This window comes from Rattus norvegicus, chromosome 1 (genome assembly GCF_036323735.1).
Source record: "Rattus norvegicus strain BN/NHsdMcwi chromosome 1, GRCr8, whole genome shotgun sequence".
In the NCBI taxonomy this organism is placed as follows: Eukaryota; Metazoa; Chordata; class Mammalia; order Rodentia; family Muridae; genus Rattus; species Rattus norvegicus.
The window spans coordinates 186619758-186763936 of NC_086019.1; the positions used below are offsets into that span (position 1 = coordinate 186619758).

The window sequence follows — 144179 nt, forward strand, 5'->3', positions numbered from 1 at the left end:
TAAGACTTTTACCATAATGCACTGTTATAGCAGAACTGGCGAGCACAGAGCTGTTCACCATGATCCAGAGTCACTCCCAAAGGTCTTTATTAGAAGATATCATTCCACAGTCCATCCATCCAGGTGGGTCATTTTGATCAATGACTGTAAGTTCATATCATATCAAACTGTGAATCACAAAATATTTTGTCTTTTATGTCAGGCCAAACACTTCTCGGTGATGGTAAAGAAATGGTAAACTAGTCTGAATAATCATTCATTCGCTCAGTCTCCCATTCAATAAATACTTATCCATTACCCAACTTGTGGCAGGTGCTATTATAAAGTATGACACAAGAACAGCCAATCAAACAAAAAGCCCGGCCAAGCCTTATTGCTCAGGTCTGCAATCCCAGCTACACGAGAGATTGAGGTGGAAATTCAAGGAACTTTGAGCCCAACTACAGAATAATTCAGCATTGTGAACCAGGTCTGGGGTGGGAGACCACACATGAGGGGCAAGTCCGTGATTTCTGCAGCAGCAGTGGGCACAAGGACTTTTTTGTTAGGACTAAATATTCTCAAAGTTCAATTCAGGTATCAAAGCTCTAAGCTCACATTTAATTCAGAGCTGTTCACTCTGCTATAGTTTGAATGTGAGGTTTCCTCACACATCCTCTTCTTACCCACACTCATTCCCTCGTACTCCCACCCTCTCTGGCCAGTTAGCTCCCTTACTTTCCCCAAATAGCCTTGCTTTGCTTTTATGTCACAGATACCCAACCCCTCTCCTCCACTAAAGATCTCTTCTTCCCCTGTCAGGATCCTTTTCTAATTTCATGTTTGATGCACTGTTAGTTGTTATTTTCCTCTCTCTCTCCCTCCCTCCTGTCTATCTGTCTGTCTGTCTGTCTGTCTGTGAGACAGGGTCTTGGATGTACTTACACAGGCCTTGAACTCCTTCTGCCTCCAAAGTGCCCAGTTTGCAGATGAACACTACCACACTTGGTCCCCTGCCTGAACCTCTCAGGAGTGGAAGCTTTGGTTAGGGTTCTAGGTCATCAGGAGAAAGTCCCAAATGAACCCTATTTCACTGATCTGCAGGGTTTCTGAGGTGGTTTTAGGCCTTGCTGTTATCTCCTGGGGTCTTTATCTCTTCTCTAAACACCCCTTGAGTCTCTCGCTACCCCCTGGGTCTCTACATTTGCCTGGTGTATGGGGCTCAAGGAAACTAAGCCCATAATGTCAGCCATTTGTTATTCCAAAAGTGGCAGATTAGAGCAGATCTCATTAAGAGAGCTGGCTTCTTTGGCATCGTCATCTTATTTATAGTGCAGCTGACATCTATTGAGCACTTGATACATGCCGGGCGCTGTGCTGCGTGTATTATCATATGTAATCTGCATTCTGCAGTACGGAAGGTCCTATTAGCTAAAGCGACGGGTCTTAATATAATCCTGGTTTTATTTGGGGGCGGGAGGGAGGAGAGACACAGAAGGTTAATTTATTTTTTCAAGGTCATACAGGAGAGGCACTTTCTCCAAACCCGATCATCTACCTTTCCGGTCTACTGCCTGTGGTGCATGAAGTACGGTGTTTGATTCCACAGATACAAGCTTCTCTCTCCAGATTTGCTCTGGACTACTGGAGAACAAAGGTTCTCCCCCCTAGTTCTCCTCCTGACATTATTTGAGGTTTTTCGTTGTAAGTCCAGTTCCCTAGAGTCAGATTTTGGATGAAGGCAAATTCCATTCTCCTATTTCCTGTGTCATATTTCAACCTAGAAGGCAGGAAGGACAGTAGTTTTCATGGTGAGTCTTGGGGTCGAAGGGTTCTGCTATATTGTGACCCTCTGCCCTAGGGAACATGACCAAAGCACCGTTGCACAACCAGAAAACCACAAGTCTGATCAGATCACTCCCCAGTTAAGCCCATTGAGCGTTCCCTTCAGTCCTCAGGAAATATACACACCCTAATGTTCTGAACACCAATACCTGTAGCCTGAATTAGTGACACAGCTCCCTAAAGTGGCTCCTGCACCTTCATGATCCACTCTGTGACCAGAGTGAAATCTCCAAATGGCATCGTTCCAGCCCCTCCCCCCACAACTTGGCTATCCATCTTTACATTGGGAGAAGTAATGCTCACAGAGAAATGACCGCCACACCTGTCTCCCCTGCCTTGATACAGACTACACAGTCTGGATCTAGTTCACTTTCTGATCTCATCCTCCATTTATCTCTTTGTCCATGAAAACCCCCACAAAGCTATTCTCTCTGACCAGCATAAGCCAAGTTCACAGCTTTTGCTCCGGACACAGTCCTCCAGTGCCTCTTAGGCTCCTCCTCCGGCCAAGGCTTTTCTCAGGCAGAGATTACCTTCTCAGAATGCCCTCCCTACCTGACCATGTTGCCTAAAGTGACCCTTTTACTGTCAACCCTGGTCATATTGCCCAATTTCATTTTCTTCAAGGTGTGTATGGCTACCAGCAGGCTACCATTTTTTTTTATCCTAAATGACCATATGGTAAAGATTTCTAGGGTAGTGCTATTGGGAGATCATGAAGCCTTTGGCAGATGGGGCATAGTGGGAGGTCCTTGGGTGACAGAAAAGGATGGACTTCCACCTTCCATCTACCTCTCTATCTTTTCCCCTTGGTGTTTCTTCTGGTGCATGAGGGTGAAGGGTTTTATTCATGTCAACCAGAAAGAACTCAGTCTCATCATCTCAGCCTCAGAGGAACAGGGCAACTGACTGTGGACTGTCATCTCCAGACATGTGAACCAAAGAAGGCTTTTTTTCTTTATAAGTTTATTAGCTCCAGTATTTTGTGATAGTAACAGAGAGCCTAGCATACCATATCTCTTTGGCTGTCTGGTTGTTTGGTTGGTTACATATTCCTTGGCCATTTTTCTCCCCTAACATGTGAGTTCACTAAAGGATGGGGAATCCATTTGTCTTGCCCCTGCTAAAGTCTCAACACCTACAACAGTACTTGGTGAGTAAGTATACCTTATTTTTTTTAAGATTTATTTTTAATTATATGTCTTTGAGTGCTCCTGGGTAGGGGTGTGTACATGTGAGTACAGTTGCTCATAGAGGTGAGAAGACTGCGTGAGATCACCTGGAGTTGGAGTTACATAGTTGTGAGACTCCCAGTTGGTGTGCTGGGAACCAAACACACCTCACTGATAAGGGACGCACGGGTTCTTAATCACGCTACCGTCTCTTTAGCCCCATAAGTATTTTTCATTCGAATGACCTAGCACAGGTAAGCGGCCCTCCGCGACTGCAGCACGCTGTCTGCCTCCTTTTTCCTATCCGTCTGGCATTCCCACCACTAGTTTCTTCTAAGAATCACCCTTCAACCTATTCTCGGTCTACATGGACTAAGATGAGGCTGATTTTCTCTGTACATCCGGGAACGGAACCGGAGCACATGCCTCAAAGCTGTTTCCTGCTTATCATGATCATGTTTGGGTTGGAAACGGACCAATGAGAAACCAGCTCTGAGAATATGCTGCAGCTGTGGGTGGAGCTCTGTTCCCTCTGGGATTGACCATAGGATGTAAGTCAGGAGCTCTGGCTTTTGAGAAGAGCCACACTGAGCATTAAGCCAGCATAGAGCAAGGTTGGACTGAGTGGGAGAGAGACCCCAAATTCCTGGGCAACCTGGCTGCAGCTATTCCAAGTGTCCTCGCCCTTACAGTTTCACAAATACCGACTCCTGAATTTATCTGCTCATTTATCCACTTTGAGTTGGCTTTCTGGCAAGTGGAACTAAGAGTTTTTTTGACCACTAAATTACCCCTCTAATTTCACTCCTCCCTGTCTGTATACCTTAGTGGTTATGCTCATTTTAAACTTGAAAAATCAGTTAAATCAACTAATGAGTCTAGGTTTTGCCATATAATAGGAGTTTTGAAGGCAAATAGCTTTGGTCTATGATGGTGGCTAAGAGCATAAGGAACACAACGTCATCTCTTTTATTTTCAACTCTTGTAAACGGGAGTTTGTGTCTACACAGTGAGAGGTTGCTGACAAGTCACCAGGTCCTGACTTCAGGAAGGAAGAAATGACAAAACAAAGCCACGTCACTCAGCCAAAAGTCAAAGCATTCTGGGGAGACTATGTATGTATGTATGTATGTATGTATGTATGTATGTATGTATGCATGCATACGTGCATGTATGTATAGCAGAAAACCCACAAAACATTTTTCCACCTGTTTTTGTGATAAAAATATATAACACAAAATCTGCCTTTGAAAAAGGATTTTATTATTTTATTTTATATTTTTGTTTATTTGTTTGTTTTTCAAAACAGGGTTTCTCTGTATAACTGCCCTGGCTATCCTGAAACTTGCTCTGTAGACCAGGCTGGCCTTGAACTCACAGAGATCCACCTGCCTCTGCCTCCTGAGTGCTGGAATTACAGGAATTACAGCCATGTACTACCACACCTGGCTAAGTTTTACTTTTATTTTATGTATATGTGTGATTGCCTGCATGTACATTTGTGAACCCATGCAGTATGCATGGAGTCCAGAGGAGCATTGGATCACTTGAGCCAGAGTTACAAAAGGTTGTGAGTTAATTTGTAGGTGATGGGAACTTGTCTCAGTCAGAGTTTCTATTTCTGCACAAAACATCATGACCAACAAGCAAGTTGGGGAAGAAAGGATTTATTCAGCTTACACTTCCACATTGCTGTTCATCACCAAAGCAAGTCAGGACTGGAACTCAAGCAGGTCAGGAAGCAGGAACTGAAGCAGAGGCCATGGAGGGATGTTACTTACTGGCTTGCTTCTCCTGGCTTGCTCAGCTTGCTTTCTTATAGAACCCAGGACTACCAGCACAAGGATGACACCACCCATAAGGGACCCTTCCACCTTTGATCACTAACTGAGAAAATGCCTTACAGCTGGATCTCATGGAGGCATTTCCTCAAGGGAGGCTCCGTTCTCTGTGATGACTCCAGCTTGTGTCACATTGACACACAAAACCAGCCAGTACACTTTTGAACCAAGGTCCTCTGAAAGAGTGACCAGTGCTCTCTTAACCTCAGAGCCATCTCTCCAGTCTCAAACTTGACATTTCAATAATTTAAAGTATATGACTCAAGAGCATTAATCACATTTACAACACACCATAATCTTTCCCACTTTTACTAAACTATTTTTAGTAATTTGAGCAAAAGTTTTATAGTGGTGGAGAAAAGCTTCCTGTTTCTCTTGCTCTTCAGCCCCTATGACCTCAATCCACTGCTTCTATAGAATTGCCTGCTTTAGGAGGCTCAAATAAGCAGAGTCTTTTGTGTCAGCATAATGATGTCATCAAGGTTTGTTCACATATATAGCATATATAACATGTGCTGAACTTCTTACCTCTTCATGGTTGAGTAATATTCTTCCGTACGTGTGTGCTACATTGTGGTTATCCACCCACCAGCAGTTAAATACACATAATGTTCTCACTCTCTGGCTATTTACATACAGCATCTTTTAATTACATTTTATTGATCAGAGTTGTATGATAAGCCCTCTTTTCTCTTTAAGGAATTAAATTTTTTAAAAAATCGAATTCGATTTCAACTACAGAAACAGAATCCAGATCATGGTTGGTGTCTTTCCCATTCTTTCTTTCTTTCTTTCTTTCCCTCAAGCCCATTGCAGAGCAGGGCTTTCACTGTTAATCTAACTCCCTGCAACATGTTGACCTAATCTTCGCTATTTGTCCATCCTCAAGAGTTCTGTTTCCATGGAGTGCTTTCGGTAAAGTGGCCTCAATTGCCCTTGAGGGCATTTCTCTATCAGCTCTCCTTGGTTGCATGGATTGAATTCCCTAGAGGCAGAGCCTGAGGCAGGGGTTCTGATGCACCTAATTTATTTAAGGGGGAAAAATGCAAGGGACGATGAGACATGGTACAATAAAAAAAATAGTAATCCTGAAATTGTAGTTTCCTGGAGAGCAGCAATAGTACCCACGAGAACTTGGTAGAAGCTTGTTAAGCATTGTCCTCTTCATTTATTGTATAATAATACGTGGATGACACAAATGAAGAGTTATCTGGAAAGAGGAACCTCAACTGAGAAGAGTACTCCCATCAGGTTGGCCTATAAGCAAACCTGTGTGAGCATTTTCTTGATTAATGATTATTGTGGTAGGGTTCTGCTCACTATGGGAGTGCCACCCTTGGGTATGTCTTAGTTAGGGTTACTACTACTGAGAAGAGACATCATGACCAAGGCAACATATAAGAAGAAGCTTTTAATTGGGTGCTTGCTTACCGTTTCAGAGGGTTTGTCCATGATCATCATGGAGGGGAGCTTGGTGGCAGGCAGGCAGGCAGGCAGGCATGTCACTGGAGCAGTAGCTGAGATGGCACAAGTTGTCCACAGAGAGAGGACATGGCAGAGATTGGTATGGGCTTTTGAAAACTCAAAGCACTCCTCCTCCAATAAGGTCACATCTCCTAATCCTTCCTAAACAGTCCACCAATTGGAAACCAAACATTCAAATATATGAGCTTATAGGGCCATTCTCTTTCAAACCACCAAAGGGATTGAAGGGTTTATCTCGCCTTACTCTTTCAGTGTAAATCCATCCCCCTTGCTCAGCCTGCTTCTCATGCAATCCAGGACCACCTGCCCAAGGGTGGCACTACCCACAGTGAGCTGAACCCTCTCACAATAATCATTAGTCAGGAAAATGCCCCCACAGGCTTGTTTACAGGCCAATCTGATGGGAGTATTCTCAGTTAAAGTTTCTTTTTCCTGATTAACTCTAAATTTGTGTCAAGTTGACAAAAAGAACAGTTTGTCTTGAGAGAGTCTCGTGTATCCCAGGCTGGCCTCTAACTGGATAGCTGAAGATGACTTTGAACTTCTAATCTTCCTTCTTCTAGCACCAGAGTGCTGAATTACAGATGTGCATTATGCCCAGTGCATGGGATGTTGAGACTTGAACCTAGGGTTTCCTACATGCTAAGCAAGCACTATACCAACTGAGCTTACATCCCCAGCCCCACTGTGGGTGATTTAATGTACTCTAGTCTAAGAACCACAGGAGAAGTGCTCAAAAGCAAACAAAGATGTGGTCTCGGTGACATCTAAATCTTAGCATGATCCGTGAATGACTACGGAACATACACAGCTCCTCTTTCTGGCAAGACGGTTTTACATTCCTGAATTTACTGCCCTTTCCTTTAGCTGCAGGCTGTCCCTGAAGGACATGCCAGTCCTTGGGCAAGGCAGCTTCCATAAGCTGAAAAAGTTGTCCCAAGAGATGCAGCTGTGGTTTGTGGCTCAGGATGAGGATTATGTAAACATCCCAATTTGGTAAGGGGCATCAATCCAACCACATCTGCTACGAGTGTTCTTATTTTCCTAGTGATTACTGTTCACTCCTTTGGACCGAAGTTCCAGGTGATCAAGAACAAGATGCCTGTTGCTTGAGTCAACAGTGCGTGTTGCAGATGTGAAGCTTAATCCTTACTTACACAAATAATGGATTACGCAAATGCTCTTTGAGCAGCTACTAAATCCGGGGCACCAGTCTGAGGTCAGGAAATGTAGATGTAATGAGAGGAAGGAAGCCACATCCTCATCAGGAAGATATGGGCAAACAAAGTTGTGCATCTGAGTGTTTGTATGCTCAGGACTGAGAGATGCTGTGATAAAGCACACCTCAGGGTGGTAGGGGAGAGAGAAATATACGGTGATACTTTAGACAGCACCGTTAGGGAAGGGCGCTCTAAAATCGTGACTTTTTTGAGCTCAGCACAAGATCTCTATTTTAATTTGTGTAAATCAGAACTTACTTTTTTATTACATTAGTTTCCGTATATGTATGTGTAATGTACACTGGTCTCATGCCTACCAAGACATGAATGTGGAAGTGAGAAGGCAACTTGCAGGACGATCTTTCCCCTCTACCATGTAAGTCCCAGAGACCAGACTCGGTCATCAGGCTTGGCAGCAAGCATCCATCTTTACCTGTTGAACCATCCAGCTAGGCAGCACCACACACACCCTGAACATTGTCAGTGAATGGGATGCTTCAGGGGGAGAAGCCCAGGCATTAGGAATAAAGAGACAGCTCACCCCGACAGTTGTCATTTCTGTACTGATAAAGCAAGAGGTGGCTGAGAGCAGTGGACGGGTGGCTTGCTGCTGCTTGTTTTCGTTCAGTTTTTAATTAACTTTAAACATTTACCAAAATATGCTTGCACAAGATTTTTAAACCAAGTAGGATAGAAAGAGCTGAGATGAAAATCCAGCTACCCTAGAACCCCTGGTCTTTCTGCCCCAGAGAACTCAGACACTCATTTGTCTTCTAGCTTACCCCACCCTACCCCCTCTTCTGCCTCAGCTATGGTAATTGAATAATGTCAATTCTATCTTTGACATTGAAATATTTACTTACTTATTTAATGTGTATGGATGTTTTGCCTGCATGTATGTCTTTTTACCAGGTGTGTGCCAGGTGGCCTTAAAGGCCAAAAGAGAGAGCATCAGATTCCCTGAGAGTGGAGTTACAGATAGTTGTCAACTGTCAGTTGAGTTTGCTGGGAATCAAACCTTGGAAGAGCAGCCAGTCCTCTTAACTACTGAGCCATCTCTCTAGACTCCGCCTATGCCATTTTTACAACATGCCCAAATTCTATATCTGCTTCCATCAGCCAAAGATACGTGCCTTCGCTTCTATCTGTAGTGTCAGGATACTGCATTCTACATCCCTCCCTCAGCTCATAGGCCATGGTCTTCTTAGTCAGGCTGTATCATAAGATCCCCTCCCACTGAGCCCATCTGATTGGTAGCAGTTTAATAACAGAACCCAAGTTCAACCAGTTAGGTTGTCAATTCTGGATAGTCTAAATGGGAGCTGAATCTAAGCTCCCATCTTGAAGATCAAATTATAGAGAAGGTGTGAGAGTTGAGCTTGATTATCAACTTGATAGGGTAGAGAAGCACCTGGGAGATTAATAAACCCCATCACCGAGTGTATCTGTGAGGCCATTTCCAGACTCATTAACTTAAAGGGGAAAATCTTCTCTCAGGAAGTCCATAGGCTGAGGGCACTCACCCTCCCTCCTTCCCTCTCCCTCCGCTCTTCCTTTGCTCCTTCCTGGATACCCTCCCCCAGCCCCCACCCCACACCTTCCTCCCTTTCTGCATCCTGTCTGCCACAGTGTAAGCTGCCCTGATCTAGCATGCTCCCTCTGTGGATTGAGACCTCTGAATCCAGGAGCCAGTAGACCACACGCCACCACCAACACCAACACCCTGACAGCTGCTTAGGTCAGGTTTTGTTAGTAATACGAGTGCAGCACAGAAAATAAAACCTCTTTCCTAAGAATGTAAAAAGAAGCACCGCTTAAAAACATAGAAGCCATCAAGGATCCCAGTGGCTTTTACTTTGAGATTCCGATTCTGATTCCAATTCCAATTTCATTTTTGGCTTTCGGTTCCCTCAAAAACATCCCCCATATTTCTATGCTATACTTCCCATTTTCTCAAGTGAGCTCCAGTGAGTTTCCGGCACCTGCAGATAAAACGTGCTCACCAATACAGCTTCTCCTGCTCCTTGGAGGATGAGACTTACGTCATTGTCCCAAGTGCAGAGCTGGCTGGCTTATGCATGGTGGGCACTCAAAACAATTATGCAATTGAGTTAGCTGTTAACAATACTTTCAGAAGTGGAACCCTAGCAGAGAAAAGACACAAATAAATATACAATGGCTGTTAATGGCAAGCTAAGAGTTCGGCGGAAGAAAAAAGTCTCAATAAGAGAAAGACGCACAGCTTTAAAGCTGTTGGAATGCCTTCTGAGTCTCCTGCCAGATGAGCAGGATCAGAAAGGATCATTGGCAAACAAGGAGGAAGCCTCTGGCTCCATTTCCTTAAGAGGATGCTATGAATTGCGATTGAACTGGTGAAAGAGCCCTCTAGTGGTGAGAATGAGTGATTCTCTCTCGGCCCAGCCGCAGATTCCACACACCGGTGTACACACCTACAGGTCTTACTGAATGAAAGACTGAGATCCTCCCGTGGTAATCCAGGAGAAGTTGTTAGGGTCTAAGTGATGGGCTCCCTGCCTCTGGCTCTCACTTCAGTCAGGTGCTCGGACATGTTTCTGATGCCCCCATATTCAAATTAGCTTTGGCTTCGGACAAAGGTTGTCAAGGATGATCTGAGTCACCAAGCTACAGCATGAAGCTCTATCCTTGGGCATTACAGCCGTTTCTCTTCTGGTTTCTGACTGTGACTGTGTTCCTTATCCATCTGAGCACTCGGCTGTTCTTCTCAGGAGTCTGCCTGGATACTTGGTTCCATCAGCTGGACACCTGTTATGTGTGGCTTTATGTTACAAATCTGAGGATGTGGATCTGGGGCTGCTGTTGCTTTTCTGTGCATCTGGAGAAGGGAGTCATGGAGTGTACTATCCCTAAGGTCAAAGTCCTACCACCATCACTGCCTTGCTACAGAGTGCACCTTACCCAACTCTCCCGAAATAGGAGAAGAATCAAACAGATCTAGGGATGTCTGATTGTTTTCAATTATTTTGTATTATTTAAACTTCTGAGACTGAGAAGAAAATATCTACCTATCCTATAAAACCTCCCAGTAAAGACCAACTTCACCTTCATGTAACTAGGTGGCCTTTGAAAGTCATAGCTATCAATCAAGCTGTGTGTGATAGCTACAACTGCCATCCCAGCATTCTAGGCATGGGTGCAGAAAGGACGGTTCAAGGCCAGTTTAGGTTTTCTAATAAGTTTGAGAACAGCCTAAACTACATAGACCATTTCAAAATAGAAAGTTAGCAATCAATATTATTTGTATTAACAACAAAAATAATAGTGATCAAGAATGTCAATAATCACCATTGAGAAACATTTTCTGTATAAGAAAAAAAGACATTAAGTCACTTAAAGGGTGGCTCATGTATCTCTCCCCGTTGCTTCTAGTCTTGTCAGTTACAGTCTTGGCCCTAAGCTTGCATTTCATTTTGTTATATGTTAAATTGTCGGTATAAATGATGGCAAACATATATACAAGTCAATGCATTTAAACAGACAGGTCCACATTGTACCTGCAGATTCACACACACATGCATGCATTCAGCTGTGTATTTATATAAAGCATGATCACATGACCCCACAAACTGCACCATGCAGGTGTATACATATGTTCACATATCTTACTTTGTGCCTTACTTTGTGCAGAAACCATAACGAAATCAGTCATATGCACGTGTGTCTATAACACCAAGAACCACGTCTTCAAATAACATTAACATAAAAATAAAAACATCAAGGTCACAAAAAGGTTGTGAGCCAAGTCTGAGACTTTTCAGTATGGTTCCCCTACTCAGTTACCTGAATCATAGCCCTCATACAGCCAGAAATGGCCTCCTGGAGAATGGATATGTCTATGATTCCCTCCCATTATGTATTTGTCCAGTTGAATAACACTCAGCGGTGACAGCTGGTTGTGGGCACATCTCATGGGTTGTAGAAACAGCCCATGCAGCCTCAATTCCAAGCATCCAAATGGGTATTACTATCTGTCACCCCACAAGAAAATAACTGGTCAGAGCAATTTGGTGGAAAGCCTGAAGTCAGCTTAGTGTGTGTCCTTATCTATATGCTAGAACATATGGAACCTGGAAGCTGGTCTGTGCCGGTTCTTTTCAGCATTTGCTATTTCTGAGGGAAAGAACTCACAGGTGTGTGATGACATTTGTGCTTTGGGCAAGTAAGGAACCCAGACCTAATTACACCTGCTTCCTGGTCTGACTTAGAAGATGTTAACAAATGAACAGCATCAGGGCCTTTGGAAAGAAGCTGATATTTTTTTCAATGCTTTCTCATCCTGAATTCACCATCCCCTCAGATGTAAAAGTGTGAAAATATCTAAGAAGCGTATTCAGGGACCAAACCCTTACATTCCTTCACCCAAGGTCCCTGATATGTGAACGACAGTCTAGGTACATTTATTCCCTTCAGCCCTTTCGAGGTATATGTTCATATATACATATGAATGGTTCTGAGTCTGATGTGAGCACACTGTCTCATATGTAAACCCGAGCTCCGGAGACAGGAAGGTAGACATATTGGTTTGTTTTCTAAGGAAAGAAATTGAGACAGAGATACACAGACAACACTTTGCCCACCCAAGTGAGCCACCAGTTAGAGTCTCCCATCCCTTTAAAAAGATTAGATCTTTCCCTGCTTCTGTCTCCCTAGTGAACTCCTGCAGCAAAGGACAAAGTTGCCTGGCTCATTGGGCTCAGGGTTGAGGAGGAGGGTTGATTAGAGAATGCTGCGTTGGGTGGGCGCTGAGATAAGACGCGCGCACCAGAGTGCGCTGTGGGTCCTTGTCCTTAGCCCTTCCCTCTGAGGAGCCGGATCCAGCGTGCCCTGGAGCCCTGATGCTGACTGCCCTGGGCTCCCGAAACTTTGCTTGGTTGTGGGCTTGAGTACGCAGAGCTGAGCTGCCTGGTTGGCTCTAGGAACGCACCAGAGAGTGTTAGGGGAGGGACCCTTTAGCACCCCAGGTTCCTAGCCTAGGAGCTCCGCGAGCAACGGTGCAGCCACAAAAGAAAGCTGTCCCTTCAGCACCACGGACCTCCAACGACCCAGTATTGAGAAGCGGGAGGCTGGGCAACAGGCGGGGAGCTGTCCGTTCAGCACCACGGACCTCAGCCCTCCGACGCAAGTGGCCGGCCCCCGCCCCAGGACTCTCCCTTTTCTCCAGTTTGCGCGGGGGTGTGGAGAGCAGGCGGAGAGCTTTCCTGGGAGGCTGGGGAAGCAGTGAACACTCTTCTCAGCGACTCGCCTCCTAGCAGAGCTATTTTTTGCCATCCGCCCTCACCCCCAGCACACGCGCTCGCACACACGCACGCACACGCGCGCATACACACACACAAACACACACTCACACACATACACACGCACACACATACACACGTACACACACACACACACACACACACACACACACACACACACACACACACACACACACTCACACACCAGACCTCTCTGGGTTTCTTTTGCCTTGAGTCTCCCGGGGCTGTGAGAAACCAGGCGCATCTCAAACCAAGCCGGCAGCTCCAAGCTCCGAAGCCATGCCCTGCACAAACGCTAGTCCTCACCAAGCTCCTGAGGAATGAAAGCAACCCAGGAATCCTCTGACCGCAGCAGTGATGTGGACCAACCCCCTGGAGCCCGCACCCTCCCGAGGGCCATAGAGGACTCAGGGAACTGGAGAGAGCTCAAGACAGGAAATCCCAGCTTTCCCAAAGTCCCCGTGGATGCTGACAAAAGGAGATCTGGATTTTTGGAAGAGGCCGTCCTAGGTTACCCAGCTGCAGAGTGATTCTCCCAGTCTGTCACTGAATCTACCCCTCCAACCCCCAGCCGTTCAGAGTACCATGAAGAATTATGAGGATGTGTGACAGAGGTATCCAGATGTTGATCACCACTGTAGGAGCCTTCGCAGCTTTCAGTTTAATGACCATTGCGGTGGGCACGGACTACTGGCTATATTCCAGAGGTGTGTGCAGGACTAAATCTACAAGTGACAATGAAACCAGCAGGAAAAATGAAGAAGTAATGACCCACTCCGGGTTGTGGAGGACCTGCTGCTTAGAAGGTACTTACAAATTCCTCTCACTGGCTCTGAATGATCTGCTTCTAATGTCCTGACATGTGTTGGAGGGGGGAAATAGAGGCAGTGGAGGGGAAGAAAAATAGTTTAAATTGTTGTTGGAGATGTGTGTGTCTAGACTATGCTTCTACCGAGTCAGGTGCTGTGTGGATGGAAGGGCTGGGTCTGGTTGATTGTTTCTGGTCTAAGCTAAATGTGATGTGATTTTGTAACACTCTTAAGCACCTTCTGCAGTTGAGAAAGCTTCTAATCCTGAACCTCTAGGCATGTTGTGCACTGCTTGGATCTCTGTCTAGAGGAGGAGACTTTGATTTGTTTAATTGCATTTTGGTGAATGGGGATTATTAAGTAAAGGAAGGGGATAAGACAGGAAGGTGCTGGGGGACTGATCTAACCTGGGGCACTCTGATCCTTTTTTTTTTCTTTCTTCTTAAACAATAAAAGCTTACCAGCTTCTTCTGAGTTTGGTCCAACTAGACATTGCCATGAACTTCCTTTGTTAACTTATACTAGGGAACAATATGTAAACCCCAACTCCCACGCCCCCACATCTAAAGAAAAATGTCTTTATGAATAAGTGTTTCATTATTTAGGCTCCAAATAAAGCTGAAGTCTTGGTGTTTTCGATCCACCTGACTTCATTCATAAATCACGCCCATTACCACCAAATGTATTTCCTTGACATTTAGACAAGACTGACTCTAAGAATTGCATCTCATTGCTTCTAATTTTAAAAATTAGAGGATTTGTTCTAAATTATAATGAGGAGGGCAGGCCATTTTTAGAGTGTGGAGCTCTTAGGTAGCCTATGTCACTACTAAACTTGCTTCACCGTTTGAAGGGTGACTGTCAGTTTCACTGAACAATACTTGGGTGTCACAAGGAGTGAAAAAAAAAGATAACATCAAGCTTTGTGAATCTGTTACCTGGGGGAGCCACTAGATTAAAGGGCCACTAAGAAGGGATTTTATTTGTCTGTTTGGTTGGTTTTTGTTATTTCTCTGGCTTCCTGGAAGCCAGTGAAGTTTATCACAGTGATAGTCAATCTCCCTTGGTTCCTCCCCCTGCATTCCCTGTGGCATTTCTCAGGGTTTCTTGGGAACTCGCATTTATGTAAATGACTTGGGAAATAATGCTATGACATCACTTGCTAGTGTAATATTGCATCATTCTCTGGCCTCCTTCCCACGTCCTGACGCTCTGAACTCTCCTGACTATAGCGCCACTACAGTTGGTTCTGTTTCCAACACAGATTTGCAACTGGTGGAAAGCCCAGGAGGGAGAGGGCTCTTCATGTGAAGTCAGAAAATGCAGCAATGCTGCAAATGGTCTCCATACTCTTAGCTAAGATATTTGTCCCTTTTAACTCTCAGTTAACCCAAGAAATGACTGATTAGGAATCAATAGTCTTGAGTTAGGACTACTCGAGCTTACACTGTAACCAGTTTACTAACAGAAATACTAAAATGTGGTTCTTTCTGACCACTTACAGTTTGAGGTTACTCACCTTGGAGAAATTCCACCATTCCCTTTGCTGCATTGGCAATTATGAATCAAATCCATTTTGCAATGCTGTGGTTGGTATACATGATGATGCCTACATAGGTGGCATTAAAAGAAAAAGGTTCTTCCCCAGCCAAAACCACACAGACATAGCTCAGGCTCAGTCATTTATACTCGTCCTGCCTCTTGGAAATAGTCTGGAAATGTAAAATTAAACACTAATACTGACATTCTTCACCCTGCCTTATTTATTTAAAAGTCTGTCAGGATAAAATTGGGGCCTACATTTTTCTGAACCTTTCCTCAAACCCTCACAAGGAGCATTTCTTCTTCTTTTCAACGTTCTACTCCGTGCCTACAGTTCATGCACGGGAGCAAAGCCACAGCTGAGTGTCCCACAGCTTTAGTGGAGTAAGTGAGAAAGGAAATTGGGGAAGATTTAGAGGGATCGAAGCTGTGTTCTTGGGCTAGTCAGTTCTTTTGAGAAAACTTGTTGGAAACTTCCTATAGTTTTTTTCTCAGCTAAATCTTACATTTTGAAGCATTCCATTCGGTAAGATACATGAACCATTCTGAATCTGAAAAGTTTTTAACCATTTAGATGGGCCTGCATAAAATTGGAAGCCAAAATTCTTCTTAATAGACTGAACACATCAAGTGCTCAAGAAATATGCAAGAACCTCTGTTTTCTGCCTGGTAAGACACATGCAGCAGACAGCATATATCCTAGGATTTCCAACCTCTGTGAGGAGGAAGGTGATAGCCATCTCTATTCACTCCTCCTGTCTGAACAGCAACATTCTCATCCTCTGGTTCTTTAAACATCAAAGGACCTATGGAGGGAGTATTTTGATCATTTTTCTTCTTACACATAATTTAGAAGAGTCCTTTTTTACATACTTTAAGAGTCATGAGACAATGTGATTATTTTGCCCCAAATAAGGAAATACTCAGGAGGGACGTGACAGTTGTATGCAAACCTATGAAAGGCTGTCATTTGGAAGAAAGATTTGAAATGTTCTTTGTGGCCTCAAGGGGGTCGGTGTCTTACCTAAATATAAATAACTAACCAGCGTGGGGTAAGAAGCTTCCAGCAATAATGAGGCCCCTAACAGCAGAAGTATTCAAATCTAACAAAACAATAATATCCAATAATTGTCCCCAAACTTGGCTAGTCACTAGAATCTCATGAATATGTTTTTAAAAATAGATTACCAGACTCCACAACTTCATTCTAGGCCTCCATAGGTCTATGGTGTATCCCTGGAATCTAAATTTTCTAAAAGTCCTTCAAGAAATTATGATGCGAGAGCCAACATGCAATGAATGTTTACAGTGGTCCTGGGGATGACTGTGCATGCTCACGAGGACCACGGCACCCACAAGAGATGCTTACTTCTTTTTTGTCACCCTATGACCCAGCAGAGTGTCGTTTATACTCAGTCCTTGATATGTTGTAGTGCCGTTTTCGAACAATTGGGATTTTCATCTTCAGAGGAGCTCAGAGATGTAGCGACTGTCATTACCTCCACCTCAGATTGGGAAACTGAGCCTAGGAGAAGTTCCATAGTTTGCCCAAGGTCATATACCTCAACTTGGCAGGTGGTATGTCACCTAAGACTTGCAGCTTCTCAGATCACTGCTAGAGAGCCCGAGTTCATGCTCTAGCAGCTGAGTTGCTGCCGGTATAAACATTGACTTGTGAGAATGCCCAGACACATGGTTTTTTTCCATTCAGAAGTCTCAGATCTGAAAACAATCAGCTTATCTGTGCATCGACAGAAGGGATGCAGGAGCCACCAGACAAGAACAAACTCAGAGCAGCGAAAGATGCACTTTGAATGAGAAACCAATCAACCTATGCAGAGTCACCCACAGTGAGAAGAAACCCAAGTGATTGCCTGACTCATTATCTGGAAAGCAGGCAAGGCATTCACAAAGTACCAACCTGCTGCATGTTTTCAAAGGCAGTGTGTGAATTTGAATGAGAATGTGCTTAGTAGGCATCTCCCTCATTAAAAATAAAATAAAATAAAATAAGCCCTAGGTCCAAGCAAAGCAATGCATTTAGATGGTGAGGGGAACCACTAGCCTAGCAACAAAGAACCCTGGGCACTAATCACATTTTCCCCTAATAGTCATGTAAATTGTTCATGTTGCTTTGTTCTTCGGGGCCTCAGTTTACCCAGTTCTGAGATAAGAACTTTAGATGAGGCTAAGAAACAGTAAGTCCACTATCAGTGCGGCCTAGCCAAGTCATGCAAAGTGTGAAAGAAAGCATTTCATACTCTTTTACCCCAGTTATATGGTAGACAATGACAGTACACAGGAGAGACATGTGATGACCAGACTTTGGTCTCAATGTTTGTGGCAGTAGATGGTAGTGGGGACTGTACCAAGCTGGAGAGGCCATCTGAAGAACAACCATTATTCGACTTGAATTGAGTTTGACTCTGGGGAGCTGTGTATCAATCTAAAGTTCTTATCTGAGTAAACTGAGGTCCAAGGGAGGAAAGCAGCATTAACAATAAGTCAGATAAAGAAAAGTCAAGCATGGGACAGCGGGATGGCTCAATAGGTTAAGTTCTTTTTACACAAATGTATGGACTAGGAGTAATATCTCTCCACCACGTATGTGCTGAGTGGTTATGGCAGACCTGTGATCCTGGTAAAAATGGGAGATTTCCTGAGCAATCTAGATAATTAGATTGGCTGAATCAGGAAACTTGAGGTTCAGGCGAGAGACCCTGACTCAGCATATAAGGTGGAGAGCAACCAAAGAAGACACCCAACTGCAGACTCTGGTCTCCATATATGAATACACATACTTGTGCACACACAAACACACACACACAGGTTCACAGGCACACATATAATCGTAGGTGCATACATACATATACACCATATGAATATACATGGAAAGAAGAAAAAAGATCAAGGAAAAAAATCAGGCATTAAAAGCATTTGAATTTTAAAATGCAAGCAAATATTTCACCTTTTAAAAACATGGGCTTATCCAAACTACTTACACTGTAGCTTAATTTTGTCCATAGGTTGCCCGTTTTGATCCCTAGAAATTACCTAAATGGCCTTTGAAAGCAAGTTTCTATTTTCATATTCAGTTCATGAATTAATCTTTGTAACTCATTTAAAAGGCTCTGGATATTAAGAAAAGAAAGCTTACTCAGGATTATAATCTAGGGAACTTCAAATGGAGGAAAGGAAGTTCAATAAACTGATGTTTCTACTGCAGATGGGCCTGAATGACACCAAACATCTGGCTGAAAACCGAAAAAAAATTAGCCAGCCATTAGAAGTTCCCCCATATTTCCAAATCTGCAGATGGCTGATTTTCTCAGGCAGATGGGGTTCCAGCTTTATTTATGTGTTCAGAATCTTTCAGGGAAGCTGCAAAGACGCAGTTGAGGAAGACAAAGGAGGGGGATTGTTGACTATGTCCTTTGTACCAAACCCTGTGCCAGACGCCTTCAGATACGTCAATGCACACTTTTCCTCTCTTGTATCACCTGCAGAATGCAACTTCTGTAGGTACCGGGGTCTTACATTCTCTATGTCCTCAGAACTTAGTGACAGACACTTCTTCATTCTGAGATGGTACATATCATCTTATCTAAGTCATGGCATAGAACAAGCTAGAGCTCTTCCTGACTTTCTACTCCTGGCTTTTCTGGTTCTTTCCATTCTTTCTTCTCACCCATAAACCCAAGAGTCAAAAGCAAGAAGAAAGTGGGCCAGAGTCATAAGGTAGGATGTGAGCAAGTGACCTCAGCCATGCCTGTGGATTGAGCTAGGATTGTGGAGGTAGTAGAGGTCAGAACAGGAGCCCAAACTCCTCACTGCCAAAGTCACCCCACCCATTCCTGAGACCTCGAAGGACTTCCTCAAATCCATGAAGTTAAGAGTAAAGCCTGTTGGGTATTTTGGTTGCCACAATACAGAAGTAACTGATCTATCTGATAGAAAACTAAGTGCTCAAATATCTAGTCACTTTCACAGTTAGTAAATGGTATACAGATAGAAAGTAGGATTCACCTGACTCCCACTATACCCCTTGGGCCATGACCCTGCTTCAACCATGGAAACTGTCCATTCTGTATGCTGGTCTTGTGCTCAACTCATTAATCAACATTTCAGTCCCAGATGTGCCCTCCTTGAACAAAGCTCTCAGCCATCTTCTTCCTACCTCACACAGCATTCTGCCTCCGTGTCCTGTGACTCCATCACAGACAGTAAATACCTGGGAATTCCCTCTGTTGGTTTCATTGCTTGAAATTGTGTGCTTTGCAGTACAAGAAACACTGCTCACCCACATTCCAAGACTGGCCAACTATTGGTATTGTGTGTTGAGAAATGCACTAAGATCTAGTAACTGTGTCTTTATTTAGTTCAAAAATTGAGGAAATGAACATAAATGTTTATTCCATGACAGTACAAATGATTCCTGGTCAATAGAAAAAGTTAACCCCAAATATAGTGACTTAAGCTTTCCAGCATGCCGATCAATTTTTACATTTAACTTTGCGATCTTATTTCAGACTTTTGTTACTGGAAAAAAATTACCTCCTCTTTTAAACCAGTTTTATGATTCTGCTGGTTGAGTTGAATTCCTACTGTTGAGTTGAATAAAGCTTGACATCAGCCAACTATATAAGTTAGGAGAAATGTGCTTTTAATAGTTTGAAAGTTATACTTTGCAATATGGAAGCACTTCCAAGTGAAAACAGTGTTTAAGAGAAGCCGTTTTTAAAAGTCCCAGGGTTGATTTCTTTTCCTCTGTCCTGGACACCCAAAGAGACACATTGTTCTACTGGAAACAATCTCATCTTTAGCAACAGCTCCAAGGGTACAGTGCAACAGCAAAGGTCTGGGGTCTTACCTGGGTCCCATCTTTCAGTGGGTATGGAATCTTGGGGATGGCTGCACCTCTGGTTGTCTCCTTACCATGTGTATTACTGTGTAAATGCTATCACCAAAATGATGCCAGACAGAAGCAACTTCAGGGAGAAAAGGCTTAGTTTGGAATACGGTTTCAGAGCATTCGATCTGTCAGTCATTGCTTGGCCCCAGGCACTTAGGCAGGACATCAGGGCAGTGAAAACAAATGGCAGGAAACAGTTGGGCACAACATAACAGACAGGAAATAGAGTGGCAGGCACCAGGAACTAGGGATCACCTTCAAAGTTCTGCCTCTAGTGAACTAGTTCTGCCAGCCAGAGGTCTAAACATTCCAAGGACTCAGCAAATGGTACATCCTGCTGGAGAGCAAACTTTCAGAACATGTTCAGAGGCATTTTGGATTCGAAGTGTGGTATCTGCCTGTCAAAAGCAGCAAATCTTTTTCAACCTCTTCCTTTGTAGTTTCTGTGGTTCTGTCAATAATATGTTGGCCATTAGTTCTTGATTCATTCATGTCAGAGAGAATTAATTTGCTTTAAGATAGCAAATTAGCTTTTCTTATGACAGTGTTCTTTCCCTCCAGTGTGTGTGGTCCTTCAGTTACCTTGGGCTCCCAGAAGACTCGCTCACAACCTACAAGGACATGTAGAGAAAAGAGAGGCTAGTATTTCATCTCTGGTTTGGATTCATTTTAGGCAGCGTGGCTACACATGTGTATATCTCAGCAAGAAGGTCCAAAGGAAACAGCCATGTTGAAAGACTGCATAACAATAGGGCAACCTCTCTGGGATAATGAGGTTCTGTACATTGAAGGAAGCTTGGGCGTCTTACTGGAGAAAGATGCTCATTGACTGAAAAGCCCTTAGCCCATTTGAGCGATGCTTTGAAGAAGTCACGTTACTTTAGTTCTCTTGACTTGGGGTCCAGCAGGGACTGTATGTCAGCCCCCAATCCAATCAACCTTCGTGCAGACCTGAATCTATCTACTAGGAGAAGATGCTTTAAAGATAGTTACGGGGTGCAGGGGACTGGAAAGATGGACCAGCAGTTAAAAGCACTAACTGCTCTTCTAGAGGACCTGAGTTCAATTCCAATATGGTGGCTTGCAACCATCTTCAATGGCACCCAATGCCCTCTTCTGGTGTGTTTGAAGAAATCAACAGTGTACTCATATACATAAAATAAATAAATCTTAAAAAAATAATCAAAAAATAGTTACAGGATACTGGGTTGGCAACTGAAATCTCAGTAGCATGGGGCTCAGTCAGTGGTAGGAGCCAAGGTGAGATGGGCAAGAACAGTCCCAAGTTAGTCATTTCACATCAAGGAAGCATGCTACTAGGAAGGGACCCCAAGAAACCCAACATATAGGGTCTTACCACTCAGGCATTAGCTGGACAAGCAGTGACAACAGTGAGCTAAGTAGGAGAAGTGTTGGTCTCACCTCTCTTAGTGCTCTAGACCTGTTTCCTTAAAGGGCATGGGATTGCTGCCATTGAGAAACAAGGCTCTACTACTCCCTCACAAAGGGGAGCCACTGGAAGTATAAAATTATATGCAGTTGAAGGAAAATTCAAGGGTTGACCAGCATTTACCCTCAAATCATGAACTTGACCAGCTGTATCTAGAAGCTCTCCACCCCTAGATGGCTCTGCAAGGAAGATTTACTTGTGGTCCTATATCCTGGATCACAGGAAATGGCCTACCTCCAAGGAGCATGCGCTCCTCCATCCCGATATTGGTAATTAGGTGGGATGCTATTAGCAAGACTGTGGGATCCACGTGCTTCCAAGAAAGGCGTAGAAGAATGAACTATGGCAGTCCTTGAAGGCAGTCACGAGAAAACAGTACAAATAGCAGCTGACACTTAGCAATCACCTTCCATATACCACGTCACTATTATTGTGTCGGGTTGTGTGCTCATTTTCCTAGCCATCCCCTGAACGTTTGTTTATTTATCTGTTTAACAGCAGACATACAGTATTTAAACAGTGTTCTACACAAGCATTTAACAAGTATAACTTGGTCCTCATGACTTCTTCAGAAAATAGATATTACTGCTATCCACATTTTCTAGACTTCCATACAGGAAGACAGAGCTGGGATTCAAGTCCTCCCATCTGCTGTCTCTCATTAATTATGCGTCAGGCACTTGGATACGCAGGATCAGCTGATTATCCTAAAAGCCAGTCTACCGATAGCCTTTCTGTGCCACCAAGCAAGGAGACAGAGGCTCAACAGAACCTCAACCCTGGGAGCTGGTAGGGATACAAGGCACAGACCCAACCAAACCTCTTCACTATCTGCCCCCAGTTAAAAGCCCAGACCTGGCAAGATGGGCTTCGTTCCACCTGCTTTGTCAGGGAAAGCCTAATGTCAGTCACACAACTGATCAATAGCTGCAAATATGAAAAGTCCTGATGCTGCGGATGGCAATGTGGCCTGGTCAGCAAAATACCTAATGCTCAAGTATGAGGACCTGGATTTGGATCCTCAGCACCATGTAAAAGAGCCATGAGTGGTGGTACAAACCAGTAATACCAGTCAGTGTTGGGGAGGTAGGCACAGGCAAGTCCTGTAGCTCGCTGGTCAGCTAGTCTTAGCAATACTCAGGTTCTGTGAGAGACCCCACTTCCAAAAAAATGGGAGAAAGTGATACAGAAGGATACCTTGACATCAACCTTTGGCCACCATACCTAAACATCTGTGTGTGTGTGTGTGTGTGTGTGTAATCATATACACATGTACCACTTATAAACATAATGTTAAGTGTCAACAATTTTTATTGTAAATCCAGAAGACAATGCCAAGGAAAGGAAAAGGTAAAAACCAACAGGGTTTCAACACATAGCACTGGGCTATGAAGAAATCCCTCCATAGATCCAATGACATTTCCCTTTGAAAGAAAACACAGAGCATTTGGAAGAAGCACGAGAGGCTGATCAGAGGCAGCAGGCACAAGCTATGAGCCTGCACTCCACTGCTTCCACACCAGAGCTTGAGGCTTGCTAAATTGGGGAGACTATTAGATTCATGCCTGTCCCCTTTCCTGAGGATTAAACTCTGCGCGCATCACTGATTTGACTCCTTTGAGCTTTAAATGCAGTGTCAGGCAGAAATCAGGTTTTGGCTAGTTTCTCATGAAGCACTTAGAGGGGTTCAGTCATCTCAGAAGAACAGCAGACAGCAGACCAATATACCACCAAGCTCTATTCTTACTGATTGTGGGTAAGAGTGAGCCAAAAGCAGGGAGATGGAATAAGACAAAGGGTAGGAAAGTCTTAACATCACCATTTTACCATTTAGTTGGAACGTTAGAAGACACATCATCCGAGAACTCTGGCCACCACATTCCCAGGAACCAGTAGCGTAGGCCCAGAGCCCAGTGTGTAGTATATGCTTACGAAATATACTTTAAGTTCATTGAAGGCCGGAGAGGAATTTGATTAGCTTAAGCTTCTGGTGTCCCTGTGCTAATCCCCAACAGTGCTGAACATTTTTGTTAGACTGGCTGGCCAGCAGGCTCCAGGCTCCTCCTGTCCCCTCCACTCCCCATGATCAGTGTTAGGGTTACAGGTACACACCACTGTGTTCCGATGTCATGTGGCTACAAGGAACATCTAAACACAGGTCCTCTTGCTTGTGCAGAAAACACTTTGTTCATTTCACTGTCTCCTCAGCCCTAGATGTTTGATTCTGAAGTGCCTATGAATTGCCCTTTTAATAGCACATCTAGAACTCCAGTCACGAGGTCTCAATCTAGTTGCCCTCAATCTGAGAGGCATGGCTCTCCTGATCCTCTGATCTCTGTGCCATTGTCTTCTGTCCTCTAAGTCATCCTGGGATGTAACGCAGCTCTCCAACAGTCTCATCTTCGAGTTCTCTCAGTACTCTGGGTGCAAACTTGGGGAAGGAAAAAAGAAAAGCAAATCCATGCTGTGTGGACATGTTGCATACACACCCAGCAGACACTGTTTCTGTCCCCCGTGCCTGAGTTTCTCAATGTATTTGTTACCTGCACATGTAGGGGCTGGCATCAACACCACTGTACCATATGCTGTTTGGCGCTGTGCATTTCTGTCCTAGAAACACAATGATATGCACTTATTCAATTAAAGTAATATTCCAGAAACCACGGGTAGCTCTGGGGGGGCCTTCCGCTACCTCATCCATTACAAAAGCCCTCCTGTCTCCCACAGAAGTTAGTTCAGACGAGTCGCTATAGACACACATTTAAAGCACATCCTCCTAGCTCCTTAAAAGTGTGGAACACAGAACCAAATAGCTGTTTGCGATTGGACAATGCTTTAACATTTGTATTGTAAAGTAGGCCTTCCTTTATTCTTTCCAAAGTGTTACTTTTTACCAAAGAGCAATACGCTTATGGTCAAAATGCTCTAAGTCTTTAGCAAAAAAAGAAAAAAAAAACTATATCAAGAGGTAATGGTGTTAGACGGAGTTAAAGGTGCTGTGAGGGGCTGTGATGGCCTCTTTTACCTCTCTCTCTCTCTCTCTCTCTCTCTCTCTCTCTCTCTCTCTCTCTCCCTCTCTCTCTCCTCTCGACGGATAGCTTCACTCCTGAGCAGTGGGAGGAGGCAGGGACTAGAATAATAAAGTCTGAAACTACAGAAATCAGCCAGGAACACCAAAGATGAATTTCCAGTTACCGTCCCAGAGGCTCTGCTGTAAAGACGCCTCTTTGGCTCAAGAAAAAAATCCAGTCCTGACATAGGGAAGGTATGCCAGGGGAGGGTGTTGTGGGCTTGTGTGTGTGTGTGAAGTTTTATATACTGTGGTCAAGGTGGACTTCACGGAGAAGGTGACATGGAGTTCAAAGTGGAAAGGCAGTGAGGAAACAAACCAAGTGTCTCTGTGAGGGATGGGTCCCAGGTGGAAGGAACAGGGACTGCGAAGGCTGAGGGGGAGCTGTTCTGTTGCTCAAGAAGTCCAGTGGAGCTGAGCGTGATGCTCAAGACCAGTGAGGCTGAGAGGGGGGATCTATAAGAAAAGACACAGATTAATTTGGGGTGTTAGAGTGCAGCTCATATAGGACCTGGGTTCAGAGCCTAGGAAGGAGTGGAATGTGTTCGTACCATCACCATCCTCCCTGTTCCTCTCATTCTCTCCTCCTTCCTCCCCCTCCTCCCCATTCCTCTTTAGCCCTCCTCTCTTCTCCCTCCTCCTTTTACTTCTTTTTACTTCCTTTTCCTCTCTCCTCCCCTCCTCTCCCTCTCCCCTTTCTTTTCCTCTCTGTCCCCTCTCTCCTCCCCTCTCATCCCACTTCTTCCTCTCTTCTGCTCATCTCCCCCCATCTCCCTCCTACTCCAGGTTCTGGGGATTGAACCCAGGTCCTTGTCCGTGCTCTGGATCTCCTCAGCAGTATCATTTGCTGCACATTGTCCCAGGGTCTCTCTAGATTTTATTAGACAAGAGCACTAAATCTAGTCTTCAAAATGGTTGCCCATCCTGCCCCTCCCCTCTGTGACAGGCACAACAGAATAGCTCAGAATGGTCTTCCTTCTTCACTTTCTCTGAAGACAAGCCTATGGTCCCTTATTTTCAGCACTTTATTTCCTATTTGGGGGAAATCATACAATAAGGGGCGTCAATGAGAATGTTGAGTACTTAGCGAACCTCTCAACGTGCTTAGAATCCTTCTTCCTGCTGAGTAACTTCTTCCTGACCCACAGATTCTCTTCATTGAGCCTCTAGTCCTACCCAGCTCCAGTAGGCTCCTCCCATGCAGGGGCCCTGCTCAGCTTAGAAATCCAACAAGAGATGCAAGATGGGTTTCCAGCAGAGGGACCCTCAGCCTGGGTTCCTCAAACTGCAAGTGCCTATCAAGCTGCTGCAGTGCGCTAGACACCATGCCGTGTTGGGAAGATGCGTGAGGCACCGCAGAAGGAAGGCCAGGCTCTTGTCTCTGCTCGCAGCTGTGTGGAGAAGATGCGGCTGAAGAGGCAAGCAGTGGGTAGAGCTCCTGCTGCTAAGAGGAGGAGTTCCTGGATTAGTCAATGTCGGGTTGTCATGGAAATGTTCTAAGGGCTGTGAGTCTTCAAAGTGACTGGCCTCACTAGGTGCTCAAACCACATGTGCCAAATACACAAAAAGAACTGTATAGAATACACAGAGGGCTGACCTGTCCGGTGCTGGCCAGATATAAAAATGAAGTCAGAGCTCCTGGGTTCTTACAGCTAAGCAGAAGGCAGTGAGAGCAGGAAAGCAACATCTTCCCCATAAAGGCATTCCAAGGGTTTAGCCTGTGTGTGTGTCTGGGGGCATGCATGGGAAAGCATGTGCACGTGTGTGCATGCGTCTGTGTGTGTGTGTGTGTGTGTGTTTGTGTGTGTGTGTCTGTGTCTGTGTCTCTGTGTCTGTGTGAGTCTGTGTGTGTGCATTCATGCATGCCTGTGTTTATATGTGTGCATATGTGTGTATGTGTGTCTATGTGTATGTGTGTGTGTATGTGCACTTCATTGTTTGTGGCAGAATCACACTCTATCTCTAGCTGGTCTTGACCTTACTCTACAGCCCAGGCTGGCTCCAAACTTGAGATCTTCCTGCCTTAGTTTCCCAAGTTTGGGGATTGCTGTTGTACATAGCATACCCAGTTCCTCTTTTTCATGGTTAAACTTTTTCAAAATTCTAGATAGTTGGTTTTTCTTATATTCTTTTGAGTAGAATTTTCCCTGTTGGATGCTTTTGATCTTGTTCTGCCAAACTGGGAATCAAACTCAAGGTGTTCTGTGAGCTCTCTCTACCACCAAACTATTTCCATAGCCTTTATATATTTTTTCAAAACATTTTGAAGGATGCAAACTTAACACAAAGCAGACCCCAATATAAAACAAAATCAACCAATAATCTCTTTCATCTTTCTCCGCTGCTCATAATTGTTAACTGGCTAATAGATAGAGTTTCTCTGATTTGCTGCTTTACTAAGTCATTTGTCAACAATTAACAGAGAGAATGCTTTTCTCTTCAAGTTAATGTTGTTCTTAATTTACTCAAAAGCCTTCCGAGATTGATCTTATGTCGTGGTATGAATGAGAATACCCACCATAGGCTCATATATTTCAAGGCTTGGTCCCCAACTGTTGAACTGTTTGGGAAGGATTAGGAGGTGTGGCCTTGTTGAAAGAGGCATGTCACTGGAAGTGGGTTCTGAGGTTTCCAAAGCCTGCATCATTTCCATTTCACTTTGTCTGCCTTGTGCTTGTGGATTGAAATGTGAGCTCTCAGTGACTGCTCTAGCTCCTAGCTGCCATGTTCCCAGTCATGATGACCACAGACTCTAATCCTCTAAAACTATAAGCCCCAATAAATTCTTTTTTCTTTAAGTTGCCTTGGTCATAGTGTCTTACCACACCAATAGAAGAGTAACTAAAACATCTTTCAACTTATTAGGACACTTAATCTTATTGAATTTTAAAATCCAATATAAAGAAAGGTTTGTAATGACAATCCTTTGTCATTACAATTTGACAATTTCTGTGTGACTCAACCCTCAGAGCCACAGAAATGGCTTTTTAAAAAAGCCATTTCTGATTTGATACTCCCTGTGTTTATTCCCATATCTCTAAATCATATGTTCATCTCTCTATTTCTTGATTTATAATCTATTGACTTCCTGCCATGATAGGTAAGGATTTATCCAGCTCATTCCAGTCTCTGTATTGATTAGCTCTATAAATTTTAAAAACAACACAAATCTTCATTTCTTTCCCATCCACATTGGGCAGAATGCCTTAGCTTCCCATACTACAGAATGAAAATGTCCAGGTTCCTCATCTCGACCCATCACATCTGTCAATTGTGTTGTTACCTTTTTTATAATAAGAACCATTCTAACTTGACCTTGTGTAGCTCTTGTGTAGGTCACCACAGCTGCTATGCATTGGTGAGTGCAGTGGCCATGCAATGACCAGAAGATAGTGTCTCACAACAACCTCCCATCCTTCATTCACTCTACTTCCCCTCTTGCAATGATTCCTGAACTTGGGAAGGCCTGAGTGAGCATAGTCTAGTCATGTAGTCTCAGCATTCTAACTTGTCATGAGTCTCTTTAGTCAGGTAGGAGATGGGAGAATATGAATCTGTCAAAGAAAAACTTAAAATATCACTAAGAGAAAGAGTCAGAAGAGAAAAAGGGTAGCCTGTAGGCAGAGTACTTGCCTGGCATGCACATGGCCCTAGGCTTCAGCTTCAACTCTGCAAATAAAACATCCCAACATGCACTCCATTAGCAAAGTGGGTCTGTAAAGAACCAGCATCTTCTGTGTTTCAGTAATAAAGTCAGAGTTTGAAAAATGACATGAGTTACCACAGCTGTGACTGTAGACTGTGTCCAGCACAAAGCAAGTTGCATTCTAAGGCTATCTTCTTCTCTGTGTGGTTTCAAAGGCACAGTCTCCAAGTCACTCAGAGAAAAGCATTCAAATGGCATCTCCTAACACTCAGCCCAGTGTTCAAAATCACTCTGTGCATATGTTTATACTGCACTTGGGCTTTCTGGCACAATTTCTGCATTTTTCTGATTGATTCAAAGCTTTCTTTGAGTCTTAAAACAGGCCAACTTCAAAACACAGGCCTGAGAAAACTACATATCCTTTGTCCTGCTTCCTCAACATCACCCAGAACCTAAGAATTCAACCTTACAGAGGATGTGGTGGTGCATGCCTGTAATCCCAACAGCAGAGGCAAGATGACAGCAGAAATTTGGAGGCCAGCCTGGGCTATATAGTAAGTTCTGGGCCAGCCAATGCTACATAGAAGGATCTTGTCTCAAAAAACAAATGAACAAGCAACAACAACAACAACAACAAAAAAGAAAACAAAACAAAAGACAAAAAAACTTGAAAAAGAACGCACAGGAAACAATAAGAGAAGTCAATCAATTATTGTTAGATCCATACTATCCGCCACAGGTTCATTTGGATCCACACTTTCCCCATAGACTCATATCTGGGATATCTGGTTCCCAGGGAGCAGTGCTGTTCATGGAAATTTTGGGATGTTGGCCTAACTGGAAGAAGTAGATCCCTGGGAATCCTCGAGGGCACACTACCCCTGACAAGTTCCTGATATGCTGGGTTGAACCCTCTGAAACTGTGAGCCCAAATATAGCTTTGTCTTTAAGTTGTTTATGTCACAAGGATGCAAAAGTAACTCATACAGACTTGTGCTACAACATGACTTGGGGTCAGATCCAAGTTCAATCACTATGGCTGAGTGACCGAGCATATTGCTTAACCTCTTTGAATCTCAGCTAATACATCTATAAAGTGATGGTTGTCAGTGTAGTTGATTACAGCATTGTGTGACTAGTTAATACCTGTACAATGCTTATAAAAGTGCCTGAGCCCAGCATAAGTGTTGGTTATTTCCATTTGCACAGCATAGACTAAACACAATCTACTCATCGGCACTGTTTGGTCAACAGGAGAGAATCTTTCAGACTATGGAAACTACTGTTTTGTCACTAAGAATCTTTGCAAGATTCAAAGAAGACTGAGGTCAAACCAATGATTTAACTTATGGAAGCAGTACCAGCAAGTCATATTTATAGCAGTCAGTGACAAATCTTGGATTGGATTGTTCTCATATGAATGGTTCTAGAACATCTTCAGATGAACTACACTGGGGAGCTAGTAGAATTTAGTAAGTAGCAACAGCCAGTGTATATTGAGTGCTTGCTTACAAACCTCTTCTTAGTCCTGCAAGACTCTTCAGGGTATTATCCTCACTTAACAGGGGACTCAGAGAGGCCCCTGGTTCACACCAGAGCCAGTGAGATCCAAACTCAGGTCACAGAAATCTGAAAACCAGTATTGCTCATCTTAAAGCCAGAGCTAGTGTTCTCACAGCATTAAGGTCAGGCAGGGTCAGGCCAGTCTGCAGAGGTCATGTCAGCAAGTTCAAAATGATTTCAAATCAATAAGAGTGATAAAAGCAGACACATCTTTTCCACTGCTGTGATGGTTGCACAACCACAGTGGAGTGTGCACAACAGGCACAACCCCATTGAAGTTCAACGACCAGTCAGGACAGTTTTCCATAGTCAGTATCACCATGGTTAGATTTACTTTAAAATACCCTAAATGAAGGAGGAGGAGGAGGAGGAGGAGATGATGATGATGGTTATAATGATGATTTTAGAAAAGATAGATTTTGTTAACTCTCAGGTTATGGAGCCTCCTAAAAATATAAGAAGTACATAAGGAAAACTTCCACTGCAAGCCTATGCCTGCTGGGTGTCTCCAGAGAAAGCCCTAAGCTACTGAGCTGTGAGCTAAACTACCTGCTTTTCCCTCCATGAGATGCCATATTTTTTGAAAAAAAATGACTGACTGATGGGAAAATTATGGTTATTCAGGCTTAGGTCTTTGGCAGACATTTTCTTAAAGAAAAAAAAGGAACTGAGCCTGTCACTTCCAAAAAAAAAAAAAAAAAAAAAAAAAAAAAAAAAAAAAGCAACCAACTATATTTGTTGCCAAGGATAAAATTCAAGGTTTCAAGAGAAAACTACAGTTTTGGAAAACTTGTATCTGGCTCTGGAAGCCAATTCGATGCTCTTTTTTTTCTTCTAATATTGTGTGATGAAATGTGCCCAATTTTAAAAAAAACCTGCATAATTCAATGAATCAATATTTTCCAAACGACCAAACCAAACATATGCTGTTAACAAAATTAGGCTCAAATAGCCAGGCAGGACAGCACTTCAGAAGGCAGAGGCAGATGGATGTCTGTGAACTTCAGAAGAGCCTGGTGTGCATGAGAGGTCAGCTGATGCTACATAGTAAGACCCTGTCTCATGAACAGCAACAAAATATCGTCCTAAGTGAGCATAGGGCAACAACATAGCATAAGAAGCACGATCCTCAGATCCTCAGGAAAAGTCAGTACAGCTCCATGGTCTAACTAGGAGAAAGCCCTTAAGAAGCCACTGCTCACTGAGCTTTGGTGTCAGGTGGAAAACAAGTAGGCACAATTGTTTCCAGAGGCCATTCACACAGTTCCCTCTTTTCCGGTCATACATCTCCATAAAGCTGGGGTTTCTTCATGTACTCTTATCCAAACATCTGGCAGCAGATCAAATGCAGAAGCAAGTGGAAACTATGCTTTAAAGAAGTTTGCCAGGGAGATGTCTCAGTGTGTGGATGCCTGCTGCCCAGTGTGATAAGCTCAATCCCCGGGACCCCAGGTAGGAGAGAGCTGACTCCTACAAGGTGCCCACCTCTGACCTCTGCATACGCACAGTGGCCTGAGTGTATACACACAGAGATACACACACTAAATAAACACTTTGAAAAGTGAAAGACCTGCCAAACAAGTGAAAAGAAACACCACCCTTCTTCTCCCTTTTGTTCCGGAAACAGAAGTTACATTGAAATGCATTACACTAACACGCAATTGGATCTACGGCCACTTTCCTGTGAGTTTTAAGATAAGCATTTACCCTTATGTGAGCTACAAGAGATATCAAATTGATACCATCCACACAAGCAAAAGCATGATGATGTGTAGATGTGTGGAATCTGAAGACCAGATTTGCAAGCCTTTCCTTGGTTCTGTTTTCACTTCTGTTGACAAACTTGAAAGGGTTGAGGGAAGAAACGAAGACAAGAAACACAGTCGTCAGCTTTTTCATTCTCTCGATCTGCTTTCTCTCTGGTGAGAGATGAAACACTTCCCTGGCAGCTCTGGCCTCTATCTCCGAGTCCTCTTTAGTTGCAGCGAGGCTAAGTTGTTGTTCTGCCGACTCTGGGATGTAAGAGGCAATGTGTGGTTTCAGTAAGTCCTGGAAGAGGTGGCTTTGATTAAAACGCAACCCTGCAGAGGTAACGTTTGATGGGACCTGGAGGATTCATAACATTCTGTGGCTTTGTTAGGGAATGCCGACAAAGCAAAGCTGTGGCTCTACGGGGAGCAGAGATCTGTAAAGACATAACTCCCCTGTGAGGTGAAGCAAAGCACAGGGAGAAGGAGCTGCACATCCTCGGGCATTTGGTGCATGGGGGTTAAACTTATCAACTGACCATTTTGTAACCTATAATTGAAGAGACTGTGTCAGGAGGGAGCTTTTACAGAGTGGATAAGACTGCTGGGGCTCCCTGAACAATCACTCCTTTTGGCCAGTCTTCCTACTGCTGAGCAAGCATCTGCCTCACTGCTTCTTCACTGCAGATACAAAATGACCAGCTGCCTCGTGCTGCCTCCGGTGGACAGTATCCTTGAACTGTGAGCCAAAATAAACTCATCCTGTCTTATGCTCTCAGGTGTTCTGTCACCGCAGCAGGACAGTAGCTGATACTCTGTAATACACAGAAGCACCAGAGGGCTTGCTCACTCTCTTTCTTTCTTCCTGTCTGTCTCTGTGTCTATCTCCATCTTTGTCTCTACTGTCTCTCTTTTCTGTCTCCCTCCCTCCCTCTCTCCCCACCCCTCTCTCCCTCTTCTTTCTTTTTCCGCTCTCGTCCTCCCTCCCCCTCTCTCCTCTCTCTCTCCTCTCTCTCTCCTCTCTTTCTCTTCCCCTCTCTCTCTCTCTCTCTCTCTCTCTCTCTCCCTCCCTCTCCTCTCTCTCTCTCCTCTCTTTCTCTTCCCCTTCCCTGTCCCCCTTCTCTCCCCTCTCTCTCCCCTGTCTCCCTCTCCCCTTACTCTCGTCTTATGATTTCACTTTTTACAGCCTTATGAGTGATCTTATCCACTAGAAAGGATGGCTGGAGTCTGTGGCTACTTCTGCTAGTTTGTGGTCAGATGAACTTATATCTTATATCCTCTTTCTTTTGGTTTTGGCACTCTGGTTTTCTCATTATGTTGCTCAAGCTAGGCTTGAACTCACTGTGCTCCTGTCTCAGCCTCCTGGGTGCTGGGATGACAGATATATGTCACTGAGACTAGTTTTTATTGATGCTTTTAAAATAATTTGGGGACCATGTAGAATCAGTTTAGGACTATGCTGAGAGATAAGCCAAGTCATTATTAGAAAAACTCTAGTAAAAGAAAAGTCTAGAAGGTCGATGGCAATATGATCTCCAAATACACATTTGGAAATTACCAGTGGCACAGGGCAAAGGTGTAGACATAGATAAAAATCACCCTGCTTAACCTCTCTGGAAACACCCTGACAGATGCTTTCAGAGATGTGTTTCCGAGGTGATTCTAAATTTAGTCAAGTTGACAGTGAAGATCGACCATCCCAGCAGGTAAAGCACTAATAAACACGTGTAACACTCGGTTTATCTGCCAACATCCATGCTAAGTAATCCACACCCTCACATCTGAGCCTTTTAACTACTCTCATTATCTCTATGTAACAAAGAAAAAACCCTGGGCACAGCCTGGGGAAGGGGAGCATTTCTCTCACCCAACCATTCCTCAGGACAGAATCTACACTCAGATAGTAGGACTCTGTGACATACCTTGGACTAAAAAGAATCATCCAAAAGAAAAATTACAACTTGCACAGGAAAGCAAGGATGTGTGAGTATTAGAGATGAGAGACGGAATGTGTGTTCTGAAAAGAGGAAGTAGCATGGATGTAGATCTGGCGGCTGAAGAAAGAACAGGAGAGAGCCCCAAATAGTCAGGAGTGGCTCAGCCAGGTCTGCACCCATAGGTGGCGTGAGTGCAGAAGACGGCAAAGCAACAGAAGTTGCTGGACTTAGAAGATACATCCAGATTTACACTATTCTGGGAGCAGCAGGAACACTGTGGATAGTTCAAAATGATGGTTTGGGGATGCAAAGTAGCTCAGCTGTTAGGAGAACCTGTTGTTCCGGCAGAGGACCACGATTCAGTTCCTAGCACCCACATCTGGTAGCTCACAACCTCCTCTAATTCCAGTCTCCTCCTCTTCTGGCCTTCATGGCGCACCACACACACACACACACACACACACACACACACACACACACACACACACAGCAAAGGTCTTTAAAAATCTAACATTGTTAGATTTTTACTTTTGAAGTTCTGTCTGGAGTATGACCAGAACAGGGAAGAAAAAGTCACATTTGAAGACTTGTTAAGAGACCTCTTACTGGGAGCTATGGACATGGATCTATTAAAGTGCTGGCTAGGCAAGCATGAAGACCAGATTTTTGATCCCAAGAACCCACATATGTATGTCTGAAGGAGTGTGGTAGCCTGTCTATAATGCCAAGGGAGATAGGGGATTCTCCAAAGCGTGCTGGCCAGTGAGACATGCACACACGTGTGCAAGCATGCAAATACGCACACATGTGCAGTACATACACACAAATAGAAAAGGGAGAAACAGGTCTTGACCTAATAGACCAGCCATAGTGTTAGGATCCTGTCCTAAGAAGGGAGCAGTGCTGATGGGCCATTGGCCACACGCTGAGAAGACGCTTCAAGGCAGAACTTCCTAGTTGGCACAGCGGAGGGTGAAGGGGAACAAGGTCAGAGCACTCTGGGTTTTTCTCCCTTCAGTTTTTGAATTGACTGTGACACCCTCGAGTGACAGGAAGTTTAGTGAGGGTGAGAGACAATGAGTTGGGTTTGGAAGACACTGTATTTATCACTTCCCATTTAACAGTCAGGTTGTGGTGTTGTGAGGGCCACCGGGTGTGCTACAGGGAAGTACGGGACGGCCTGTCTAATTACTTGCACAAATAGCGCCTTGCTGACCGGAAGTCAGCCAGAGCTGCGTATCCTAACCTCTCCTAATGGAGAGAACCAGATGAGAAGCCATTACAAGAGATTTCATGTGACAAGTTAACCAACGCTAAAAGTCGGAAAGCCACCTCAGGTCACTGTGGTCTAACTGGGCACAGATAGGGTTTCCTGGGTCTCGCAGAAGCAAGTTGTGTGCCACTGGCCTTTTCCTCTCCGTCTGACTTACCATCTGGTTCTGAACAAGCATCAAGGAACCCTTTCATAAATGGTGACCTTTTGAAATTTGAAATGATGGTTTCTAGCTAATTTCCATTCCAGCCTGGGGGCTACGACTTGAAGGTCATGGGCTTGAAGCTCTTGACTCGTCTCTCACCCTGTGCTCTCAAGTGTAATTTGGAAAAGGGCAGTGTTGTCTGCGCTTGTAATGTGCCCATCATTCAGATGAAGGTTCATCAGTCATTATCATGTGACTATTCTCTGTTTGAGGCTGGAAGTATAATGTTAATGACAGGGCCAGACCCAATCTGTTCTGGAGAATTGGGGTGCCTTTTGTTGGAGGCCATAATAATATAATCATACTATCATATTCCCATGAATTCATTGTTGCAAAGTAATCGTATTAAGAAGAGGGAGGTCTGAAGGAATGGGGCATGTGGTAAAGTATTTATCCCACAAGCCTGGGGACGCAAGTTCGAATCCCTAGCACCCATATAAAAATCCATGTCTGGCAGTGCTGGGAAGCAGAGGCAGGAGGATCCCCTGGGGCTTGCTGGGCAGCCAGTCTAGCCAGTCGCCAAGTTTGGTGAGAGATCTTGTCTCCTAAAGTAGTGTAGAGAGTGATAGAGGAAGGCGACTAACCTCACTGACCTCTGGCCTCTACATACAGGCACACAAATGTACATAGTTGGCTGTAACACACGTATTCAGAAAAGAGGGTGAGAAGGTACTATATTGGCTTAATAGCAGAAATATGGTTTGAAGCAGGGATCAAATTCCCAAAAGAAACATTCCTCTTCCCATTGTCTTCTCTGCTAAATGTACTTTGGAGCAATGGACAGCAGATTCGGGAATGTGTGGTGGTTAACTGTGGCTCTCAGGGCAATGATTATCCTTAAACCCTGCGCTGACTGTGAATTTGATTCCCAGCCAGGAATCATTGGCTTTGATTAATTTACTCACTCATTACCAACCAATAGCTTCAGACAAGGAGTCTCAAAGGACTGATTGGCAGAGGTCTAGGTCACATGGACCAGCCTTGGAGAAGGAAACAACAAGTCCCCCGAGATGGTGGTAATGACCAGCAGTATTATTGGAGTGTTCTAAGAAAGATATACCCTTTCTTAACCTGCTCATTATAACAACCCTTCGAGGTACATACTATAATCACCACCTTTTTAATAACAGGGCAATGTATAATGAGATAAGGTCAGTTGCCAAGGAACCATTCGCAACTAGGAAATGACAAAACCAAGGTAAAGTATACTTCCCAGAGGCCCACAGGCAGTAAATAAAGTAGCCTGCAGACTGAGTTAGCCTCTCCCCAGAGCGTGAGTTCTTAACTGTGTATTATAAAGCCACCTTACCTTGGGATAGTCTGTCAGATCTTACTCTACCATAATCACTCTGACGTTAGTGTTGTGGTTGCATCTGGAATGTTCCTCGTGGCCTCATCTCTCTTGCACTTGATCTCTAGTTTGTGTCACTATTTAAAGACTATGAAGTCTTTAGGAGGTGGTGCAATGAGGCTGCTAAGCATAGTCCTTTGAAGGTGATAGTTGCTAATGGTTCTGGCCTGTGTAGCCTGCTTCCTGTTTAGTCATGCTATGAGGAGACACCAATGTGCACTCCCAACATCAGGAATCCCACCAAGCTTTTCTAGCCACGATGGACTGAAACCTTAACTTAAAGTAACCTTTTATTTCCTTAACTTATTTCTGTCAGGTACTTTGGTCACAGCATTGCAAAGATAGCAAACACCAAGAGATTTCAGATATGACTGTGTTCTTTTCCATCACAACTTTATGAATGAGATATGACTCAAGCACATTACTCTCATTTTACAAGTGGGAAAATGAAATTTAGTTCTACTGAGGTCAAAGATCAAAGAAATAGTTGAACAAGAGACTCTAATCCCCTCTGATTCAGCAGTAACACAGTGTAAGGGTTTGTAAAAGTTTGCTAAGAGGCACTGGCTTGGAGCTTCTCTTGGCTCACCACAGCCTCAGCTGAAGACTCACCCACCATGCTGCCTTCCATGGCTTTCTGGGCTTGAGATGAACAGAGCTGTAGACCCAAAAATCGCCCTGGGACTTAAGCACCCCCCCCCTTACTAAATTTATCTCACTCTGTGCACTACACATATGCACACACACACATATGAACAGGATAATTTATTTACAGTCATTGTGGTTTACATATATTTATATCTCAGAGACTCTCTCATATTGTAACTTTCCGGGATGATTCCTGGTCAAACGGTGGCTCCTCTAATTGGATTTCCCAAACACTTCCCCATCATTTTCTCACATTGCCAGAAACATTTGGATATTAATACATTTAATCCTCAGGCTTGAGCACAATCAATGTCTTTAAAACATTTGCATTTTACATTTAAGATATGTCTTTCATCTGATCAGCGTCTTACATCTTACTCTTTTAGAGACTTTCATTGTTGGTGTGCAGAGTATCTGACAAAAGCAAGCTGAAGAAAGGGGACTGATTCGGGTACAGATTGGAGGGCTCCAGTCCATCACCACATGGAAGGCACGGCAAGGGGAACATGAGGTCTAGACACTCTTTATATTTTGGGTAGCTCCTGAAGATGGGCAGTGCCTTCCAGAATATTTTCTAAAAAAGCACTGGGCTAGCCATTAAAAGGAAGCTATTACTGACCTAGAATTATCTACGAGTTGCCTGTAAGTTGTGTGAACTTCCTTGTTAGCGCCAGTTGCATTGCAGTTAATGTCCTTTCTTGTTCCTAGTATACCCTCCATATCATCAACTAATGAGAACACTCTCTCCACATCCTTTCCCTTTCTCTGAACCTTAGAGAGCCATTAAGTAATGGTAGTGTTCCAAGACCACCCTATCTTTCTTCTAACTGCAACAGAGACGCTTGATGACCATTCCTGTCAGGGCATGGTTACAGGCTTGGTGTGTATCTCTGCCATGCCCAGTCTGCATCTTTCCTGACTCCTAAGGTGATTTCTGCCCCTCCAAAGTGAGTAATCCTTCCAGAGTCCGATGAAAAGGTAGGATATTTGCTAGTGCTTTAGAGAGCTGTTCTTCTTCATAGTATTGAGACTATTGGTAGTATTCTGGTGGCAATGTTAATTCAGTGGGGAGGTCTGTATTCTTTTATCTCTATGGAAACCATCAGGTTTTCCCTCCTGTTTGTTAGTGAGCTGATTTGCACTACCCCTTGCCCGTGAGAAGAGTATTTTCCATTCTCGAATTGTATTCCTTTACTATATAATGTTGAAATAAATTGTCTGATACAAAATGTTCTAATGTATTTGCTAATGACGTTTTTTATAGTGTGTCCTTCATGTGTGTTCTTTTTCTAGTTTTAAAATCAGAACTGTAGTGTCTGGGTCAAATTATTCTCTAGACTCCGAGTAGAATGATGTTCACATACAACCCTTTGAGCCCAGGGCCCTTTGGAAAGAAGTTCTTTGACCATTTCTTTCCTGTCTTAGTTGTCAATATCTGGCCTTTTTTTCTGGAGTCACTTGTGTTTCCTAGAACTTCATTTGCCTCATAGAAATGTATAAATGTTTCTGTGGGGAGCTGAACTGGGAGATTGTTTATCATTTATTTTCTTCCACGTCTGTCTTTTTCCTTCTCTATTTTCTCATTCTGTCTCCAAGTGCACTTATAATTGGTGTCATTTCTTCCAAGATTGTGCCATTAAGTTGTCTTTCAGTCTTCAATTTCCAGGCTTTGAGGTTTCTGTCTCTGAGTTTTTAATGTATTTTTTAAGAAGCCGAGGAGAGCTATTTGAAGGCAGCTAGCCAAATGCCATTTCCAGCAATACATTTTATTGCTCCTGGGATTTTTTTTAACCCAGATTTAAACTTTCATCCCTTTGAAGTTGGCATGTTTTAACATGAAGAGGGCCATTTGTGGATCCTAGCCCACACCCAGAAAAGTCATAACCCCTTCAGGTAAGTGCCATCTGCTCAAAAGGCTGACTGACTACCCAGCTATGCCTGTGCTAACCAAGTCATTGATGAAAACATGGAACAGGAAAAGTTCAAGGATTTAGCTCTAGACGGAGAATTAACTAAGCAAATCACCGTTGGAAGATGCTCCTGGGTATGAACTCAATCCCAGTTCACCAGCCAATGAAAGGCCCACAAAGGCCCACAACTCTAGTATTGACTTAGTCAGTGGGACTGCCTCTCTCTCTCTTCTCTCTCTCTCTCTCTCTCTCTCTCTCTCTCTCTCTCTCTCTCTCTCTCATTTTGTTTTGTTACTCTATGGGATTTACCCTGTTTTGAACACTGTGCTGGTTTTATATGCAGTCCCTGCCCTCACAGACTCAGTAGGAAAGAAAAATCCTTTCTTAGTTGTCTTAGCTAAGATTTCTATTGCTATGAAGAGACACCAAGACCACTGCGACTCTGACAAAAGAAAAAATTTAATCAAGACTGTTTTACAGTTCAGAGACTTAGTCAATTATCACCATGGTAGGAAGCATGACAGTAGACATGGTGCTGGAGGAGGAGCTCAAAGTTCTTGAACAGCAGGCAGCAGGAAGAGAGTGTCACATTGGACCTGGCTTGAACATCTGAAACATAAAACCCCACCCCCAGGGACATGCTTCCTCAAAGGCCATATCTACCCCAACAAGGCCACACTTCCTGACAGTGCATTCCCTGTGAACCATTTCCATTCAAGCCACCACATTAGTTATGTGATCTCCGGGATCAAGCTACATGTGTAACTTTAAAAAATGTTCAAAGTCCATTGTAAAAATAACATGTCTACTATAACCAGCAAAACTATCTAAAGATAGAAAATCAGTATTGACAGACCTTGTTCTAGACCTGCCCTCGTCCCACTCCAAAGTTAGCAGTGTGAACAATGAGGTCTATTTCCACCATGAGCTTCTTTACCCCCGTATGATGGCTCGTCTTGATGGTTAGATTGATGCATGCCTAGATTAGTAGAACACATGTTTTGGTTTGATCATGAGGGCACTCCGAGATATGATCATCATGCATGCCAGTCCAGATCCCAGTGTCCATTACAGGCAGCAACTGCAGGGGAAACCTCTCCATGGTTAATGAAGTTCTCTGAGGTGTTTGTCTAGTGACATTATAGAACGAACACACCTTGAAACACACACACACAACACACACACACACACACACACACACACATGCAGGGACATTGTTAGCTTTTGAAAATTGAAGTGCAGGCCTACGGAGATGACTGAGCAGTTAAGAGCTAACTCACACTGCTCTTGCAAAGGACTCCAGAGGACCCAAAGGTCCCAGGACCCATACAGGCAACTGCTTATTATAACACTGTCTTCTGATTCTCATAGATAGCCACACACACACACCTAAAGAGAAAACAGATCTTTAAAATTATAACATTCTGTAGATATTGGTTTTCCACTTGCTTCTCTCCCTGAATACATCTACGTAATGCTTTATTGAGCTGAATAAGGTTTATACCACCATTCCTTGCCAATGGAGTCAGAATGACCTGGGTTACAGCATCAACTTGTTCAGCTTAAGCAATGGCTCTAGGAGACTCACAGCCTCATTGCATCTTTAGCCCCATAGCATTCCATGACTGCGTCTTTCCTGCCACAGCAGCATGTCCTCCAGACAAGCCTTTGCTTCTGGCCTCTTGACCTACCAGGCCCTCGGTGCAGCCATGTAGCATTAGCCAGATTCTGCTCCTTGATAGCTAAATCTAACCACATTTTAAAGGAAATTTAACTGAAAGGGGAGAGGGGAATGGTTTTGTATGTTTTCAGGGCTATGTGTTAGGTCCTGCCCTAGAATTTCATAAACATTAATTCTGTAAACTAATCAAAATGATCCCAATCCTAGTGTGGAAAGGGAAAAGGTGAAATTTAGCGAAGTCAAGACTTTGTGGGGTGTCAGGACTATGGTGTGGAAGATGACACTGTGAGTGCTAGTGAATGATGGCGGCCATTATTTACCAAGAGTTTCCCATGGATGGTCACTATAGCAGGGCTTTGTACTATCTCTTTCAATGCACGTAGCAACCTTGCAAGTAGGTCCTTTTATTTTCCTGTTTATAGTTTGGGGTTTTTAAAAGTAGTTAATTGACTTGACAAGGGCATCCCATTAGCTAGCACTGGAGCTTGGTTTTGAACCCAGGTCTTCCTGATTCCTTATAATCATCTCTTCCCCCTTGCTTTGGAGGTAAAAGCTTTCATGGCAGTTATCTGAAGCTAAACATTCCGCTTCCTGGACCACTTCCAAACTGAGTGTCATGCAACTATGCAGAAGGCTGGGCCTTGGGGAGAAGAAGCCAGGCTTTATCTCCAGCTGTCCACATCCCCTTGTCTCCCGGGCTCTTGGACAACACTTCCTGTCTTATGGCCACACATACTGTCTGTCTGTGCTTGGCACAGCCTGCTGTCACCATGGAACATCTGTGGCTCACTACTTCTGTGAGTGATTCTATTTTCCACACATCCCCAGCTCGTTAGAAAGCAAGGCTCCTATTTGTTGGTGGGTGTTTGCAGTCCCAAACGGAAGCGCTCCAAAATGATGACTGAGCCGATTCACACCGGTGGGAGCCTGTCACACACACACACACACACACACACACACACACGCACACACACGCCACCAAGTATAGAGACTTTGCCCAGTTGATAATTATTGTCCAGGCCAGGCAGAGATGCCTATATAGAGCCTTGAGCCCTCTGGACCCCCTCTAGGTTGAAGTGTTAATGTTTTAAGGAAAGGATGTTGTCAACAAATGTGGTAAGGAAGCTGGAACCAACTTAAGTCCCACTGCACCCCAGGCGGCCCAGGCTCTACAGAAAGAGCTGTCCTCCTGCTGCTGCTCCTGGCCCACGTGGATGTACCTGGGAAACCCCCACAGTCCTCTCTGACATTCCATCTCTGGTCTTTAGCCAAATGCAATCTTTAAAAATACGCATTTGGCAAAGAACCTGAAACTTTTCCTTTGGATTGTTGTGTGATGGTGGAAAAGACACATTTTTTTTTTAAACCCTAAAAAAAGCACCTTAGCATTTTGTGGGCTTTGGTAATTCTGAAACAGCTGAAATGCTAAAACTTTCAAGTTGGCAGGTGGAGGCCAAGATCTCCAGAGCTGGTTCCGCCAGAAGTTGGAGCCTCGAAGCTCACAGGACTCCAGCCTTCGATATGGGCGGGTCCACCCACTTGCAGGGAGGGCTTTACCCCAAGACCCTGGCCTTCCTTCCAGCTACTAACAGGGAGATAGCTACTACTCTGGGAGACATCTGTGGCTACTTCAGGAAGTCTATCCTGCTGAACTCCTAGCTACTGGTAGCATGGACTGGTGGTTTGAAACTTGGGCTATGGCACTAGACTGCTGGGATTTACCGACAGCTGGTTCTACTCTCTAGAAGCTGTAAGACTGTATTTAAGCCTCAGTTTCCTTATCTGTGAAATAGAGATTAATGATTTATATAAAATCTTTTCAAACAGTACTGAAATCTGGAGAGAATGCCATAACATTAGCTATCGTTCACAGATAAGGATTGCTCAACTTGGAGAAAGTATGTGGGGGTAATAGCTAAGAACAGTGGGGTACCCAGTCTTCGCTAAAAAGACAGGTTTGTAACCTGAGAGAGGGAGGTTGAAACAAAGACCTACTTGACATGGATCTAAATTACTTCCATTTTATATATTTGTTAAGTTGCACTCATCTTGTTTCAGAGAAGATGGGGAGGATTTCTAGCTTTACAATGAAGTCAGACTGAAGAAGAATGAGAACAGAACAAAGGCAAAATGAGTCTAAAGATGCAGACCTGGGGCGTCTGTGTTTCTGTTAAGGGTAGTAACAAGATAAGGTATGGACTGAATCTCTCGGCAGTCCTGTGACTAAAGGACTCTGGTCAATTGAACACATAGAGGACCAATCGCTTTATAAGAATGAACCCGGTACCCATCATGCCCATCTCACAGATTAAATATCGAGGCATGGAAAAATTAAGTAGCCTAAATTAGTCACCTAGTTTATAAATAGTAGAATTGGGTATCTTTCCAGACCTATGCCTAAACTTGGCTTAAGTTATCAAGCAGATCTCATCCACAGCTCATCTCTGGGCAAATGACTTAGATCATAAGATCTTGTTGGTGTGGTTTTTTTCCTCTAATAGGGATAATAATTATAACTGTGGAATTATTTTGAAGTTAAAATGAAACAATCATTGTGGAGGGTATTGATCACAACCTCAGCCACTTAGCTACTGCTCAATAAATAGCACCTAAAATAAATGAAACTTAGAACAGCACAATTTCTCTTGGTACCAGGGTCAGACAGGAACAATTTACTTCCTTAGAGGATGTCATGTCACATAACCAAACTGTATGTCTCTCAAAGGGGGCTGGTGGGAAATCCTCCAAGCAATTGAAAGGTGGTGCTCAGAAGCATAGGCAGAGTCCTGGGTCTGCCCCTCAGTAGCCGGGGGACTTTGACATGCTGGCTTCACTTTCCAGGACTCTTTCTTCGTCACTGACAGGCAAAACATATCATGGACGTTATAACTGATGATGGAGTACTGTGAGCATGGGGTCAGTTCTCCATAGCTGTGTGCAGTTGTTTTGTGAGCCTTTATCACTGCTCTGGTGGCATGCAGATGGGCCAGCAGCAGATATAACATGTTGCAGCACTCTCCTGCGTCACATCCTGGTGACCGTGTGACTGCACACCTAAAGACCATATCGCATCAAGCATCCCAATGTATCTCCTTCATGTGAGATGTAGTGCCCATATGTAGCCTATGGTACAGGTACATCCGACTGTGAATATAAACCATCCCTAGGTAATTTGTAGTGCCTAATGAGATGTAAATAGTTGCCACACTGTATTGTTCAGGGAATGAGATAAGAAAAAAGTCTACACATGCTTAGTATAGATGCATTTTCCATCATGAACTCTATCTACAGTTGGTTGGATTGGTGGCCCAGATATAGGCTACAATAATCAGACGGAAAGTAGAGACAGTATCTTTTGGTGGAAGATCAGAAGTAAAAGGCCTGGATCTGAAGAAAGGCTGTTTCCCAGTCTTCCTTAGAAAAAGTATGTTGGTATGCATGTATGGTATACTGTAACTGCAGCACTCAGGAAGCTGAGGCAGGAGGCTTGAATTCAAGGTTATTCTAGGTTACATATGAGGCCTTTCTAGAGGGATAAATGCATGAGAGAGAGGAGAGGGATAGAGAAAAGGAGAGAGAGAGAGAGAGAGAGAGAGAGAGAGAGAGATCTAGAAAGAGAAAAAGAAACACACAGAGAGAAACAGAGAAGGAGGAGAAGGAGGAAGGGAGGGAGGGAGGAAGGGGGGAGGAAATTGTGGTGGTAAAAGCCAGGCCCGCAGGAGTGAGTCACTGGCACAATGGACAGGAAGATGCACAGTATGGAGTCAGGCTATCCTGTGTTCAAGTCTTGTTTCCATCACTTATTAGCAAGGTACTTGGAGAGAAAGTTTCTTAATGCCTCTGTGTCTCATTTTATTTTATCAGTAAAGAAAAGAGCAGGAGAAGAAGGTACAAGAGAGACGAATCAGCAGGAAAGAGCATGTATTGAATTTTCAAAGAACCCTAGTTTTGTTCTGAGCACCCACACCCAGCAGTTCACAGGCATCTGCAGCTCCATCCCAGGGATTGCATGCTTTCTTCTAGACTCTGTAAGCAACACGCACATACATACATACATACATACACACATACATACACACATACACATATATACATATACACACACATACATAAACATACATACAAACAACTAAAAATGACATCTTGAGAAGAGAGAAACACAAAAGAATACAGTGCCTTGGTTACTGTAGAAAAGATGAAGTGAATTGCTGCCTAAGAGCTCTATTGACCAGTGCACACACTAAAGCATCTGCTAGCTCTTTATCTCACTCAGCTAATAGGAGGAAAGAAGCTGACAGAAGAGTGGGGGTGAAGGGAGACAATTGCTAAGGCGGATGTGGTTTTGAAAGAGGGTAGAACAAGGTGAGTTGGTTTCAGGATAAGCCAGTGCCCAGAGAGACTGAGGTGCATGAGGAATGGATACTGACCAGGTAAGGACTCCCACAGCAGACAGGATTCACTCCTGGGTACAGGTAGAACAGATCAAGGAGAAGGAGGCAGAGGAAGACACTAGGGCTGAGCAAGGTGATAGCCAGATTTAATGCTCGGAGGGAGGGCTTTGAATATGCATGTCCTGTCCACTATGCCAAGCTGACCAGTTTCCTGCAGGCCCTCCAGGGGAAGCAGCAGCAGAAATCCCCAACTATGCTGGTCCCTCAGGAAGAGGATCCTAGCTTTCCTGGGCTTCTCCTTGTTAAGTGAAACTAATCAGAAACAGGGTTTTATAGGGAGCTGGTATTGGTTCCTTTTTGACACCACTATCATGTTAAGTCAAATAAGCCAAGCTCGGAAAAGTTAATACTGCTTTTACTTCCTCGTGTGTGAATTCTGTGTGTGTGTGTGTGTGTGTGTGTGCATGTATGTGTGTGCATGTGTATCTTAGCATAAATGTAGAAAAAAGTGGACTAATAGAGGAGTAGCAGGAAGAAGATATAACAGGAGTTAAAACAGTCAAAATGGATAATGTACTAGACAGAAATGTCTTTATGAAATCCATCACTATGTGCAATATATATGCTTTAAAAAGCCATTAACAATAAACCAAAATGTTCACACAAAGGGATAGTCTGAGTTTCTGCAACATATCACAGGCAACAGAAGCAGAGAGGGAGGGGTCTGTCCCCACTGGGTCTTGGAACTCAGATTCCACAGGTTCACCCTCCACCTCTGCCTCTTCCTCATCTTCCCCATCTCTATTCCCAGGGCTTCTTTTCTCTCCCCTCCTCTCCCCTCCTCTCCCCTCCCCTCCCCTCCCCTCCTATGGTTCCCTCTTTATCTCTCTCCCACAAATCTATATTCGGTTTCTGTCTTCCAAAAAGAAAAAGAGAGTAGGAGGACAAATTGTTTAAAAGCAACACAGCTATTTTAACAAAATGCTTTTTTCCTTTGAGTCAGTCCTAAGAAATTTGAGTAAAATCTAAGCTGGAATGAACAAAAAAAATAATAATCCTAAGAAAAAAATAAAAGGAAGTAAGAAAAAGAACCCAAATCTCCCTCAGGTAGAATGGGAAGGAGCAAGAAGAGAGGGGGATGAAGCATTGCCTGCTGAGGAGCAAATCCGCCCAAGGGCTTGACAGGAACTTCTGTTATCAGAGAAGATGTGTATTCTGTTGCTTGGATGCTCAGCCCACCTCAGAGCAAACATCTGGCTCTTAGGAACATCTGGATAATTGTTTGTGTAGACATGTCATCCAGATCTTGACTGCTTGGACTTGGGTCACCTGCTATCATATGATAGTCAATCTTCATTTTCAGCCTAACTGAATTTAGAGCCACCGCGGGAGGCAGTGAGCCAATCCTCTCAGTGTACTTATAACTGAGGAGGAGGACCCACTGTGAATGTGGGTGGCATTTCGGTATGGAGGCATCTATGACATAAAAACGGAAATGGAGACAGGGAGCAGAGAGCCAGACTTCTCTTCCTGGCCACCAAGGTGTGGGCCGAATAGTCATGCCCTGCCTTCTTCCCTGTCATGACAGACAAAGCCCCAAAAACTGTGCAGGAAGCCTTTTCCACATTAAGTTATCTACATCAGGTGATTTGATCACAGCCCTAGAAAGGAAAGAACATAGAAATCTTCAAGTCCAAAGAGGTCGTTGTCCTTTGGATTTAAGTATCTTGGACTGTAACCTCAGCTCCAATGTCAGTTCTGCTTCTGGTAGTATATCCTGAAATAACCATGTTCTTTGTGGGTCTATTTCTTTATTTTGTTTTCCTTTTATCACCATCATCATCAACAACAGCAGCATCATTATTAATGTGTATATGTGATGTGTCAGGGTGGAGCTTGCATTCCATGATGCAAGTATGGGGGGCAGAGCACAACTATATGAGTCCATTCTCTTCCTAAACTTCAGGTTCTAGGGATCAAGTCCATCTTCTTAGGCCTGCCTAAAAAGTACCTTCTACCCACTGAGCCATCCCAACTGAATATACTTCTACCTAGATGCCCCCCAACCTCATGCTTGGAACTCCAACCCAGGACCTTGTACATCCTAGACAAGGGCTACACACCACTGTGGCCTCAGCCTCTTTCTTGACTGAATGAGAGGAAGTGCTTTGAACCTCAGAACCGTTAGCTTTCTTACCTACAAAGTGGGTGACACCAGGGCTGTTTACAGAACTACCCCCTCATTCAAGTACATGTACCAAAATGCAGCCCAAGTCACACTAGAACCTCCGTGCACTAGTGAAGGAGAGAAACCCATCACCCGAGGCCATGGATAAGGGTGCAGGCCTGCAAACACGGCGTTAAAGAGGTAGAAGCGGGTTGCTCTCAAGTTCAAGGCCGGACTGAGCTATAGTGTGGGACTCCATCTCTCCCTCCAAAGGGTGCTTCTCTTGCGTGCTTTCTAAACCTACCCTGTGGTGGCTCTGAGGTGCTGCTGACTCCTGTAACCAACAGTGGAGTACTCCGGGATAGATTTGGTTGTTGTAATGATAAGGTTTCATGTCACCATCAACTGCAGAGAGCTGAAGACCAAGAGGAAAACCCTTGACTCAACATTTGTCAGCTAGTTCTTTTGGACCAGCAGGACTTGCCAGAGAGAGCTAGAGAGGACATGTTATCTCTTGCCCAGTGCCCTGCACACACATTCACACTAGAGACATTGTGAGTCGGGAAGGGCACTCACCTTCAATACTACAGACAGACACCCCATTGGCCACTGTTTGGATCCCCTTGCTCATGTCACTGACCACCCTCTTCCTCCAGCCTCCTGTTGGGTTCAGGAATGGGTTTTCAAAGAAAACTGCCATTCCCTCTCCTTCTTTCTGAGAACATCCCCCTGCCTCGAGGAGGATTGATTCTGTTTCCTTTTCCTTATCTGAAAGCTCTTATCTCTGCAAAGACATTGGGCAAAGGCACTGGAAGGCTCCCCACTAGCATCAGGGCCAACATTGCCTCAGCTTGGCAGTGAGAAATCCCCTGCATCAGTCAACACCAAGGGACACAGAGCTGCCTATGCCAAAGCCCTAGGGTTCCCATCCACTGTTCATTAATGCTGCCCACAGGCAGAGGAAAAGCTGTCTGCTCTGTTGGGCAGAAGGTCCTGGTTCCAGGGCACTGAAGGAGATAATTGTCTTTATAGCCAGGGGACACTTGGCAAGGGGTAGGGGGTCAAGTGACTGACACACTCCAAAAAGTGGAAGCAGATGATGGCAATGAGACCGTATTGTCCTCGACTCCTGGCAAAATGAACAAAGGATGTTCCAGAAGCACCGTGCTACCGTAAACAAAACAACAAGAGCCAAAGGGAATGAGACACAGAATCTTGCCAGTTCTAAGAGTCCGTTGATAATTTATGTGGCAATGTTAGGAAAATGTTCCACAGGGCTGTAGGAGATTGGAATGATAGAGTAAATATCAAAGGACTTGAAGACCAAATGGCACTTTATTCATTCATCCATCCTACCAGCAGATACCCAGTACCTGGTGCAGGTAACAATGTAATGCTAAGCAGACACAGTAACTACCCCTATGCCCGAGAGCATCCCTGTATTCATGTATGCATTCATCATTCTAATGATAGATGCCCAGTGCTCACTGGATGCTGGGCAGAGAGGATGAAGTGGATCTAGGCAGGCACATGGGAAGCACAGGCCTAAGGCAGAACGTGCTGAGCTGTGTTTTCTCCAGAGGCCAAGTCCTGTACCTTCACCTGTCAGTTTAACAGGAGATGCTGTCTCACCTTTCTCTCATCTCTTGCTAAGTCTCCAGGTAACTGTGTCAGGTCCAAATGGCTCAGTCCAACCTTCTCTGGGCTTGCAGTCTAAAACCGGAGTCCAGATGTGTCCTCTAGAGGCTATCCAGATGCGCTCTCTAGAAGCTATAATATGTCCCACATGCCAGAAACATCAACTTCAGGATGAGCCTCCACTCTACCTACTGCTCCTGGTGTGGCTGCTAGTGTGAGGAAACCCCAAATAGGTCCTCAGCTTGCTACTTCTGTTGCTGGTGCCAGCCAGAGTGGAGCCTCCAGAGATGTGGCGTTTCCAACCCAGGCCTTTGTGAGTGTATAAAGTGTGAGCAATAAAAAGTGCTGATCTTTGGTGAGTGAGTATGTGATTTATGGACTAGGACATCCTGAAAAGTCAGACCTCAGCCCAGCCTGAAGGCACGTCGACCTACATCAATGTGAGGGCAGAATATTCTAGGTTTGTTATGTGCATGTGTCACACGTTAACCCATTGAATCCTTACAACTATTGGGGGTGTTAGGATCATCTCCATTTTACAGATGAGGAAACCAAGGCCTCAAGAGGTTAAAGAGGCCTCTTGACTTATAGCAGGAAACTTCAAAAGCTGGGATTCAAACTAAGGCATCAGCTCGAATAACTGTGCCCTTCTGCTTCTAAAGAGGATGATCTAGGCAAGGTGTTGAATCACATCATAAGACACAGAAATCTGTAGATTCAAGATTGCATCTTCCCTGCTATGACAAGGTCCGGATCTCCCAGCATCCCTCAGGCCACCATTGCAGTTCCCTTTTCGTGATCTGGCTCCTGGTCCCATCTTCTTCCACCCTCTGTATCCAAGGTTCCATCCATCTACCTCACACACCATTACACTTAGTTTTCCGGATAGGTTTCCACCACTTCATATCGTGGTTTTTCTGTGAATGTGCTTTTCCCTACTTGCTGCTCTTCCAGACTTGCATATCAATGGTCTCCCTTGCAGAAATAAAATCAAACTGCTTCCTCACCAGACTCCCAACTGTGCACAAAAAAATTAATCAATTACAGTTGTGATAAGAACTGCAAAAAAGGCAGCTCATGGAGCTGAAGCGACACTGTCGTTATCTCAGAAGACACTCCTGAAGCATCCTTCAGAGAGGAAGGGATGTGTTTGGCAGGATGGGTCCTCAGCCAGTGCAAATTTCAAGGTCTCTGGGTTTCATGTGATGCCATCCCCCCTCCTCCTCTTCCTCCTCCTCCTCCTAAGTGAAGATATTAAAAAATTAACCCTCCACCTGCTTTAGTATACAGTGCAGTCAGTAATATGTCTGGATAATTCACTCAATCAATTACCTATTAGAAAGATTCCCAAAATACCATCAAAGGGAGGAGAGAGTTCCTGATGCATTTTTGAGTCACACAAGTCCTGAGAAGATGATGATACTCTAGGTTGTCCATTCAGATTGTTTCAGTCAGGCGAGGTCTGCAAATGATGTTGAACTGTCATTGCCTTCCCAACAGGCATAGGAGCTGAGAGGGCAAACTCAAGGCAGCGGGTCTGGAAGTATCGAGTAATACTGAAGTTAGTTTCACCCTCCATTCCAAGTCTACCTCAACTAGACTCTGGAATGGTGGCTGGATCCGAAGCCGTTCAGGGAATTCAAAGAGGCAAATGGGGTAAGAGATGCAGTAATACAGAATGTGCAGCCTCTGAAAAACCCAAACCAAACCCTTTCAACTTAGAACTGAACAAGAAAGGACACGCTGCAATCAAGCAGAGGACATGTCCATCTGTCTAGCCATCCATCTACCTATTACCCACTCAATTTCTTCCTTCTGTCCAGCCATCCATCTATCTTTCTAACCGTCCATCTGTCCGTCCGCATGCTTCCATCCATGCACATGCTCACTCGTCCATGCATCAGCCCATCCATCTATTCACCCAGTCATGTCTTCCTGGCAATTCAAACAAACAATTGTCTATCCCGATATCTGCGTCCATCCTTCCATGCATCCACCTATTTCCTCCTATCTCTCTGTCTGTCCTTCCAGTCATCTCTCCATGCATCCACTGGTTTCCTTCCATCCGTCCTTCCACCATTCATCCACTGACACTTCCATCTATCTATCCCCTCATTTCTTTCCATCCACCCACTCATCTGGTCATGTGCCCATCCACATACTTGTACCTATCTAGCCACCTAGCCACTCAGCAGGTATTTGTTTAACCTACTGGGTGCTGCAGAAGTTATCATCTAGATTCAACAGCCAAGCAATTCAAAAGGTTGGAATTTAGCTAGCTATCTCTGACCTGCAATAGCCTCTGAGGAAAGACACACTATGTGGTGGACAGTGGTTGGGGTGAGTCATGGGGAGTTCTCTGTAAACTTTCAGAATCCTCCTACCACATGTGAGCCAATGTTTCTGTTTTACCAATGTGGTCGGCAGGATACCTCAAACAGAAAAGGGTTGCCCCTGTGTTTCTCTAGTGGTCTTGAGAAAGGAAAGATTAGGTCCTACCCCCTAAGAGCTGGTTGCAGCAAACTGAGTGAAGGCTCAATGCCTGGCCTTAGAACCCTGCCTTTCCTTTTAAAAAAATAATTATATATTCATGCATACGGACAATCATTCTTTTTTACTGTAGCAGTAACTCAGCCTAAGAAATCAGCATAAAAAACTATACTATAAAAAACCCAGCATAAGAAAGCTTGAAAGTAACAAGAAATAATTATCCTTCTATTCTCTTAGTCTAAAATTAGGCTCCATTGGATATATAATTGTTATATTTTTGAGGCATAGTCTGACTGTTTAGCCCAGGGTAACCTGGAACTCACAGTCTTCCAAGGGCTGAGATTACAGGTGTGTATCACCATATCTTTATATTATCACCTATTTTTAACCAGAGTGAAGCTACACCTTTGTAATGTACATTTTCATTCATTAAGATACAGTGGTCAGATTTTCTTCATCAACAGATGTTACCGCCCCATTAAGTGACCGTACTTTACTATATGATATACTGTAGTTTACCTAATTAATCCCACTACTGGGACTTTGTTGACTTCACAAACCACTAATTTACACACACATGTTGTAAGGGAGTCCTTATACACCTTCATAACAATTTCCTTATGATAAAGTGTCTAGAAGTGCAATTAGTGAGCCAAAATTTATCAGATCTTTAAATAAATCTGATTGCAGATTAGCTGAAGGCTTGCACAGAATGCCACGAAAGCATGGCGCGCTCCTAATTCATTTATTCTTGATAAGACATGATAGCATGCCACATGTACCACGTGTAGCACATACACCACACACATCACATGGGCCGCACATTTGTTCTTAGCCATGAACCAACACTGAAGGATTTCTATCTACTGAGTCCTACACTTCGTACCAGTGTGCTTACTCCCTCGCCCAGCATCCTCTCTCTCATCTAGAATCCCATTATGCTTAGTCATTGTGCCTCCTTAGGCTGATCCAGGCTGTGACAGTTAGGCAAACTTTCCTTGTCTTTCCTGATGACCTTGACGATTCTTGAGAAGTATTGACCAGCATTCCATCAAATGTCTCTCAATCCATCTTGCCTGAAGCTTTCCTCATAACCACTTGAGGAGTTATGGGGTTTGTGGGGGGAGGAATCACAATGGTAAGATGTCTTTCTCATCACATCATTCAAGAACACATCTTATCAACATAGCTTAGCTCTACTGACATCCTCAACCATGGCTGAATCGGTATTTGTCAGTTTCTCACTGCAGTGACTTCCTTCTCCCTTCCCTTACTGTGCACTTTGGGATGCAGTCATTATTCACAGCCCACACTTCAGTAGCAGCATTGGGTTCTGCTTCCTTGAGGGGGCTAGGCTACATAAATTATTGGGAATTCTTCTGCATGAGAGAGTCATTTACTCTCCCACCTTTAATTATTTATTCCTAGACTTAGATGGCATAGGTGCACACTTATTTATTTTATACTTCAGGTTACAGTCTACCCCTACCGTAGTTATTTTGTCTTTCCAATTGTCCCATATTGGCAGGAATGGCTGAATGGGTGCCCTTTTCTCGGGGCTGTGACAAAATAATGCCTGGCAGACTCTGAAGGATTTGTTCTGGCACATGGTTTTAGAGAGTTCGGTCCGTGCTTGCTTAACCCCTCAAACCCAGGCAGAATACCTTGGTGGTGGAAATGTGTGTTGTGAAACTGTTAGGGTTATCACGGGAAGAAAACAACCTGGCAAGTAGAGCAGGAAGAGACCAGGGATGAGATGCTACCAAGGATGCACCGCCAGCTGGATCCTGTCTTCTGAAGTAGCGCCATGACTAGAGAGTAAGCGTTTGATGCAGATTCAAACTGTAGCAGCAGTTCTTGCTGTGGGTCACTGTCACTGTCACTGTCACTGTCACATTCATACACCTTCACAATTCATACCCTGAATATGTCCTTTTGTGGTTTAAAATGCCCATTCTCTTTTGAGGCCATGGAAATGGTTGTTTTCCTACGGACCCCGAGTTCTTTCAGCTGAAGAAGGGTGTTAGAAACCAGGACCTGGGTCCTGGATTTGCCCCAGCTGCTGAACTGCTGTTGCTTCCAGGTCCTTTAAGGGGACAGAGCTTGGAAATGTATGTGTGCACACTTATTCATGTACAAAGACACATTTTTTAATTGGTTCTGGTTATTTTCTGTCTGTATTTATTTTAAGCTAAACAAGGCTTCAGACTGATGTCTTGAATTTGAATCCAGTCTCACATAGCTCGTTCCCAACTTCCCCTTCATTGGAGACAGTTAGAGTTTAGAAGCTTTTGCTTCATATTACCATAATGAGGTTGAAGTTTTGGTTTTATTTAGTGCGGTTTTGGTGAATGGGGATGGAGAGTTTTGCTGTGGACTAAACGTTGATCGATTTGGGGGAAGATAAAGAAATGGGGAGTAGAAGAGAGAAGACGGAAGGGAGGGGAAGGACAGAGGAGAGGAGAGAAGAGGGGAGGGGAGGGGAGATGAGGAGAGGGGAGGGGAGGGGAGATGAGGAGAGGGGAGGGGAGGGGAGAGGAGAGGGAAGGAGAGGAGAGGAGAGGAGAGGGGAGGGGAGAAGAGGAGAAGGGAGGGGAGGGGAGGGGAGTGGAGGGGAGGGGAGGGGAGAGGGAGAGGAGAGGAGAGGAGAGGAGAGGGGAGGGGAGGGGAGGAGAAGAGAGGGGAGGGGAGGAGAAGGGAGGGGAGGAGAGGGGATAGGGAGAGGGGAGGGGAGAGGAGGGGAGGGGAGAGGAAGAGGAGAGGGAAGGAGGAAGGGGAGAGGAAGAGGAGAGGAGAGGGGTTAGGAGAGGGGAGAGGAGGAGAGGGGAGAGGGGTTAGGAGAGGGGAGAGGAGGAGAGGGGAGAGGGAGAGGGGAGGGAAGGAGAGGGGAGGGAAGGGGAGGGGAGGGGAGGGGATAGGGAGAGGAGAGGGGAGGGGAGGAGAGGGTAGGGGATAGGGAGAGGAGAGGGGAGGGGAGGAGAGGGTAGGGGATAGGGAGAGGAGAGGAGAGGAGAGGAGAGGAGAGGAGAGGAGAGGAGAGGAGAGGAGAGGAGAGGAGAGGAGAGGAGAGGAGAGGAGAGGAGAGGAAAGGAAGGATATCCTAGGTTCTCATTTCTCATGGGGCTTGGAGTCTTTTTTTTTTTTTTTTTTTTTTTTTTTTTGCTTCAAGAGATCAAAACCTGCAAGCCCTGACTGCACAGCTCTCCCACTCTGAAGACCAGAGACCATGAACATCAAAGAGCTCCAGATGGGAAGCTGAAGCTATTTCTATGTTTATTTCTCACTTTGTAGAATCTTCTTTTGAGCTATGACTAAGGCCTTTTGATCTGAACTGCTTCCAAACTGCCTTTCCATCCCAGATAAAGAGCTGATCTTTTGTTCCCAACAGTGGCTCATAGACTCATGAGGCAAGCAAGCAATAGGCTCTTGAATCTGTATTCAAAGGCATAACCTCTGGTATCTAGGGAGACCAGAAAGGTTGCATAGGAAAAGGGGAGAAACAAAGGCATAGTTCACTGGTAGGGAGCTTGCCCAGGGCCCTGGGTCCAATCTCCAGCACCATCAGAAAACAGAAGAAAGGGACTGGGGGTATAGACCGTAGCAAACTCTAAGCCTGATAAAAGAACACAGACCCATTGCTGTCATGCGCTCTGAATTAGAAGAATAAGAAATCTGCATTCTTCTATGAACTCCAGTAGTTTGTAGATGTTGGCTACAGTCATCCACCTTTGAAAGAGACAAGAGACTAGCAAAGTGCATCCTCTGGAAGGACCAGAAGTTTAGATCTTAGTACATTTATTCTCTTCCTTATTGATGCGGAACAACTCACCTAGGGGATAATCCACAGACATAACACTCAAGTACAGTTCAGTATGCCAGAAGCAACTCCTGCCATTTTGTCTGCAAAAGCATTCCTGCTGTCCAACCCCACTTCATTTTCTCCCCTCCTTCACTTGCTCTCTCCCTCCTCCTTTTTCTCCTCTTCTTCCTTCTTCCCCTTCCATACAGGTCCCTCCCCAACCCATTCCTCTTCCTTCCCAACACCCTCCCCCCTTTCCCTTTCCTTGCTCTCCCTCCCAACCTGTATTTCCTGAACTGATGAGTTTCTGGACAAGTTGAAATCTCAATCTTTGAATTTGATAAATTAACATGAAAGCTTAGCAACCCAGCAGAGGTAGAAAAACACAAGTCAACTCATTCTTCTGCACAGTGCAAGGAAGAGAGTGCTATGTCCTCAGCTCCCAAAGGATATGCCAGCAGGGAACGCACTAACCTGCCACCCGCCTTGCATTCCTCATGCCCTGCCTCAACATCTCACTGTTTCTTTCAACTTTCTGAGGCATGAGTCTTTTTCTTGTAACTATGGGAATTGGTTCAAAGATACCATCCAAAGCAGGGAATAGGGCTAGGGGAATTATTATCCATCTGGCGGTAGCAGGCTTCCAAATGAAAGCCATACTTCATTCATTCATCTTGGCATATAGCCCAGATTCTCTCACCCAAGAGGGTACTATGCACCAGTGTCAAAGGCTTTGAGACAACAAAGACATTTGAAGTCTTTGGGACATTAGAGATCATACACTCTAGTTAATAGCTCTAGATTCTGAGCGTCTGTACTCCCTCTGTCTGAACCTGCTACCAGAGATCCCTATGGCTGAGAGATAAATACTGTGAGTCTGGGAATCTTCCCTGTGTAAGAGTCATTTCTCTGGGAATTGCAATGAGCATCTAGTGGGAAGATAGATGCAGGGTTCTAGATCTAAGCCTTGAACATTGTACACGTCTCATCTCCCTCCCCAAGCCCAGCATCCCTGGAGCTGCATAGAAAGATGATTGGTGCAGCCTTTCTCTTCATCCCTCATCACTTAGCTTCCAACTTTCCATTTTCCCTCAGCAATCTATTTTCCACATTGTAGCTGCTGTAATCTTGTGAAAACATCCGTAAGGTTGTGCTAGCCTTCCTGCTTAATATTCTCCAGTGGCTTCCTACCAGTCTGTAAAAATAAGCCTCCTTATCACTGACAAAAACCTTGTTTCTCCAAATGCGGTCCTTGGACCAGGAGCGTCAGTCTCCCGTGAGGGCGGAAAGAGATGAAACTGACTGACTCCACCCAGCTGAGTCAGAATCTGCATTTTTCACAAAGTAACCTGGGGATTTGGGCACTAAAAGTATTTAGGAAACTGTGGGGTTTCAGATCCACATTAGTGGTCCTCAATGGTAGCACAGTTAATCTCCTGGGTTTTGTTTTTAAAACATACACAGAGACATGGATGCCTGGGCTCCACGGGGTCATGGAAGGTCCCCGGCATTGGTATGTTTTTTTAAGTTCCCTGGATGATTGTGAATTGCAAGGGGTTTAAACAGCTGCAATGTTTAACCAGTGGGTTCCTTGTTCTCACTTCTATAGCTTTAATTCCAGCTCCCTCTTCCTTTTTTGGACTCCAGTGCCACCAGCCGATTGATTGACCATTAATTGATTGATTGATTGATTGATTGATTGAAACACACACAGTCTTGTTATCACAAGCTGACCTGGAGCTTGAACTTCTGGGCCTCCTGTCTTTGATTCCTGAGTGCTGGGATCATAGGCGTGTGCCACCATAGCTGCTTTGTGCAGTTGCACTTTGTGCTTGCCGGGCAAGCACTCCGCCAACCGAGTCACAACCCCAGCCTTCACACCAAGTCCACAGAGCTCTTAGTCCAAACCCTTTTGTGCTGCCCCCTGGAGCCTCATGTTGCTCGCTTTCTGCAATTATTTTAAATGCCACCTTCTCAGAGAACCATCTCTTCCTATCTGCCCCTGACAGCTCTGTGTCCCCATTCAGTCCTCTCCCTAGGATACAATGCTTCCTGCAGTAAACTTGGGTCCGGATGTCTGTTTGTGGAATATCTATTTTCCTCCACTGCATTTCAGCTCCAGGAAGACAGGGACCTTCTGAGGGTTATTCACCAGTGAGATGGATTCATAGCCCAAACTGAGCCACAGGCATTAAGTAAGAACATGTGTCATGCAGGAGAGAGAGAGAGAGAGAGAGAGAGAGAGAGGGGGGGGGGAGGGAGAGAGAGAGAGAGAGAGAGAGAGAGAGAGAGAGAGAGAAAAGAGAGGGAATGCTTTTCAAAATGAGATTTGATTTAAAAGAGTCACCATGGCAAAAATATAATTTATTGGCCTATTTTTTTTAATATGTTAAGCATAGTAGATTTTAAAATTAAGCACAGGAAAGGATACTACTACTGTCTTGGTCATTTTCTTTTATTGTGTTAAAATACTCTGACAGAGGCAACTTGTGGGAGAAAGGGCTTTTTCAAAGATAAGAAAGAGACTGCTCACAGTTCCAGGGTAAAGACCCTCACGGGGATGTGAGGGTGGCAGGAACTTGAAGCAGCTGGTTACTTTGCTCACACAGTCAGAGGGCAGAGAGCGATGATTGGTACTCAGCTTCCTTTCTTCATCTATGCAGTCCAGAATTCCAGCCAGGGAATGGTGCCACCCACAGTAAGCTGGTCTCTCCGCCTCAATGAACATAAAATACTCCCCTGCACCCGCCACTGTACAGGCATGCCTAGAAGCCTGTCCCTCAGGAGATTCTAGATCCTGTCCTATCAGGCTGACTGGTAACAGTAACGATCCCAACACCTTAGTGCTTATAAGTTTTATACCCTAGCCTAGCTTTTTTTGTTTCATTTTTCTGAGACAGACCTGGGATGGCCTCAGACTTGCTCTGTACCGAAGATGATTTTAAACTCCTGATCCTCTGACATTCCTCTGCCCTGCCCTAGGTTGACAGGTTCATACTGCCATGAGCCAAGTTTTCTATATGGTGTTGGGTATGGTACCCAGGACTTCCTACATGCTGGGCAAACACCCTACCAACTAAGCCATCTGGCCTTAAGGTATAGTGTGAGCGCTGTACACCTCCACACACATGTGACTAAGTGAATTCTAGCAAAGGAAACAGGCCTGTTTAGTCAGTGTCCAGGGAAAGCAGAGCTGACCGAACCCCTGAAAGATCAGCTCATTCCGTTGGAAGTCAAGGTTCCTGCATTCCTGAAACAGAGACAGAATAACCTGTGGGTTTGCAAGCATTAGTCCAGCACAATATCCTCTCTAAAACAGCAACTAGCCTAGTCCCTTACAGAAACAAGCCAGAGAGCCCTGTGACAATGAAGTCAAGTGATCAGTGAATAAATTCCCTTCTTCTTATCATCCCCATGCACATCGCCTCTGGGAAATCCAAACTCCTGAAGGCTCAACTGTTGTGTGGGAGCCGCTAACCCGTGATGGAACCTCAGCACAACCCTGCACTGGGGGATGTGACACACTTATGTAGGCTCGGTAGTTAGGACACCGTGGTAAGATGATGATCATGAGTGAGGCAGGTATCTAGGAAATCACTAGCCCACTCCATTTTGCTGTGACCTAAAACTGCTTTATAATACAAAGGCTTAAGTGAAACAGAAATCATTAGCAAAGGACAGCAAGTCTCAACCATCCTGGGCCCGAGAATGACATTGGTCTGGTGCCTTTCAAAGTCTAGAGGCTTTGGATAGGAGTGGCAAGGTCAGCTCTGCTTGTATGCGTCCTCTGGTCATTCATGTGCACTGTAGTTCTTGATGTGTGAGGGAGTCCATGCCACCTGTGGGTTCCTCTTGGTTCTGGCTCTTTGGGAATCTTTAGTTTAGCTCTTTTAGTTTAGGGAATCTTACATTTTACCACCCCTGTCTACAGATGAAGCATGTATGCTGGGCAAGGTGGTAGTTGGATGGCAGCTACAGATATGGGAATCTCCTTAGCTATGTGAGGGTGGAGCAGAGAGCAGACGGGGTTCTGCACCACAAGGACCACCTAGTAGTCTGTGGAGAACATGAGATGGCCAGGTTCCTTCTGTTCATTCTGCACCTCCCTAACCCCATTCTTATAAGCTCCAACCAGGTCATAGCTGCCTCAAAGAGCTCCCATCTCCAATGTTCTAGACATGCTTCCTCATCCTCCAGCTCCTGTCCACCTCAACTCCCAACACACACACACACACACATACACACACACACACACACACACACACACATGTAAGCACTCACATACTCAGACGTATACATATCCATACACACACATATGTATACACATTCACACATGCACTATCACGCATGCATGAACACATGCACATAATCACACATGCACATACTCATTCATATATGCACAAGCACACGCACATGTACTCTTGCCCTCATCCACACATGAACACACATGCTCATATGCATACACACACCAATACATGCACACACTTATCCAAACATGTACACATGCATGCACATATACACTCATACATGCACATATACTCTTGCACTCATGCACACATACATGCATACATTTACACACATGCTCATGTCTGTATACATACATGAATGTACACATTCATGCATTCACACATGCATACACATTTATGTGTGCACATAGTCACATGTATACACACACGTACACTCACATGTATACACACATATGTACCATGCTAACACACACATGCATGCACTCACAGATGTGCACATATACTCATATGCACATGCATACATAAACACAGTTGCATTCACAGCCTGCACTCACACATGCAGTCGCTTATACACACTTCCATGTGATTACACACTCAATCACATATTCCCGAGCTCACAAGGCACTCGCACCCATGCACATGCTCACACATGTATACACACACATATATGCCTACTCATGTACTCACTTGTATTCAAATACCTACATGTGTTCACATGCACTCTAGCACATAAACATGCAAATGCATGTGCATATAGTGCATATGACTATCTGTGCTATCACGGACAATGATGATAGCCTGTTGTAGTCCTGAATATTCTCATAACAAGTCTCATTGCAGTAACCCACTCAGCCCTTGACTTATCCCATGACACCCTTTGCTTCCCCACCATTGTTTGATAGATAGAAAAATGAGGCTACAGGAAGTTGACCCATCCAAAGACTCTCAGCCTGTCATCCTTCTTGGCGCAGGTGGCAGGCATGGGAGCACCAGCATCCTCATCCTATTGAGGTGGTCCTGCCCGTTCAGTCTTCCCATGACTAAGCCCATCTCTGGGAATGTCTCTTAGCATGGGAGAGCCGGTACAACTCTGGTGCCATCTGCTTCCCAGAAGCATTCAGGTGAGATGGGAGCAGGCTCAACTCTCTAGTCTTCAGCTAATACGTCTCTAAAGTCTGCCTCAGCTCCATTTCTTCATGTAACTAGGTCTGTATTGCAACTCTGACACAGTCCCACTTCTCCCAGTGGCCTGCCCTACTCACCTTACCACCCCTCCCATGGGGGCTCCTCCCAGAGGTCCAGCCCAAGGAACTGCTATCCTGCAAAATTCCACCAGTATGTCCACAGGAATAGAATGTAAGACAGCACCCATGACCTGTAAAGACCTGTGCTATAAAAGTAATACCTACTTCCTACCATAGTGCCCAGCGCATGGATGGAGAACAGCGAGCCCAGCCTTCCTGGTTCTCTGGGCTCTTATTGGGAGGGTTACATGTGACCATGGCCACATACAAGAAAGTGATGTCTAAGAACATACAATCAGAGAAGGGGTCCTGCACTGTTGGCCCTTCATCAGAACCTGTCATTTCTGACACATGGCTATACTTCTTGAGTTTGTGGCGTCCCCCAGATGGGGTGTTCTGAAGCCCTACCTCTTAAAGACCATACCTCTTTTCTCTGTGTTCTTTTTTTTATTCACAGTTTTACACATGTACACCTTGCAGACTAACCACTTTGACCTCCCCTTCACCCCTGTACTCCCTGCCTACCCCCTATAAGTCTCTCTCTCAGATTCATTGTCCATCCATTTATTTTTGTGGACCACTGAGATTAGTCAGGGCCATTAGACTATGAATATGGAGTCTGGTTGGCTCTACAACTAAAGACAGTGGTTCCCCCTCTCAGAAACGACCAATAGCCAATTGGTAAAAGGTAGCTGAGCTCCTCCCCCTTCCTTGACTGACTGTTGATAGGGCTGGTCTTATCTGGAGCCAGTGAAAATAGCTTGTGAAAATAGTTGTGAATGTATGATTATAACGGTTGGATCAGTTCTAGAGTGTGGTGTTCTGTTGCCTTTCAGTCAATCGTTTGGTTCATACATACTTCCTGCCCTTTCTTCCTCAATGTTCCAGAGCCTAGAGAGCTTGGTGGAAATGACTTGTTTAGAAATAGACCTAACCCCTTAAAGGCTCCTCTAGCTGGTAACACAGTCTTGACACTTATTAGAGAAACTTTAGACATTTTTTTTCAGCATGAGAAAATTAGCAAATAAGCTTCCCTGCTTGCACTGTGAGCTCCTGGTAGGCCGTCCCAGGTCTCATCTGTTGCTTTTGCACACATTTCCCAGAACAATGTCTGTTGAGTGAACAGATGAATTACAGCTCACGTAGACTCCTGCAGGGGTGCCTCACGCCTGGTGGGACTTGGTGGAAACACTGTAAGAGCATGCTGTGTGGGAAATGATTTATCCACAGGGCATAAGAATCGTCTTCTTAAAGAGTAAATCAGATCATGTTCAGCCATGGGACAGCAGGGAGGGCCTCCCTGGGGAGGTGGCATTTGAGATGAGTGAAACACAAAGCCACATGAGGTGTAGAAGAGCTGTGTTCTAGGCAAAGGCCCATGTGCTGTAGGCCTGGGGCAGCAAAGAGCTGGGCATGGTTGTCTGGCGTGGCTTGGCCACAGGGTACAACCACCCTGGGGGTAAATGGTTATAGGTAGAGCTCAAAAGTAGATGGGTCAAATAATTGAGGACATTGTAACTTCTGCTAAGAATATCAGGGGTGGTTTTAAATATGACAAGTAGCCATCAGAGAGCTTAAGTAAGAGGAGACAAAGTAAGATTCACCATGGGGGAAAATCAGGATGGGGGGGCAGGGCGATTATAAAGGGGACAGCCTCCACCAGGGAAGAGCCGGCAGGGACCAGGACTCAGGAGGCTAAGGTAGGAAGAATGTGAGTTGAAGGCCAGTTGCTTACATAGTAAGAGCCTGTTTCAACAATGAAAGTTTCCATTTTAAAAAAGAAGGAGGGAGAAAGGAGGAGGAAAAAGGATAAGGGAAAGGAGAGGAAATGGAAGAAGGGAGGAAGAAGAGGAAGAGAAGGGGGCAGGAGAATGGGACTTTTCTGAGTAGGGAAGACCCATCAATGTAAACAGTTATTATTTACACAGTGTCTCCCCTGTGTTCTCGTCACTTAACCTGTGTTACCTCCTCTAACCCTCATAAACCCCTGTGAGATAGATGTTTTTCTTATCCCCATTTTACAGATAGGGAAAAATAAGGCACAGAGAACTAACTCAGTCAAGGCCATGCAGCCAGCAAATGATGGCACTGGGATTTGAACTTTGGCAGCGGCTCCGGAGTGTATGTACTAGATACACTCATCCAGCCATGAGGAGCATCTGCAATGCAGGAAGCTTCCCAAGACCCGACATTCTGTCCTGGGTGTTGGATAGTCAGCACACCTGTATCAGTCAAGAGGGGAGACTCCCCTGTGGACAATAGAGGGCAAATTCAGATGGAGCATTCTCCCAGGACCCAATCCTGACACTGTCCTGCAGGGAGCAAAACTAATAACTCCAAAGGGCCTTGCTTCCTGGGCAAAAGGTTGGGGGCTTAAGGGATTCTCAAGGGAGTTCCTTCCATTGTGGGGAAACAGGAAGCTTACCTTGAGCACAGGACCTACCTACTATAGCCACAGTTTCACATCTAACAAAATTAGGAGCAAAGATAGCACCTGATCCTTGACCCCCGTCTGCACTGTGGGGACAAGGTTGGTACCCCAAGGAGCTATTAGGAGTCAGCATAAACACGATGCCATTAAACAGTGCTAGACCCGGTCTAAGTGCTTTCTGATTATTTGTTGGATGTTCAGAATACTGTGTAAACACACGTTTGAGGGAGTGGTAAGAAGAAAGCATGCAGACTGGTACAACCATTCTGGAAATCAGTCTGGAGGTTCCTCAGAAAATTGGACATTGAACTGCCTGAGGATCCAGCTATACCTCTCTTGGGCATATACCCAAAAGATGCCCCAACATATAAAAAAGACACGTGCTCCACTATGTTCATCGCAGCCTTATTTATAATAGCCAGAAGCTGGAAAGAACCCAGATGCCCTTCAACAGAGGAATGGATACAGAAAATGTGGTACATCTACACAATGGAATATTACTCAGCTATTAAAAACAATGACTTTATGAAATTTGTAGGCAAATGGTTGGAACTGGAAAATATCATCCTGAGTGAGGTAACCCAATCACAGAAAAACACACATGGTATGCACTCATTGATAAGTGGCTATTAGCCCAAATGCTTGAATTACCCTAGATGCCTAGAACAAATGAAACTCAAGACGGATGATCAAAATGTGAATGCTTCACTCCTTCTTTAAAAGGGGAACAAGAATACCCTTGGCAGGGAATAGAGAGGCAAAGATTAAAACAGACACAGAAGGAACACCCATTCAGAGCCGGCCCCACATGTGGCCCATACATATACAGCCATCCAATTAGACAAGATGGATGAAGCAAAGAAGTGCAGACCGACAGGAGCCGGATGTAGATCGCTCCTGAGAGACACAGCCAGAATACAGCAAACACAGAGGCGAATGCCAGCAGCAAACCACTGAACTGAGAATAGGGCCCCCATTGAAGGAATCAGAGAAAGGACTGGAAGAGCTTGAAGGGGCTCGAGACCCCATATGTACAACAATGCCAAGCAACCAGAGCTTCCAGGGACTAAGCCACTACCTAAAGACTATATATGGACTGACCCTGGACTCTGACCTCATAGGTAGCAATGAATATCCTAGTAAGAGCACCAGTGGAAGGGGAAGCCCTGGGTCCTGCTAAGACTGAACCCCCAGTGAACTAGATTGTTGGGGGGAGGGCGGCAATGGGGGGAGGATGGGGAGGGGAACACCCATAAGGAAGGGGAGGGGGGAGGGGGATGTTTGCCCGGAAACTGGGAAAGGGAATAACACTCGAAATGTATATAAGAAATACTCAAGTTAATTAAAAAAAAAAAGAAGAAGAAGAAAGCATGCACATTAGGTATAGATGCCCCCCCCCCCCCGTTCCCCTAGCTCCTCCCTCTTTCAGGTGATGTTTACATTGTCAATGAAAAACGAAGATGGGAATAGGGAGACACAGTGCTGGATCAAGCCAGGACTGCATTGCACACACTTAGCTCTCTGTGACCTTGATTACGCCATTCCTGCCTCTGCACGTGACTGTTCAGGGCAGATGGAAATATGCTAAACAGCAAGCCAGCATTGACAGGAAGGAAGGATTGAGCCAAGCCTTTGCTTCTGGGCTCAATCAAACCATGCCGTGAGGAAGTTCGGCTCCTACCAAGTCTCACAGGTCTGCTACAGACCTGAATGGGAGACCAGCTCACTGGCCATCTTCACTCCCAACACACCACACCATCACATCGCCACACCGTTTCCAGCTCCGTTTGGCCCTCCTCGAGCTAGGCACCAATCCTCTGACCAAGAATGAGATTGGCGTGCTTTTCCTGGGGCCAGACTGCTGGGGTTCTAAGCCCAGACCTGCCACTTGTTAGCTGTGTTTCCTTTGGATAAGTGTCTTGCCCTCTCTGTTGCTGTTTTTCATCTGTGAAAAGAAAACAGCAGGTGGCAACGGACATCTTGGGATGCTGCTGTGAGAGCTAATTGAAGGCACATCTCTGCCATCTAGCAAGTGCTGAGCAAGCCTTAGAGTGTGAGAGCTGTTTGTTTTTAACAAGTAACAGAAGGGTAGCTGTTAAGATGGCTCAGCAGGTGAAAGATACCTGCCTGCAAGCCTGCATTTAATCCCCAGAACTCAGCAAAGGTAGGAGAACTGACATCCCCAAGTTGTCACCCACCCCCACCAACAAATAAATGTAAGAAAAATGTTGTTCCCTAAAACATATTTATTAAACTATTCATTGTTCTAAAAGTTTTTCCTCTGTGTTTCATGATGAGCCCTCTGTGATAATCCTATTATCTCCCGAGTTCAGAAGAAAAGGAGACCCAGAAGGGTAAAGCTTCCTCTCCTGGGTCACACAGCTTGAAATGGTAACAGTAGGTCTTGAACTCAGTTACTGTAGCCCCAGGCAGGAGGCTCACAATTCCTACACTAAACTAATCCACAAATCCCTTTTACATTTTACACTTCAGTGTTTTTCTATATTGTTTGGCACCAGTACAGAAGAACCAGGACAGAGACGTCCCCTGATCGTGCTTCAGACGCACCGGAGGTTTCCCTGGTCTAGGGATATCAGCTTACTGAGCCAGCACCTATGCCAGGGCTGTTGTACTGCTACTCCCCCTGCCTAGAGCCCCTTTCCCTGTTGGGAGGGCTTCTGAAGGGCTTTGCCCAAATGTCAATTCTTTACACATTTCTTTCTTCCTCCAGCTCACAATTCACCAGCATGCTCTCTTCCTCTGCAGGCCTGGGTTCTGGATCTGCAAGCCCAGCCAGGGGATTGAAGCCATCTTCATCTTTACGCATGCGCAGGCTTTCACTTCCCCGAGCACTGCCATGGAGCTGTCATTGCTAGTGAGTTAGGAGCTATATGGTATAAAGAGCATTTTAGAACATGCAAAGGGGCTGGGGAGACGACGCAGCAAACCTTCTGGGGAAAGCTCTGGGCTTGTTAAAAGACACTTCCCCTGAAAGAACTGGGTGATGGGCGGTTGGTGGCAGCATCAGCTGAAAACACCTTTAATCCCAGCACTCAGGAGGCAGGTGGAGCTCTGAGACTTTGAGGCCAGCCTGATCTATAGCGTGAGTTCCAGGTCAGTCCGGGCTACACAGAAAAACTCCATCTCCGAACAAACGAATGAATGAACTAACGAATGAATGAATGAATGCACAAATAAGGTCGATAATTTTTGTCCTACTTTGCTGTCTGTTGCTTTGGTAAACACCATGACCAAAAACAACCTGGGGAGAGAAGCCAGGGCAGGAGCCCAAGGCAGAAATATGGAGATAGGAACTCAAGATAGAAGTCCTAGAGAAACAAATGCCGCTTACTGGCTAGCTCTCTGTGGCTTTCTTAATCAGCCTGCTTTCTTAAACCATCTAGGACCACCTGCCCAGGGTTAAAACTCTCCACAGTGGAGTGGGCCCTTTCACATGAATCATTAATCAAAAAATTGCCCCCTGGACGTGCCTACCTGCCAGGTTAATGTAGACAATTCCTCAACTGAAGTCCCTTCTTTCCAAATGACTCCACTTTGTGTCAAGTTAAACAAGAAACAAACAAGCAAGCAAGCAAAAGCAAAAACAAAAAAGAGAGCCCAGCATAATTTCTGACATCGTAAATGTGCCCACACTTACAAATATATATGCTTGGGCACATGCAAGCAGCATATCCGTGTGCAACACACATTTAAAATGGGAAAATTTAGATATATATACGGGAGAATTGTGTAGGCTAAATGTAAATGCTAGTCCTACCTTTTATATAGCAGGTGCAAATTTGGGGACTTGGGGCTTTGGAGCCAAACCTTGAATTGCATGGAGTTCAGTATAGCACGAAAATAATAAATGCCTTGTGCAGAGAAATACTAAGAATTTTAAGCTAGAAGAGTGCACTAATTGAAGGGGACAGGTCCTTTATGAACCACTCTCTGGTCCTAGTCCCATGCACCCTATCATTAGGCAGAAACAAGATTTGTGTCTTCAGCCCACCCACTGGCTTCCTGTGAGTGGCTTCAAGTTCTAAGTGTGCACACGGCCTGAAGACCAAGATCAGCCTTGGCATTGTGAGCCAGGGCACCAGAATATAGAATTGGTAAGAAGCCATGATTCTAGACCACAGCCTCTTCCTTGATCCCCGGCATATCTGAGGAAAAGGACAAATCTTGTCCACTTGGATTTATTAGCCACCAAGATGCTGTGGGAAGGAATACCACAGCCCTCGCAGTATAAATATATAAATGTCCCCGTGTTCCCTCCGACTCCCCTGCAGACATGTGGCAGCTTCATTCTGAAACCTGGCAAAATTCTCCAAGGGCTCTCGCCTCCTCCTCCTCTCCCTCCTCCTTTCCCTCCTCCTCCTTTCCTTTCTCCCTTCCTCCTCCCCTCCTCACCCACTCTCTCATTTTCATAAACCTAGGTAGGCACACACTCAAAGGATAGGACACAGGAGCTGGAGATTCAGAGTCTGGTTCTGAGCGAAGCTCTTGAGAAGGCAGGAATGGCCTTGCCCACCCAATCATGTGAAGAGTGAACCTCTGAGCTACTGGCTCGAACGTTGCCTCCTCCCTCACAGCAGCAGTGTCTGCCCCCTCTCGATGCATCTCAGAAGCAGCATTGAAAATCTGTAATTCAACATGTGTTTACTGAACACATACTGGGGGAGTCAACTCTGCCTTGTTGTGTTAGTTAGGGTTCTCTAGGGGAACAGAACTTATGTAATGTGTGTATGCACGTGCATGTGTGTGCGTGTGGCATATGTATTACAATGGCTTACAGGCTCTGGTCCAGCTAGTCCAACAATGGCTGTCTACCAACAGAAGATCCAAGAATCCAGCAGGTTGTGCTTTATTTTACGAAGCTGGCCATCTCAGCTGGTCTTTGATATATGCCAGAATCCCAAAGAAGTAGGTTTTAATCCCAGTGCAGGAATGGACTTGCTAACCAGAGTGAGAGCAAGCAGGCAAAGAGAAAACAAGCTTCCTTCTTCCATGTCCTTTATAGAGGTTTCCAGTAGAAGCTGTGACCTGGATTAAAGGGGGAACTTCCCACCTCAAAGGTCCAGATTAGAAGTGGGCCTTCTACTTCAAATGAGAAAAAGAATCCCTCACATGCATATCCAGATGCTTGGGTTCCAGGTAATTCCAGAAGTCATATTGACAACCAAGAATAACCCTCATACTTGTCAAATTTCCTTCATATATTTCCCCCACCTACGTATCTGTATTAGTTACATTTTTCTCTGCTGTGACCAGATAGAGCAATGTAAAGCAGGAAGGATTTACTTGGTCCCAGTGTTTCAGGAGATTTGAACCCATCATGGCTGCTGAGCAGCCCAGTCCCTGTCAGTAAGGGTCTGAGGCAACAGATGACAGCTCAAGAAAATGGCAGCTGACCAGGAAGCAGAGAAAGGGACCTGAGGCTGATGGGTTAGTTAAAGTCCACCCAACCTCCAGGTATCCACTTCTGCCAGCCATGCTTCTTACCCCAAAGGGTCTATCATCTCTGTCATCTTTCTAAGTGGCGCTACCAGCTAGGGGACACATGTTCAGACGCGCACGCCTGGGGGAATCATCTCACACACTGCACCCGTGTCTTGCCAGACATTTTATTTTTGGAGGAAAGATCCAAACACAAGGAAAGGATGCTGGTCTTCCCTAGGCTCCTCTTCAGCAACCAGGACAGCATGGCCTTACTCTGTCCGGTTACATCCCTGTGCTCACCATCCCCATCTTCAACCTAGGTTACCTCACACAGACTATATCCTGGGTAATTTGGTCACGGAGATCCTATTTCTCACTTTTCCTTTGTCTGACTGTTTGGGTGTCCAGAAAGACATGAAGATGAAGGAGAGTGGGCAAGGCTCAGGGGGGAGAGGAGCAGGCCAGAGACCCTGCAGACGTTTGCAAATTTTCAGAATAATGCCACCACACTTCCCCTGGGGAATCAGTGGGAACCAGGGACATTTATCTATACCATGGATACACATGAGCTACCCTCGTGAGCCATGTTATGTCAACTCATCTTACAGCGTGCACGGAAAAGCATACTGTTGTCTCTGTTTCACTGAAGAAGAAATTGGTAGTCAGAGGATGGATGCAACTTGCCCTGGAAGCCAGGCTGTAGGAATAACCTCAGTGTCACCCCCCACTTGGAGGCTCTCAAGAGCAGGAATGGTCTTGATGTCTCACCCCCTCCACCAGCCCCCAGCAAGAATGATCCCTGTTGCCCAGTCTGTCTCAACCCTTGAAACTACGCCACTCAACCTTTCCTTCCAGCCCCAGCCCAAACCCCAGCTCTCATTCCACACTTCATCTGCTCAAAAGTGGGATTTCCTCTTTGGAACCCATCTCTGTGCCTGGTGAGATACACATCCCGGGGGAAGGTCATGCCTCTCCCTTCTGTGTCCCCCACAGAGCTGGCTCGGCATGGAACCCTCACTGTTCACTGAGGCATCCCCTAATCAATCCATCTGTGGCTTCCCTGTGCTCTGGCTGCTTTCCCAACTTTCTCCCTGAGACACCTGCAACTCCACTTCACCTCCCAAAGGCCAGGTCCTCTCCTCAGCCATATGCACTCCTAATGGAGACAGTGCCTTATCAGTCTTCAGCTCCTGACAGCAAATGACTCAGCTCCCTTGCCTGGCATCCACCAAGGTTCTGACACAATGCTCTACGTGGAGAAAAGGGAGATAGACAGCTCAAATTCCAGATGCAGGCACATTTCAAACCTGGTTCAAATTCCAGCACAGTTGCCTGGCTTGGCCATATTGGGTGGCTTCATTTCTGTGAGCTCTTTTGCCCTTACCAGTGAATTATAAAGGAAAAAATCTGCATGCAATTGGGTAGCGATGGAACAGTCTAGAATGATGGTATGATGGTACCAGACATTGGCTGGAGCTAGGAGCATCCTATACATGGAGGAGTTCCACATGGAAACCACTAGGCTGCAAAGAGCCATCACTCCATCGCTGCCCACATGGTCTGTCTCGGGTTGTTTACTTAATCCAGCCGTGTCATCTAGTTTTCACATGAAGAAAGTAAGGCTTCAGGATGCTGAGAAATTAAAGCCAGGTTACATAGATAAGAAGGATGAGTTGAATGGGGATGATTCCTGAGCCCCCAAGTTTTCCAACCAGGCTACTGTCTCTAAGGCCATGGGACATCCAGGTACCATAGAGGAATTGAGTGATAGGAGTTGGGTTGGCTAGAGAGGAAACATGGAGGTCTGCTCTTCCTGCTCAGGAGCCAGAGGAAGCATATGGAGTTCATGTCCACAAAGGACGGGTGGGACATGGGCCTGGATGACTACTATCTGTAGCCCAAATCTATGGCCCTGGAAAAATGGAGTCTCCCCCACGCTGCTCGGGTGACAGGTTTTCTCTGGCATATTTGCACAAGAGATGGCACCACCACGCCATCACCGGTGTGGAAGTCTAAAGAGACAGAATTGCTCCTCTGCCTGAACAATGAATGGCATTGTAGATATCCGTGCTCGTAGATAGCTTTTGGACTTGTCCACTTTTTGTGGCTATGACAAAACACCTAAGGTTGGTTTCTTTATAAATCAGGAAAGGTTTGATTTAGCTCACAGTTTGAGAGGCTGACAACTCCGGTGGAGCTATCTGAGTTGCCTCTGTTGAAGGTGTTCTGGCTGTATCATGGCTTCTTAGAAATACAGAATCTCCAGACAAACTAGACCTGCTAACTCCCATCTCTAAAGGTGTAGCCCAGGAAGTTGTGCCTGGACGAACCCTCCAAGGGACTCTGCCCCACAGAAGTTTGAGAAATACAACCCAGTACATGGTTCCTGGGGATGAGACTCCTGCCTCTGGCTGCCCGCCCCATTGCTTCCCCTCTTGATCCTAGTGTAGCTGTTCGTGTTCAGCATCAGGTCTCAGCTCAGATGCCGTTTTCTGAAAGTCTTCTGTGTCCTCCTATTGTCACTGGTTATCTGGACCTTTTATTGGCTTCATCACAGGACCTGTCCCATGCAGGGACAAAATTGTCCATTCTCTAATACCCTCTGTTTTGCTAGAGCCCAGTGTGGTACTCAACACACAGCAAACATTTATCATTAATATTTAGTTGTATCTTTAACGAACAAGTGAACCAATGTCAGCTGTTTGCTAAGTACCTGGCCTCTGAGGTTCCTTCCCACTCACTTCCCATCCTCTGAGCCCCTCTTCCCACTCAGTACCTGGCCTCTGAGGTTCCCCTTCCCACTCAGTACCTGGCCTCTGAGGTCCCCCTTCCCACTCAGTACCTGGCCTCTAAGATCCCCCTTCCCACTCAGTCTCTGAGGTCCCCCTTCCTACTCAGTACCTAGCCTCTGGTGTCCTCCTTTCCACCCAGCACCCAGACCACAGTACTCTGCGGTCCTTCCTGCCAATACTAATTGCCAGGCTCACAGCTCCTAATTACACTATAGCATCCTGAAGACCAAGTCTCCAAGAAAACACTGGTCCAAGGATCTTATAATTCAGGAAGAGATTCCCTGTTGGGATGTGGGGAAGACATGGGAAGAATGTGGAGGCATTAAGGATTAAGGGAGTGTGGGTGACTTTGGGCATAGGCCATCTGTCCTAACCATACGGGGGAAGCCAGATGATGCATGGAAAGCCACTGTCCTGAGCCCTAGATTGATGAAATTTGAAAACCAATCACCCTCCTTCTACCAGGCAAGCTACCCAACCATCTAACTGCTGTAGCATCCACTGTAGCTCGTGCTCAGCCTCCCAGCCTGCCATTAAATAATGTCACATCACACAGCGAGCAAGATATTTTCTTTTCAATTCACAGCAATGAGCCAGAATTTCATAATATGGTTTTGGCTTTATTGTGTTTATTTTTACAGTAGACTTCTATTTATGGCCGCAGGTACTGGCTTTCCATTTACAGTTGAGATATAAAGTTTCCATTGGAAATAAATTTAAGTTAAAACAGAAATTGAGTTGACTTAAAGAGAAATGGAAGATAAACACTAAAAATATACTCCATAAATCCACAGAGAAAGGAATTGGGATTCCACACAATTTTTAAAAGAATATAGCCTATTGTGGGAGAAGGTCATGACCCAAGAGCTTCAGGCAGTCGGTCACACTCCACTTGCGTTCAGAAACAATGAAGACTACTGTCCGGCTCTTCTTGTCCTTCCTTCTGGGATCCCACTCCTCAGAATAAAGCCAACAAAACGTACATGAGTAATCTCATATCATTAACCTTGTCTCTAATAGCCATTCACAGACATGCCTGGGAGTTTGTTTGTTTGTTTGTTTGTTTGTTTGTTTGTTTTTGGTTATTCTAAAGTCCATCAAATTGACAAGCAGCCATCATAAATGTCAAGTTTCCACAGCTAGTACCATGCTGGAGCTTGCAGAAGCCAGGCAAGTGGAAAGAAAGTGTGGTGGTGGCCAGCATCTCACATCTAGCACCCCCATCCCACCAATACTCTGTTGAAGACCCATTCGCTGCTTGGATACTCTTCTCACATTAGCTGCACAAGGTCAAGCAGAAATAGTAGTTTCTGGTGCTCCTAAGGGCACTGTCCAGCCAGAGCCCAAGGAAAGCAGTGTGATGTCATACATACCTCAACGCATCCTGATCACCCCAGTACAGAGAAGGAGCTTCTTCCCAATGTGTTACCTTTGACCTTCTCACCTAGCAGTAGGCTCTGAATGGCCCCTTTCTTCCTTGTGGTTGGATTTTATTGGATGTATAAACCCAGTATCAGACAAGTTCTCAGCAAGACTTTTGTCTCATTATGTAGACCAGGCTGTTCTAGAACTCACAGAGGTCTGCCTGCCTCTGTCTCCCAAGTGCTGGGATTATAGGTGTGGCCCATGAGGGTCAGCTAAACATTTTCTTATGCATTATCTCTGGTTTTTGAAGATTTTTAAATTTGAAAAATACAATGAAGAGTGTCTTCAAGAGTAAATGCATCAATATTATAGCCCACTTAAAAAAAATCATGTTAAAAAAAAGCGATATCCCCATCATTCTCCCATTCTTGCATTCTGTACCCCCACAACCAACAGGGATAACTACCATAGAAAGGGTGCACTCAGCCTCTTATGCACACTGAGACATATCTACATCTAAGTCATCATAGTACAGCAATTTTCCAAGAAGGGTAGCACACTGCTCAATTCCTCAGGCTACCATTTCCACAAACTGCATTATGCACAAAATTTTCTTGGCTGACATATGGGACCTCTGTATGGGACTTCCACATAGAGCCATAACTATCATGCCAGTGTTTCACCTGCATGTATATCTGTGTACTACATGCCACATATCACATGTACCATACCTCATGCCTGTGGAGACCAGAAGAGGGCGTAGGATCCCCCTGGATCCGGAGCTCACGTGTAGTTGTTAGTCACCACCTGGTTGCTGAGAATTGAACCCAGGACCTCTGGAAGAACAGACAGTGCTCTTAACCGCTGAATCACCTCTCCAGCCCCCCTGGAGCTGTTATTTAATAGTGACAATGTGTTCATCTTAAGCCAAGTACATAAGTGCTCAGGGAGGTGTAAGAAGCCTCTTAGGCATGGACAGCCAGTAAGTAACAGGTCCTGGACACAGCCCCAGGTCACTCTAACCTGACGTTTATGTAAAGCATTGGCTAAGGGAATCTCAGAACACTATGTCAAGTTCCTCAACTTTATAGGCCTCTGTCGAATAAACACATGTTGATACATGAATGGAAGTGTCTCCTTTCCCTGGAAAAGCACAAAGGGAAAGAAAAGTGACTTTTATTTAGCACTTAGCATGTTTCAGCCCCCTTAACACATGCTTTCTGTCTTTCATTCACTTCTCAAAGAGTCAAACAAAAACAATGAAGTCTGTCAGAACGACACGAGTATTCTTATCTCCATGAGCTCATGGCTGCCTTATGCCACAGAAAAGTGATAGTTGGGTCATTCCCGCCCCCAACATACACACAGAAATGCACATGCACACGCACATGCACATGCATGCACACGCATGCACACGCACACACATGCATAGAGGCTGAGTGGGAGATGCCATTCCCTACTGTGAGGTGAGGGTAGGGTTCCTCACTGTGAAGGAAAGTGGGAGACTTTCAGACAGCTAAGGCAGATTTCCTTGATAATAGCCTCAGGCCATTGACCACCATAGAGAAATGTACCCTGTTCTCTCTATTGCTGCTTCCCTACAGTCAACCCAGGCTAGAACTTTCCAGAAGCAGAGGACAGTTAGTCTCAGCAAGGATTCAGGGCAGCAAATGGCAATAGTGGCCACCGTGTGGGATAATGGTGAGCACGCCGTGATGGTGAGCCTTCTGTTCACTGGGAGAGATAAAGTCTCAGGAGTAAGCAGGGTTTGAATACTACCACACCAAAAATCCACAGCCCTGAGAGAAGGAAGAGGCAAAAAGGTGAGCTGAAAAACTAGGCTCAGAAAGACTTATGGATAAAACAAGAGTCTTGGGCAGTGACAAAAGGCTTAAAAATGAACCTAGACTTGTAAGGAGCACTCCATACGGATGTATCTAACAGTGTTCACTTGGTGTTAACAATCTACTGCATACCAGGCACTGGGAAGACGGCAGTGAGCGAGATAGAGATGTTCTTTTGAAATTTGCACTAAGTGGAATCAACAGACATAATGAAACCATAATTGATTATTTATAATATACGCTTGGAAGAGAAGCACAGGGTGCTGTGGGAACAAATAATCAAACACCACCAGCTCGAGAATATCATGGCAAGATCTTAGTACAAGTAGGAATTAATTGGATGGAGGATGTATAGGGAGGGAAGCTGCAGAAAGACTATGTGTGCAAGGGCTCTGAACATGTGGGAGGAACAAAAGCTATGGCATCAGTAAGAGCTCTGGAAACCTCAGGGGTCAGGTCATAGACGCCCTTAGTCTTTTTGTCTAAAATTCCCTCTAGTGCATGCACCTGATAGGCCGGCATTTGGTAAATAATCATGAAGTTACCACTCTGTGCCAAGGTGTTTAGACCCAGCGGGGCTGACGCTAGTGAAGAAGTTATAGCATAAAAGGCAGGAAACACGAATGGTTAACATTCTCACGTGGGATGGCAAGATCTGGAAAGGAAATTGCTAGACATGCTTAAGGGAGACCAGCACTTCAATGCTTCATGAAGAGTCGGGATACCATAGCCCAGGTAGAGACGGATATGCAAAGCCTAGAAGCCATAAATATGTATTCATGAGCACACAGTCATATGTGCACCCAGATATCATGTGATCACAGTGCCTGAATTCCCAAAAACATGTTTGCATCCACCTCTGATAACTCTGGAGGCCCCTTCTACCCTGTCAACACCTTGTCACCAACATGTTCCCCTTCCTGAACACGGCCCACTCAAGGAAGTCCTTCTGCACCCCTCCTCAATACCAATAAAAATTCGGAGGAGGGAAAAGCAGCCGAGGAGATGGCTTGGTTGGCAAACTGCTTGCCACGCACGTACGGAGACTGAGTTCGTTTCCCCAGCAGGAATGTAAAAAGCCAGACATGCTTGCTGTCCCTATTCTGCAGAGACAGAAACAGGAGAAACCTTGGATCTTGCTAGTCAGCCTGTCGAGCTGAATCAGTGTGCTTCAAGTTCAGTGAGAGACTCTGTCTCAAAAACTAAGGCAGAGAATTATTGAGACAGATACCTGATGTTGACCTTTGGCCTCTACATTTACAGAAATATATATGCACACTCCCCATGCATCACTCTGTGGTGCACACTTATAATCCCATCACCCAGGAGGTTGAGGCAGGAGGATTGTGACTTTTGAAACCAGTCTGGAACGATTACAAGACCCTGTCTAAAACATAGAGAACAAATCGGCAAGGAGACAGGGAATTTAGAGGAGAGATCCCATCTTCTTTCTCCTGCCCCAGACCCTGAATCCAGCAAAAATACCTAGTGGGAAGTTCAGACCCCAGGGAGAGCCCCTGGGTGTCCACGCAGGTCAGAGAGAAGACAATCAGGTCTTCATATCACTGAATGAAACCCTGGTGTGGTGTTTGCTCAAAAACCGACAGAACTATTCCTGGATGTCAGGTGCAGTTAATGGTTGCTGTGGCAACCACCCATGCTTAATGAATAGAAGAGAGTAAAAGATGCCGGGTAAATGTCAGGGCCCCAGTGGATGTGCTGGCAAGTCAGTCTGTTAGCGCTGGATAGAGCTGACCAGCGAAGGTTGAAATGAGCAGCCCAGGGTAGCTGGAGATTAATCCAGGAGATTCAGTTCGTTTTCTCAGTTTAGCATGACCAGAATGGCACAAAATGTTTCTTTTTTTAAAAAAAAGTGTGACTCTTTATACACAGCTAAACACAAGCTCCGGTTTGGGGGTTTAATTCTGCGCATGTTTATAGAACTTGCAGGGGTGGTACTCCGAGCACACGTCACTCAGGAATTAAGAAACAGCACTTAAAAGATTCTTCTGGATTTTTTTTAATGAAGAAAGTGTCAAATTGGGGTTTAAAAATACTATTTTTGAACCCCAAGCCTCCACATGCCAGATTGTCATTGGGCCATATGTGTGCTACTTATAAAAGGTGGAAGGCGGGGGAGCAGGAGGGATGGTTCAATCAGTCAAGTGCTTGCTAGGCAAGTATGAGGATGGGAGTTCAGAGCCCCAGCACCCCTCTAAAAAGCAGGACCTGGCAGAGCCTGTAACCTCAGCACTGGAAGGAGAGGGGCAGGAGCTTGCTGACCAGACAGTGAGCATAAAGACAGTGTTCCACAGGATGGGCAAGTTAGAACCAGGGGTCCAAAACTCAGGACTCTCTCTGACTGTCCCTCAAGTATCTGAGAAGTTGGTTGGAGGATGCATAAGGTGGATGTGCCATTCTGGTCATGCTTTCATAGTGGGAAGATTAGAGTCATCTTGTTCTGTGCTGCTGGAAGAATACCTGGGGTTTAGAAACTTCTAAAGAATGCTGGCTTAGTTCTTACAGCTGGTGGCTAGGACGTCCAAGGGCAAGGAGCTGCCTCCTCTGAGGACTTTCATGCCATGACTGAAGTGGTGGTGATGCTGGTGGTGGTGGTGATGCTGGTGGTGGTGGTGGTGGTGGTGATGGTGGTGGTAGTGGTGGTGGTAGTGGTAGTGCTGGTGTTGGTGCTGCTAATGGTGGTAGTGCTGGTGCTGCTGGTGCTGCTGTTGATGCTGGTGGTGCTGGTGGTACTGGTGGTGGTGGTGGTGGTAGTGGTAGTGGTGATGCTGGTGTAGTGGTGGTGGTGGTGGTGGTGGTGCTGGTGGTGATGGTGGTGGTGGTGCTGCTGCTGCTGCTACTGCTGCTGCTACTGCTGCTGGTAGGTGGTGGTGGTGATGGTGGTGGTGATGCTGCTGCTGCTACTGCTACTGCTGCTGGTGGGTGGTGGTGGTGGTGTGTGTGTGTGTGTGTGTGTCTGTGTGTGTGTGTGTGTGTGTGTGACTGTATTCATGCCTTTATTAGGAACCCACTCCTGTGATAACTTACCCAGGCTCATGACAACAACATTAATCCACTCTTGAGGATAGAGTCCTTAGATCCTATTACCCCTTATGGTCCCACTTCTCCACACTCAAATCTTGCAAGAGGATCTCACTCTTCCCACCAAGCCTTCAAACCCAACACTTGTGGTTCAAATGGGAGATACTCCCCAGAGGCTTGTGTGTTTGGGCACTTGGTACCCAGGTAGTAGTAGTGTTTGGGAATGTTATAGAACTTTTAGGAGCTTCCTGCTGGAGGAACTGGGTCACTGGGGAATGTGCTTTGAGGTTTTGTATCTTGGCCCCCTTTCCTGTTCACTCTCTGCTTTCTGGCTGTAGGTGTGGCCAATTGGCCTCCCACTCATACCTCCATGCCTTTTTGCCATGGTGGACTGTTTCCCCATGAACTGTGACAGAACAAACCCTTCCTTCCTTAAGTCACCCCCTGTCAGGAACCTTGTCACAAGTAACTAACACATCCACCTTATGCATCCTCCATTCAACTTCTCGGATACTTGAGGGACAGTTCTTTGCAGATGTGGATATGCCAGGGAGGTTATTTCACTATCAAAGAAGCATGTGCTGCGGTCAGAGCCTTGGTCTTAGACTCGAATGTGCAGCAGAACCCTACAGGGAGCCATAAATTCTCAGAGACCTTAACCAAAGGAAGCCCAAGAACATATTTCATATTTTAAGCAATAGTTCAGGCAAATCTCATACAAATGGCTTCAGCTTTGCCCCTACTGGAAGAGACCTGGCCCTGTGTGCAAGAAGCCAAAATGAACAAACCACATCCATGGCTCTTGGTCTCTCTTAACCCTTTTCTCCAGGACCCTCGCCTCTGTGGTCTACAGAGGGAACAAGTTCTTAGCACTTCCAATGCCTACCAGGACAGCGTCACAAATCCTGGGACCAACATGCTTTACATTTTCCCATGATTTTTATTTTAATTTTTGTAAATGTCAACAATCAAATAACTTCTGATCTTCATTCTTTCTCCACACACCTACTAGTTTGGTACCCCAAACAAATGATTCTGCTGCCTCATTGGTTGGCCAAGCATTGGAGCCCATGGAATCATGGGTACTGTGTCGGGAGGCAGGATGCACAGGTAAACTGAACCTGGACCCTAGACTGCAGGAGGGCTGGCCTCTTGGCTTTGTGCTTGGGAATCTTTGGATCCTGGGCTCCGAGATAAGCTAGTTATTTACTTGTCCCTTCAATTATCCACCTAATTAAGGGCAAAGGAAAACTGTTTACTTCAAAGCTTCTAAAAACCATCCAATTGACTGACTGAGCCAAAAACCATAATACCAGGTTCTTTAAAAGTGAATGAAGATGCTTCTTTGTGTGCAGAGGACAATTGGCAGAGGTAGCCCATCCTTTCTCACCAAATTCCTCCTCTAAGGTCGAAGATGGGATATTCTATGAGGCCTCCTCTCTTCTGCATGGAAGACACCTTCCTCACATCTTTTAGGCATGGCTTTTTCTGGCATTCTTTCCATAGAATCCTCCCTTGTCTACCCAACCTCATGTGCATCCTTCCCATTACTCCTTCTGCAGCATTTACTACAGAAGACAGTTGCTTTCAGTCACTGATAAACTCCAAGTGTCAGGACCATTCCTCATGGAATGTGGGTGCCTCCAAGGACATCTGTGAAACAGAAGAATGGCTCAGGGTGTGCGCCAGAGGCAATAAACATCTCTGTTAATATTTATTTCTCATTAACTTCCTCGGTTTTCTGATTTCTCTTATTAGAGGCAGTAATTCGTAACTGCCATACCCCAAGTGCTTTGTCTTGCTCAAAGAGACCAAGTTTAGTTCAGGGTCCTCATTATCCAAGAATTCATTATCTAAATCCGTGCATATGGACAGGCGAGTGAACTCTTCTGTCTTAATATGAATATGTGCGTTAGTGGCCCAACCATTTACAAAAGCAGCCTCTATGCACAGGCTCTACCTCACCCCGCTGCCACTCCCCACCCTGTTACCACTCTGTGATGCTAAGTCTCTGTCTAGCTGCTTTCTCTCTGATTGCCAGCTCTGTCAGCATGTGACAGTACAAAGTAAATAGGAGGATGAAATGCAATGTGCCAACTGAGGGCAAAGAGAGCCTGCCTCAGGACACAGCTAACGAGGGGAGGGGCACAGATGAGGGTGATGCTGTGATAGGCATTCCATGATTTGAATATCAAAAGATTAACAGAGGCCCTTGGGAAAACTGATGACGAGCTAACATACTTTTTCACAAAACTGACCCACTTTATGATTCTGCTGTGAAAATCAAACTTTACAATCCTGTCTTAAGGGATTTCATCTCGGACCATCGTTGCAACTTTATCAGAAAAATGAGGTCTCTCCACCCACCCCCAAAATCAACACACTGCTCCTTGTTGTTCATCCCAGTACATACTCTAATGAGATCAGAGGAAACAAACCTTTTCATAAGTCACTTCAAGTTTAAAATGGTATTATTAGCAAGCACATCTTTGCCCTTCATTGTTTCCTGCAAAGGGAATGTCTTCCCATGGGCTACTATGAGGACCATGCCTCTCAACCTGGCTACAGTTAGAGACACCAGGGGTGCTCAGAAACTCTGTGTGTCCCAGTGTCATTAGATAAGAACCTTTGGGTGGATTTCATCCCCTACTCTTTAGACAACACAGATGTGTTCTAACACAAGCATTCCTATGGGCAAGGGCTTACTTTTGCCCTCTTAGCCCAAGTGCTCCTGAAGCATCAAAGAACCTGACCTTTGCTCTTCCTCATCTCTCAAGACAAAGCTATTGCAATGGGGATGTAATTAAAGACTTAGGTTGCTGGACCTAGAACTCTGGTTTCTCCATAGCCTTAGCTAGCATTCTAAACTGGCATTCAAGGTCTGGAATTTGAGCATGATAGCTGGATTTGTGGCTGGAGTACTAACCAAGCTTCAGTTACTGTGTTGGTCTTGTTGTGGACTGGACCAGGTTCTGGGCATGGAGCTATCTTCATTCTGAACACGAGGTGTCTACCCAGAGCTTGCCTGCCACCATGACCATCAGTGTAGGTTGTATGAAACCACAGCCATGTAAAGCCTGCCTGAGGACCATCAGTGTAGGTGCTGACAGTCCTGTGGAGACATGTGAATGATCATGTCTAAAGATGGATCAAAGGCCTTGATGGTGTCCTCTACTTCTGCTGGAGGGGGATCTGCCCTTGCACCATCACTTGATTAGGAAGTGTTACCCAAAGATACCTGCAATGAAGGCACTGTGGTCCCCCATGCACCAGTGTTCAGAGGTCCAGTGTTATCATGAGAGCTCCAATATTATTAGGAATTAACCAACTGACAGTTTCATACTTGAACGGACTTGGGTAGGTGGAAACTATGGGGGGTGGAGTCCAGTAGGAAATGGTCTTTGTGCATCTCATCTCATCTCTCTTCCTCTCTCCTCATCTACTTCCTGGCCATCTCCACTGCCACTCCTTGTCTCCTCACCCCGGCCCACAGATAACCATCACCTCTGAAAGCATGAGCTGAACAAACCTTTCTTCCTATAATAATGATTTTCTCAAGTCATTTGTCATAGCTGCAGTTTTTCCTGACTTTTTCAGGACGGAAACCCTGGAAAGTTAAGACTTGGGTGACAGTCTTGCTTCCCCAGTCTTATCTGTTCTAGATCAAATAATTTATTGACTTGAGACCACAAGCACTGGGGCTAGGGAGATGGCTCAGTGGATGGAACGTTGACTGTGCAAGAGCAAGGACCCAAGTTCAGATACCCACCCAGCACCCACAGAAAAAGTCAGTCAAGGAAGCACATGCCTGTATTCCCAGTGCTGCCAGAAGAGGAAGAGGTCAAAGACATGAGGACCCCTGGAGCTGACTAGCCAGCTATGTGCATGTACACACACACACACACACACACACACACACACACACACACACCACAGAGAGCTATTTTCAAGACTTCTCCCCCTTCCAAAAATCAAAAACAAAAACACAAAAACAAAACTCTATCTAGTGCTTGGCCAAACTTGACAGAGCAGATGGTTCAGGCCAATCTCTCTGGAGGGTGACAAGCTCCTCGGGCTCCCTGCCTAAGTTAACTCCACACAGTACATGCATATGCATGCATGCACCCACACGCACAGATCTGCATAAATATCCAAGCATCTCTGTGAGGATAGAAGAAAATTCTGAGTTCCTTTCTAGGCCCAAAATAAAGATAATGGTATTAGCAGCTGTCCCCTCTAACCTGTACTCAGTGCCCCGTGCTGCAGATTAAGAGAATTTTACTAAGAGCTGAGTTCTGGGATTCATCAGATCTTAATTGTATGCCTTTTTCTTTATGTTGAAATGCATTTGTTGAATTAACACATACTTGCATGATTCCATGTTCTAAGGCCTGTTATAAAGTGTTTGACAAGGACTGCAGATCCAGCCCAGAAAGTAGAATGCTCACTAATATGCACAAGGCCTTAGGTTTGACTCCAGAATCACATACACTAGATGTGGTGGTGCACACCTGTAATCTTAGCTCCTTCCCTAGCCCCACCCCTGGGACAAAAAGAAATATCAGAAGTTCATCTACCGGTAAGGCTGTCCTTAGCTTAAGAATATGTGGAAATATATGGAATATGTGAGATCAGTCTCAAAACTAAATGGATAAATGAAGTATTTGGCAAATACTGACTTCCCATTAAACTTCTCAATAACCGGTACTAATGATCTCAGCTTATGTAGGGAAACTGAGACAGGACTAAGGTGTGTAGTAGAGGCAAGATCCAAACCCACTCATCCTGGCCTCAGCAGCCACACTTCTCACTTCCTCATGTCACCTAGAGTAATGCTTATTAAGCAACGCTGTGAGAGAGAGACCCAGAGAGCATTCATCAAGTACCTCAGATCATGTCTCCATAAGAGTGGAGGCTACAGTGAGTTCTCTGAGGCACGGGGAGGGGGGGAGGGCACATTTGCATGTGGAAAATGGAGGTCAACTTTGGGGGTCTTCTCCAGCCACCTTTCACCTTATTCTTTGGAACGGGATCTATTACTTCAACTTACTGAATCAGCTAAGCTGGTTGACCATAAGCCTAGGGATCTTCCAGTCTCTGTCTCTTCAGTGCTGGGATTCCAACCTTTTTATGAGCACTCTAGTGGTCAAACTCCATCCCTCAGGCAAGTATTTTGCTGAATAGATGCAAATCTATCAAGCTCCAACTTCAATTTTTCTTTTGAAATGTCCACTAGTCAGGAGACTATCAAGATTTCATTCAAATGAAGAGGTCAAATGTCAGGGAATAGCTCGCCTAAAGTGTCGGTGCCTGTTGCTTGGTACTCTGACAAACTACCTGATAAAAAACAAGTTAGGACAGATTTGCATTAGCCTGTGGTTTTGAGGATTTGGTCCCTCACCATAGGGAAGGCATGACATGTAAAGCAGGCCTTCACATTGCACCCACAAGCAAGAACACTTCTCTGTCTGTGACCTCAGCTCAGAAGTGGTGCTGCCTAAGTTTAGGGTGGATCTTCCCACCTCAGTTAATTTCCTCACAGACATGCCCATAGGCTTGTCTCCTAGGTAATTTTGTCAAGTAGACAAATATGAACCATTATAATGTCCTTAGTTGCCCTGTGCTAGTATAGCAAAGTATCATCTACCACAGTGGTTCTCAGCCTTCTTAATGCCGCGACCCTTTAATACAGTTCCTCATGTTTTGGTGACCCCCAACCATAAAGTTTTTCATTGCTACTTCATAACTTTAATTTTGCCACTCTTGCTGAATCATAATATAAATATCTATGTTTTCTGGTCTTGGGTGACACCTGTGAAAGGGTCACTCAACCCCCAAAGGGGTGGTGACTTGGAGGCTGAAAACTGTTGATATATCAGGTGGCTTATACAATAGAATTTTCTCACAGTTCTGGGTGGTTCCAGGCTCCAAGGCTGCATTCTCATTATTCTTTGCATGGAGCCCCTTTTATAATGGCACTAAGCCCATTTGTAAAGACTCCCGCCTCCTGCTGCCATCAATCTTCTAAGACTCTGACTCCTCATAACATCATTCTGGAGATGAAGATTTTGACATAGGAGTTTGGAGGAAACACGAACGTTCAGTCAACTGTGTAAGAGCGTGTTACTAGGGAGTTTGTAAGCAACAGCATCGGGGAGTGCAAGAGCCATTCTTACCTTCAGCCTGCAAGAACCTGACTTATTTCTAAAATTTCCAGATGAGTGTCTTATAGCCTCTTTATGACTATTGATGGCCATTTCCTAGGTTCAGTTTGGGGCCACCTTGCTGGAATCTGAAAGAAAACTCTCAGAATGAAGACACTCTGATCCCCATGTTGAACCCAAGTTATTTGAACCAATACTTTCTTTGGAGATAGCCAATAAGATCTTTAGAACATAAAAACACAAATGCCTGATCTTCCAGGCTACTTCCCATGCTGGAATGTTTGGAGGCCACAGGGGTTCATGCACATCCTTTCAGACACCTCTACGGGTTGCTCCTAACCCTAAGGAAAAGCTAGGGTTGACTATAGTCGACATGCAATCCAGCCTCCCAGGTATTCCAGAGATCGGTAATAGAAAAACAGCTGGGGGGTTGGGGATTTAGCTCAGTGGTAGAGCGCTTGCCTAGGAAGCGCAAGGCCCTGGGTTCGGTCCCCAGCTCCGTAAAAAAAAAAAAAAAAAAAAAAAAAAGCCTATTAAGGAAAAACAGCTGGAAGGGCAGCTGATGAGTCCAGCAAAGCTGACACAATAATCCTTTGTTCACACTGTCCTCTCTTCTCAAACTATGGAGTTCAGTGTACCTCTCAGCCTCTGCCTTTGCAGTCCCTTAGCTGAAAGACAGCTTATGAATCTTCAGATAGCTGGCTTCTTCTCCATTTAAATCCAAGCTCAATCCTCCTCTACCTCCCTACCTACAGCTGCCACTACCAGCCCCCACTAAATACAAAACTACTATCATATCAAGGATGTGTAAAATGTATAGTAGTAGAAACTGGGACACACACACACACACACACACACACACACACACACACACACATACACACACCCCTGAGAAAATGCCTCTATAAGATCTTATAAGATCTGGCTGTAGAATATTTTCTTAATTAGTAACTGATGGGGAAGGGCCCAATCCATAATGGGTGATGTCATCATTGGGATGGTGGTCCTGGGTTCTATAAGAAAACAGGCTGAGCAAGCCATGGGGGCAAAGCCAGCAAGAAGTACCCCTCCATGACCTCTGCTTCCAAGTCCCGGCCTTGACCTCATTCAGTGATGAACAGTGATATGGAAGTACAAACCAAGTAAACCCTTTCCAGGTTGCTTTGGTGAAGGTGTTCCGTACAGCAGTAGTAACCCTAAGACATGCATAGAACTGGAAACTACTACTTATTTGGAAGAAGGAAAGGGACCACCAGATGAAAAAAGGAGAAATGAGGAAGGGTAATGTATTTGACTATTCTCAGCGTTAACCACCGTCCACTGCAGTGAAAAGCTTTCCTGATGAGGGTTGAACTCTGCACAGACCTACATGTAGAAGGATAAATGCCCATGTATCAAAATAGAGTTATGGCGTTCACTAAGTAATTGGTCTAGATTCTCACTGAGGATCCCAGGTCTGAGAACAAGCACCCTCTTTGTTTTGACCACCAAGGAATCCCCAGAACCTAAAACCAATCTTGGTGGTCCAATCCTCACATACAGTCCCTTCCCAGGCTCCCCACCTCTCTCTTCCTCTCTTACCCTACACTCTGGGTCTACTCTGCAGAGTGACCTCCACTGACCCTGTAACATCTGCAGAGACTCTGAACTCTCAAACAAGTTTTCCCTCTTGGATTCTGTCATCATAATACCAGATCCCCCTCTGCTTGAAGAAACCACCTCCTCTGATTAGCTTCTAATTAACTTTCAGGTCTCAACTTAGACATGATTTCATTCAGCATTCCTTTAACAGGAAAAAAAAAACAGAAATCGTCTTCCTGAGTAACCAGGGAGATAATTTTTGGTGTGTGTGAGGTTGCTTCCTCTGAATCCTTTCTATACTGTTTGAACCATATGTCATCTATATTCTTTTAATTTAACAGAGATTATCTAAATACGAGATAATAGGCTGCTTATCTTTAGGATATTTTATGCATTTAAGTATTATTCTAATAAATTCTTAATGTGAGTACCACAAGGACTTAATTATTACAGCTTTGTTTATGGCTTAATATCGTGTTTAAAAAACTACCTTTCTGAGCACTTTATTCTAACTTTTTTTCTGAGAAAATTGCTTTCAGCCTCCCAAATAGACTATTCTGTCATCTGAGGAAATGCTGCCTTTATTCGATCCCCCATATTGCTCATAGCTCTTCGTGCAGAGTAGGGCCCACGGAGTCATGGAAACTAACAGAGATGACCACAAGCATCCTTCTCCTACTCTTGATTTTAGTGGGGCTGCTTCAGGGACCTGCCCTTTAAGAGACATGGTGATCTGAGAACACACTCTTCCTCCGAGGACAGAAAGATGCCAGTGTCTCAGCAATGTCAAGCTACAGAATAATCTCTCCCCAGAATGAAATCAGTCTGCAATGAGACCTCAAGAGCTCAAGGAATCACTCCCTCCCATTCCAAAGTTCTTCCCAGGATTCTGTAACCCACTGAATCTCACACCCCAGGTTTCCCATGTGTCTTGGTACTGGAGTCCCCTTATCTCTCATGCTAGCCACCTGATCAGTCTCCAGACCAAGGCCCGGTGTCCTCTTCTTGGTTCGCATCGCCCTCTTTGCAGCGTCTCTGCTTAAAGCTGAGCTACGATGGTGTTTGAGTTTGTATCCTGACTTAATCCTTACAATCTGAATGTTTGCAATAGTTCTCTAGGTTCCATTTGTTTGCAGCATGTAGGTAAATCACATTCACCCTTTTTTCTTCCCTTTAAAAAGATTTATTGATAAATCTGTGCGTGGTGATGTTACCAGAGTTGCTAAGCGTCAGAGCCTGGGAGCAAGCAGTTATAAGAAGCAAGGCTCAGTCAGTTGTCCTCAGTAAGCCATTAAAGAGACAAATAAAAGTGTAAAGCAGATGAAAATATGTTCAGTGTGTACACTGGGAAGAGGAGCAAAAGAAGAGGTCCACTGGCCATCCCTAGTCTGTCTCTGGGGTCCAGACAAAGCGTCCACGGACGGTTAGAGAGCTGCATATCTAAGCAGTCAAAGCATGCTCACCACCACCACTGACCTACCCTTGTGCCGCCTCCAGTTTCTCCTGTCAGGTATTCTGAGAAGTTGCTGGGACTGGGTAAAGTCTCTTTGAGGAGACAGCTCTTTCTCTGGCCAGCACCAAAGCCAAGCCTTGCCTTCTCCCAGCAGGAGTTTCCTGGGGAAATTCCATTTACTTGGGGTCCATCGTTTCAATAGTCTCATTACTAAATGGATGGGTACAACCACCTTACCTTGAAATGTCTTTATTCTTGACAAAAATGGTCTTAGAAGTGCATACCTGTAATTCTAGCATTCAGATGTCTGAGGCAGGAGGATCACAAGTTCAAAGCTAGCCTGACTACATGGCGAAACAATGTCTCAAAAAAACTGTACTGATGTGGGGAACCATTCATAAGGAAATGTAAGTAAAGAAAAATGTATGATTCCAGCCCTATCAAATCATCTTGTGTGAAGGCCCAGGAGGGGAGAAAACAGAAAAGATACAAAAATGTTAACTGGTAGTTATTTCTGGAAGCTAGCACTATGCTACTTATACGAATGGCGAGATTCACTTTCCGACAAGCATTTGACTTGGGGTGCCAACAGCTTCGTGATCGGTGTGGAGTCTTCCTTGGGGAAATCCTTGACAGCCTTCCCTTTCAGGATGTTCTGCTTTTAAAAATCACACCACAGTGTCACCACTCTGTCTCTTCTCATCCTAAAATATTTACCAAAACCACTGATCCTCATTGCTTTGATTTATTGGGTTCTTATTGTGTGGCAGGAACTGTCCTAAATGCTTTATGCGTTTGCCTGACTGTGTGAGGAGGCTGCTGAGGGCGGAACCAGGTGCTGAAGATACTGCAGCGGCACCAGTTCAACCTCAGGACAACTCCATGACGTCACCATTATCACTCCCCTAGGCTGGAGAGGTGATTCACTGAGTACTAGTGAATGATCGGTTTGAGGCTGAAACGGAGATGTGTGTCCAAAGAGAGGCCTCTTGTTTACTGTGCTTCATTCAGAGATATCAGGATTATCTGTCTGCAGGAACACGGTAATACTGCCAGGCCAACTGGGGAGTCTGACCAACTGGTGAACTCATGCCCAGACTAAAGAACAGTGCTAGCGTCCGGCTACACGTATTGGTTGTCACACAGAGTGACAATGCACTCCTTATTCTTTTTTTAAAGAAACCCTGAAAATCTGACTTTCATGGTAAATACACTGAGTTTTAAATTGCAGTAAACATTTGACTTTTTAATAAAGTACAATATGCGATTAAAGATGCAGGTTAAATAAGTGAACAGAAATCACAAAGTATATGAGCTTTTTTTTTTCAGAATTATGAGCTTTGACTCATATTTCTGAAAGGCCTCCTGGGCCGGGAAGATGGGCCAACAGGTGAGAGTGCCTTCTGCACTAGCCCAAGGACCCCCACCTGAATCCTTGACACACACAAAGGGCAGTGTGACCACATGCCCTTGTTATCAGTGCTGAAGGGATAGCAGATTCAGGAGGGTCACTGGGGCTTGTTGGCCTCCAGCCTGGCTCCAGGTTCAGTGACAGATCTCATCTCAAGGGAATAATATGGAGACCCGGACACCCAGAGTCCTCCTCTGGCTTCCACCCAGGCACACATGAACACAGACACACGCACACACACACACACACACACACACACATACACACACACACACACACACCACTATACCCTGTGAAAGCCCCAAATTCCTTTTTAATTTACACATTTTCCATTAGAGAGCAGAACTTACTGAACCATGGAGAGCTCAGCAGATTCTCAGAGAGACAGAAAGTAAATATTTCCTGCTGTACCGTGTATCACGGATATTCATGTCTGCCTGGGAGTTGAGTAGACAAACAGGCATGGCTACATGTCATAAAATAATATTCTTCTTTCGATTTTTTTTGTCAGTCATCTAAATGTGCAAACACTACTCCTAGCTGGTAAAACATAGGAAATCTGGTTGTGGACCACTTTGGGCTGTTAGAAACTGGCTGCCAGGGCTGGAGACAGGGTTCAGCAGTTCCAAGAATGGGCTGCTTTTCCAGAGAACTCAGATTCAATTCCCAGGACCCACAAGCAGCTCACAGCCATCAGTAACTCCTGTTCCAAGGGCTGCTACGCCCTCTTCTAACCATTTCAGTCACCAGATACATAAGTGATACACAGACATACAAGCAGGCAAAAGACCACATGCATAAAATTAAAACGACAAAACCCAGCAGCAATAACAACAACAGAAACCAAGCAGAAGATCACTTTGTTGATACAGTGCTCCGTGAACAAATATGAAGCTCTAAGTTCAATCCCCAGAACACATATGAAGAAGTCAGGAGCAGTGACATCATCTCCTTGCAATACAGGCACTGGGAAGTTGAGGAGGGTCTGGGTGCTGCTGGCTTGTCAGTCTACCCTATTCCTGAACCCTCAGCCAATGAGAAACCCTGTCTCAAACAAAACAACACAACAGCTAAAAGTGGGGGCAGGGCAGATGACTCTGGAGTTCAGAGCACAAACTGCTCTTAGAGTTTGGTTTCCCACTTCAGGCAGGTCACAGCCACCTGTGACGCCAGCTCCTACTGGATTCGAGATCCCTGGCTTCTGTGGGTACCTGCACTCATGTGCACATACCTACATATAGACACATGATTTTTAAATAATACAAAATCATTTTCAAGTGGACAGCAACTGAGGATGCACAAACACACATGCATTGGCTCACTTGTTCTCACCTGTGGGTGTGTGTGTGTGCGTACACACACACACACACACACACACACACACACACACACACTGAAAACCTGGCTAGTGTGCTTCTAAGAGCCACCCATGCTCACTGATCCTTACTCCTAGTCTCAGGCATGTTGCCTTAATCACTTGGAGTAACCAGTTTCATAGGCAAATGCAGGCCTCCCTATTCCTCCAAACCCCCCACCACCAGTGATCCCCAGTGGTCTCTTCTAGGAGAGTCTACATTCAGTCTCCCCCTGAATTTTTTCTTCCTGTGAAATCTTCTGTAGGATATATAAAGCAGTTCACAGTGAGGTAAGGCCACTCTCTTCAAAGCCTCTTGCCCACTCTCAAAGCCCTTTGCCCTGCCCAGTGTCCCTCAACCTGTTTCATAGAAGAAACATAGGAAAGGTGGGGAAATCAGGGTAAGCACCACTGCCATTGTTTATAGCAAGGGACGGCCACAAAACTGTCCCCAAGTCACCTAGGAAAGTACTGTGTTCCCACTTCTAAAACCATTGAAGAAATCAAGACTCATAACAGTCCTTAACAGAACACTAATAGCTTATGCTCTAAGATCAAGAATCGATAAATGGCACCTCATAAAATTACAAAGCTTCTGTAAGGCAAAGGACACTTGTCAATAGAACAAAACGTCAAACAATAGATTGGGAAAAGATCTTTACCAATCCTACATCAGATAGAGGGCTAATGTCCAATATATACAAAGAACTCAAGAAGTTAGACTCCAGAGAGTCAAATAACACTGTTAAAATGGGGTATGGAGCTAAACAAAGAATTCTCAGCTGAGGAATATTGAGGGGCTGAGAAGTACTTAAAGAAATGTTCTACATTCTTAGTCATCAGGAAATGCAAATCAAAACAACCCTGGGATTCCGCCTCACAGCAGTCAGAATGGCTAAGATCAAAAATTCAGGTGACAACAGATGCTGGCAAGGCTGTGGAGAAAGAGGAACACTCCTCCATTGTTGGGATTGCAAGCTGGTACAACCACTCTGGAAATCAATCTGGAGGTTCCTCAGAAAATTGAACATAAAACTACCTGAGGACCCAGCTGTACTACTCCTGGGCATATACCCAAAAGATGCTCCAAAATATAACAAGGACACATGCTCCACTATGTTCATAGCAGTCTTATTTATAATAGCCAGAAGCTGGAAAGAACCCAGATGTCCTTCAACACAGGAATGGATACAGAAAATGTGGTACATCTACACAATGGAGCATTACTCAGCTATCAAAAACAATGACTTTATGAAATTCATAGGCAAATGGATGGAATTAGAAAATACCATCCTGAGTGAGGTAACACAATCACAAACACACACACACACACACACACACACACACACACACACACACACACGGTATGCACTCACTGATAAGTGAACATTAGCCCCAAAGCTCTAATTACCCAAGATACAATCCACAGACCACATGAAGCTCAAGAAGAAGGATGACCAAAGTGTGGATGCTTCAGTCCTTCTCAAAAGGGGGAACAAAAATATTCATAGGAGGAGATATGGAGACAAAGTTTGGAGCAGAGACTGAAGGAATGGCTATTCAGGGCCTGCCACTCCTGGGGATCCAGCCCATATGCATACAGCCACCAAACCCAGACAATATTGCTGATGCCAAGAAGTGCATGCTGACAGGAGCCTGATATAGCAGTCTCCTGAGAGGCTCTGCCAGAGCATGATGTAATTAGGCGAATGCTTACAGTCAACCATTGAACTGAGAACAGGGTCCCCATTGGAGGAGTTAGAGAAAGGATTGAAGGAAGTGAAGGGATTTGCAACCCCATAAGAACAACAATATCAACCAACCAGAGCACCCAGGGACTAAACCACCATTGAAAGAGTATACATGGACAGACCCATGGCTTCAGAGTATACTCTATACTATAGAGTATAAGGCATGTAAGATGCTTAAAGTGGTCCATGGGATACATACTATGACATAATCCAATCAATTTATGTCGACCTCCCCCCCCCATTGCAGGCTATCTTGTTTTGAGGCAGGATTACCAAACCAGAGATGCCCAGCAAGGCCCAGGATATACCCTCACCTTAGCACTGAGGTGACAGATTCATGACGCCATACCTGGTTTTTCTGTAGGTGCTAGAGACCTAAGACCAGGTCTATGCACTTGTGAACAAGCACTTTACCTGCTGAGCCATCTCCCTAGTTCCAGTGTCAGTCTGCTATCCATTGCTGGGATGAAATGCTTGGGACATGTTCCTTTTATCTCACAGTTTCAAAGGCTCCAGGCTGCCCCCAGCTACACCCACTATTCAAGGTCCAGACAGGCTTGGCGCCTACTCACAGTAGTGAGCAGTAAGGAGTTAAATGGATAGTGCTCTTAGCATTATAAGATAATCATAGGAACAAGAATATTAGAGCCAACAATGATAGGCGTTCAAGTCTAATGGTGAAGCCTTAGGCTTTGAAGTCTCACATGCTAGGATGCCTCTGGGATTCTTGGTGCCTCATCAGAAATGTCAATATTAACCAACTTGCCTCGAGGGTGGTGGCCCCATCCATGTGCCTGACCATTGAAAACTCCTTCATTTTAGTGTATGTATACAGGGGTATAAGTTGGTGTGTGTGTGTGTGTGTGTGTGTGTGTGTGTGTGTGTGTGTGTGTGTGTGTACATGTGTACACATGTTTATGTGTGTGGAGGCCAGAGTGTCTTCTTCGATTACTTCTCCATTTCTTTTCTTTCTTTCTTTTTTTAAGACGTGGCACTTCGATGTAGCGTTAGCTATCCTGGCCTGAAGCTTACAATATTAGACCAAGATGGCCTCAAATTCACAGCCATCTGCCTGTCTTCATTTTCAGAGTGCTGGAATCAAAGGCATGGCATGTCGTGCCCAGTCCGTCTTTGTTTTTGAATTAGTGTGTGCGTCGATCACTCGCATACCACAGAGCATGCGAGGAGATCAGGGGACAACTTTGTGGGATCTGTTCTTCCACCTTTTTGGGTTCTGAAAAGTAAATGCAGATCATGGAAGCCGGGTGGCTACAACATTTACCTACCTGCTGTGTCCATCTGTCAGCCCTCCACCTTGTGTTTTGAGACAGGGTCTCACACTAAACTAAGAGTTCACCAATTCAGCTGGACTGTCTGGCCCATCTCAGGAATCCTCCTGTCTCTACCTCCCAGCCCTCTCGTTACGGGCAGACATCCCCATCACCATACTCTCTGTGGATAGTGGGGATCTGAGCTCAAATTTTCATGCTCAGCAGCAAGTGCTTTACCTACAAAGCCATCTTTCCACCCCAGAAACGCTTAATAAGCAGCAGCTATTATAGTCATGTGCCCAAGCTTCACAAGAAGTATATGCATATATATTTCATAAATGGCCTTTTCTCATCTTACAGTGACCTCTCGGAGAAGCAAGCCTGGCTCTGTCTGATGCTCCCCCTTCTTGCTTTGCTCTGCACAGCACTGCGCCTCACCTCCCTGCCTCTGTCTTTGCAGACAGGGAAGAGGAAACACAGGCATAATTCCTCGCCGTGCTGTGAGACATTCTGAATACTGTTTGTCATTTATAAGAACTGACAGAGTCATTAGCTGCCCCAGAGATTGGTTAATTGGCTAGTTAATAAACACCCACAATGATTAACAAACACATACAATGAGTTGAGTCAAGTTTATACTGGAGAAAGAAAGAATGAAAAATGCTGACAGCTTCTCTGTGGATCTGAGTGACCCACGCTGGCGGGGGATAGGGGTGGGTTGTGAGGGAAGAGAGGACTAGAGGGGCCTATGGTCAGAATTGGCAGGCTGGAGACAAGAGAATAACCCCTTCCCGATGCCCAGAGTGGAATGTTGGCTCCTTGTTTACCTGAGTAACTGCAAGTGAAACTCTCCCTTATTCACCTGTTAAGTGGGAAGATAAATCAAATGCTTCAGTTCTGTTTCCCTTTTCCCTCACTGAGGACAAGCTAGGCAGAGACCCCTCACACCAAGCTCTCGTGTTTCCTAATTCTAAGATTGCAATGGCGTGAGATGTCTGAAAAGCAGCATATTTCAGTCTTTTGGTTTTTATCATATATATTTATTAGCTGTCATTTCTGCTGATATGTTAGCTTTGCATCACTCCAACAAATACTGTGTGTGTGTGTGTGTGTGTGTGTGTGTGTGTAGACCTTGAGCATACTAAGCAAGTTCTCCACCACTGAGCTGCCTCCCTCGCCTTACTTTTTTTTTATTTAAAGATTTATTCATTTTATTATATATAAGTACACTGTACCTGTCTTCAGATACACCAGAAGAGGGCATCGGATCTCTTTACAGATGGTTGTGAGCCACCATGTGGTTGCTGGGACTTGAACTCAGGACCTCTGGAAGAGTAGTCGGGTGCTCTTAACCGCTGAGCCATCTCTCCAGCCCCCTCACCTTACTTTTGAGAGGAGGTCTTGCTCGGTTTCCCAAGTTGGCTTTGAATTTGACATGTGTCCCAGACAGGTCTTGAACCTGCATCCCTGCTCCTACCCTCCCCCACCACAGGTGTTTACCCCAATGCCTGGTATAAATAAACTCTTAAAGAAAAGAAATGGATTGGTGGACATTGATTCCGAGGTATCAGGGCATGGTTACTTGGCTCAGATGTTTGGAAATTTGGGTGAGATAGAACATGAGTGGTTCATGTTGGACATGGGAGAACAATGCTGTTTTCTTCATGGTGACTAGGAAACAGAGAGAAAAGGGCCCGGCTCCTAAAACCCCCTTCTAAGGCACGCACCCAATGACCTAACTCCCTCCCCCTGGACTCAAAAGTTCTAACCCCTCCTACCAATGGCAGAGGGTTCTGTGTGTCTGTGTGTCTGTGTGAGTCTTTCTGTGTGTCTGTGTGTGTCTGCATATGTGCTAGAAATTAGACATGCTAGGAAACAACTACCCCTGAACTCTAGTCCCAGCCCCAGGTCTATCTTTTAATGCATGGGTCTCGAAAGGACACTCAAGATCCAAACTACAGCACTAGTCTCTTTTGTACCTTACATAAATCAGCTGTTGGGCCTCTCTGCCCAGTTGCCAATGAACAGGGAAGTATACACAATATGGAGTTGCAGACCCAGCCTGGGCCCCAGTAACACTCTCCCTTTGGCTCAGGGCCGTGTCTGTTTTCACAGGAGCTTTCCGAGGCGTGTGCAAGAAAATCGATCACTTCCCAGAAGATGCAGACTATGAACAGGATACAGCAGAATATCTTCTCCGTAAGTTCCCCTACCTCTCCAGTCTTCGGTGGAGGAAGGAGAGGGTCTGTTGCCATCACCCTCTTACCTATTGAGTTTGAGGCTCATCATTATCCACCTCAAAGTATAGACATGCATTCCCAAGGCTCTGATGTTGAACTTTCTTTCATTTCAGTGAGCTAGAAATAGAAAAGAAAAGGTGAATTGAAAGGTTCTTTTTAGTCTCCTTAGAAGAAAATCTAAGGAATTTTCTTCAACTCAGTGCAGTTTTCACCTTTCCCAGTGGGTGATGTGAGGTGCTAATGGCAAAGTGCTAATGGGTGAGGTGCTAATGGGTGATGTGCTAATGGGTGGGGTCCCCAAGGGCAAGGCCTGGCAAGATAAATACAAACCAAAGTTCACCTCTCCTTTGACATCTCTGCAGTTTCAATCCTATTGGGACAGGGATAATGTCTCTGTAGGAACTTTCCACTAGAACCAGTACAGTTTGGGACTGGAATGTGATAGGCCAAGCTTTGACCCTGCTGGACTTCCTCCTTCTCATGAGGTTGGTCCTGGGACAAGATAGTTCACTTTCCTCATCTGTCTTGAAATGGAAATTATAATGTCAACAAGCTGACAAGGTCACAAAAAAATACATATGAGAATGTGTAGTACACTCAGCCTTGGACCATAAGGTAGCCATAAGGTGGTGTATGTATATGTCAGCTCTGGCCTGTCACATGGGATTACAGAAGCAGAGTCAGATACAGATGGGCCTTACACCGGTCCAGGCACAAGAAGCTTACCTTGGGATGCCTGTGTCACATCTATTAAAAACAAGTGTCAAGTTCAAGCAGTAGGAAAAGCCCAATGAGTTATCTAATTTGCTATTTAGGAATGTTAGGTTTAAGGAGATATTTTTTTAATACTGGGGTTATAAATTAAACTTCCAAGAAATTGTCTTATTCAGGCTTCATGACTCAGAGATCAAGCATCTTGGAGCCAAAGTGGGTAGAATATGGTCTTAGGGCCAATCCAGCAGTGGAGAGGGGAGCAGAAGAAAGGAAGTGAAAGGCAAGCAAGGGGTGGGCTGGAGGGATAGAGGGAGGGAAGGAGGGACAGAGGGAGGGAAAAAAGGAGGGAGGGAAGGAGTTCAACTGACAGTCCACCATCACAGGCAAGTGGAGGCAACTGGTCACATGGCATCCATAATCAGGAATAAGAGGGGGATGAACAGATGCTGTTGCCCAGCCCCCCTTCTCCATTGATGCTCTTAGATGTTGGGTGCAGGCTGCTGTTTAAACCTCTGCATCTTGGTCTCATGTCCATCCGCTGCTACAGTGGAGTATTGCCTGTGTAATTCACAGAGAAGAGAAGCTTCCTTGGTTGACAGTTTGGGAGGCTAGGAAGCCGGTGAGCATGGTGCTCAGCCAATGGCCTGGACTATCTTGCTGCATAATAAAGTAGCAGAGGATGTCACACAGAAAGATGAAGCAAGTCCATCATCTCCAGTTTCTCCCCCTCGCCTTAAAGCCATCGATGGCTAAATCAGAGGCCCACCCTTCTGAAGTCACCTAATTCCAGTTACTTCCCAAAGACCCCACCTACAAATGCCATGAGCAGATTTTAAGACTAAGTCTCCAATTCAAGAATTTTGAGGGCCACAGTTAAACCCATGGCATTATAGAAAACAACTTAATAAGGCCTAAGTCGTATTGACTGAAGACATCCCATAAAACAATATGAAGGGCAGCCAAGTCCAACTCTTTTGTCAATGATGAAACTACACTCAAATCACCTTACCTCTGACTCTCAAGACCTGAACTCTTCCCCTGAGAGTTTGGGTGGCCAGGGCTTCTAGAACCTACTTAAATCTTGCTTATGGACAGAAAGAGGTCTGACCACCAACAGGGTTGCCAAGTTGCAACTGTGCCATGGTGGAAACAGCCTCACCACTCTTTAGACAAAAGCAGAAAAATGACAAGCTTTTTACTATGTTGCAGGTATGACAGTAAGAACAATTGCCTGCATAAGATGCAGGACTGCTTGGATTGGGGATGGGGGTCTTCTTTTGGGAGCTGGCCTCATTCATTTGAATAGGAACAGGGTAAGAAACCACTCTCACCCAATCCTGTGACTGAATTCTCCACCATGCAAATGCGTGGCAAATCTGATTGGTCAATGCACAATTCTAGACTTAGATGGCCTACAAGAGACTGCAGTTAACAGTTCATGACCCACCGTTCTGCCAGAGGAAGCTCTGCTTCCTGTCTTAGGGATACTTTCTGGACCAAGCTGGCTTTGAAGACCAGCTCTGTTTCTGGTCTCAGTTATAGCCCCTCTTCTACACATAGCACATATGCACATGCTTCCAAGACATCTTTGGTATGCGTGTGTGTGTGTGTGTGTGTGTGTGTGTGTGTGTTTCCTCATTCAACAAGCAAGTTCCTGTCACTAAGCTGTCTCCACCTCCTTCCTTTTTCCCTTTTTCTTTTCTTTTTTTTTTTTAAACAGGATCTCATTAATTTGCTCTGGCTGGCCTTGAAGTAACCTTGTAGCTCAATCAGGCTTTAAACTTGTGTTCCTCCTGCTTCAGCCTCCTTGCTAGAATGCATAACAAGCCTGTGTTACCAGGCCAGTCCAAATATACACTTTTATAATCAACCTTATCACTTCCAATGTCCTTGGGGCATATTTCAAAGGTTAATCATTTTTTTAATTAAAAAATTCTTTTAATCAAATAAACTCATTACACTGAATCTTTAAGCAAACCCTGCCAACACACAATGCAAATGGTCTTTTTAAAGGTTGATTCACAGACAGGCAAAATGGCTCAGACTCTGAGTTCTGACCCTTCCTAACGCTGCACCCCTTTAATACAGTACCTCATGTTGTAGTGACACTCCAACCATAAAATTATTTTGTTGCTACTTCATAACTGTAATTTTGCTAGCGTTACAAATCGTAATGTAAATATCTGTTATGCAGGATAGCAGATAAGCAACTCCCAAAGGGAGTCTCGACCCACAGGTTGAGAACCTCTGGCTCAGAGATTAAAGGTGCCTGCCTCCAAGGCTGACACCCTGAGCTCTATCCCAGAACCCACATGGTGGAAAGAAAGAACTGACTTTTGCAAATTATACTCTGACCTCCAAACACACACAAATGTTTTGTGGGGTTTGGGCCAAGAGTCCATTTGAAAATCCACACATGGGTTGGGGATTTAGCTCAGTGGTAGAGCGCTTGCCTAGCAACCGCAAGGCCCTGGGTTCGGTCCCCAGCTCCGGAAAAAAAAAAAAAAAAAAAAAAGAAAATCCACACATCGAAGATGGAAACTTTTTAGCAATTATTTGAGGAATTGTTCCCAAGGCTGAACCCACTAAGCTATACCCTACACTCCGATGCCTGGGCCAGCTTACCTGGGATCACAGACTACTTGGAGACCAAAATTACCATGAGCATCCTCTCTACTTCTTGAGAATATTGAGGTGAAGGGGAGCCCTCCCCCGCTGCACCTTCTGAAACTTTACTGGAATGAACCAGCGATAAACACACCCGACTGAGGAAGAGGCTTACAAATGGGCGAATGTGGGGGAACGAGTTTGAAGGTTACCAGAGCATGAATGCAGATCTAACATGACTTAGGAACCTATAGACTCCTTTCTTCCATAGGGGATGGAGAGAACAGGAAAATAAATAGCTTTCCTCAAACCCGGTGGACCTATTAAATAGGCAATGGTCTGAGACAAACTCTGACACCGGGGACTCACATGGCTTGTAAGTGATTCTCTGTGGAATGGAAGTAGAAGCAGCCATGGGTGACAAACAGAAGTCCGCCCAGGTGTGTCGGCAGACGGCACTCATCCCGTGAAATGAGTTCAGGTAATAGAGACTCAGGGAAGGGACTAGAGTAATTGCTGCCTCTTAGGTGGGTCCAGCCTTAGGGCAGATAAGAGAATCTCACAGAAAAGCTCTGCTTGCACATGAAGCCAGGGCATGAAGCTGGGACACAGAGCATGACCAAGGTCAGAAGGTCCTTGACACTGAGCCTGCTTTTTAAAAGCTTGTTCATTTACTTTAAACCAAATTACTCAGCATGTTAAAACAAAACAAAACCCCGCTATATTTTCAGGTTCTCATTCTCTGAGCCCCCAGCATAATCCAGGGCAGTGCCAAAGACCGGCAGAACAGCCCACAAACTCAGAGGGGACTGACCTAATCTCGTCCCTCCAGGACCCAGGATCCCCTCCCCCATGCCTCTTTTCTCTCAACCAGTTTTTCAGGCTGTTTGAAATCCCTCCTGAAAGGTCACCATGGAATCAGAGGGAAGGACACAACTATCTAGGACCACGAACTGCCCAGGCCTCTAGCCTGAGAGAGACATAATGAAACAAATACAGAGGTGCTCATGTCTTCTGTCTTAGGAGAACCCACTCCTTTGTGCCCTGTTCCTTCCGTCTGTTACCATCCCCAAGCACACAACTAACCTAAACTGCTCGCAGTGTCTTTTTCCATTCAGATCTAAACGAGGAAAGAGGGTGGAGCTAAGTCACATGACTGAATGCTGTAACAGAGCTCGGAACCCCTCACCCTTGCCTGTCCTGCCTCTATTCTGCCCCTCCGGCTGACGGGCCACAGTAAGGTGCCATTCGCTCCACACTGAGAGTAAGCATGTGAGTTGCTCATGAATCTTCTCCTCATCCCCGTTAGTGGAGCCATCGGCTAATACTTCCACAAAAAAAAATCCCCTGAATTCAATCCCTTCCATGGTCCACTGCACTAACCCAAGCCACGCCCACCCTCACCTGAATCCCTGCAGTCCTGTCAATCAATCAGGGCCCAACCCTGGGGAAAGTCCTCATCACTGCACTGCAGTCATCATCTTGAAATTTTAATTTTGCAACGGGACACCTCCTATTTTTCCCTTGGCACAGGCCCTGCAAACTATGTGGCTGGCCATACCGGTGGCTTCTACTAGAGCGTAAGACCCATGAGAAAGGGCTCTGTGGCTTTTTTGATATATGGATGAACACAGAATCCGTTCGGGTTCTTTATCCAGGCCTGACCATGCTGCAACCGGAACAAAGCTCGTTCTGCCTGTTACTGAATATTTAAGCTTTGGAGGGCCAGGGACCCGAGAAGACTGCGGTAACCCTGCCTTCATACTTCTCAAGCCAGCACTGTTACTGAGAATGATGCAGTCCATCGGCAGCCTCCAAGCCTGTCCCTCTGGTCTGGTGCTCCTGCAGTTATCTTTCTGGACATCTGGACCTAGGCACTTACCAGTCAGCTCTTTGTGCTCCTCCAGGTGCTGCCTGGGCAGAAGAGTTAGAACAAACAAACCATTAATAATGCATGTATGCAGATTAGCTCAGAACAAGCCAACCATTAGCTGTAGAGAGGTGCCTTCTCCCAATCCTCCCTCCCATCCCCCACCAATGCCAGAAAATACAGCCAGTCCCTGGCATGGGGGCATTTCACCTTGGGATTTGCAAACCCTACAGTGGTTTTGAAAGCAATGCATGTTCAGTCGAGCCTCATTTACCATTTTGAATCTGAATGTATTCCTAAGCCAGCAATATGTGAAGTAATTCTCTCACAATGTACAGCAGCAGCCATCGATGATCCCAGACAGCCTTTCGGCTAAAGGAAGATGGCCAGCACATTGTGGTGTATTGTGTCGCTGTGAGATTCTCCCCAACTGAGTAGAAAATAACTCCTGAATCTACTGCCTGCCCCATCTATAGTACTTCCAGTGTCCTAAGGTTCATCAGGGTGCAACCCATGAGAAGTTAAGGATTGGGTCGGGTTCACCCTTATTCCAGCTAGGGTTATACTGACTTCTACTATGGGGATTTCAGACCTCTCCAGCAGGGCACCCAGAGGACTCCTGATCAACGCTGCTCCTAAGGACAGTGCTGTGCCTTTTCTGGTCCTTAAATGCTCTTGCTGCTGCTTCCCTAGCGCCTGGCAGGGTGCCTGGCATCTAGTAGGCGCTTAATAAATATTTCTTGAGTGAATACATAAATTCATCTAATCATTCTGTGACTAAATGGGTTTTGAATGGGTACTGCCAGACTCTTTACTATGCAAATACAGGTGTTTAAGATTCTGCATCCTGATGAGCTGCAAATGGGCCGACATGAACCCCTGCATTCAGGACTACCTGGGTAATTGTGCAGGTCCTGATGCAAAATGAAGATCCTGGGTTCCAGGCTCGGAATACAGACCCAAAAGATTTTAAATCAACCCTCCCTCCCCTATTATGATCAGGTTTGGGTTGTCACTGTTTGGCATTAATCATTGTTTAATATTGCCCTCTGTTACTCACGGGGACACCCTGGAGTAACTGATCATGCAAAGATCTAGGGCTTGCAACAAAGTCTGGTTCTCCCTGTGTTCACTCCCAGACTCTCATTAGAAATGAAGGGTGACCTGGTTAGTAGCCTGAGGCAGGACAGGACTGCCATCCCACCCCAGGAAGTCTGGGAAGTGGGGGGATGAAGAGGATGTTGCCTAGCTGAAAGTGGGGTCCCCAGTGACTCCAGGCTCCAAGCCCCTAGACATAACTTACAATGCATGCAACTGGTAGAATTGCTTGAAAGTCTAAGAGGTCAGCTGTCAGGTACTGGGCCTCCAGATCATAGGCCCCTGAGTGACTGGCACTGGTCTCACACCTCTATGGGATTCAGACTTCTCTCCAGTGCTGCACTGTTTGGTTCACAGACATTCCATGACCACGGCAGGTGGGTCCCAAGGCTGGCTGGAGCATCGATGAAAACTTCTCTCCTCTCTCCACAGGGGCTGTGAGGGCCTCCAGTGTCTTCCCCATCCTCAGCGTCACTCTGCTGTTTTTCGGGGGACTCTGTGTGGCTGCCAGCGAGTTCCACCGCAGTAGGCACAGTGTTATCCTCAGCGCCGGCATCTTCTTCGTCTCTGCAGGTGAGTGTCTTGCCTTGAGATGTAACCTGACAGCAAACCAAAGCCAGAGCCACACCCAGGGTGATCGATCAACCTGTGTGCAGCTGAGGACTCCATTAGACAAGAGGCCCAGACTCCAGCCAAGGCTGCTGCAAGGGCAATACAAGGAGAAGACAGGATGTCAGAGACTATGAGACAAAGGGACAAGGAAACAGACTAACCAAAGGACAGCCAAGACTATGGAGGCTTGGTCACCAATTCAGGCCAGCCTGGGCTACATAGTGAAACTCTAAAGAAAGAGAGAGGGGGGAAGAAGGGAAGAAGGAGGGGACAAGAGAAAGAGAGAAAGAAAAGGGAAAGAGAAGATAGGGAGATGGAGAAGGGTTGAGAAGAGCTGTGAGACGCCTGCATGCCAGTCGATTGCTGTCCACCATCTTTCAAGCTTCCAAGCTCCCATATCCTCTCAACCATCTCTGGAGAGAGCAAAGGCAATAGCCCCAGATGTCCATGGGGAAGACCTGGTCATCCATCCATCCACACCAACTCTGAGCAGGAGGAAGTGCAGGGTGAACAGGAGACAGAGACCACGGTCTTCATTTGGGTTTTATTGCTGTGAAGAGATGCCATGACCAAACCAACTCTTCTAAAGGCAAGCGTTTACTTGGAACTGGCTTACATTTTCGGAGGTTCAGTCCATTTATGGTCATGTCAGGAAGCATGGCATCATGCAGGCAGACTTGTTGCTGGAGGAGCTGAGAATTCTGTCTTGATCCAAAGGCAGCCAGGGGGAGGATCTCTTCTGAAGGCAGCTAGGAGGAGGGTTTCTTCTGCACTGGGTGGCCCACCTACACAGTGACACACTTCCTTCAACAAGGCCACACCCACCCCAACAAGGCCAAACTGTCTAAGTGCTACTTCCCATGGACCAAGCATATTCAAACTACCACAACTACCTTCAGAAATGTGTCCTATTTCACTATCTTCTCCCACCACCACCACCACCACTTCCCCTCCTTCTCCAGTGTCCTTATCTTCTTCTTCTGGGTTTCCACGCTTCCTTTCATGTCTTTATTATCCCCTCCCCACTTCCCGCTCCAGACAGGTCACTGCCAATAGGATGAAAAGCTTTAGAGAAGCAGAGAACAAGGAAAGTTGACTCCTCACTTTTCTCATTGTTGCAACAAAGTATCTGGCAAAAGCTGGCTAGGGGAGAAAGGGTATCTTTTGGGCACAGTTTCAGCGTATAGTCCGTCATGGTGAAGAAAATAGCAGGAACAGAGAGAGATGAGTGGGTGTCCAGCTTGCTTACTTACAATCTTCATTTTATTCAATCCAGGACCCCAGACCAGAGGAGGATCCCATCCACATTCAGAGTGGCTCTTCCCACCTTAGTTAATACAGCCTCAAGTGTTCCTCACAGATATGCCCAGGCTTTCCTCTTAGACAATTCTCGATACTGTCAAGTTGACAGTTATTATTAACCACCATAGCAGGGGAGAGGAAGACAGCTTTGGTGGTGACTCTTTTACCCATAGGGATACTTTCCAAGAACCATAGTGGATCCTGAAACCAAAGAGTAGTACCAAATCCTATACCCACTATATTCACTCTGTAAAAATATATACATGAAAGAACACTGTATACCTTAGATATACTAAAAACTTAATAAATATTAAAATAGAAGAATTATAATAAACAGTAACAAGATTATTTAAAGCATAAGAATTGCTTTTTTTCTGAGATTTCCTTGTATTATTTCCAGACCAAAGTTGGCTGTACATAAGTGACATTTTTGAAATTTGAGTTCTTGCTCCACCTGGGTGGCCTTAGGAACTATCTCCAACCTGCTGGTACCTTGGCTTCCTCACCTCCAACACAGCAAAGAGCAGTGGTTGTAATTTCACAGAGCTGCTGGAAGGACACTCCATGTGCAAGCCACGATGTTGTTTTCTACTGTTGGAAAAGCAACAACAAAACATTGCCCAGCATGAAGCCCAGCATCCTGGTCCCCTGTGAGGCTCTTTCCCACATGTTTTCCCTTCTACAGACAGGGACAGTATCCCCCTCTCACTCTCAGGGAACCCATTCAATTACAGACCAGGGAGAAAGCCCTGTCCTTAGTCAGGACACAGGTCAGCCAGAGGTAGCTATGGCCTCTGACCATGCTCTGTGTTAACTAGAAAACCCAGAGGCTTAGCTGCTTTTGAGGAATATTCCTCCCACTGGGAGCCCTGTCCTCACTCTGGCTGACCAACCAGGAGAATCTGCACCAGTGTTGTGCTGATGTGACAGTTTACAAAGAGTGAGATAAGATCATTATTTTGTCCCCCGAGGGGATTGTTAGGGGAAAGTGTCATCAGCTACTTTCTTTGCATGGGAGTATTGTGCGGGATGACAGGTAGGTTAGATGCAGTGGACTGTGAGAGCCCTGAGGGAATACTTGTCTAGGATTAGAGCCTCCCCCCAATCTCTGGAGCCCCAAGAGCCTCAAATTTTCCACCTATAAAATGACAGTATTGGAAGACCCCATGCTCCTCAAGGCCCTTTATGTGCTAAAGTTTACGGCCTTTATTGAGCACTTCCTGTGTCCTAGGCCTGATAACATGATCCAAATGCATGCTCTCTGAAGCCTGGGTAGCCAGTGCTAATCTCCCCTCTTCTCTATGCTCATTGTATAGCATCAGGCAGGCTGCTAAACTGCTCTGTGCCTCAGTGTGCCCACCTAAAAGGCCCAGGTCATAATGATACTGCCTCTGAAGGCTGTTTAAAGGATTTGATGAGTTGATACACATAACCGAGACCAAAACTGTGGCTAGCACCCAGTGTGGCTCAGCATAAAGTAGCTGTTATGTGCTTTGTGTGTTTAATGTGTACATCAATTCTAGTCATCCTTTCATTCACTCATTCATTCAACAAACACACCCTGTGTTCTTGCTTTGGGTCAAGCTCTGGGTTACAAACTAGAGCAATAGTGAAGAGTAAGAGTCTGTTCCCTAAGAGTCTCATTACCGAAATCTCCACTCACCATGGCTACGAGTCTTGGGTTCAAATTCTGCTTTGATCATTTCCTAGCTTGCGTTAACATAGAAACTTACTAATCCAAGTTATTCTCCCATCTATAGGAGGGAATGCATGGAACTGGTGAAGGAAAAGACTCGTAGCTAGGAGCGGGTAGCCAAATGGTACTACCCTTGTCTAGCACACTTGAAGCCTTGGGTACCATCAACAGCACCATAAAATAAATAAGTCCAGTCGCTAATGTCACTACCCAGTATCTAGCCTATAATAAATGCCCCAGGAATGACTGATAACTTGCTTGGCTTCCTGCCTCTTAAAACTAGTTGGACATTTGAACATCCCTGTGAACTTTCCTACCCCCCCCCCCAGCAAAGCCCTCTTTTCTGGGACTTTCTAAACTCTGTCACACATATTTCCCTGCTGTCATAGGGGAGAAAGAGAACATGGCCCTGGGCAGTCAGGGCATCGGCAGAAGCATCAGTGAGCAGAAATCTCTTTGAAGTCAGTTTCCCACTTAACTGAAAAATTCATGTGAATTCTGCCTTTTCCTCCTTGTTATATCCACCTTCATTTTAATATAAGAGAATGTGCCTTCCACTAATCATCCGGGCAAATTGATACTTGGGGGAAAGAAGGCAGTTTTTATCCTGGGGTTGGGGGGAAGGGCAGCCTGACAGAGCCAGATCCATCATGTCTTGTATCAGGTGTATCTCACTGATCAGAACCTGCTGCCTATCTGAGAAAGCCGGTGCCAAGAAAGGCCAGGAGAGAACATGGGGCAGAGGGAGAACTCAGCCTTTCCCTGCTAGGGGCAAGTCCTGGATTGAGTATGACCACAGTCATATGCAAAATGTTTCTAAGACCCCACCCCCACAGGCACCAGCCAATCAGGATGGTGGGACTGAAGCCACTCTGCTTGGCAAAGCTTTGTTTTATACCTTCAGGGTTATTTTATTTCTGTTTATGTGTGTTGGGGGTGGGGTGCCCGCAGAGGCCAGAGGACATGGTATTCCCCGGAGCTGACGTTACAGGCAGCTCTAAACTACCAGACATGGGTGCTGGGAACTGAACTCCGGGTCCTTTGAAAGATCAGCGAGCCATTTCTGTAGTCTCTAGATAGAACTTTAAGATGACCCTTTAGTTGTACAACCTAGGGGTATCTTGAGAGGTACAGGACATTCAAGGAGCGGGGAGGAGGACTCAACAGAGGGAGGGGCTACTCACTAACCGGCCCTGGGCCTGCAGAGAGGGACAGATTCCATACAGTGCCACATGACAGGTAGTGAAACTTCAGTGCAAGAAGATACCAGCCGGCACACCGACTCCTCGGCCATTGTTGGCAGCAAGCCTGTGCCCTGACAGAAAGAGGTGTTTTAGAGCAATACTGTGAGTCAGGCAAGTGAGGATGAGTAGGACACCGAGTGCTGCCCCTTCACACCATTGCCTGGGAACGCAGTTCCTCTCCTAAGGGGTGAGCAGCTGGTCATTCCCAATGGAGCCTGTTGAGGAAAGTAGGTGCATGAATAAGCCAAGACTCTCTAGAGAAACACAATGGCATGGGGCAATATTGGGTTAGCTTACAACCAAGAGAAGTAAGTAATCCAGTAACATTTGCATGCTGGAAAAGCAGAAAGCCCCTGCATTGCTCAGTCCAAGGAGCTGGAAGCCTCTATAGTCCCAACCTGTGCTCCCTAGAAAGATCTGGTGTTGAGTCTGTGTTGAAAGGCTGGAGAAGCTGACGTCCACTGTCCAGGGACCATAGCAACAGCAACAGATACAATAACTCGGGGTGGAGTTTGTATGTGTGCTTGACTGGGTCTTCTGCCCCCAAGCCTATTAGATGGCCAGGTTAATGGTCAAGTTGATAAGCAAGAGGTAGGAGTGAGCCTTCTGGGTTAATAGCTTTGTATATTCTAATTCCTGGTGCACCAACAACAGCTGACAAGTGTACCTTGTCAGAAAAGGAAAAGACTTGGAGGCCATGGGTGTAGCTCAGTGGTAGAATATTAGCCTAGTCCATACAAAGCTCTGGGTTCCATTCATAGCACCATGCCCTCCTGCTCCCAAAAAAAGATTTAAGTGATTTTTCCTTCTTCTAGGGGTTCATTCACCACCAGACTACGGCTCCATCCTGTTTGTGTCCAGTGGGCTCTCCTCGACATTTCCAGTTCCATATATCTAGCATGTCTATTCCTTAGCTGGTCCTCCCTGCTGCTCAGGATGCCACCAGCCCCACCAGCATCCAGGCTATGCCCCTGCAAGTCATTCTCTGTCCCTTCTCTCACACTTCATGGTCCAGCGTCTTGCCTCTCCTGTCAGCTGTCAGGACCCAGCTCAGATGCCACCAGGTCTTCAAAGGAAGGCTCTCCTTTCTCCTCTCCCTCTCTCTCGGTCATCTCACATGCATCTCTGATAGGATCCTTGTTGAATTATGCTTTCATTGCATTTCTATGTCAGTCTCTCCAGCTGTGGGTGAGATAGTCAAGGTCAGGGATCCATATCTTGTTCATTTTGCCATTCTTGTGAGTTAGTATCAAGATTAAGTGACGATAGAATAGGTTATTTCAAGGAAAAATGAGTGCCTTCTGGGCTCTCCGGAACTTGCTATGAGTAGACAAAGTCTTCTTTAGTTGACAGTGCCCTGCCCAGGATTGAGCATCAGAATTCTTCATTTCCCAACAGACCTTTGCAGGAAGAGCTCAGCTGTGGGATTCCCTGGCCCTAATCTATTCCCTCCTCTCCCTGTTACCCCCACATGTTCTGTCAGTATCTCAACTCTAAAAATGCTCATTGCCTCTGAGGTTTTATGGGATGTTTGTTTCCTTTTCCTTTTCTCTCAGGGCTAAGCAACATCATCGGCATCATAGTTTATATCTCAGCCAATGCTGGAGACCCTGGGCAGAGGGACTCTAAAAAGAGCTACTCCTACGGCTGGTCCTTTTATTTTGGAGCCTTCTCTTTCATCATCGCGGAAATTGTGGGTGTGGTCGCCGTGCACATCTATATTGAGAAGCATCAGCAGCTGCGCGCCAGATCCCATTCAGAGCTCCTGAAGAAGTCTACATTTGCGCGCCTACCGCCCTACAGGTATAGATTCCGAAGACGGTCAAGTTCTCGCTCCACTGAACCTAGATCCCGAGACCTGTCTCCCATCAGCAAAGGCTTCCACACCATCCCTTCCACTGACATCTCCATGTTCACCCTGTCCCGGGACCCCTCTAAGCTTACCATGGGGACCCTTCTCAACTCTGACCGGGACCATGCTTTTCTACAGTTCCACAACTCCACACCCAAAGAGTTCAAAGAGTCGTTGCATAACAATCCGGCCAACAGACGTACCACGCCTGTCTGAGCTGACCTCTGACCTCTGCCCCGCCGCCCAGCACAGCCTTGGGGGAAGTGTACACAGATGTCTCTAAGGTTGCATGGCATGGTCCTCGTGATGGTATCACTTCTTACAAAGAACGAAACCAAATGGACTCCGCCCCCTCCCACAGTGGTCCCTCATCCCCTAGACCTTGACCCGTCCACCTCCTCTGACTTTTCTCGCTGGTCCCTTAATGTTACCCCTCACTGTGTATCTGTGCCAAGTGTTTTCTTTTCTTCCTTCTTTGCTGGAAGGACCACGACATTCTTCCCTCCTTGGGAAAGGACTTGACTAAAGTCGAAGGTGCAGTCATAGCAGTGGGGGATTTCCAAATCCCCTGTCGGTTGTATGCATAGCTGTTCCCATTGTCCACCCACACAAACTCTCCGTGAAACCCACCACACAGGTGGCCCTGAGAGAGGCATTCACCTTTAAGTGTTAGAAAAACATGACCAGAAATCAGATGTCAGTGCCCCGAAGCAGCTCATGTTATAATAAGCACTCGTGTTATTAAAGGTTTTTGCCTTGTAACCAATGGAGCTAGGGGTGTTTGGTTTTGTTTTCTGAGTATTTCCTACACAAATTTGCTCTCCCACCACCAGCACAGCTCAGGTCTCTCCTAGAAACCACATTTTACTCTTCCTCTCTCTAGCCATAAGGAACGATTTCCCCTTTTACTTGAGGCCCTTGAGATTGTCTCTGTAGCCTTCCCCCTCACCCACCCGACTTGAACCTCTGGCAGCTCCTGGGGGAGTAGGATGCTGGTCATTCAAGATCTAACTCTGAAGTTCAAAGCTCTTAACCTTCAAACCCCAGCCTCCTCATGTGTGTGAGAAGGGCGAGGCTTAAGTAAAGTCTGTATGAATAGTGATTAGTAATTTAAAAGGATCACATGTGCATTTATGTACAGTTTTTAGATAGGGTCTCATGTGTCAGACTGGTCTCAAACCTGCTGTGTTACAAAGGATACCTTTAAATTTCCTAAGTCTCTTACTTCCACCTCCTCAATTCTGAGACCACCGTCGTCGTCATGCACCACCATACTTAGACTGAGTGTGGTGCTGAGAACTGGGCATGCTAGGTGGGGGACTCTATCAAAATCCCCAGTCCAGGAATTAGATAGATAGATAGATAGATAGATAGATAGATAGATAGATAGATAGATAGATAGATAGGACAGAGAGATGATGAATATATATATACATGGATTCTAGGTAGTATGAAAACATATCTTGCACCAGGTAGCTTAAACAACAGATATTTCTTTCTCATGGCTCTAGAGCAGTGCTTCTCAACCTGTGGGTCACAACTCCTTTAGGGGTCAAACAACCCTTTCACAGAGGTCACATATCAGGCATCCTGTACATCAGATATTTACATTCTGGTTCATAATAGAAGCAAAGTTGTAGTTATGAGTTAGCAATGAAAATAATTTTATGGTCAGGGGTGGCCACACCATGAGGAACTGCATTAAAGGGTGGCCATGGTAGGAAGGTTGAGAACCACTGCTCTGGAGTCTGAGACATCCAAGGTCAAGGTGTCTATATTTGGCCCTAGACAAGAACCCTCATCCTGGCTTGTAGACAGCTCCCTTCTTGTTGCACCCTCGTGTGGTGTGTTGGGGCTGGTATCTTTTTTATTCTTATGAACTTCTAATGTCGTCATGGGGTGGGTGAGCATACCCATGATCTCATTAACCTCATGGACCTTCCCAAGGTTTTGCTTTCATATCCCGTCTTGCTGAGGTTTAAGGCTTCAATACATAAATCTGAAGAGACCATGGCACACCCCTCTGGAGAAAACATGAACAATGGAAGTGATTCTGTATGAAGGGAGGGAAGGGTGTTCTTATGCAGGCTCGGGGGCCTTTAAGCACAGACGGTGAGGGCACAGCTGAATAGCTATTTAAGTTTTAAAAGCAAGAATGGTTTGTCCCCTCTGCTATTAATGGTGTCGCGTAGAGTGTTTTGAGCACATATCCAGGGCTTCACACTTTCCACAGAACTTGCTCCCCTAGGATGCAGCCCCAGTGGGAGGCAGGATCATTGTCCAGTCACCCATGGCCATATACCTGTTAAAAAGACAAAGATTGATCATCCCAGGAGCCCCATAAAGATCATATTGTTAATATCATCATGGACCAACGAGGCAAGTAAAGCCAGAGAGGGTAAGACACTGGCCAAGATTCCTTGGAGTGATCAAAGTCCCAGCAACTTAGGAACTTACTCTGTGAATTTCATTACAAAATGCACACAGTAGGTGGGATGGGATGGAGAAATAGCTTAGCAGGTAAAAGCACTTGCCGCCAAGCCTGATGGCCAGAGTTTGATCCCAGAACCTAAAAGGAGAACACAACTGGTGTAAGCACATGCACCCGCACCCCCACCCCCAGTAAATAAATGTTTAAAACACTGAGCACTGGGAACAATGAACTTTATTTGATGCTTAGCAGCTGTTGTATGCAACCGACATGTATCTCCAATTATCTTTTTAATCATCAAAATATCCTCACATTCTAGAAATCACTTTCTCCATTTGAGTACATGAGGAAATAGAGATTTGAGGTGTGTAAGGAATCTTGGGTGCTAATAAGCAGAGTCACATTTGAAGCCAGGCCTTCCTACATGAAGCACAATCCCCTTCTCGGCCAGCACTTCTCAAACCTTAGCTGCCTGGGCACCGGCTTTTTGAGATGGTCCCTACCCCTATGGCACAACAATTGTATAGCCAATATTTTCTTTAAACAAATTCAGGGTTTTTTTTCCCTAAACAGATTTGAGGAGAAATATATATATATATATATATATATATATATATATATATATATATGATTACTAGAAAGTGGAATTAATTCAAATAAACAAACAGTAACTGGGAAAAGTATAACAAAATAAAATAATAGTGCTGTCTTCTAGCTGTTGCTAGCCCTGGAGCTATCCTTTATCAAAAACAATTCACCAAACTTTGGGAGCAGTGAGGAGAGTCTAGCTTGAGAAGCTGCCTCTTCCCTTGTCTTAATCAACAGGAACAGGAAAGAGAAAGCGGAAGGAGTCTCACTTGGTGATGCGATGCTGTGATTAAAGACCATCTCCCTCTACGTGTGGGCTGCAGACAGCCTTGGGGAGAAAGGGATCTAGTGAACGGAGTGGGTAGATGACAACATCATATACTGTGAGGAGGGAACCGCCCTAGGAATCGGGAGTGAATCAAGATCTGGGAATCTGGGTCAGTGGTTCACTAGCTGGGCGCTGGCCCAGAACATCAATATAAAGCTATTGTGTAATAGCTAGAGAGCTGCTGGAGAAATATGGACCCCTTACTCCTGGAAGGACACTTTGTGCCATCTCCAGGCTGCTCCTGGCAAAGATTTGGCATCAGGGGCTCAACTGCCTAGCATCAAGTACACTCTAAGAGCATCCCCAGGTTGTAGTTAGGATTCTGGTCAATCCTCATCATCAGAATCTCCACGAGAGGGGCCAAGGAGATGATTTAATCAGTAAAGTGCTTGATGTTCGCTGGAGTTCAATCTCCAGAATGCACGTAAATTCTCCAGGTTCAGTGGCACTCACCAACAAGCCCAGGAGACAGGAGAATTCCTGGAGATCACTAGCCAGCCAGCCTACGTCAGAGCAGCAAGCCTCAGGCCAGTGAGAAACACCGTCTCAGAAAACAAGGTAGATGACTCCTGAGAAACAACATAAGAGGTTGTTCTCTGACTTCCACATGTATGTACACACATGAGCACGAACATTCCCATACATGTGCAAATATATGTATGTGCATGTACATACACACACACACACACACACACACACACACACACACAACCCTTTCACTGCACCAGTCCTCCACCCTCCATGTCAAACACCATGTTAGAAACATAACTTATTTTGTCCTTTAACCTTTGAGGTAGTTGTTAAACCACTAGATAGAGTTGAACTAAAAAAGTACATAGCAACACAGGAGCACGACCCAGGCCTGCAGGAACCCAGAGTCTATGCACAGAGATTTCCTGGTGGCTCCATCATGTGGCACTCCATCTCCTCTACCAAACCTGGGTCCGTTCCCAACTCACCATTTCTAGACCAGCAGCATTTTTCTCCCAACCTCAGAGCCAGAGCTGCTGGGCTTCTCGTCCATTGTTTCCGTGTGCAGTCGTCTCCCTCACCTTGCAAATAGATCCTTTGTGCTTTCTGGAGGAGGAAGCTGGTGTGTCCGGTATTCCAGTTCTACTCTATGTAGCTGTATCTGCCCGAGTTAGAACCCACAAGACCCTGAAGTTGAATCCTCATTTCAAGAACCAGTTAACCAACTGACCAAACAATAAAATAAAAATAGGACTTGATTTGTTTTTAGGGTGGTTGAGTTCATAGTCATAAATCACTTGGAAAGAAAATGAAGTATCTTACCACCCATATGAGCCATTCTCCATCTCTACTTTCAGCATGGAGATGGTGGAAGCAGGGGGATTGTGAGAATGAGACAATCTTGGGCTACACAACAAGACCGTGCTTCGAAAAATAACAAAAAAGTAAAGTATTGTTACTTCATATTGTTCTCAAGTTTCCATCTTTCCTCTTGGGTCCTCCTCTCTACCTCTTGTCCACATTTACCCAGCTCTGGCCAGGCTACTGGTCACAATACCCTGTCTATCACACTGATTCCCAGTTCTTTGCCTTATTGATAAATCTTATCCCTTCTTACAATGTCTTGGCTTCTCTTTCCCCAAACCTCCCCCTCCAAGCCAAGAACAAGCTCTACACCTTCTGCGAAGTCTTTACTGCAGTCAATCTCCTGGTCACATAGTCTCTACCTCTAGTAGCCTTCATCCTCTGGCACTTCTTCATCCCTTCATTCGGCCAGCATGTATTATCTGACTTATTTATTTTTATTTATATTATTTTACTTGGTATGGGACTCTGCCACAGCATGCATGTGGAAAGCAAGGGACAATTTGCAAGAGTCAGTTTGCTCCTTCCATCAATGTGGGTTCCAAGGACAGGTCTTGGGTCATCTTAACAGTGATGTCTTTACCTGCAGAGCCATTTCACCAGCCAGCATTTACCAAGCATTTGCCACTGACCAGAAGCATTTATCAAGCACCCACCACCTACTACACACACATTTTCATCCAATATATATCAGAAATTCTAATACATACTTTCTATTTTCAGAAGTTGGTAAGAGATGTTCCCAGGAAAATATTGCTTTCTTCAATCCTCTCTGGATTCAGTTCCTTCAGGGCTTAGATCATAGAAGCAGCCATGATCTCAACAGAAATGACCTCTGTCCTACGTCACTCTCTGTCTGCCAAGGGACAGTGTTCAGGGAGCAGAGCAACCTACATTGTTTAAAATGGTGCCCTGTTTAAAAAAAATGGTGCCCTGTTCCATTAAAAGAATACATACCAAATAAAGTGTATATATATATATGTATGTATATATGTATATATATATATATATATATATATATATATATATATATATAGTCTTCCACATTAGGAGTAGTCAAAAAAAGAAAGTAATGGCAGAATCAGACCTCAAAGTTAGTTACTCAGGGAGAACAGAGGAGTATAAGGGGTGGACTGTGGTAAATGCAAACACTGGGACCAGGAGCTTGGAGGGAATAAAAAACAAAATAAAATTGAGGAAGCTGGGTCCAGGGGGTGCGGATTTGTAGCATGTTAAGGATTTGGCTTTATGCCTTGAATGCATTCATGTAATCTGAGGTCATTTGAGAGTCTTAATCAGGCACAATGGGGAACATGCTTGCTGAGTAGGTATGAAGCCCCGAGTCGATCATCCACATAAAAGGCAGGCAGAGTGAAATATGTCTGAATTTCCACATGTCTGAATCTCCATGGGGACAGGCAGGCAACTCCTGCAGGTTTATTGAGCAGCCAATCTAGCCAATGCAACAAGTTCCAGGATTAGTGAAAGACTTTGTCTCACAAAGACAAATAGAGAGGGCTAGCAAGTTGGCCGAGTGGGTAAAGGTGCTTGCTCCCAAAACTGATGGCCTGAGTTTGCTCCCCAGAACCCACAGGATAAAAGGAGAGAGCCAACTCCTGCAGATTGTCCTGTGACCCTCATGCATGTGCCATGGCACCCATCACCCATGCAAGACCCCCTATCCTCCTTCCCTTCTCATCATGAGCACACGTGGACATACAGACACACACATGCACAACTAGAACATTCTCTCTTTTTGGAAGTTTGACAAGAGATATTCCCAGGGAAACACCCCTTCCCTCCATCATCTCCGAGTCCACCCAACATGACTCTGCCCGAATCCACAGCTGCTAAATCAGAGGACTGAGCCTGACCAAAGGCCTGATAAGCCACTCACTGGATGGCCAGTGGCCTGGAACTTAGGATTTCACCACAAAAGATAAGCTGGACCAATCAAATGACCTTTCCTGGGAATATTAACTAAATTGCTAATTGGTTATAGGGAACAGAGAGGATTTGAGAGAGTCTGAAGGGAGAATTAAACTATGGCCTGAGGGCAAATTAAAATGCCCAAGAACCATGTGGTAAAGAGAACAACTATGTTGTCAGCCTCTCATTTGTGTGACAAAATACCCAAGACATAGTACAGCAGAATGTCATGGTGGTTGGAGCACGGTGGAGCAGAGCTGCCCAGCTCATGGCCAGGAAGCAAGGAGACATAGAAGGTGCTGGGGCCAAAGCACATCTTTCCAGTGCTCTGTGATCTGCTTCCTCCAGCTAGACTTCACCTACTACGTACCACCACCTCCCAATACACCATTGTATCGTGACTCCATCAAGGGATTGATTATAAGGCTAGAGTCCTTGGGATCCAATTACCTCTCAACTATTAGCCTATCAGTTAGGGTACAAACTGTAAGCCCATGAGCCTCTGTGAGAGACTGTCCATACGAACAGCATATGACAACCTACAAAGTTTCAAAGGTGCTCAAGTAAATAAATCCACATTTCCCCATGTTCAAAAGGCTTATGCATTTCAAGAGGCTACTGACCTACTCACGGATACTCCATGCAATGTGCATATTGCAACTTGCACCCCAGTCTTGTCATCTCTCTATTTTACTCCTTGATCAAGCTAAGTGAATTTTTTGCCTTTGCAGTTGACACTTCCTCAACTTGAAATCTCCCCTCTCTAAATACCTGACCCCTTGTCAACCTTCAGGTCTGAGCTAACCAGTTACTTCCTCGGAGAAGAATTCTTCACAAGCTCTCTAATGTTAATGTTCGTGATTCTTATATATCATTTAGTGTGTGTTTCATTTACTTAATTCTTTACAAGTTTCTCATACAACCATGGTTCTTGGCTATTTTATTTTCTATTGTATTCTCCATGCTTAATGCCTGACAGGACTCAAACACTGAAAGGAAGGGAGGAAGGGAGAGGATATAATGCAAGCTCTGTAGAGGAAATCTGTCAGCATTATAACCTTGGTTTCTAAAACTTTGCTGCCTTACTCCTCAAGGCCCAACTATACCCTATTCTCGGACCCCTGAGCACTTTGTCTGCACTCCTTCACAGGTGAATGCCTAAGTGACGTTGGCTCTGTTACTAATTACTGAATGAGCATTGACCAGAACTGATATCTCTACAAGCTTCTAGAATTAAGAAACAACCCAACAATACTGGGGCAGCTAAGTACCTCTGAGAGACATCAAGAAGCCTGACCAGAGTGATATCTAGTTAGGAGAACACAGCCTCAAAACCAGCCCAGTCTACAAAGGGCTAAGACAGAGAGATGTAGGAACCCAAGTGTTAGGGTCTGAGGGTTTGGTAAACTGTGAAATCAAAAGTATCACAATGACAGCAGAGAGACCCAAGGCACCAAGCTAAAGCCAGTGACTCCTGAGAAATAACCATTGCCGTGCTGATGGCTTCTTTGAAAATAAGAAAGGACCTCAAGGAAGCTAGGCTGAGGATCGATACCATGGCATTGCATGTTCTTGGCAAGTGGTCCATCACTCAGCTCTCTTCTCATTCCCTCAAATCCATCTTTAGACAGTGATCTGACTGGGCATGGTCATGCATATCTGTAATCCCAGTACTCAGGAGGCTGAGGCAGGAGGATTTCCAAGCTCAAGGCCATGATGGTCTGGACCTGATGATCATGTCCTGCTTCCGGTGCCTGAAGTGAAATACTTCTGGTAGCAGCCAATACCTGACTTCTGCTTAGCCAGCTTACACTAGTCAGGGAGACTTAGATTAATTATGTCATGGCAAATCAATACCAAATCACAATAGACCTTCATTTCTTAGCTCCACAAAGACAAGAATAAGTGTTTCTGCTCAAGTGGTCTCCCTGGGAGGCTCTGTTCCCAGCGGTGACTCAGCATCCGTGCTATGCCATCCTTGTGCTCTGAAATCCTCCTGGCAAATGCCACCTGGAAGATGGGAAGAGAAAGGAAGAGGGGATGGTAAGAAGCCAAAGGAGCATGAGCTCACACTTCCCCACCTTGGCCCAGAGATTACGTACTTCGGGTACGTACTTCATGTCCCATCCACTGGTGAGAACAAGCATGTGATTCTGTGTACAGTACCCAGGAAAGGATGCTGAAAACGGCCTCTACTGGCAGAGAGCTGCTTCTAGATAATAACCACATCATCTAACATGCACATGCCATTGGCAGGTGACCGCTTATCTCCGCCATACAACTTCAATAAGAAATGTATACCCTCCCTGAAAGAAGGCTAACAAGTCCCAAGGCTAATTAATTCAGCAACTTAACTATAAATCCAAGGACCAAAGTCTTTCTATTTTCATTCTATGATGCTTAATATTGATTGACAGCTTGATAGGATTTAGGATCATCTAGGAGGGAGTCAACTGAGGTGGAAAGACTCACCTTAATGTGGGTAACACCATGCCATGAAGCCTGGATTGGATGGAAAGAAATAGCAGCCTGGGCAGCTCTCAGCCCTCTCTGCTTCCTGACAGGATGTGGTGTGACATGCTCTCCTGCTGTCATACATTTCCCCCCACCATAGACTACACCTTCATCTGTGAGACAACACAAACCCTTTTCTCCCTTAAGTTGTTTTGTCAGGAACTCTGTCACAGCAACAGTGGTACAACTAATTCACATCCTCAGGTCAGAATTCCATCCCGTATTTATCAGATATAATATGTCCCATCCCACACAGTCGATATCCCATAATATCTAGGTGTAGCATCCAGCAGGGATACCTTGCTTGAGAAATGGTGGAAGCTTGCCCAGAATCACTCTGGGAGACCTTCTGCCACTTTCTTGTTCTTACTGAGCACAGTCGAATCAGGTCTCCACCTGTAAGCCAGTAATTGTCGGAGTAGTCCTACTCTGAGGGAGCACAGTCACACCTGAACATCACCCAGTTCAAATGCAAAGGTCCCGAGCTGGAGAGATGATTCAGTGCTCAAGAGGACCTGGGTTCAGTTCCCAGCCCTCACAAGGCAGCTCACAGCTGCTGCCTGTAACTTCAGTTCTAGGGGATCCAACACCTTTTCCTGGCTTCCATGGGTACCAGATACACAAGTAGTGCATATATACAGACACACACTCATACACACCAAACTAAAGATAAATACACCTTTTAAAAATAAAAACTATCCAGTCTCCAGCCCAGTGATTCTTTTGTGTGTAAGAGGTATGCCTGGGGAGTGGGCGCATGTGCACACACGGGGCTGCATGTGCATGTGGAGGCCAGAAATCAACCTGGAGTGCTGTTTCTTTGTCTTTGGAGACAGTATCCCCTACTGGTCTGTAAGTCACTAAGCATGCTAGGCTGGCTGGCTGGCAAGCCCCAGGGATGTGCCTGTCTCTGCCTTCCTGGTGCTAGGATTACCTGTATACCTAGTTTTTAATATGAATGCCAGTGATTGAATGCAGATCCTTAGGTTTGCACAGTAAGTGCTTTATCGACTGAGTTATGTCCCCAGCCCCCACCACCCCAACAATTCTTCATTGGCCTCAGAATGGGACTGGACTTCAGAAATCACCAACTGATAGCTTGGCCAAATTCTATTCATTCTTCATCAGCCTGTTCAGCGGGGTGTTTATTTTTAAATTGGCAAACGGGAAGGAGAAAGCAATGGGGGCAAAATGTTAACTGGTGATGGAGCTGGACACAGGGCACATAGGAGCTCTGTTCTCTTAAATATTTTTCTGTGGATTCTAAGAAGCAGGAATGAGAACTTGACAAAACAAATCAACAAACAAACAAACACTGGAAATCTAGGAAGCCAGCTCAGTCTTCTTGCAGAGAATTAAAGTTGACCTAAGAAAGCCAAGCCCAGACTTCTGGGAAACTACCCCTGAGTCGGGAGTCCAGACACCTGTAGAGCTTGCCAGGGCTCAGGTGAGTTTCACAGTCAGGTAGGCTTGGAGTCTCTTGCTGAAGTCCGTTCAGTTGATTCATAATTTTCCCCCTCCCATTCTAACCTCTAAGTATAGATCGGATTATTTTTTGCCAAGCTCGGCACCTAGCACTTGCCCACACTGAAGCTCATCCCTGGCAACTCCTCTGCCCACTCACGCAGCCTGTTGAGATCTCCCTGTGGCTCAGCAGCAGCAGCCTGGCATTTCACTACCTGGCACAGTTAAGTGTCATCTGCAAATGGGGAGCCATCAGCACTCACACCTCCAGATCAGCTAGGCAAATGTCATCTAAGACCAGTCCCAGCACCGACGATCAGCTGTTGTCAATTGACGAGATAGCTAACTTCCGACAGCCCGACCATGTGACTGGTTGCAAGCAGGCAAAAAGCGGGGTGTGACACCTCATTCTCGTAATCTGTGAGGCAATTTGTAGATTGGGGTAACTGAGATGGAAAGATGATATACCCTAAATGAGAACCTCACCTTTCTGTGGCCTGATATCCCCAGGCAGCTAAAGAAAGACCACAAGATGAGCCCTGGGAGGAGGAAAGAGGAGTAGAGGAGGAGGAAGAAACTGAGGAGGAAAAGGAAGAGGTGGGGAGGAGGAGGGAGAGGGGAGATGTAGATGGGAGGTGAAAGAAGAGTAGAGGAGGAAGAAAGGAGATGGGGAAGAGGTGGTGGAGTGAAGAGTTGTGTGAAGGAGAGGTGAATGGAGGAGGAAGATGATGGAGGAGGATGGGTGGGAGAGAGTGGAAGGAGGTGGAGGAGGGAAGAGAGGGTGGTGGTAGTGGAGTGCTGCAGTAGGTAACAAGTAACCGGGAATTCAGTGTAGAAGGCTATCCCAGTTTCCTAGGAGCAGCACCACGGATATTTGAGGCTGAATGTCCCTCTTGGAGCTATCCTGTGCAAGGTAGGATATGACATTCAGCCACTGGCTTCTACTCTCCTGGCCGACCAACTTGTGAGGAGCAAAAATCCTTTCAGTCATTGCCAAATGTCTTTTGAAGGGAGGAGGCAGAAGTCGCTCCCAGTTGAACAGCACTGACTGCTCTAAAGATGGGAATTGAAAGAACTAAGCCGGAGAAAGATGGCAACCTGAGTGATTACAGCTCTCAGGACAGAAAGCAGACATATTTGGTTTGAGTCTTGCATTTAACACTGGCAGGTAATGTGACTTAGCAGTTCACTTAACTTTTCTCTGCCTCGGTTTCTTCATCCATAAAATGGCATGATCAGGCTATGATGTGTTAAATGGCAGACATAAACAACCCCTGAATTAGCTTTCCATCACTAACAAAACACTTGGGGGAAGGGGAGAGATCAACATAGAAGGGATGCCTTAATGGAGTTTATTGCTGGGAAGAGGCACCATGACCATAACAACTCTTATAAAGGCAAACATTTAATCAGGTCTGGCTTACAGTTTCAGAGTTTAGTCCATTATGATCATGACACAAACCATGGTAGTGTGCAGGCAGACACAATGCTGGAGAAGGAACTGAGAGTTCTACATCTTGATCCACAGGCAGCAGAAGGAGAGTGTGTGTCACACTGGGCATAGCTTGAGCTTATGAAATCCCCAAAGCCTGCCCCCACAATGACATGCTTCCTCCCTCCAACAAGGCTATATTTATTCCAATAAGGCCACACCCCCTAATAGTGCCACTCCCTATATGTGGCCAAGCATTCAAACATATGAGTCTTTAGGGGGCCATACCTATTCAAACTACCATAGTGGGGAAGTTTCTCTTAACTTGTGGAGCTTCAGTCCATAGTCACTTGCCTCTAATTACTGTCCCTGGGTATGGGGGAGACAGTACATGACAGTGGCAGAGCAAAGCTGCTTACCTCATGACAGTCAGGAAGCAGCCAAGTGAGGCAGGAAACAAAAAATATCTCTCAAGGGCACATCCACAGTGGTCACTTCCTCCACCAGGCTCCACCCTCTAAAGTTCCCACTACCTCTCTTCCACAAAGTCTATCAAGTCATAATTCCATCAAACTAACTTGATGAGTCCAAGGTCCTTCTAAAAGCCCCTAGCTTCACAGGGAAATCAAACCTTCAACACATAAGCCTACATAGATAATTTCCAACCATAACAACCTTCTGAAGACTAGTAGCTAAAATATATATAACATGCACCCAACAAGAACAGCTGGACTTTGCTCTGGTTGCCCACACCAGGAAGCCACAGCTAATAGAAGCTACCATCTGAACATGGCTCAGGAGAATGTGCAGGAGACAAAAAGATAGACAGGTTATGTCATGCTTCTAGCCATAGCCATCCCAAATGGGAAGCATACAGCAACATGAAATCCTCCACAGGTCTGGGAAAGGGAGGAGAACTAATGCCAATAAGAACATAACACATTTTTCAAACTCAAGGAGTGGTGCTGACCTCCTTCATATGCCTGTTGGAAAGAGTAAAAGATTCAGTGAACCCAAGTTCTCAGAACAGCGGTACACACTGTGTGTTGAGTACAGTGGCAGTCAATTTTTATGTTTCAGTACATGTATTAGTTATTCGACTCATTGCTATGATGAAACCAACTTAGAGAAGGGGTTATTTCAGCTCGCAGTATGGTCAGTTCATCAAGGTGAGTACAGTCGTGGTGGCAGGAGCCTGAGGCACTTTGTATCTATGGTACAGAAGCAGAGAGATGATACTGTTTTCCTTCTCCTTCTTTAGAAACCCTGCCCTTGGAATGATGCTGCCTATTCAGGGTGGCTCTTCCCACCTCAATTAATCTCCTCTAGAAATTCCCCCAGAGGCATACTCAGAGGTTTGTTTCCATAGCGATCTAAATCCCATCAAATTGACAGTCAAGATGAACCATCACAACTTGGCTGACCTATAGTACCAAATGAATCACACAAACCCTTATCTAGATGTTGCTGGGAAGGATTTTCACTGCTATGACTAATTCTAAAGTTGGCTTTAAATAAAAGGGATTATGCTCGATGACCTGGTAAAAATCCATTGAAAAGCTTCAAGAGTTGAACTGAGGCATCTCTATAGATAGATAGATAGATAGATAGATAGATAGATAGATAGATAGATAGATAGATAGATAAGATAAGATAGGTAGGCGACAGACAGACAGATGCAGATGGTAGGCACAGGCAAGCAGAGGACACCCAGAGGCCAGCCAGCTTCCATGAGATGTGGGTGAGCTGTAGACACCCACAGGCCTGTCCACTGACGTGCCACTCTGCATGGACAGAGGAGAACACTCAGAGGTCTGCCAGCTTCTACGTTGCCCACCACAGTGGAAGACACTACGGTGTGGAAGTATGTGAACAGCTAGGAGAGGAAGATATGTGGAGCACTTTGACCATCATGAAGAGAGGTAGAACTGGAGACCTGCCCCGCCACTGGGAGCCATGGTGAAGTCCCAGCCCATGATGTCTCTAGACCAAGAGATGCATCAGCAGGGGCCTGTGTTGATGTCTGTGGTACAGATTACCACTAAAGACTACGCAGATGCCCCTGGTCTTAGCTGCCAGCTGGGACCACATTGACCACAGGCCAGTGTAGAGCTGGCCCCACCCCTCTCTGTCTGTGGCACTCTGGAGAGCTGGCCTAACTCTCACCTGCTATAGCACTGAGGAATGGGATCCTAAACTTTGCCTTGGCAGCACCGTAGAGCTGGCTCTGGTGATGGGAGCACAGGTGAACCAGTCCTGAGATACCCTCCCCAATTCTTGCCACCTTCAGCAATTGCCCTGGGGTCATGAGAGTAGGAGAGCTGGCTCTGCCTCTTTTTTTTTTTTCCAGAGCTGGGGACCGAACCCAGGGCCTTGCGCTTGCTAGGCAAGTGCTCTACCATTGAGCTAAATCTCCAACCCTGGCTCTGTCTCTTACCTACTACAGCACTCAGGAGAATGGGCCCTGTGTCTCACCTAGGCAGAAAAATAGAGCTAACTCTGGTGGTGCCCTTATGGGACAGCTGGTAGGCTGGCTGGCTAACTCAGTTACTACCCAGGCCCAGATCCCAGGGGTTTGGGTTGGCCCACTCCCACATCTATGATCTGCTAAAGCATGCAGAAGAGGCAGACCTGCAGATCCAAAGCTCCCGGATCTCCATGACATACGGCAACAACAAGATTCCAAAAGGAATCCCAAATGGGGATCCAGTATTGATAGTGTAGCAGAACCCAGAGGATTTGAACCAGACCAATGACTCATTTCAGTGAACATTTGCAAGTAAAGATGTCTGAACAAAAGGGTACACTGTGGGACACTACAGCTTCCATAGCAAGATGTATTTTATGCTTTGTTTTGTCTTGTTGGCTTTTTATTTTTATTTTCCTTTGAGGGAAAGGTTGCAGTGACAGAGGGCAGATGAAGGATGAGATGAGTGGGATTGGGGTGAAACTCACAAAAATCCAATAAAAATTTAGAGAGGAGGAGGAGAGGGGGAGGGGGAGGAGAGGGGAAGGAGAGGTGGGAGGAGAAAGGGTAAGAGGGAGAGGGAAAAGGAGGGTTGAGAGAGAGGGAGGGAATGAGAGAAAGAGGAGAGAGAGAGAGAGAGAGAGAGAGAGAGCACCTATGAGCAGAAACAACACCCATTCCTTCCAAGAGCACCTGCCCCGCCCTTCTTCATAGCCTACCCCATAGATTTCAGATTTACCCAGCCAGCCCCAACAACCACAGAAACAAGTTCTTTGCAGCATGCCTAACATGTCTAACATGTTTAACAGTCTATATTCTTTTCCCTCCCTTCCTGTTCTGCAGTCATAAATCTTATCCCCACCTCTGGTGTTGACACCTCTCTGATTTTTAACCCTCTGGCCTTAATTCCCAGGTCCCCTGAAAGAAGTTTGCTGGTTTGACCCAAGTCCTCCCTCTGTTTCTTCCTTTCTTGGCCTGCTTCTCACCTCCCAGCCACAGCAGCTGTTTCTCTTGCACTGAGCATCCTGGGTGTAGAATCTTTTAGCTACATAACCACGATTACCTGGTTACAAAGCACTCAGCCCCTGCTGCCATAACCCCACCATTCCTGTCTTGAAGAACAGATCTGTTTAAATCCCTTCTCGATGACTTCCACAGCTCTCTGTACCTTGATTTACTCTCATTCTGAGCAGGATCAGAGGCCACCCCAAATATGTCTTGTTGGCATGAAGATTATTTTAAAGTGAGACATGACGGAGGTGGGAAAATTTTCTGCCTTCTCCGTTGCTGCGTAAATCCCTGGATGTCTCTCTCCATTTCTCCTGTCCCACGATGAAACACTGGCTCATCTCCGGGTAGGGCACCAATGTGACTCTGCACACACAAGCTTACTGAAGCAATACTTTCCTTCCAGTAGGCCCCTCCATGTGTTTACCTTCCCACAGGAAACGGCTGTCAGAAGTCCAGCCTCTTCCCCTCTGTCTCATGCGCTCTCCACAGTAGGGTTGCTCTTTATCAAAATAGTGCATGAACTCTCAGTGAAGGGACTCCTGCCGGCCTGAGCATGGGAAATGTGGCTCTGGCAGGCCTTGCCCTTCTCTCCCATTCCCTCTGCCTTGCTAAGAAACCCTTTGATTACATTCCTAAAGCTGGCCACCAAAGTCTAGTCCCTTATTTACCCACTTCCTCCTCCTGGGGATGACTACCAAGGTCCAGGTACCAGAGTATTGAAGTTCAGCCATCAAAAGCCTCCTTTGACTCACCTAATTAACATGCTCCATTAAAATTAAAGACCTCACCCTAATACAGAATTTCCCCTTGTACCTTTATAAACCACCATTTCCCTATGGGCCACATCTGTCTCCTCTCTATCCAGACACAGCCCTTTGTCCTCCTCCAGGAAGATATGAAATTAAAATGCTAACAGCAAGTAGAAATTGCATGCTTCCTCTCTTTTTTCTTCATCTGTCTTTTATCAACTTGATAAAGGGAGCCCAGATGTTGAATATAAGAAGGTAGGAGGGATTTTTTTCCTGTATATTATAAAACAATACCAATAGAATCCATCTCAGTGTCAAAAGAGGAACTGAGAACTGTTGTGACTAGACACTGGCCTATGGGCCTGCAGCTGCCTCTCTTGTTGCCTTAAACTTTGAGTCACTCTTTATGAGCCCAGACATGCTAATCATTTAAGGGGTGTCACTTAATCATTTAAGTCTGGTAACAGAAGTCCAATTAACCCTAAATTGACCCATTCTTCTCTGCTCCCTTTAAAGATGAACACATCAAGATTAAGTGTAACCCAGAGATTTAGGGGTGTTATGGAGCTATGAATTTTGCAAATTAATCATCACATGGTAGGATGGAAGCTACCCCCCAACCTCTCAGAAGAGAGGAAAAGTCATCCAGTGAGAACAATAGAAGCTACCTGCGCACGGGGAGAGCATCATCCTGTAATGAAAGCCCAACTACCTACCCTAGCAACACTTTCTCTGGAGCCAGGGGGATCTAACAGAAAACCCAAGACAGCCATCAGTACAAACACAGTCTGGTAGCCAGACTATGAGTTCATTAAAGTATAACTGTGCACGCTTCTTGCTCCCACCCTGCCTTTGTCCCTTCCATTTGAAGTCCTGAAACTTTTGTCAAGACTCCCAGGTTGATGGTACCCCATTCTCTGTGTGGCCTAGAATAAACCTTCTGCCTTTTTCACCATCATTTTCTCACCCTTGTGGGAGAGAAAATGGATACATACATACATACATACACACACACACACACACACACACACACACACACACACACACACACAGAGCCTCCAACAAAGGTAGCTTGGATACATGAGGATTAAGCAAAACAAACCTGTGAGGGACCTTGCCATTGTCTCAGGGCCCTAAAGAAACAGAACCAAGTTAGAAAGCCTCGAACCCTAATCTACCCACTGACTAACTACATAGAATCTTTCCCCTTACAGCTTCTAGGGAAATTCTGTCTTCTATGACAAGAATGTAGCTGGTGTTATTAGACACAAAGGCACAGGCACTTTTTAAGATGGCATAGGAAGTCTGGTGACACTGGCAGTAAGAGAATTTACCAAGACATGGGCAGAAGAATTTATTGGAAAACATCGTAGTGGGCCAGTTTCCAAAGAGAGCATCCTGTCCCTGGGAGAGAAGTACGTCATTTGTTTGTTTGGTTGGATTTTGTTTGGTTGTTTTGTTTTATCAATTTAGAGAGAACTTACTTTATCTCATGGCATGAGTCCTGTGCCAGTATAGCTAAGGGGACAAATAGACCTCTCGTTATCTTGTTAAATAGTAAATTTTACAGACCAGGTTGTTTTTCTTGAGCCTGGCCATTGGTATAAGGTGTCATGGGCCACTAAAGATCAGGCTTCAGATATTCTGTGTAAGACATGGGGGTCACTAAAGGCCAACCTCCAAATAATCCCAGACTGATTATTAAATGTGGAGATTCTCATTTATGCATTTATTTGTTTATTTACTTACTTTTGGTCTCTATGTAGGCCATCTTCACCCCAAAGAAAAGAGGTTCAGGAAAGAGAACTCTCACAAGGTTTTTAACACTCCTTCCTACAACCTTTCCTTTCAAACCACCCTCCCATAACATAAGAGGACATTTTGATTAAGCCAGGAGTTCACATCCGTCCCCTACCCCTCTTCCTCCACTCTCTGGTGCCCCACAGTCAGTATCCAGACCTGGGGGAGTCCTATGCAGCCTTTGAAGTGTCTGAACTCCTTTACATTTTACATATCAAGAGGGAAGCAGATCATAAATCATTATTGGTGGGAGAGATAGAGAAAATCACAGAGGTCGGATATTCTAAGGCAATTAATTGGGACAACAGGAGGAACAAAAGGAAAGCCATTACGTAAATGGAAGGCCATTCCACCTTGAGAAGATTAAGTCTGCTTTGAACACAAAGGCGGGGGTTTAACAAGGCCAGTTCCTTCCAGGTCTGTTGGAATATTAAACTCCCTCATGACTAATATTAGGCCTGGACAGCATTAGGTTTCGGAAACGTTAACACTTTCATATTCTTTATAATTCTGTCACAAGACTAGGAAGAAATAACTCACATTTCCACAAGATCGCTTACACTTGGATGGAGTCCACTCCCAACCCCAAGTCCCACTTCCCCACCCCTCCCCAGCCCGTGGCACGTCTCCCCTCCAGAGCTTTTCTAGAACTGCTCAACTGGGACTGAGAAGGTCCCACACTAGAAAGATACTCTTCTGGAGGCCTGCCCCCTGCTTTTCCTTGAATGCAAAGGGTTCCTCTGTCTGTGAGTAGTCTGTAATGACTGAAAGCTTGCTTGGGCTAAAAGCTCAGACTCTTTCCCCTGGGCCCAAAGCCATCGGGAGGGCAACTAAAAGCAGAATAAAAGCTTGACATCTCTGCCTCTTCTTTCTGTTTCCTCCACCACCTCAACCATTAAAGTCACATCCCTGCTTCACTATGCACCTCACTGGACGTGTTAACCATTTAAGTGATCATCTAAACACCAGTGCCGCACAGACAGTTGGCCCTGTATAACCTCTTACCCCATTTCAAGGCTGAAGACAGTAAAGAGAAACTGTCTTAGTTAGGGTTTTACTGCTGTGAACAGACACCATGACCAATGCAAGTCTTATAAAGGACAACATTTAATTGGGGCTGGCTTACAGGTTCAGAGGTTCAGTCCATTATCATCAAGGCAGGAGCATGACAGCCTCCAGGCAGGCACGCATGGTACAGGCAGAACTGAGAGTTCTACATCTTCACTTGAAGGTTTCTAGTGGAAGACTGACTTCTAAGCAGCTAGGACTAGCCCCCACCCACTGTGACATACCTACTCCAACAAGGGCACACCTCCTAATAGTGCCACTCCCTGGACCAAGAATATACAAACCATCACAGAAACTAAGATTTCTCAAGATTTTCAGGGACACAGTAGTCAAAAGATTATTAACCAGCAACTTACAATAGTCACCACCCCAAACTGGAGTGACCCAGTAGCTGCCCATCCTCCCACCCCCACCCCTACCCTGGTGTGTGTGTGTGTGTGTGTGTGTGTGTGTGTGTGTGTGTGTGTGCCAATGTGGGGTTTATTGTCCTCAGTTACTTTCTGTAAAAATGTAATGTTAGGGGCCCAATGTGGTGGCACACCTTTAATCCCAGCACTTGGGAAGCAGAGGTAGTCAGATCTCTGTGAGTTTGAGCCCAGCCTGATCTACAAGAATTCCAGGTCAGCCAGGGCAATACACTGAGACTCTGTTTAAAGGTTGGGGGGAGTGGAAGTAAGAAAGAATATAATGTTAGAATCCAGATGTTTCTCAGGAATCTGCAGGGATCCTTCACCTCTCACAGATGAAATGGGCACTCTACTGAGGGAATGCCTGTAAATTCCTAGCTAACAGACTTACAGGTGCCCAGATCTCCTATCTGGTTGTCTGGGTTACTTTTCTATTAACATGATAAAATACCATAATCAAGGTGACTTAAAAAAAAAAAGAGTTTAAGTGGGCACAGGGTTCCAGATGGTTAATTTATGACGGCAGATCAAGAGCCTAGAGATAAGCAGCTGGAACTGCAGGTGAGAGTGCACACCTTGATCCACAAGCGGGAGCAGAGTGGGCAGAGAAAGTCATGAGTCTTCTGAAACCTCAAGTTCCCTCCCCTCCACTGCCCCTGAAGACAGACCTCTTCCAACAAGACCACATCTCCTGATCCTTCTCAAATAGTTCCATCACCTGGAAGCCAAAATATTAGCCCATGGGAGGGGGAAATTCTCAAGCAAAGCACCACACCTGGCCCCTGCCCTCTGTCCTGCTCCTACCTGGGAATCAGAGAGCCTAGCTACAAGTTCATGCTTTGAAAACATTCCTACCCTCAGAAAGATGTAAGCCGGTCCTGCCACATGGGTCCTGATTTCCTTACTTCATAGCCTTCCCTCCCACAACTACCACACTGTCCATGGCGCTGAACTCTCTTCAAAGCTCTCATATACTGTTCTTTTTGGTCTGTCCATGGTATTGATGCCTCTTCTGCTCAACTCTTACTTCCCATAAAATAAATCTGTCTCAGTATCCTGCTTGAACCAAAGACCTTCCACTTTCCAACTTATAATCTAAGAGAGTGTCTCTCACTGAACCTGGAGTCCCTGATTCAGCTACACTGACTGGCCAATGAGCTTCAGAGAACCTCCTGTCTCTGTCTCCCCAGGGCTGGGGTCTGACTTTCACTTATGCCATGGGTGCTGGGGACCCAAACTGGGGGTCCTCATGCTTTTCTGGCAAGCGTTTTACTGGCTAAGTCATCTTTCCAGGTCCCCGGCTAGCTATTTTCACTTCTCTACCCTGTTGTCTATCTGAGTCACCACCTCCCAGCATGCCTCAAGTTCTAAGAAGAGTGAACCCAGCATCACAGGAGCTCTCAAAGCCATACCTGAGACAGAGATCATCGAGACCTTAGTCTGACTAAGGCTGACAGTACGTGTTCCCTACATGCCCTGTTCTTTTGGTCACATAGTCTCATACATTCCTGATGATTACCCTCTGTTGGACACATGTGTACTGTGGTATGTGCCTTGCCACACACAATAATAATTATTAATTAGTTAATTAAAATGTTTGAACACACACCAATAGTTATGCCTTATCTATAAACACTAAACCTACGTCTGCCCAATCGTTCCACTTCCAAATGCCTAAGAAAAACAAGCACACCCAAAGGCATGTACCAAATGTTCATGGGAGCTTTGCATATAGCCCAAACCAATGGAAAACAACCAAATCTCCATCATCACCGGGATAGATGAGAGTCTGCATGAACCTCGAAATGGACTGTATCATAGTAGCTGCTCTCACTAATGTGTGCTGCTCACAGGCTGCACAGCTCCCATTTACAGAATGTCAACTGTGGCAATATGACTTTATGAAAATACTCTTACACTCAAAGAGTCTGGGACTTTGGTTAGACCTCACAGCTGGGTTAATAGCATTGAGGTCAGTTAGCCTGTGATCCTATTGAGTATCTAGCCTGTTTGTTTAATCTGTCTTTAAAAGAACAGTGCAACAACCAATATCACTTGTCTTGGATTCATTCCTGTGTAATCAGCTTTTACAGCCAAGCAAATACACAGATATAGCTATAATCCTTTTTTTCTTTTCGTTTTTCGTTTTTCTTTTTTTCCCTTTGGCAAAGGGTGGGTGATGGTTTGACACAGGGTTTCTCTATATAGTCCTGGCCATCCTGGAGCTCATTATGTAGATCAGGCTGGTCTCAGACACCTGGAGATCTACCTGTCCCTGCCTCCTGAGTGCTGGGATTAAAGGCATGCACCACTGCCTAGCCATAGCTGTAATCCAGTGTTTAATAAGTTTAACTGAAGCACTACAATAGCCCAAACTAGCTATGGTGATAGAACTTAAATTAAACAGTGTTGCCCTTTTTTAAAAAATATTCTTCCCTAGAAAAGCCTGAAGTAACATTCTGGTGTCTGGAGTAAAACACCATTTATGTAGGCTGGGTTACACAGACATGTATTTATGTAAAAAGTCACTAAGCTAATCATTCAGTGTTGGTGTATTCCAGTATAATATATTACAATGTAATAAAAAGTTATGTTTTTAAAAAATGTAAAACTGGGCCTGGGGGTGCAGTTCAGTTGATAGAGTGATTGTCTAGCATTCATGAAACCTTGGGTTCAATCCCCAGTGCAGCATAAACAAGTATGGTGATGAACACCTGTAATCCAGTACTCAGGAAGTAGACAATTGATCATCTTCAACTGCTTACTCTCTCTCTCGTTCCCTCTCTCTCATTGTGTGTGTGTGTGTGTGTGTGTGTGTGTGTGTGTGTGTGTATGTGCGCTTGGGGTCTGATCTCTTCCTGTAGGTTTTTGGATTTTTGTTTTTGTTGTTTTGAGTTTCTTTGTTTCATTTTATTGTTGTTTTTTTAAAAGATTGTCTTATGTATTACAGGTTGTATAACAGGAAGCAACATTCACTATTCCTTAATATCTCTCAACATCAATGGACTCAATTCCCCAATAAAAAGATACATATTAACAAACTGTAATGAAGACCCAGCATTTTGCTGCCTACAGGAAATGCACCTCAGAGACAAAGACAGACACTACCTCAGAGTAAAAGGCTAGAAAACAACTTTCCAAGCAAATGGTCTGTAGAAGCAAGCTGGAGTAGCCATTCTAATATCGAATAAAATCGATTTTCAACCAAAAGTCATCAAAAAAGATAAGGAAGGACACTTCATATTCATCAAAGGAAAAATCCACCAAGATGAACTCTCAATCCTAAATATCTATGCTCCAAATTCAAGGGCACCTACATACATAAAAGAAACCTTACAAAGCTCAAAGCACACATTGCACCTCACAATAATATTAGGAGATTTCAACACCCCACTCTCACGAATGGACAGATCATGGAAACAGAAATTAAACAGAGACATAGACAGACTAACAGAAGTTATGAACCAAAGGGACTTAATAGATATTTATAGAGCATTCTATCCTAAAACAAAAGGATATACCTTCTTCTCAGCACCTCATGGTACTTTCTCCAAAACTGACCACATAATCGGTCACAAAACAAGCTTCAACAGATACAGAAAGATAGAAATAATCCCATGAGTCCTATCAGAAAACCACAGGCTAAAGCTGGTCTTCAATGACAATAAGGAAAGAATGCCCACATATACGTGGACATTGAACAATGCTCTACTCAATGATAACCTGGTCAAGGAAGAAATAAAGAAAGAAATTAAACTCTTCTTAGAATTTAATGAAAATGAAGGTACAACATACCCAAACTTATGAGACACAGTGAAAGCTGTACTAAGAGGAAAACTCATAGTTCTGAGTGCCTGCAGAAAGAAACAGGAGAGAGCATATATCAGCAGCTTGACAGTACACCTCAAAGCTCTAGAACAAAAAGAAACAAATACACCCAGGAGGAGTAGAAGGCAGGAAATAATCAAACTCAGAGCTGAAATCAACCAAGTAGAAACAAAAAGGACCATACAAAGAATCAACAGAATCAAAAGCTGGTTCTTTGAGAAATCTGGCTAAGATAAACCCTTAGCCAGACTAATGAGAGGACACCGAGAGTGTGTCCAAATTAACAAAATCAGAAATGAAAAGGGAGACATAACTACAGATTCAGAGGAAATTTAATAAATCATCAGATCCTACTACAAAAGCTTATATTCAACAAAACTTGGAAATCTGGAGGAAATGGACAATTTCCTAGACAAATACCAGGTACCAAAGTTAAGTCAGCAACAGATAAACCATTTAAACCCCATAACTCCTAAAGAAATAGAAGCAGTCATTAAAAGTCTCCCAACCAAAAAGAGCCCAGGTCCAGATGGGTTCGGTGCAGAATTCTATCAGACCTTCATAGAAGACCTCATACCAATACTATCCAAACTATTCCACAAAATTGAAACAGACAGAGCGCTACCGAATTCCTTCTATGAAGCTACAATTACTCTTATACCTAAACCACACAAAGTTCCAACAAAGAAAGAGAACATCAAACCAATTTCCCTTATGAATATAGACACAAAAATACTCAATAAAATTCTTGCAAACCGTATCCAAGAACATATCAAAACAATCATCCATCATGATCAAGTATGCTTCATCCCAGGTATGCAAGGATGGTTTAATATATAGAAAACAATCAATGTAATCCACTATATAAACAAACTGAAAGATAGAAACCACATGATCATTACACTAGATGCTGAGAAAGCATTTGACAAAATTCAACACCCCTTCATGATAAAAGTCCTGGAAGGGCAGGGATTCAAAGCTCATACCTAAACATAGTAAAAGCCATATACAGCAAACCAGTAGCTAACATTAAACTAAATGGACAGAAACTTGAAGCAATCCCACTAAAATCAGGGACTAGACAAGGTGGCCCACTCTCTCCCTACTTATTCACTATAGTTCTCAAAGTCCTAGCTAGAGCAATCAGACAACAAAAGGAGATCAAAGGGATACAGATTGGAAAGGAAGAAGTCAAAATATCACTATTTGCAGATGATATGATCCATATTTAAGTGACCCCAAAAGTTCCACCAGAAAACTACTAAACCTGATAAACACCTTTAGCAAAGTGACTGGGTATAAAATTAATTCAAGTAAATCAGCAGCCTTCCTCTACACAAAGGAGAAACAAGCTGAGAAAGAAATTAGGGAAATGACACCCTTTATAATAGTCCCAAATAATATAAAATAACTCAGTGTGACTTTAACCAAGCAAGTGAAAGATCTGTATGATAAGAACTTTAGGTGTTTACCGGAAGTCCCACACCCGCGGATCCCGGCCCGCAGCAGCTCTCTGCCCCCAGACCCTGTGAGAGAGAGACCCAACCGCCTGGTCAGGTGGGCACTCCTGAGGCTGCAGAGCGGAAGAGACCACCAACACTGCTCACCCCTGCCCACATCCCTGGCCCAAGAGGAAACTGTATAAGGCCTCTGGGCTCCCGTGGGGGAGGGCCCAGGAGCGGCAGGACCCCTGTGCCTGAGACACCACCAGAACCAGAAGGAAACAGACCGGATAAACAGTTCTCTGCACCCAAATCCCGTGGGAGGGAGAGCTGAACCTTCAGAGAGGCAGACAAGCCTGGGAAACCAAAAGAGACTGCTCTCTGCACACACATCTCGGACGCCAGAGGAAAAAGCCAAAGACCATCTGGAACCCTGGTGCACTGAAGCTCCCGGAAACGGCGGCACAGGTCTTCCTGGTTGCTGCCGCTGCAGAGAGCCCGTGGGCAGCACCCCACGAGCGAACTTGAGCCCCGGGACCACAGGTAAGACCAACTTTTCTGCTGCAAGAAAGCTGCCTGGTGAACTCAAGACACAGGCCCACAGGAACAGCTGAAGACCTGTAGAGAGGAAAAACCACACGCTGGAAAGCAGAACACTCTGTCCCCATAACTGACTGAAAGAGAGGAAAACAGGTCTACAGCACTCCTGACACACAGGCTTATAGGACAGTCTAGCCACTGTCAGAAATAGCAGAACAAAGTAACACTAGAGATAATCTGATGGCGAGAGGCAAGCACAGGAACCCAAGCAACAGAAACCAAGACTACATGGCACCATCGGAGCCCAATTCTCCCATCAAAACAAACATGGAATATCCAAACACACCAGAAAAGCAAGATCTAGTTTCAAAATCATTTTTGATCATGATGCTGGAGGACTTCAAGAAAGACGTGAAGAACTCCCTTAGAGAACAAGTAGAAGCCTACAGAGAGGAATCGCAAAAATGCCTGAAAGAATCGCAAAAATCCATGAAAGAATTCCAGGAAAACATAAATAAACAAGTAGAAGCCCATAGAGAGGAGACACAAAAATCCCTGAAAGAATTCCAGGAAAACATAAATAAACAAGTAGAAGACCATAGAGAGGAGACACAAAAATCCCTGAAAGAATTCCAGGAAAACACAATCAAACAGTTGAAGGAATTAAAAATGGAAATAGAAGCAATCAAGAAAGAACACATGGAAACAACCCTGGATATAGAAAACCAAAAGAAGAGACAAGGAGCTGTAGATACAAGCTTCACCAACAGAATACAAGAGATGGAAGAGAGAATGTCAGGAGCAGAAGATTCCATAGAAATCATTGACTCAACTGTCAAAGATAATGTAAAGTGGAAAAAGCTACTGGTCCAAAACATACAGGAAATCCAGGACTCAATGAGAAGATCAAACCTAAGGATAATAGGTATAGAAGAGAGTGAAGACTCCCAGCTCAAAGGACCAGTAAATATCTTCAACAAAATCATAGAAGAAAACTTCCCTAACCTAAAAAAAGAGATACCCATAGACATACAAGAAGCCTACAGAACTCCAAATAGATTGGACCAGAAAAGAAACACCTCCCGTCACATAATTGTCAAAACACCAAACGCACAAAATAAAGAAAGAATATTAAAAGCAGTAAGGGAAAAAGGTCAAGTAACATATAAAGGGAGACCTATCAGAATCACACCAGACTTCTCGCCAGAAACTATGAAGGCCAGAAGATCCTGGACTGATGTTATACAGACCCTAAGAGAACACAAATGCCAACCCAGGTTACTGTATCCAGCAAAACTCTCAATTAACATTGATGGAGAAACCAAGATATTCCATGACAAAACCAAATTTACACAATATCTTTCCACAAATCCAGCACTACAAAGGATAATAAATGGTAAAGCCCAACATAAGGAGGCAAGCTATACCCTAGAAGAAGCAAGAAACTAATCGTCTTGGCAACAAAACAAAGAGAATGAAAGCACACAAACATAACCTCACATCCAAATATGAATATAACGGGAAGCAATAATCACTATTCCTTAATATCTCTCAATATCAATGGCCTCAACTCCCCAATAAAAAGACATAGATTAACAAACTGGATACACAACGAGGACCCTGCATTCTGCTGCCTACAGGAAACACACCTCAGAGACAAAGACAGACACTACCTCAGAGTGAAAGGCTGGAAAACAACTTTCCAAGCAAATGGTCAGAAGAAGCAAGCTGGAGTAGCCATTCTAATATCAAATAAAATCAATTTCCAACTAAAAGTCATCAAAAAAGATAAGGAAGGACGCTTCATATTCATCAAAGGAAAAATCAACCAAGATGAACTCTCAATCCTAAATATCTATGCCCCAAATACAAGGGCACCTACATACGTAAAAGAAACCTTACTAAAGCTCAAAGCACACATTGCACCTCACACAATAATAGTGGGAGATTTCAACACACCACTCTCATCAATGGACAGATCATGGAAACAGAAATTAAACAGTGATGTCGACAGACTAAGAGAAGTCATGAGCCAAATGGACTTAATGGATATTTATAGAACATTCTATCCTAAAGCAAAAGGATATACCTTCTTCTCAGCTCCTCATGGTACCTTCTCCAAAATTGACCATATAATTGGTCAAAAAACGGGCCTCAACAGGTACAGAAAGATAGAAATAATCCCATGTGTGCTATCGGACCACCACGGCCTAAAACTGGTCTTCAATAACAATAAGGGAAGAATGCCCACATATACGTGGAAATTGAACAATGCTCTACTCAATGATAACCTGGTCAAGGAAGAAATAAAGAAAGAAATTAAAAACTTTTTAGAATTTAATGAAAATGAAGATACAACATACCCAAACTTATGGGATACAATGAAAGCTGTGCTAAGAGGAAAACTCATAGCGCTGAGTGCCTGCAGAAAGAAACAGGAAAGAGCATATGTCAGCAGCTTGACAGCACACCTAAAAGCTCTGGAACAAAAAGAAGCAAATACACCCAGGAGGAGTAGAAGGCAGGAAATAATCAAACTCAGAGCTGAAATCAACCAAGTAGAAACAAAAAGGACCATAGAAAGAATCAACAGAACCAAAAGTTGGTTCTTTGAGAAAATCAACAAGATAGATAAACCCTTAGCCAGACTAACGAGAGGACACAGAGAGTGCGTCCAAATTAACAAAATCAGAAATGAAAAGGGAGACATAACTACAGATTCAGAGGAAATTCAAAAAATCATCAGATCTTACTATAAAAACCTATATTCAACAAAACTTGAAAATCTTCAGGAAATGGACAATTTCCTAGACAGATACCAGGTATCAAAGTTAAATCAGGAACAGATAAACCAGTTAAACAACCCCATAACTCCTAAGGAAATAGAAGCAGTCATTAAAGGTCTCCCAACCAAAAAGAGCCCAGGTCCAGACGGGTTTAGTGCAGAATTCTATCAAACCTTCATAGAAGACCTCATACCAATATTATCCAAACTATTCCACAAAATTGAAACAGATGGAGCACTATCGAATTCCTTCTACGAAGCCACAATTACTCTTATACCTAAACCACACAAAGACACAACAAAGAAAGAGAACTTCAGACCAATTTCCCTTATGAACATCGACGCAAAAATACTCAATAAAATTCTGGCAAACCGAATTCAAGAGCACATCAAAACAATCATCCACCATGATCAAGTAGGCTTCATCCCAGGCATGCAGGGATGGTTTAATATACGGAAAACCATCAACGTGATCCATTATATAAACAAACTGAAAGAACAGAACCACATGATCATTTCATTAGATGCTGAGAAAGCATTTGACAAAATTCAACACCCCTTCATGATAAAAGTCCTGGAAAGAATAGGAATTCAAGGCCCATACCTAAACATAGTAAAAGCCATATACAGCAAACCAGTTGCTAACATTAAACTAAATGGAGAGAAACTTGAAGCAATCCCACTAAAATCCGGGACTAGACAAGGCTGCCCACTCTCTCCCTACTTATTCAATATAGTTCTTGAAGTTCTAGCCAGAGCAATCAGACAACAAAAGGATGTCAAGGGGATACAGATCGGAAAAGAAGAGGTCAAAATATCACTATTTGCAGATGACATGATAGTATATTTAAGTGATCCCAAAAGTTCCACCAGAGAACTACTAAAGCTGATAAACAACTTCAGCAAAGTGGCTGGGTATAAAATTAACTCAAATAAATCAGTTGCCTTCCTCTATACAAAAGAGAAACAAGCCGAGAAAGAAATTAGGGAAACGACACCCTTCATAATAGACCCAAATAATATAAAGTACCTCGGTGTGACTTTAACCAAGCAAGTAAAAGATCTGTACAATAAGAACTTCAAGACACTGAGGAAAGAAATTGAAGAAGACCTCAGAAGATGGAAAGATCTCCCATGCTCATGGATTGGCAGGATTAATATAGTAAAAATGGCCATTTTACCAAAAGCAATCTACAGATTCAATGCAATCCCCATCAAAATACCAATCCAATTCTTCAAAGAGTTAGACAGAACAATTTGCAAATTCATCTGGAATAACAAAAAACCCAGGATAGCTAAAGCTATCCTCAACAATAAAAGGACTTCAGGGGGAATCACTATCCCTGAACTCAAGCATTATTACAGAGCAATAGTGATAAAAACTGCATGGTATTGGTACAGAGACAGACAGATAGACCAATGGAATAGAATTGAAGACCCAGAAATGAATGCACACACCTATGGGCACTTGATTTTTGACAAAGGAGCCAAAACCATCCAATGGAAAAAAGATAGCATTTTCAGCAAATGGTGCTGGTTCAACTGGAGGGCAACATGTAGAAGAATGCAGATCGATCCATTCTTATCACCCTGTACAAAGCTTAAGTCCAAGTGGATCAAGGACCTCCACATCAAACCAGACACACTCAAACTAATAGAAGAAAAACTAGGGAAGCATCTGGAACACATGGGCACTGGAAAAAATTTCCTGAACAAAACACCAATGGCGTACGCTCTAAGATCAAGAATCGACAAATGGGATCTCATAAAACTGCAAAGCTTCTGTAAGGCAAAGGACACTGTGGTTAGGACAAAACGGCAACCAACAGATTGGGAAAAGATCTTTACCAATCCTACAACAGATAGAGGCCTTATATCCAAAATATACAAAGAACTCAAGAAGTTAGACCGCAGGGAAACAAATAACCCTATTAAAAAATGGGGTTCAGAGCTAAACAAAGAATTCACAGCTGAGGAATGCCGAATGGCTGAGAAACACCTAAAGAAATGTTCAACATCTTTAGTCATAAGGGAAATGCAAATCAAAACAACCCTGAGATTTCACCTCACACTAGTGAGAATGGCTAAGATCAAAAACTCAGGTGACAGCAGATGCTGGCGAGGATGTGGAGAAAGAGGAACACTCCTCCATTGTTGGTGGGATTGCAGACTGGTACAACCATTCTGGAAATCAGTCTGGAGGTTCCTCAGAAAATTGGACATTGAACTGCCTGAGGATCCAGCTATACCTCTCTTGGGCATATACCCAAAAGATTCCTCAACATACAAAAGAGACACGTGCTCCACTATGTTCATCGCAGCCTTATTTATAATAGCCAGAAACTGGAAAGAACCCAGATGCCCTTCAACAGAGGAATGGATTCAGAAAATGTGGTACATCTACACAATGGAATATTACTCAGCTATCAAAAACAACGAGTTTATGAAATTCGTAGGCAAATGGTTGGAACTGGAAAATATCATCCTGAGTGAGCTAACCCATTCACAGAAAGACATACATGGTATGCACTCATTGATAAGTGGCTATTAGCCCAAATGCTTGAATTACCCTAGATCCCTAGAACAAACGAAACTCAAGACGGATGATCAAAATGTGAATGCTTCACTCCTTCTTTAAATGAGGAAAAAGAATACCCTTGGCAGGGAAGGGAGAGGCAAAGATTAAAACAGAGACTGAAGGAACACCCATTCAGAGCCTGCCCCACATATGACCCATACATATACAGCCACCCCATTAGAGAAGATGGACGAAGCAAAGAAGTGCAGGCCTACAGGAACCGGATGTAGATCACTCCTGAGAGACACAGCCAGAATACAGCAAATACAGAGGCGAATGCCAGCAGCAAACCACTGAACTGAGAATAGGCCCCCGTTGAAGGAATCAGAGAAAGAACTGGAAGAGCTTGAAGGGGCTCGAGACCCCAAAAGTACAACAATGTCAAGCAACCAGAGCTTCCAGGGACTAAGCCACTACCTAAATACTATACATGGACTGACCCTGGACTCTGACCCCATAGGTAGCAATGAATATCCTAATCCTAGTAAGAGCACCAGTGGAAGGGGAAGCCCTGGGTCCTGCTAAGACTGAACCCCCAGTGAACTAGACTATGGGGGGAGGGCGGCAATGGGGGGAGGGTTGGGAGGGGGACACCCATAAGGAAGGGGAGGGGGGAGGGGGATGTTTGCCCGGAAACCGGGAAAGGGAATAACACTTGAAATGTATATAAGAAATACTCAAGTTAATAAAAAAAAAATAAAAAATAAATAAATAAATAAAAATAGAAAACAAAAAACAAAAAAACAAAAAAACAAAAAAAAAAAAGAACTTTAAGTCTCTGAAGAAAGAAATTGAAGAAGATCTCAGAAGATGGAAAGATCTCCCATGCTCATGAATTGACAGGATTAATATAGTAAAAATGGTCATTTTAAGAAAAGTGATCCACAAATTCAATGCAATCCCCATCAAAATTCCAATCCAATTCTTCATAGAGTTAGACAGAACAATTTGCAAATTCATCTGGAATAACAAAAAACCCAGGATAGCTAAAACTATCCTCAACAGAAAAGGACTTCCAGGGGGAATCACTATCCCTGAACTCAAGCAGTATTACAGAGCAATAGTGATAAACACTGTGTGTTATTGGTACAGAGACAGGCAGATAGACCAGTGGAATAGAATTGAAGACCCAGAAATGAACCCACATACATATGGTCACTTGATTTTTGACAAAGGAGCCAAAACCATCCAATGGAAAAAAAGATAGCATTTTCGGCAAATGGTGGTGGTTCAACTGGAGTTCAGCAATGTAAAAGAATGCAGATCGATCCATTCTGATCACCCTGTACAAAGCTTAAGTCCCAGTGGATCAAGAACTTTCACATCAAACCAGATACACTCAAACTAATAGAAAGAAAAGTGGGGAAGAATCTTGAACACATGGGCACTGGAGAAAACTTCCTGAACAAAACACCAATGGCTTATGCTCTAAGATCAATTGACAAATGGGATTTCATAAAAGTACAAAGCTTCTGTAAGGCAAAGGACACTGTTGTTAGGACAAAATGGTAACCAACAGATTGGGAAAAGATCTTTACCAATCCTACAACTGATAAAGGGCTTATATCTAAAATATACAAAGAACTCACGAAGTTAGACTGCAGGGAGACAAAAAACCCTATTAAAAATGGGGTTCAGAGCTAAACAAAGAATTCACAGCTGAGGAATATCGAATGGCTGAGAAGCACCTAAAGAATGTTCAACATCTTTAGTCATAAGGGAAATGCAAATCAAAACAGCCTTGAGATTCTACCTCACACCAGTCAGAATAGCTAAGATAAAAAACTCTGGTGACAGCAGATGCTAGCAAGGATGTGGAGAAAGAGGAACACTGCTCCATTGTTGGTGGGATTGCAGACTGGTACAACCATTCTGGAAATCAGTCTAGAGTTTCCTCAGAAAATTGGACATTGCACTACCTGAGGACCCAGCTATACCTCTCTTGGGCATATACCCAAGATGCTCTATCATACAACGAAGACACATGCTCCATTATGTTCATAGCAGCCTTATTTATATAACAGCCAGAAGATGGAAAGAACTTAGATGCCCTTCAACAGAGGAATGGATACAGAAAATGTGGTATATCTACACAATGGACTACTACTCAGCTATCAAAAACAATGACTTTATGAAATTCATAGTCAAATGGATGAAACTGGAAAATACCATCCTAAGTGAGGTAACCCAATCATAGAAAACCACAGATGGTATGCACTCATTGATAAGTGGATATTGGCCCAAATGTTTGAATTACCCAAGATGCACAGAACACATGAAACTCAAGAAGGATGACCAAAATGCAGATGCTTCACTCCTTCTTTAAAAGGGGAACAAGAATACCCTTGGAATGGTATAGGGAGGCAAAGTTTAGAACAGAGACTGAAGAAACGCCCATTCAGAGCCTGCCCCCCCCATGTGGCCCACACATATACAGCTACTAAACTAGATAAGATGGATGAAGCAAAGAGGTGCAGGCTGACAGGGACCGGATGTATATCTCTCCTGAGAGACACAGCCAGAATATGGCAAATACATTGGCCAATGCCAGCAGCAAACCACTGAACTGAGAACAGGACCCCTGTTGAAGGAATCAGAGAAAGGACTGAAAGAGCTGAAGGGGCTTGAGACCCCCATATGAACAACAATGCCAAGCAACCAGAGCTTCCAGGGACTAAGCCACTACCCAAAGACTATATATGGACTGACCCTGGACTCCAAATTCATAGGTAGCAATGAACAGCCTAGTAGGTTCACTAGTGGAAGGGGAAGCCCTTGGTCCTGCCAAGGCTGGACCCCCAGTGAACGGGACTGTTGTGGGGAGAGCAGTAATGGGGGGAGGATGGGGAGGGGAATACCCACATAGAAGGGGAGGGGGAAAGGCTAGAGGGATGTTGGCCTGGAAACAGGGGGAAGGGAATAACATTTGAAATGTAAATAAGAAATACCCAATTTAATAAAGACAGAAAAAAAGAAAAAGAAAAAGAAAGAACAAGAGTCTTCTCACCATATTACCCAGAATGGCTCCAAAATCAGGACTCCTATTGGGCTCAAGTGACACTCCTACCTCAACCTCCCAAGGAGGCTGCATAGTACATGCATTTTATCTGAGGGAGATGGGGACAGAAATGAGAAGGGGCTCACCATCACCCTCCTCCCACTCTGGAGAAGGCTTGTCAGTGTCCTGTGGCTGACATGTAGATTCTTCGAAGGGCTGGATCTCAGGGAAGGATGCCACCTGTTCGGGTTTTATTGCTGTGAGCAGACACCATGACCAATATAAGTTTTATAAAGGGCAACATTTAATTGGGGCTGGCTTACAGGTTCAGAGGTTCAGTCCATTATCATCAAGGCAGGAGCATGGCAGCATCCAGGCAGGCATGGTGCAGGAGGATCTGAATTCTATATCTTCACCGGAAGGAAGCCAGAAACAGACTGAGCATCCCCAGGCAGCTAGGAGGAGGGTCTCCAAGCTCACCCCAACAGTGACACACTTCCTCCAACAAGGCCACACCTTCTAATAGTGCCACTCCCTGGGCCAAGCATATGCAAACCATCACACCACCCTATCATCGTCCACATTTAGCCAACATACACACAGGCTTCCATGAGAACTGTACTTTCTACTGTCAGTCTGGTCCTCTTTACCCCAGGCCAGAGTCCTGCCTTCTGGCTCAGGGTTACACCTAGCACAAGTGATGATCTGTAAACTGCACCTCCGTACTCTGAAGGCCAGCATCCAGCTTTCAGTTTTCCTATCTTCTGAGTTCTGGTTCTGTCTTTAGAATAAGGATCTGGATTCACCTGTAGCCGGTTCTTGTCAATGTGTGCACACCTGCTCTTAGGCCCCTCACTCTGTCTTTTAGAGCTCTATTTTCCAACCACTTATAGTTGAATAAAACCAGATTCTTAGAACTCCTCCACCTGCCAGCTCCCTAACTTTCATCCTGGTTCTGCTTTCTCATTTAACCCTGAATGAAGAACAGTGGAGTGGCCTTCCACCCTGGAAATCTTTCTGCATGACTCCACAGATGTTATGTAGGATCTACTTATATTTTAAAATGTATCAGATCTTGCATCTGCAATGTGTGTGGTTTATGGTTCGTATCCTATATCTTGGGAATTATTACTTTTGTGGGTATCATTTATTTGTGCATATGAGTGCCCATGCATATGGAAGCCTGAAGCTGATGTTGTCAATTGCTTTCTACCTTATTTTAGCTGATTAGCATGCCCCAGGGATCCTTCTATCTTTACCTCCCCAACACAGATTACAGGCTTGTCCCACAGCATTTTCTGTGGGTGCTAGGGATTGAACTCATGCTTGCATAGCAAGCACTTTAACTACTGAGCCATCTCTCTGGCACCTAAGGAGCTTTTCTCTAAACGTATGACTTAGGTAACTTCATCAGACAAATAAAATATTACACTACCAACAATAGGTGAGATGCAAGTCCTCTGTGTCCCCTGAAGAGCCCAGAGCTGCTGCTGCTGCTGCTGCTGCTGCTGCTGCTGCTGCTGCTGCTGCTCCTCCTCCTCCTCCTCCTCCTCCTCCTGCTGCTGCTGCTGCTGCTGCTGCTGCTGCTGCAGCTGCTGCATATGCAATAGTCCTTCAAAGGACTCCTCTGCCTGCTGGCTTTGACAATAAGAGATCATGATTACAAATGACTTTCGATTGTGGAAAGATCTTTGGTCTTCATTAAGGTTTATTTGTGACTGTTCCAATAGTGGTTTCTCAGAAGAAGAAGAATGCCGATGGTAATTAGGCCCTCCTAATTGCAGTAGTCACTGATTGCCTGTATTAAAAAACATTTGAGGAAGTGTAGCAATTAGAGCTTCGGGAAATATTTAAAAAACAAAATGAAAAGAGGCCTCACGGTGCAAGGACACAGAGCAGCAGCCGGGAGCTCCTGTCCAGCTGGAGTGGACCCTTGGCAGCCCAGACGTCTGGGCACAGTATCCTTTGGACATTGGCCACAAAACTCTGAGGAGGTATAGCTGTGTTTCCTTCCAGCCCTCCTGCAGACACAGTTGAAGGGACAGAGAAGGAAGACATTCTGCAAAAATGCATAAAGGTTATAATAATGACAAACCTGTATTAGTTTTGTCACACCCATGCACACTGATACTGCCTCTGTCAGATACTTTCAAGAAGCTATAAATTGCTTCCATATTGTGCACGTGTGTGTGTGTGTGTGTGTGTGTGTGTGTGTGTGTGTGTATACACATGGTGCAGAGTTCAGAGGACAACTTGCAGGAGCTAGCTCTCTCCGTCCATCATGTGGATCCCAGGAATAGAACTCAGACTACCATACTTGGCAGCAAGCACCTTTAGCCAAAGAGCCATTTCATCAGTCCCAATATTTATATATCTAAAACTTGACTTACAGGGTGACGACTTCTTATATCACTGTGAGATGCCATCCTAGAACAGTATTCTTGAATGTATCTGTCAAGTGCCCCGGAGAGAGGATATTTCAACTACAGATGCATTGTGCCCATAAAGAGACAGGAATAAAATTTTTGTTTCCATCTCTTCATCAGTTTAGGCACCATGAAAGAAATATAGGTCCTTTAAGTAAAGGATGCTGATGGCTCCCTCACATCCTGCCTCCAGTGATGACAAGCTCAGTTATGGGTTTTTACGAAGGACCATAAAGGGGAAGACTAGGGTGGTGGGTTTCTGGATTGCTCAGAAGGCAGACTGCACAGTTGAGTGGGTGGTATGGGGTGGAGCACAGCATAGGAAGAGGCAGGTGAATGAGGGAGCACAGCGGGTGGGAGGGACAG

At 44.9% G+C, this 144179-nt stretch overlaps 1 protein-coding gene and 1 long non-coding RNA gene across 6 annotated transcripts; one reads left to right on the forward strand and one right to left on the reverse strand.

Moving 5' to 3' along the window:
- Positions 1-12576: 12576 nt before the first annotated feature.
- On the forward strand, positions 12577-108463 carry Cacng3 (calcium voltage-gated channel auxiliary subunit gamma 3). Of its 2 annotated transcripts, NM_080691.2 has the most exon segments (4): positions 12805-13642; positions 94574-94657; positions 101420-101560; positions 107398-108455. In NM_080691.2, coding segments are annotated over 4 exon segments (948 nt in total). In that variant the 5' UTR covers positions 12805-13431; the 3' UTR covers positions 107910-108455.
- LOC120099927 (uncharacterized) lies at positions 93132-103493 on the reverse strand. Of its 4 annotated transcripts, none has more exons than XR_005499448.2 (5): positions 103408-103493; positions 101193-102384; positions 99902-99933; positions 93694-95222; positions 93132-93320 (listed from the first exon to the last, which is right to left on the reverse strand). It is a non-coding gene; the product is annotated as an uncharacterized LOC120099927 (long non-coding RNA). The 4 variants fall into 4 exon arrangements; XR_005499445.2 differs by lacking the exon at positions 93132-93320 and having other exon boundaries at positions 93477-95222; positions 101193-101688; positions 102216-102384; XR_005499447.2 differs by lacking the exon at positions 93132-93320 and having other exon boundaries at positions 93477-94815; positions 95039-95222.
- Positions 108464-144179: the final 35716 nt, after the last annotated feature.

Excerpts from the sequence above, each read along its gene's own strand:
- Cacng3 (XM_063270769.1), top strand. The coding sequence starts at position 13,432 with ATGAGGATGTGTGACAGAGGTATCCAGATGTTGATCACCACTGTAGGA. Across the intron at positions 13,643-101,419 it reads GAGGACCTGCTGCTTAGAAG|GGGCTGTGAGGGCCTCCAGT; the intron begins GTACTTACAAAT and ends CTCTCTCCACAG. Across the intron at positions 101,561-107,397 it reads CATCTTCTTCGTCTCTGCAG|GGCTAAGCAACATCATCGGC; the intron begins GTGAGTGTCTTG and ends CTTTTCTCTCAG.